The 144,179-nt window shown below is 38.2% G+C and overlaps 1 protein-coding gene across 7 annotated transcripts; it reads right to left on the bottom strand.

Annotated features, from left to right (window-relative positions):
• Positions 1 to 46,685: 46,685 nt before the first annotated feature.
• Positions 46,686 to 141,995, bottom strand: NRIP1 (nuclear receptor interacting protein 1). 7 transcript variants are annotated; one of them, XM_061134288.1, is made up of 4 exons: positions 141,778 to 141,995; positions 121,524 to 121,605; positions 95,566 to 95,688; positions 46,686 to 53,943 (listed from the first exon to the last, which is right to left on the bottom strand). In XM_061134288.1, exon 4 carries the CDS (start codon positions 53,582 to 53,584, stop codon positions 50,114 to 50,116), a length of 3,471 nt encoding a protein of 1,156 aa, XP_060990271.1. In that variant the 5' UTR covers positions 53,585 to 53,943; positions 95,566 to 95,688; positions 121,524 to 121,605; positions 141,778 to 141,995; the 3' UTR covers positions 46,686 to 50,113. The 7 variants fall into 7 exon arrangements, with proteins under 7 accessions (XP_060990271.1, XP_060990275.1, XP_060990274.1 ...); XM_061134292.1 differs by lacking the exon at positions 141,778 to 141,995 and adding an exon at positions 140,825 to 140,932; XM_061134291.1 differs by lacking the exon at positions 141,778 to 141,995 and adding an exon at positions 122,203 to 122,222.
• Positions 141,996 to 144,179: the final 2,184 nt, after the last annotated feature.

Genomic DNA, 144,179 nt, shown 5'->3' with positions numbered 1-144,179 from the left:
CCACTGCAGGCAGATTATTTACCACTGAGTCACCAGGGAAGCTCATTTATATGCAGAAAGCCCAAATCACATCTAAAATTTTCCATCTAGCAATCAGATTTGGACTTGAAAGAAAAAAATGTATAAAGGTTATAAAAGAAAAATTGGAAAAAAAATTGAACTATGGAACAAGTATTGTATCTAGAAATTCAAATCTAATTCCAAATTGAGACTAACGGATCTATCGTATGTTTCTGGTTTCAAACCATAAGTCCCTGGAAGTGAAGAAAAGAGATTTTGTAAAGCATCTTCCCTTTAAATGTTTACATTTTGACAGATATCAAATTGTTCTTCTATTTTTCCCCCATGTAATGAACACAGCATTCCTTCTCTCTTTATCAAACCTCAATGTCCTCAGACCTCAGTCTGCAAGTGGCATAAAAGTGCAACAATATCTGCATAAAAAGTACAGGTTTCTCTCTGCTGTGCTGTGCTTAATCACTCGATTGTGTCCAACTCTATGGACTGTAGCCCACCAGGCTCCTCTGTCCATGGGATTCTCCAGGAAAAGAATACTGGAGTGGGTTGCCATGCCCTCTCCTCCAGGGGATCTTCCCAACCCAGGGATCGAACCCAGGTCTCCTGCGTTGCAGGTGCTTCTTTACTGTCTGAGCTACCAGGGACACACAAGAAAACTGGAGTGGGCAGCCGATCGCTTCTCCATTCTCTCTGCTACTGGATTGTAAAGAAGAATCTTAGGCCCAGAGTTTTCCTACCACCCAAGAGATGCTGTCATTTTCCAGGGTCTTGAGTATTGAAAAGTTAATTGTTTATGCAGGTTCAGATACTCCTGGCTTTTTGCCAGGTCCATGGGGCATCAGGGTGCCTGCCTATCTGAAGCCATTGACCCTTAAGGAGAATATTAGTTTATCCAGCACAACTGCTGCATTCCTGGTAGTACACTGCACTGGGGTGCCATCCTGGTACTAGCTTTCCTTCTGAGAAAATATGTCTAGTTTCTGAATTTACAGAGCTATCCATTGTCTACATTCTCTCCAGGAAAGAGACACTACATTATCCTCCATATTTTCTCCATTCTCATCTAGCAAACTCCTTTTGGGTCTTCAGACACAAAACTTCCTCCTCTCTCCTCCTTTCTCCAAATGCAAATCAATGCAAATATATGCCCGGGAGAATTGCTGAATCCAAAAAGCTGTTCTCAGTTTAGCCTTAGAGAAGACCACAGTCTGCATCCACGTTTGCTCTTTTGGAATACCAGACTGAAACAGTTAATAAAGATGAGATGCAGCCTACATCTTTTGTATTTTCAGTAAGATGAGCACCATGGTTCCTTCTAGCTTGCCAAAAATATTGAATGGAAATGTGCTGAACTAGGGGCAAAACTTTGTGCTGGCTAGGTAAAATGACATGTGCTACCGTTCACAGGAAATAATGGCAAACAGATTTTATGTCTTGTCACATAGATGAAAAAAGAGAGAAAAAATGTAGAATAAACACCAGTTGTGAACTCCACTGAGAGAATTAATAGGTGTTATACATTAAAGAGATGACCTAAAGTGGATTATAACTGCAACAAGATGTAATCTGTTTTAAGCAGTGTAATTTTATGTCATCTGGAATTACACATGGGATATATAGTACAAGGAACTTGGAAGTGGAAAAAAATGAGTTTTCAGCAGAAGTGTTGAGTTGGCCTACTGACTCAAGATTTGCTACCAAGTAATGGGAAGAATCAGGACAGATCAAGGACAAAAGGGCACCCAACTGAAGACTTACAGAGTGAAAGTATTAGTCACTCGGTCATGTCCAACCCTGCAACCTCATGGACTGTAGCCCACCAGGCTCCTCTGTCCATGGAATTCTCCAGGCAAGAATACTGCAGTGGGAATCAAAAAATGGGCCAAAATCTAAACAGACATTTCTCCAAAGAAGACATACAGATGACTAAAAAACACATGAAAAGATGATCAACATCACTCATTATCAGAGAAATGCAAATCAAAATCACAATGAGGTACCTCTCATGAGATACCACAATGAGAACCACATTCTCACACCAGTCAGAATGGCTGCTATCAAAAAGTCTACAAACAATAAATGCTGGAGAGGGTGTGGAGAAAAGGGAACCCTCTTACACTGTTGGTGGGAATGCAAACTGGTACAGCCACTATGGAGAACAGCGTGGAGATTCCTTTAAAAACTGGAAATAGAACTGCCATATGACCCAACAATCCCACTGCTGGGCAAACACACCGAGGAAACCAGATCTGAAAGAGACACGTGTACCCCCAGTTTTCATCACAGCACCGTTTACAATAGCCAGGACATAGAAGCAACCAAGATGTCCATCGGCAGATGAATGGGTAAGAAAGCTGTGGTACATGCACACAATGGAATATTACTCAACTATTAAAAATAACATATTTGAATCAGTTCTAATGAGGTGGATGAAACTGGAGCCTGTTATACAGAGTGAAGTAAGTCAGAAAGAAAAACACCAATACAATATATTAATGCATATATATGGAATTTAGAAAGATGATAATGATAACCCTATATGTGAGACACAGATATAAAGAGCAGACTTGTGGACTCTGGGAGAAGGTGAGGGTGGGATGATTTGAGAGAATAGCATTGAAACATATATATTACCATATGTGAAACAGATCACCAGCCCAAGTTCAATGCATGAAACAGGACACTCAAAGCCGGTGCACCGGGCCAAACCTGAGGGATGGGATGGGGAGAGAGGTGGGAGGGGGGTTTCAGGATGGGGGACACATGTACTCCTATGGCTGATTCATGTCAATGTATGGCAAAAACCACTACAATATTGTAAAGTAACTAGCTTCCAATTAAAATTAAAAAAAAAAAAAAGAATACTGGAGTGGGTAGCCATTCCTTCTCCAGGGGATCTTCCTGACCCAGGAATCAAACCCAGGTCTCCCACATTTCAAGCAGGTTCTTTACCATCTGAGCCACCAGCAATGCCAAGACTTGCAAAGTAGGAGCTAAAACAGAGGGGGAAAAAGGAAGCAGATTTTTGAATGAAGGAAAGTTACAATAGCCTAAAAGGAAAAAATAAGAAAGAAGGAGCATAAACTGGAAAGTGATGACTCCCTAATTAAGAAAAACTAAATTTAGAACATAGTATATATGCTTTATAAATCCTCAATTATCACAGCAAAGAGGAAAATAGTTTTTAAATAAACTTTGTAGAAAATAATTAGATTCTTATTTTCAAAACAGAGACAAATCTGTCTAACAAATATGAAACATTCTGAATCCATTCTGTTTCTCATCATGCTAGGGATGTGAGACTTATTTATGATTTTCAAAATTCTCCTTTGTTCTGCTCAAGTGGATAGAGAGATGATTAACATCTTAGATTCAAACTGGATCATCAGGTTCCTTTGCTCTCATGGAGTGTGAATCAGTGCCATTCTCCTTTTTGGAGTCAATACCTATGGATGTTTCACAATATTTTGTTGACCTAGTTATAAAAGAGAAAATGCTATTTCTACATTATGTGTGCATGTATTTATTTATGTGTGTACATGCAAGCATGCTGGCCAGTGGGGTAACATAGCAGCCTTTGGTCTATAAAACTCCCAAGAAAGAAATGCACTAGTAGGAAAATTATAAGACATAAACTAGCTTGACATAAAAGACCATCAGAATTTACACATCCCAGTGTATGTGTTGCTTTTAAAGTATCCATTTGGGAGGCTGGACACTTATTCTATTAAGACCACCATTGCCCCAAACATTTTTAGAGTTCCTTTTTGACTATGGCTTTCTTTTTCTGTGCCACATGTTTTTGAGTGTTCCAATGATAATGTACCTTCATCATCTGAGTATAAATTTGATTTGGAAATAACCAAAAGTAAGTCAGAAGTAAATCAGAAAAGGCAATTAAATTGGACAATATCATAAAGAGCTCAAGTGAACTGGAAAAGTTCTGTGTGGATGTATGCTTTGGGATATATTTAACCTTTGTGAGTTATTAATCCCATTACAGCTCATACTTTCAATTTTTGTTTTGTTTCAGATTATTTTGTTGCCCTCATTTTCAAAATTAGAAACATCCTGAATTTTGCTCGTGACAAATATGCATACATGTGGGTATGTTTCTTTCATTACAGATTGAAAGCAAAGTATCTGTAGAAGTCAATCATTTACATTTAACAAGAAAAAATATTACTCCAAATGTAGTTTAATCCACCATTAATTACTAAGCAAAATACTGCAACTAATTCAAATATGCACTTTTTAAAAGATGCATCAAAATATGAGATTTCTTTTAGCTAATTCTTTCCATCTATGTAAAGATACACTCTGCAAGATGTTTTGACAGCAATTTTACTAATATTTATGGTATCGTTATTTTATTAAGGATTTTTCTTCTTTTAAAAATGTTATTTTAATAACCACTCCCATGCTATTCAGTTGTAACTATTAATATTTGTGCATTTTTTCCTGTGATCTGTATGAGAAATTTTTGATATGAAATGCAATAAAATAAATTTTAGAACTTGAATTTGATATAAAGTCATTTACCTGTAAATTTTATTAACTCAGCCAAACCTCTTTATGCAAAATGTTTTCCCCTTCCTCTGTGCTCAGTGGCAATGACTGCTGACTTGGTTGCTTTGTAGCTTCCCAAATCACTATTCAATGTGATATTAGATTATAGAACTTGGGCCACAAATCCTGAAACCTAGGGAGGCCCTAAGAGGTACATTCCACTGTTGTTCAACTCTACCATGCTCAAGCTTGAGTCTTATGTCTCTCCCAGCTATTTAACTTGTTTTCTAAAATATAGAATATTTATTTCAAAAGTCAAACCACACCAATGTCAAAAGTGGTGGGAGTACTACAATTAAAATACAGTGAAAATGTACAGTGCAGTGAGGGACCAAAGGCTAACACAGAAATAGACGTCGATGTAATAAAGTGGTAGACTTATGGGCTAAGTTTTCCTTCTTTCATAATTGTATTTAATTTGTTTATTTTCCCAAAAGACATCATTTCTCTGAGAAGCAGTCTCTAGAGCAAGATTGCTTTTCTTCAGCGTTATTGGTGTTTGGGGCCAGATAATTCATTGCTGGGGTGAACGGTGGTGTGTTTAGCAATGCCCTGGTCTTCACACACTAGATGCCGTTAACATCCTTACCCCCAGTCTGTGACAGCTAAAGATGATTCCAGACACGGTTAAGTGCCCTCTGGGGGACAAAATCTTCCCTCACCACCATTTCTCCTTCTCCTGAGTTAAGAACCATTGCTTCTGAGTGACCATTTGGATATTTAGAATAGGTTTCTGACCATAAGTTACAGAAGAGTGTTCACACCGGGCCACTAATCATTCATGTAGTTTAGTGTTTTACTCCAAGTAGTTTAAGTCCTGGGTAATAGATCATAATCCATTTTAATACTAATTCTTACCAACTACGTTCTGACATTTTTATGTTCTTTTAAAACAGTGAACCTATGCTCCTATAGTTGCTTAACATGTTCAAAAGAAAAATTATAGACAAAAAAAAATTTAATATGTCCAAATACAGGATTTACTAACATTAGATAGAGGATAACATCTCAAATATCTGTAGCATGTTATGGCCACAAGAGTTGCTGTAGGGTAAATGGGTCAGAATTACCATTGGTGAAGTCATAGCCCATATAGCTTTGGATTATTATAGGCCAGGCCAAAGCAAGCAAAGCTCATTAGATTTGATAGCACTTCTCAGAGGTGCCTGAAATATCACCAGCCAGTTGGCATTTGCAAGAAACATGGGTCTGAGATAACCAAGAGAGCACTTACTAAGACTTCAAATACTCAGAACAAGCCTGATTCTGTATATTACGCTAGTAGAAGTTTTGAATCTATTTTTGCCCAGCCCTAGGATTTTAGTCGGAGAAGGCACTGGCGACCCACTCCAGTACTCTTGCCCGGAAAAATCCCATGGACGGAGGAGCCTGGTAGGCTGCAGTCCATGGGGTCACTAAGAGTCAGACACGACTGAGCGACTTCACTTTCACTTTTCACTTTCATGCATCGGACAAGGGAATGGCAACCCACTCCAGTGTTCTTGCCTGAAGAATCCCAGGGATGGGGGAGCCTGGTGGGCTGCCGTCTATGGGGTCGCACAGAGTCAGACACGACTGACGTGACTTAGCAGCAGCAGCAGCAGGATTTTAGTAGGCAAGCAACAACCAAATAAATGAACTTCAAATTTCCCTCTGAGAATTATCAAGTTTTATGGAACATAAAAGTAACTCAGGAGCAAAGCAAATCCTGAAGAATAAACAAACTCTGACGGAAAGTGAATAAAGGGGCCCACAGTCACTTTCTGATTTCCTTGGCAACAAGATAAGTAAGCAGAATGCCTCAACGAGTTAAAAAGCTCCCATACATACACACTTGATGCTCACAAATTTAAATTGAATAATAAAGATGATAATCAGACTGAGTGACAAAGTACAGATGAACTCACTCTGGCCCTACAAGTACAAAACCAGTTATTCTACTCGATGTTTTAATAAGTACAACTTTCCACAGATCATCAAGACCACAGTGTATTATTCAAAAGTTCACAGAGCCTGGGGAGGGGGAAACTGGCTTAACATCAGCAGGGTCATCTAAATTTGTGACCCCTGACAAATTCCACATTCCTGAGCTGATAGCAAGTGGAGAATACTGCTTTACCAAAGGTTAGAATTATAGGAATAGAATATGTGAATGTGAATGCAACAGCCACACTTGAGATGTTGTGATCTCCACACCCCACATTGCTTGTTCCACTCTGTGCCATCTGAAGCTCCATCACTTCTCATTCACCAAATCCTAATATTTCTTTTCTAAACAATATTTACTTTCCTGTAGCATTTCTCTTCTTAACTGATTATTCTTGCCTGTGCATACTCAGTCGCTAAGTCATCTCTGACTCTTTTGTGACCCTATGGACTGTAGCCCACCAGGCTCCTCTGTCCACAGGATTTTCCAGGAAAGAATACTGGAGTGGGTTGCCATTTCTTTCTCCATGGGAATCTTCCTCACCCAGGGATCAAACCTGCAACTCCTGCATTGGCAGGCTGGTTCTTTACCCCTGCATCACCTGGGAAGCCCTACTAATTATTCTTGGATGCAGCCTATTTTGTAACCACCTGAGAACACACTTCCTGGTGGCTCAGACGGCAAAGAATCTGCTCACAGTGCAGGAGACCTGGGTTCAATTTCTGGGCTGGGAAGATCTCCTGGAGAAGGAAATGGCAACTCACTCCAGTATTCTTGCCTGGAGAATTCCATAGGCAGCCAGGCTATAATCCATGGAGTCGCAAAGAGTTGGTCATGACTGAGTGACTAACACACACACAAAAACACACTGATCCAAAACTGAACATACAGTTATCATTGCACACATTAAAAGGTGAAAATTAGATTGGGCTGAAGAAAAAACGAAAGAAAGAGAGAGAATAATAGATTGGATAAAACAACAAAATAAATGAGGAAGAGATGTAATTTCTAGGTATGAAGTAGGAGAGAGAAGCTATTTCCTAAGGTTTCGGGGGAGGTAGATTTTCCACACAAAAGATGGCAGTAGATTGAAAAAGTCATATGGATTGCTTTTCACTCCTCAGAGATTCTAAAAAAGTAGGCAGCAAATGCAATGTTAAAGCTACATATGGGTTCTTTTCCTCATAAGTAAATTACATTGTAAGTTTCATTGTGTATATGAAATGGTGTGTAGCTTTGAACTGTGGTGTTGGAGAAGACTCTTGCCAGTCCCTTGGACTGCAAGGAGATCAAACCAATCAATCCTAAAGGAAATTAGTCCTGAGTATTCATTGGAAGGACTGATACTGAAGCTGAAACTCCAATACTTTGGCCACCTGATGCAAAGAACTGACTCCTTGGAAAAGACCCTGGTGCTAGGAAAGATTGAAGGCAGGAGGAGAAGGGGAAGATCTAGGATGAGATGGTTGGATGGCATCACCAACTCGGTGGACACGAGCTTGAGTAATCTCTGGGATTTGGTGATGGACAGGGAAGCCTGCCGTACTGCAATCCATGGGGTCGCAAAGAGTTGGACACAACTGAGCGACCAAACTGAACTGAACTGAGAAGAGATTAGCTCCACAAATAAGAGCAATTTGAAAAAAAAATAATAATATAGCCAACAGAATTATGTTTCTTCAGGTTTATACTTGGAATTAAATTCTAAAACTTGCCCAACGCCCCAGAACCATTCTGCAAATATACTTCTCCTTCTTTCCATCCTTAACAACATCACCCTTCACATGCATAACTTTTCACCCTCTTCCTCTAGGCACTTCAAATATCTCCAGGATAAGACATTATAAACAGATGCCTGTGGCCAAAAACACAGAGTTTTGCCGATACATTCTTCTGAAGTTCCACAAATGAAAACCAAGGAAGGCAGAAAGGCACTTTTCATATTTAGCAGCTATAGCCTGAAATATCAGGTTCTACATAAATTATTTTGTGATTAAATCTTAATCTGGTCATTTTACAGAATCAAAGAGCCAGCTCAGTAACCCATTCACAAACTCACCTTAAAAATGTAATTTCCTTATTTGAGTGTCTTCTTTGAGCACTAATTAATTTTTTCCTGAAAATTCTGCCCCATGTTGCTATTTCTCTGATATTAATCTACCTTATTGAGAATCTCTATCATGTGTAATTACTATGTTTAAATAATCTGTGCAGGAGTTCTTAATTGGTTTTCACAACTATCCTTAAAAAGCATGAATATTCATTTTTAAGACACAGTTTGAAACTTTTGATGATAATTTGATCAGTAATGGCTATTGGATAACTGAAAAGAATAGATGTTCACATATATGTCTTCTTTTGTGTTAGATTAAAAAATTAACATTTCATTCATGGTGCCTTCCTGTATTAAATTTCTCGGGGTCACTGGACCTCAGCTGCTAAAAGGGCAGAGGAAGGAGATAGATGAGAGCAGCTCTGAAATGACAGTGAAAACATATGGTGTCCATCTTGCAAGCATGAGGCTCACGGGTATCACTGCCGCTCTCCATGTGTTCTGAAAAGCTGGAATAAGCCAGCAGGCAGCCTGGTGTCTAGTTAGAAGAGTGCCAGAAACAGGTGGTGCAGACCTAACCTTTTCTTTCCACCACAGATACTCTGAGCAAGCCATGCACACATCATAGTATTGCTTTAAACATATTTATTAAAGGAAAGCCAAGTGTTTAAACAGTTTATAAGGACTCATGATGCTTAAAATGGTTGTTGTTGTTTTTTCTTTTACTTTGTGAAAAATTATTCAACTTACAAATTGAGAGAGTAGTATTGACATATATACACTACCTTGTGTAAAATATATACTTCATGGGAAGCTGCTGGATAGCACAAGGAGCCCACCTGGCCCTCTCGTGATGACCTAAAGGAGTGCAATGAGAGGAAGACTCAAGAGGGAGGGAATATGTATATATACTTATGGCTGATTAGCATCGTAGTACAGCAGAAGCCAACACAACATTGTAAAGCAATTATCTTCCAGTTAAAATTTTTAAAAAATAGTAAAGATAGATTTTTAAAATGTAAGTATAAAAAGCACATTTTAAGCTTTCACATGTGTGTTTTGACTAGTGGTGTATAGTCCAATGGAGCACCACCCAAAGCCAGACATAAAACATTTCAATCAATCCAATCATTTCCCTCCTGCTCCTTTCCAGTCAAACCCCACTGGACTGAATTCTATTGCCATCCATTATTTTGAAGCAACTTAGCATATGAGTTTTGTATTTGGCTTTTTTTTTTTTTTTTTGCTCAATATTATGTTTTTGCGATTCATTCATGTTGTTGGATATATTGCTAACTCGCTCTTTATTGCTGACTATTTCATTGTACGAATAGAATACAATTTGTTCATCCATTTTTCTGAGTAGAGATGCATAGATCGCTTCCAGGTTTTCTCTGATCATTCTTTTACTAGCCTTTGTGTGGATATATGTTTTCATATCACTTGGATAAATATCTAGGAGTGGAACTCCTGTTACATGGAATGTTTAACTTTTAAGAAACTGGGAAAAAATTCTCCAAAATAGTTGTGACATTTTACACCACCGCCAACAATCTGTGAGTATTTCAGTTGCTCCTCAATCTCACCACTATTTGGTAGTGTCAGTTTTTAGCCATTCCAGTGGGTGTAAAATGGTATCTCATTATACTGAAATCGTGTCTCCCTGAGGACTGGTGATGCTGAGTATCATATGCTCATCTCCCCCATTCCCATGTGGGATGGCTCATTTCTACATTTCCTTTTGCCAAGTGTCTGTTCAAGTTTTTTTTTTTTTTCCTATTTTTTAATTGGGCTATTTAACTTTTCATTGCTAACTTGTGAATGTTCTTTATATGTTCTGGATATGAGTTATTCATGAATAAAAATGATAAGAATATTTTCCCAGTCTGTTGCTTGTCCAGTCATTTTCTTCTCATGAGCAGAAGTTTTTAATTTTGATGAAATTTCAACATTGTTTTTTAGTTATTTTAAAAGTTTTATCTAATAAATCTTTACGTAACTCGGGGTGACAAAGATATCCTTACTTATTTTCTTCTAGATTTTTATTATAGTTTTTATATTTAAGTTCATGTAGGAGAGGTAAAACTTTCTTCCTCTTAGAATCCCTGGCTAGTTCTGAAAGTTAAGTTGACAATAAGGCAAATTAACAGGAGAAAAAGCATAGAGGTTCATTTTTACATGTACTTGCTGCTGCTTCTGCTAAGCTGCCTCAGTCACGTCCAACTCTTCGTGACCCTATGGACTGTAGCCCACCAGGCTCCTCTGTACCTGGGAGCCTCATATAAAAAAATGAAGACACAAAAAAGTGGCTAGACCTAAGTGTTTATGCCCAAGGTTGGACAAAGGGAGAGAATTGTAGAAAAACAAATGTACAGAGAGGCTAAAGGAAGATAAGAGTTATTTTAATGAGGTCTGTTTGCACAGATTTCTTTCAGCCTTGACTCCCCATCTCTGGTAATGAGAATATTTCTTTCCTCCTGGTATAGGAAGGATATCTTTCACATGGAAATTTTATCTCCTGCTTTCAGGAAGAGAAGAGAGGTCAGAGTGTTCTTCTCATACCAGCTGTTTTTCCAAGTGTCTTTAGCTCAAAATGATCCTTTTGCCAATATGGCATTTTTGGCAGGAGAAGGAGGATTCTGCCACCTTTCATTCATGCTCCACCCCCAAATAATATTTTGTGTATTGAGTGAGGAAAGGTTGAAGTTTCTGTTTTTTTTCTGATGAGCAACCAGTTGCTGCATCATGTTAGAAAGAATTTTATCTTCCTCATTAATTTGATTTGCCATTTTGGTCAGATATCAGTATATTTGTATTTGTATATGTATGTATTATACATTTATGCATGTGTGTATATAACTTGTGTATGTGTATATATCATATAATGTATGTATCATAACACTTATATATGTGCCTATTTCTGAATTTTTAAAAATCTGTACCATTAATTCCCTGGTGGCTCAGATGGTAAAATCACCTGTTTGCAATGCAGGAGACCCAGGTTCGATCCCTGGGTCAGGAAGATCCCCTGTAAAAGGAAATGGCAACCCACTCCCATACTCTTGCCTGGAAGAGTCCATGGATGGAGGAACCTCATAGGCTACAGTCCAAGGGGTCGCAAAGAGTCAGACACAACTGAAAGACTTCACTTTCTTTCACCATCAATTTGTCTATTATTATGCCAATATCACACTGATCATTACTGTGACACTGTCAAGTCCTTAAATCATGTAGTGTAAATCCATCAACTTTGTTTTTCTTTATCAATACTACTTTGGGCTAGTCTAGGTCCTTTGCATTTTTGGACTAACATGTAATTTCTTTAAAAAAATATCTGCTAATACTTTTATTGAAATTGTATCAAATCTATAAATAACTTTGGGGAAGTAGACATCTTAACAATCTTGAGTTTTCCAGTTCATGAATATGGTATTTATTCAGGTACATTAAAATTTCTTTCAGTGATATTTTATAATTTGCTGATCTTTCATTAGGTTTATTTCTAGATGTTGAAGAGTTTGGGGGATATTTAAAAGGTATTTTTAAATTTATTTTTATATTTGTTAATAATTAGAAAATGTAGTTGCTTTTTGAATATTGGAACTATATCTGAGAATTTGCTAAATTCACCTATTAGTTCTAGTAGTTGTTATTTTGTATATGTGGATTCCACGGAGTTTTATACACACATAATTATGCCACTTATGATTAATGACAGATTCATTCCTTTTTTAAAAAATTGTTTTGAATTGTTATGCTTCATGTGTTTTTCTGGCCTTATTGTAGTAAATAAAATTTCTGGTCAGCATGAAATGGTTACAAATATTTATTTACACGTTTTCTCTTTCAGCTATTCTTTCTTTTCAGTCCAAAAAAATTTTTTAAGTATTTCTTATGGTGCAGATATACTGCAGATAAACTACATCTTTTTTCACTCTGAAACTGCTTTATTTCATCTTTATTTTTTAAGTCTATCTTTACAGGCTATGAGGGCTTCCCCAGTAGCTCAGCAGTAAAGAATCTGCCTGCAATCTAGGAGACGCAGGAGATGTGGGTTTGATCCCAAGTTTCGATAACTGGGATGAGAAGATCCCCTGGAGGAGGAAATGGCAACCAGTATTCTTGCCAGGGAAATCCCATGGACAGAGGAACCTGGCTGGCTAGAGTCCATGGGGTCGCAAAGAGTCAGACATGACTGAGCACGCATGCACCTGCACCTGTAAGATTTTACAGGACATGAAACATAGGCTGATAATTTTTTCTTTTAGCATTTTAAAGAGGTTGTTCTATTTTCCTCTAGCCTTTATTGTTTGTAAAAGAGTTCTTATCATCATTTCCCTGTTTGTGGTTGTCTTCTTTATCAGTTTTTAATATATTCTTTTACTTCTAACTTATGGCACTTGGTCTACAAGGTACTAAAAAGGAAATTTCTTCATATGTACTCCTCTTAAGGCTTCTTATGTTTCTTCAATGTCTTCCATTAATTCTGGAAAATTTCTGTTCATCATCTTTTCAAATATTTCTTCTGCCCCATTCTTTCTCTCCTTTCCTTGCACATCAATTACATATATTTTTATCATTTGATTTTGTCCCATCAATCCCAAGATACTCTACTCCATTATTTTCACTGCTTTTTTTTTTCTGTATGTTTCATTTTGGTTAATTTCTACTGCACTGTTTTTAAGTTCATTAATTCTTTTCTGTGTTCAATCAAGTTGTCAACAAACCTACTGAATGAATTCATTTCTTGGAACATATTTCACGTCTTGCATTTCCATTTGACTTTATAAAAATGTCCAAGTCTCCAATAAAATTCCTCATCTATTCACACATGTAATTCATCCTTTCCACACATTGATCATAACCATTTTTCAGTGTCTTTCTGATAATTTTAATACCTGGAATTTAAATTAAATGTGCATTAATTTTTTTAAACACCATCCTTGTAGAGAAGGGGGACAAAAAGAAGCAAATGTAGACAAATATGGGAAACCTATTGAAAATGTGTTCATTTCCCCAGTACCCCTTGACTCCTCCATCCTGCAACACAAAATTATTTCAACTGGTATTTGCTTCTATTGAGTCTTTTCTCTCTTTAATATGGATTAGGTTTTCTTCTTTCATCACTTGCCTCCTAATTTTTTTGTATTTTGGGCACAATCTGTAAAAGAACAGTAATGAAAAAGAAAGGCAATGCCAAAGAATGCTCAAACTACTATACAATTGCAGTCATCTCACACGCTAGTAAAGTAATGCCCAAAATCCTCCAAGCCAGGCTTCAACAGTACGTGAACCGTGAACTTCCAGATGTTAAAGCTGGATTTAGAAAAGGTAGAGGAACCAGAGAGCAAATTACCAACATCTGTTGGATTATCAAAAAAAACCAAAGGGTTCCAGAAACATCTATTTCTGCTTTATTGACTATGCCAAAGCCTTTGACTGTGTGGATCACAATAAACTGGGGAAAATTATTCAAGAGATGGGAATACCAGACGACCTGATCTGCCTCCTGAGAAACCTGTATGCAGGTCAGGAAGTAACACTTAGAACTGGACGTGGAACAGCAGACTGGTTCCAAATCGGTAAAGGAGTACGTCAAGGCTGTGTATTGTCACCCTGCTTATTTAATTTATATGCAGAGTACATCACGAGAAACGCTGGCCTGGAGGAAGCACAAGCTGGAATCAAGTTTGCTGGGAGAAATATCAATAGCCTCAGATATGCAGATGACACCACCCTAATGGCAGAAAGTGAAGAAGAACTAAAGATCCTCTTGATGAAAGTGAAAGAGGAGAGTGAAAAAGTTGGCTTAAAGCTCAACATTCAGAAAACTAAGATCATGGCATCCAGTCCCATCACTTCATGGGAAATAGATGGGAAAACAGTAGCTGACTTTATATTTTTGGGCTCCAAAATCACTGCAGATGGTGACTGCAGCCATGAACTTAAAATCTTGCTCCTTGGAAGGAAAGTTATGACCAACCTAGACAGCATATTAAAAAGCAGAGACATTACTTTGCCAACAAATGTCCATCTAGGCAAAGCTATTGTTTTTCCAGTAGTCATGTGTGGATGTGAGAGTTAGGCTATAAAGAAAGCTGAGCACCGAAGAATTGATGCTTTTGAACTGTGGTATTGGAGAAGACTCTTAAGAGTCCCTCGGACAGAAAGAGATCCAACCAGTCCATCCTAAAGGAGATCAGTCCTGGGTGTTCACTGGAAGGACTGATGCTGAAGCTGAAACTCCAATCCTTTGGCCACCTGATGTGAAGAACTGACACATTTGAAAAGACCCTGTTGCTGGGAAAGAGTGAAGGCAAGAGGAGAAGGGGACAACAGGATGAGATGGTTGGATGGCATCACCGACTCAATGGACATGAGCTTGAGTAAGCTCCGGGAGTTGGTGAGGGACAGGGAAGCCTGACGTGCTGCAGTCTACGGAGCTGCAAAGAGTCAGACACGACTGAGCAACTGAACTGAACTGAAGTGAATAACTAAAGTAATACATTATTTCCCACAGAAAAACCATGTCTTCTCCTCGTGAGCTGGGTCTATCTATCCATTATCAGGCTGTGTTTGGACACTTTTGCAGGTTTGGTTATGTTCAGTTCACTGCTAACTTCACATTATTTGATAATGGGATCAGAAATTTCCATTCAGTTGTACTTGGGAATCTTAGCACCAGTGATACTCTGGAGATTTCTTTGTAATTTTCATCCAGCCTCCAGTTTTCTCAACCAGGGGCCATCTCTTTTATGATTTATAGCCTTGTGACTAGATTTTTACTCATTGGGGAGTTATCCTTGCATTTCTTCCAGAATTCCTGAATTTTAACCTTGGACCTACCAATGATTGATTGTCGGACTTGGGAAACTTACTAAACTTTTTCATATCATTGCTAAAATAGAATGAAGAGTACCACGCCTATGTTTCTTAAGGAGAGACTTAACCTTAGAGACCCAACATGCATTTAAGAAAAGCACACTGTCCTCTGGTTGAGCTGAATGTGAAAGTCAAAGTTAGATTTGTTGTAGAAATAAAACGCCCTTTTTGGATTGATCTGTCTCCTTCAGTAATACTGTGAAACCAACAGTGTGGTATTGGTTGCTTAATTAGTTTCTCTTTTGTAGGGATATCCCCTTGTAAATAAGAAAGTATTAAGTCAGTATGAGTTATTAAAAGAAATAGTTCGAGCATCAACTCAAAAACTATATGGACTCCAGAAATGATTTTGTTATTTCTAATTTTCTAATGACCACCAGAACCTTAGAAGATATGATATTTTCAGGCAAAAATGTGAAAGACACACAGCGTGGATATTTAAAACCTGCTGCCAAGGAAGAGGTAGGTAGGAAGGGAAGGAAGGAGACAACTATGGAGTTAATATTCAGCATACTTTATCAACTATCTGTAATGGCCTCTCATTTATGACTCTGGGATATTAGCCACATAGAGTCACACAGAGAGTTCCTGTGCTCTCTGTCTGTAACTGGTTTAAAAAAAGAAGTTTGCATTGTTGAAATTAGCACATATACACTGCCAAAAGTACATGAGCCAGTGGCTAACATGTAATGATGCTATTTCTGAAAACTGTGTTGTAATTAAATGTCACAGTCTTGCATATATTTCAGACAACTCAGCATTGAAGTCAAGTCAGGTCACCGATAGAAAGTTATTGGTCAATGATCCCATTAAGCAAGTTAAGGGATGCTCTATATTCAAAATGACTTCATCTTCTCAAAGGATAAAACCACCACATAATCCCAAAGGATATCTCCTTGTCCTCATGAGAACTCCATTAAAAATTAATATCTCAACCAATTACAATAAACTGTAAAGAGATTTCACATTTATTGTGGGGAAATTCTATTATAATGAGAACATTGCTAGGAAAACTATCCCCAAATAGCAGGGTATAAGGTCAAAAAAAGAATTGAAAGAACCTTCTCTTCACCTTATTATCTCATGATAAGACCTAAGAAAATATTTGCAGTGCAAGATAGCTTATGATATACAATTTACCATGCTCATATTTGTAAAGCCCTGTGCTGAAGGCCAAATAAACTCTGGAAGTGTTTCCACTGAACTTGGGGGAAATAAATTCACTTTTGTAAACTCTTCTTGTAAAGATGATTTCCGACATAGGACAGATTGAGCACACATTTATATTCTCCTTCTCATTCCCAACCACACAAAATAATAACAACCCAAAAAAGAAGTATATTTAAAAAGTATAGAAAGTACTTTTGAAAGTATAAAAAAATCAAATTAATGAACCACAGACTTTTGAAATTTCTGAGGTATGGGATCGTATACAATCAGAACTTTAGCAAAACAAAAGTGGCGGAAACTATTGGTTAAAACACATGTAGGAGGTAAGAGGTTACAACATGCCGTGGAGGTAACAGGTTTGAGCATCTCTAAGCCTTGTGTCAGTAACGCCAAGAATTTGGAGAAAACTCTGGAGCATTTAGAAAGAATCTTAATTGGAGATCTGAATTTGGTCTAGTCAAAGTGCAGTGGGCTAGTCTATTTCTTTCTTTCTCAGTCTTTTATGCTATGTGGGCTTGAACAACTGGTTCAAGAAGAGTATAGGGCTGGAGAGGTCTTGTAGTTGTCAGATAGCTACTGATTTCTGGGTATGATGGGCACTCATACCCATTTGGAAGAAAAACATCCATTCCAAAGACCTCCTCCATACATTAGAGGCAGATCATAAAAATACAAAAGGCACAGGAATAGTGACTCTCAAAATAAAGCTAAAGACAGCCAAGAAGCATTACTCATTTTAAGAAAGTCAATAACATAGAAGTCAAGCAATAACAAAAAGAATGACCCCCCCCAAGAAAAAAGTTAATTAACAAAAATGTATAGAAGAAGTATATAGTTAGATTTGAAAGAATATTGCATCTATATGAAAACATATTTCTTAGAGCTCTTAGAATAAAAATGGAACAGATATGAAAAATTCAATCAGGAGGCAATAATTGCAGTAAAACATACTATATAGTGAATTAATGGGTTGAAAAATTGAGCTGAGATATTCTCACATAAAGGAGAATATATGTACCAAAGGAGGAAAAATATAAGTGTAGAGTTAAAGAGTATAAAGATATAAAGAGTATATCTAGAAATTCCAAAGTCCAGATTATAGAAATGATAGAATGAGAGAAAAGAAAATGCAGAGAAATATATCATCAAATAAATATCAACCAAAAGTTTCTCAGGCCTGAAGAAAGCATGATTCTTTAATTAAAAGTGCTAAGCTAGGCTTTAAATGAGCTCAAACCCTCTGAAAAATCAACCTGCCATCAGCATAACTTCTCAGGAGCATAATTCAATACTAGAAGATAGATGCTACTATTTTCTAAATTAAAGAAAGAGAATTATTTCATGGGCTTCCCAGCTGGTGCTAGGATAAAGAACCCTCCTGCCTATGCAGGAGACTTAAGAGATGCAAGTTCGATCCCTGGGTCCAGACGATCCCCTGGAGGAGGGCATGGCAACCCACTCCAGTATTCTTGCCTGGAGAATCTCATGGACAGGAGCCTGGTGGGCTATATAGTTGAACATGACTGTAGTGACTTAGCATGCAATTATTTCAAACCTCTAATTCACTCAACTAAATGGATCAATATTTTTATTATTTTATTAAAGTAAAAGATAATATAAGCAAATACTTAGAAAATCAAAGCCTGACAGTGTTTACCAAGTTAAGCAATACCTGAAAGAATTAGTTGGTAACACACATCAACAAATAAGCAGTGAATCCCCCCAAGAAGGGCATGATGTAGTTCCAAATATACAAAAAGTGGTAGCAGATTTACAGTCATGTCTAAATAATTGTTGATGGGCAGAGGAAAACCAAAAGCATAATAAACTTCAGTTAAACTCAACATGAAAGGTGGTAACATTAATGCAGAAGAAGAAAATTAAACTGAGGTAAGATTTTGCCCTTTAGGTAGAGCGGATACAGATATTTTTAATCCTAAATAGCAATAGAAATACTGATCAGAAAAGACCCTGATGGTGGGAAACACTAAAGGCAAAAGGAGAAAAGGGCAGCAGATGATGTGATGATTAGATAGCATCAGTGACTCAATGGACATGAATCTGAGCAAACTCTGCAAGATAGTGAAGGACAGGGAAGCCTGGCATGCTGTAGTCCGTGGGGTTGCAAAGAGTCGGACATGACTCAGCAACTGAACAACAACAACAGTCAATAGAAACATAAATTTTTTAAACTGTGTTTAAATTTTAAAAGTACATTTTAGAAGAATGGTTTATACAGCTTCTCAATCACAATGTAAAAATAAATGGATCTTAGAAGAAATACCGATTTGAAATCATCATACTATCAGTCTTCCTCTTGTACCTTTGAGGCTGATGCCAAATGCAATCATTTTCTGCCAACGATGCACTACCTTTGCTGAAATGTTTTCTAGCTATTTGTCTATTAGTAAATTATTTTACAATATATGCTATATCATGTCACAGTGCCAAGAATTTTTTGACAATTTAGAACTCTCTGAAGCTAAAGGAGATTATTAGGTGTATGCAGTACAGGAGGCCATGTGTAGTCAGCTTTCTTCAGGCTGACTAGGTTTAATCAGGGGCTCCACTGAAATGCACTTAAAAAACCTCTGAAAAAGAACTCCCAGGCCAGCTACTACTGGAGTATTGGGTTCTAGCAGAGTCATCTGGATTTGTAGATGCCTGATTCATGCATTCTGGTATAAACTCTAATCTGAAAAAAGCATTCCTTGCTTTTTCAGATGAGGAATATACCTGATATATAGAAATTTGCCTTTCCTTAAATCCATTTAGACACATAAAAACAAATTCAGAAAAGGACAATCATGGGTAATTTTATTAGCATCCTATCATATTGATAAAATGTAGCCATATACAAAACTAACTTTTCTCTCTATAGTTGGTCCAATGAAAGCTCCTGTGGAAGGTGGGGCAACGGTGGACTTGTAAGAAAAACTAGATGCCTGGGGTAACCAGATGTATTATTCATTTAAATACATTGTAGATGGAGTCTTTTTGACTATGACACAAAACATTAATTTTTTGTTTTGAGAGATAGTTGCTCTTTTACAGATGTGTGCTTTTATAGCTAATCAGACAATGATTGATATGCTAGTTAATTTAACTTAGTTAGCTGAATATGCACAGATGTCATTCATATGGGCAAAGTGAAAAGCAAAACTATTTGTTCCATTTTCTCTGTAGCCTGTATTATTTTTTATGACATTCATGTGGAATAAAAAAACAACTCCTCAGTGGATTTAATCTAATACATCTGTAAATCAATCGTGACTTGGTAATGCATTGATAAAATCTACCTAACATTCAGTTCTAGCTATTCTTCTCATATAAAGGCTTGGAATTATTTAAATAAAATGGAGGACACAGAGTTGGCAAGAAGGAGGAAATACTCAGCTTTTTAAAACAGCACATAGAAAGTGTCGGTAGCAGATTATTTATATACTGAACACAGACCTTGGAGAAGAGGGTCATTAGAAATAGAATTATTGATATACCCAGCAAGATCCTCCCCAACTGTATGCACAGAGATTTATTCTACCTACAATAGCAAATGATTTCTCAGAAAACAAGAATGTATAGCGTCAGTGCCTAACTGAATGGGGTGACATGGGTTCTGTGAGCCCTGTGAAGACTGGACAATCTAGCATTAATATCTTATACAGCCTCAAACTTTGAGACCTCTTGCTGAGAAAGACAACAGAAACTCTAGATCTAATAGAACCACATAAAATGCTTGAGAGACCTTGGTACTTTGATTTTTAGGATATATGTGCTTGTTTTTGGTTTTGATTTTATGTACGTATATATACTTATATATACATATATAAAGCAGAAAAATTATGTAAGATCAACCAACTTGTGAACTAGGCCAGTAGACATGTGCTTCTTAAGAGCTCTCTGACGGAAAGGTGAAAAGTTTAAATTGAGAAAAAACAAAAAAAGATTACTTTGGGAGTCACTACTTTGGAGGACTTTTCGATTTGAAACCCTGGGTCTGTCATGCATGCACAGACACACACACATTCACACACACACAACACAATATTGCCAGGAAGGTATCTATTTTTAGCCCAAATCCAGACTACACAAATGCCAGTGTTTGTTTTTAAAATATCTATTATTTTGATCTTACTATGTTACAGATACTATTCTAAGTGATTTATGTACATTAATCATCAAAACAGCTATATTATGATCCCTATTTTTACATACTCAAATGAAGGCACAGAGTGGTTAAGTCATTCATTCAAGTTTCACACAACTAAACAGTTGGAAAACCAAGCCTTAAATTCAGAGGGCAACTTCCAGTTTCCACAATTTTTCCACTACATGCAGGAGACACAGGAAACGCTAGTTAGATCCCTGGGTCAGGAAGATCCCCAGGAGAAGAAAATGGCAACCCACTCCAGTATTCTTGCCTGGGAAATTCCATGGACAGAGGAGCCTGGCAGGCTATAGTCTATGGAATCACGTAGAGTTGGACAGGACTGAGCAAGTAAGCATGACCCGTACTATCTATCACTTGCTAAATTACTTTTCAGCAAGATTGGGAAAGGACAAAATATGCATTCTATCATTGTGTCCTCTGAGTAGAGGACAGTAATGTAGACTGGGCTTTTCCCATAATGGGAACCATTTCCAGGCCACAATAGCAGCCTTAATGGAGACTTTTACCTTTCTCCTTAGAGAGGGCATAGAACAGCAGCTCAGCAAGACCAGGACATGTCTGGACAGGATTCACATTATTTATGCTAGATTGCACCACTAAAACAGGTTCTCAAGATAAAGTGGGTCTGTTCCAAGATACATTTGTGTTCTTATATATTCATTTGCTTTAATCTTGAAAACTGTATCTGTCCTGCTGGAAATTTACCTAATTAACTTAAGAAGTCCCCCATGCTGTTCCGTTATCTTCTGCTCCCAATCAACTGCAACTGTATGGTTAAGTGTGGAATACAGATGTTTGAAAAACCTGGATTCTCCCCCTGACTCTGCTACTGCATAACCTAGGTCAAGTCATTTAATTGCCTTGGTTTCATCATCTGTAAATTGTAAGGAAATCTTCCAGATTTAAAACTCTGATATTCTAGCTCACTGCATCCTGTGTGGACATTTCCATAAATTCCATGAATATTTGAATTAAAAAAAAAAATTCATGAGAAGACAGATTATGTTCATCTTAATCATTAATGTGCATGCAGAACTTAGTACTTAGTAGATAGTCTTTAATTCTTGTTGAATATTATTTGGAAATGTAAAAATATTCCATATATGTAATAAGTAAAAACGAAGGTAAAAACTAAGTAATTCATAAAGAAGCTCTACATTTGGGCCAGTAAATGGGGAATGGCCAGAAGTATTTAATTTACAATTTGACACATTTTCTGAGAAAGCTCTGATGAGATTGAGGACATGTTATTCCAGCATATGGTACCTTGGTATATTGAATATTTTAAGCTGAAGGAGGTTAAGAAAACAGCAGAAGCAGAGAAGTTAACTCTGGCCTGCTCCTCCCTTACTCTTCTTCCCTGAAACAGGTCCTAAAATTCCCAGGTGAAAAGTAACCTCCCTCAACCAAGAGGAAGGAAGACATTCGTATAACCAGAAACAGGGAACTGAGGGCAGAGAAATCTATGCAAACCAACCTTGTTGAACTAACTCTTATCTTCCTAGTTACTTCTTTATCATTTACAACTCTTAGCCCAAACTCCTCTGACTTGTCAGTTCTTCACAAACTTGCTATTTCTGGGTCTAAACTGTATAAAAGTTCTTGCTCTGGTTACTTCTTTGGGTCTTCACTGTCTTGTGGACTCTTAGGTAAAAATTCAGTAAAATGTGTATGCTTTCTTCTCTTAATCTGTCCTTCATTTTTAGACTTTTCAGACCTAGCCAGAGACCTAAAGCGGGTTAAGGAAAACTTTTTCCTCCCCTACAGATCTAATAACAAGTGATTTTTTCTTAGAGACTTAACTCTCAAAAACTTGAAAATAACTTTGCTTTCCCTGTAATGTTTATTTAATTTTTTATAGCCTGGGGGTTGCCAATAAATACTTCTCATACACAAAAGAACAGTGCTATTACATCACTATCTTTACTCTTATTATAGCTCAAGTTCATAAAATATAATGGAAAACTAAAATGCTGTTTAGACTATGCATTGTTTTTTCAATAATCCCCCTTGGCTCACAAGCTCCTGCACTTTTTAGCACCTCACCTAGCTTGATTTGCTAAGGTTAAACTTGGGCGCACACACTACACACATATACTTAACATAATCATTATCTTGGGAACCCCAAATGACCAATGACAGAATGCTGTGAAATCTTCTAAGTTGTTCTGTAAAGTCTCTAGGTCAGACCTAAACAACTATTACCAACTTTTTGGTAAATATATTGAACCTGAAAGTATTAATTTGAATTCTCCTTTTCTACATATTTTGTCCCCTAAAATGCTATTATCACTAAAAGTTTAATTTAGGTTTAGGTCAAATTAGTTTTAGAAAAATAGCAAGAAGGAACCATGTGTTAATTTTATATGGTTCTGAGGATTTATGAATTGCTTCTAAATAAATGAACTCTTATGCATGGAAATTCTCCCACTTACTCTCGAGGTAACCTATAGGATTAAAAAGAAATAATAGGATAACTTAAAAAAAATAAACATTTGTTTGAATTGCCTGCTTTGTTTCCTTCCATCTTAGATGAAATACTTTTCAGTAACTGCAAAGTATTTAAATTTAAATTTGCATGTAATTGACTCAGATTGGAAATTAGAATTTTATATTTAGCTACATTTATTTTGCTGTTAAAGAGTATTTATTATCCTAAATTGATAGGGTTTGATATCTTAAGTCCGTTAGAAAATCTTGTCTCTGGCTTTAAAATATATTCAGAAGAAAGCTCCAAATTACACTTCTGTTGCTACCATCGTAATATAGACAGGAATGCAAAAATCATTTTTCCACTGGATTACCGTGTGTGTGTGTGTGTGTGTGTGTGTGTGTGTGTGTGTGTGTGTGTGCGTGCGCGCAGTCATGTCGGACTCTTTCTGACCCTATGAACTATAGCCCACCAGGCTCCTCTGTCCATAGAATTTTCCAGGCAAGAATATTGGAATGGGTTGCAGTTTCCCTCTCCAGGGGGGCTTCCTGGCCCAGGAATTGAACCCAAGTCTCTTGCATCTCCTGCATTGTCAGGCGCCATAAGGGCCTCCTAATCCTTCTCCCTGTTTCCATCCTTACTTTCCTCTACATCTACTTTTAACAAAGCAGGTCAGGGAATCTTGTTAAAATGAAGATCAGGCCATATTATAATTCTTCACAAAATCTTCAAATGCTTACTTTTTTCACCCGGAAGAAAACAAAAACAAAAAACGAAGTCCTTACAGTGACCACAAGGTTCTGCATGACCTACCAGTCACATGCACACACATTGTCACTTCACTCAAGCCACACATGGTCTCCCTGTGGTTCTTGGGGGTTGACTGGGCTTGCTCTTGCTTTAGAATTGTTACCCTGGTCAGACCCACTGTCTGAACTGCTCTTCCCCAAGTTAACCACAAGACTAAATATCTCCATCCTTCAAGTCTCTGTTCAAATGTCACTTTCTCAAACTCCTACTGCTCTGTTTGCAACCACATTCGACCCTAAATCTGTACTTCTATTACTGAACCAAACTTGAGTCCACTTGCCCAAGTGCAATAAAGCCATCTATTGACACTGGGTTTTGGTGAAGTACAGTACAGTGTTTATTGTGAAACACTGCCACACAAGTAGTAGTGCTGAAAAAAGCCTCAAACTCCATGAATGGTTTCAAGAAAGCATTTTGAAAGGTCAGGGAAGGGTTGAGAGTCCCAGGTCATGCACAATCTCTGATTGGTTGATGGTGAGATAACAAGGTGCTGTCACAGGGGTTATCATTATCAGTCCTTAGGCTCCAGCAGGCCTGGGGGCTATGTGCTCATGGCCATCAAGTAGTTATCATCTTTCATCTCTAAAACTATTCAGGAAATGTGCATCAGTTACTATTATCTGGATATTTCAGAGAGGAGCTAAAGCTGGGTTTGGGAAAGGCAAAGGAAACAGAGATCAAATTGCCAACATCCCTTGGATCATAGAGAATGCAAGGGAACTCCAGAAAAACATCTACTTCTGCTTCATCGACTATGTAAAGCCTTTGTCTGTGTGGATCACAAGAAACTGTGAAAAATTCTTTAAGGGATGGGAATACCAAACCGCCTTACCTGTCTCCTGAGAAACCTGTATGCAGTTCAAGAAGCAAGAGTTAGAACCGGACATGGAAAAATGGACTGGTTCAAAACTGGGAAAGGAGTACATCAAGGCTGTATATTATCACCTTGCTTGTTTAATTTATTTGCAGAGTACATCATGTGAAATGCTGGGCTGCATGAATCATGAGCTGGAATCAAGATTGCTGGGAGAAATATGAGCCTCAGATACACATATGATCACACTCTAATGGCCAAAAATGAAGAGGATCTAAAGAGCCTCTTGATGAGGGTGAAAGAGGAGAGTGAAAAAGTTGGCTTAAGATAAGGTGTCCATAGGTTCGTGGATTTATCTCTGGGCTTTCTATTCTGTTCCATTGATCTATATTTCTGTCTTTGTGCCAGTACCATACTGTCTTGATGACTGTGGCTTTGTAGTAGAGTCTGAAGTCAGGCAGGTTGATTCCTCCAGTTCCATTCTTCTTTCTCAAGATTACTTTGGCTATTCGAGGTTTTTTGTATTTCCATACAAATTGTGAAATTCTTTGGTCTAGTTCTGTGAAAAATACCGTTGGTAGCTTGATAGGGATTGCATTGAATCTATACACTGCTTTGGGTAGAATAGCCATTTTGACAATATTAATTCTTCCTATGGACACGTTATCTTTGACAAAGGAGGCAAGGATATACAATGGAAAAAAGACAACCTCTTTAACAAGTGGTGCTGGGAAAACTGGTCAACCACTTGTAAAAGAATGAAACTAGAACACTTTCTAACACCATACACAAAAATAAACTCAAAATGGATTAAAGATCTAAATGTAAGACCAGAAACTATAAAACTCCTAGAGGAGAACATAGGCAAAACACTCTCCGACATAAATCACAGCAAGATCCTCTATGACCCACCTCCCAGAATATTGGAAATAAAAGCAAAACTAAACAAATGGGACCTAATGAAACTTAAAAGCTTTTGCACTACAAAGGAAACTATAAGTAAGGTGAAAAGACAGCCCTCAGATTGGGAGAAAATAATAGCAAATGAAGCAACAGACAAAGGATTAATCTCAAAAATATACAAGCAACTCCTGAAGCTCAATTCCAGAAAAATAAATGACCCAATCAAAAAATGGGCCAAAGAACTAAACAGACATTTCTCCAAAGAAGACATACAGATGGCTAACAAACACATGAAAAGATGCTCAACATCACTCATTATTAGAGAAATGCAAATCAAAACCACAATGAGGTACCATTACACGCCAGTCAGGATGGCTGCTATCCAAAAGTCTACAAGCAATAAATGCTGGAGAGGGTGTGGAGAAAAGGGAACCCTCTTACACTGTTGGTGGGAATGCAAACTAGTATAGCCGCTATGGAAAACAGTGTGGAGATTTCTTAAAAAACTGGAAATAGAAATGCCATATGACCCAGCAATCCCACTTCTGGGCATACACACTGAGGAAACCAGATCTGAAAGAGACACGTGCACCCCAATGTTCATCGCAGCACTGTTTATAATAGCCAGGACATGGAAGCAACCTAGATGCCCATCAGCAGATGAATGGATAAGGAAGCTGTGGTACATATACACCATGGAACATTACTCAGCCGTTAAAAAGAATTCATTTGAACCAGTCCTAATGAGATGGATGAAGCTGGAGCCCATTATACAGAGTGAAGTAAGCCAGAAAGATAAAGAACATTACAGCATACTGACACATGTATATGGAATTTAGAAAGGTGATAACGATAACCCTATATGCAGAACAGAAAAAGAGACACAGAAATACAGAACAGACTTTTGAACTTTGTGGGAGAATGTGAGGGTGGGATATTTCAAAAGAACAGCATGTATACTATCTATGGTGAAACAGATCACCAGCCCAGGTGGGATGCATGAGACAAGTGCTCCGGCCTGGTGCACTGGGAAGACCCAGAGGAATCGGGTGGAGAGGGAGGTGGGAGGGGGGATCGGGATTGGGAATACATGTAAATCCATGGCTGATTCATATCAATGTATGACAAAACCCACTGGAAAAAAAAATAATAATAATAAAAATTAAAAAAAAAAAAAAAGTTGGCTTAAAACTCAGTGTTCAAAAACTAAGATCATGGCATGTGGTCCCATCACTTCATGGCAAATAGATGGTGAAAAAGTGGAAGTAGTGGCAGATTTTATTTTCTTGGGCTCCAAAATCACTGCAGATGGTGACTGCAGCCATGGAATTAAAAGATGCTTACTCCTTGGAAGAAAAATTATGAAAAACCTAGGCAGTGGATTAAAAAACAGAGACATCACTTTGCTGACAAAGTTCTGTATAGTCAAAGCTATGATTTTTCAAGTAGTCATGTATGGATGTGACAGTTGCACCATAAAAAAGGCTGAGAGCTGAAGAATTGATGTTTTTGAACTGTGGTGTTGGAGAAGACACTTGAGAGTCCCTTGAACTAAAAGGAGACCAAACCAGTCAATTCTAAAGGAAATCAACCCTGAATATTCACTGGAAGGACTGATGCTGAAGCTTCAATACTTTGATAGCTGCTACAAAGAGCTGAATCATGGGAAAAGACAGTGATGCTAGGAAAGATCCAGGGCAGGAGGAGAAGTGGGAGACAAAGGATGAAATGGTGGGCTGGCATCAACTGAATGGACATGAGTTTGAGCAAACTCTGGGAGACAGTGAAGGACAGGGAAGCCTGGTGTGCTGCAGTCCATGGGGTCTCAGAGTCAGACATGAGTTAGTGACAGAACCACAAACACAGTGGGGGAGGGGTTTGTCCTGCAAATGCCCCCTAGGGACTTTCAGGTTCACACATATTGCTCTTTCTTTCCTCCATAACAATAGCATTTTCTAATACTGTATATGATTTCCTTAAATACTGTGGATATTACTAATTTTTTCTTTCCCCCTACTATAATGTAAACTTTGTAAAGAGAGGAAATTTTTGTTTTTGTTTGCTAATGTATTTCATATACTATGGGATATTATAGGTACATCATAAATATTTGTTGAATGAGTAAAGGAATTTGAAATTTTAACCATTAATTAAAATTTTCTTAAAAGACAAAACTCTAGAGGTAAGTTGATGCCATTAGTTTTGCCATTTAACAAGGTCAGGGTCCTAATTCTCTGAAATTTCCTTAATCTTTTCCTCATCTTGATTGCCTTGTAGCGTCACTATGACTGCTTCTATTCCAGGCATTTTATCTGTGGTCCAGGCAGAAAGAAGGGCTTCACCCGTGGCTCTGTGGAATCAGCCTGCAGTGCAGGAGCCATAGATGTGGGTTCTATCCCTGGGTCGGGAAGATCCCCCGGAGGAAGTCATGGCAACCCACTCCAGTATTCTTGCCTGGAGAATCCCATGGACAGAGGAGATTGGCAGGCTATAGTCTGTAGAGTTGCAAAGAGTTGGACATGACTGAAGCAATTTAGCATGCATGCACGTAAGGCAGAAAGAAAGCCTAAGGAAAAAGGACAGCTCTCCCTAAGAAATTAAATTAAATTAAATATTTCTTTTCCGTATTATCACCTATAGATTTCCACTGGCTTAAATCTAGCTGACCAGAATTGGGTCATAATGTCAAGTTCAGCCATAAGGAACCTGAAAAAGGGGTACAGGATTTCCACAGTAGATTTAGATCAATCATGAATCATCAGCTTTAGATGAGAACATAGCCAGTGGATCCCTTAAGTTGTGCCCAAGGGGAAAGGATATGAGGAGGCGATGAAGACGCTGCCAGTCATGCTCTCATGAAATTTGCACTTGACTTTCTGAGCCTAGAGTAACACAGAAAAAAAAATAATATAAAAGAAGATGGGAAGTGTTTATTTCATTGAAGTTCAGAGAAAAGAAAAAATTACAAGAGTTGGTGAATTAAAAAAAGATAACATAGAAAAGGGTTCTTGAGTTTGTTCTTGGGTAGGAGAAGACAAATCAGGAAGAGGTAAAACTGAGAGTAGGTAACAGAATATCAACTCTATAATAAATGTAACCTATCAGTGATATAGCAAAGTTAAATTATGGCAAAGTTTTATACTGTCCCTTAAGGAAAGGGAAAGTGAAGTCGCTCAGTTATGTCCGACTCTGTGACCCCGGGGACTGTAGCCTACTAGTCTCCTCCATCCATGGGATTCTCCAGGCAAGAATACTGGAGTGGGTTGCCATTTCCTGCTCCAAGCCCTTAAGGAAACATATATTTAATAGCAGAAGAGACACAGAGTAAATAAGCCATATGTAACATATTATCAGGTTTCCCCAGTGGCTCAGCAGTAAAGAATCTGCCTTCAGTGCAGGAGACTTAGGAGACGAGGGTTGGATCCCTGGGTCAGGAAGATCCCCTGGAGGAGGGCATGGCAACACACTCCAATACTCTTGCTGGGAGAATCCCATGGACAGGAGAGCCTGGCGGGTTACAGTTTGGGGGGTCGTAAACAGTCGGACACGGCTGAAGCAACTGAGCGTGCATGCATGGAACCTAACATCTCCTGGAAGGAGTTGGAGCTTTTAAGGACAGGATTGAACCTCAGTGACCTAATCTAATATTTTTATTACAATCATTTAAGAACTGAGGCCCAGATATGTAAATTGATTTTTCTAAGATACATGGTTACTTTAATGGCCAAGAAAGGACAGGCGTTGAAATCTTTATATTCCATCACTATATTTCCCAAATTTCATTATAGCATGAATATCCTCCCTTGAAAAAAAATCACCAAACAGCAGTTTGTTACCAAATAGCAAGATCCTTATTTTTCTCATCCTGGTCTTCCTGAGTCCAGCTCTAGCTCTGTTGCTAGTTAAGTAACAAAAATGCGTTCAAGATTTGGATAGGCCATAGTAAAGGAGAAAGCAGAGACATGTATCAACAATATCTGGGGGAAAATTGGATAAGAAAAGGTCAGTGTTTATAGAATTGAAAACAGCTTTGACTATTGACAGGACAGCTGTTACATCCAGAGCTTTGTATCCCAGAGAAATACTCAATTATCAAAAAGGCATTCATTCATTCACTAGCTGCACATGGTTAGAATTTTCTAAAAAAGGCATAAAGGTTACCACGCTTAAAAAGATATTGAACGTTACTGTTCTTTCACGGAAATTGATTCTTTTACTATTTATTCAACTGTTCATTCAGTTGAACTCACTGAGGAGAACTGCACTGCAAATATTGAAACGGGTTCCTGTTGGAGACAGTGAATCAGCATAAGTAGGCGGGGAGCTCCGTTGGCACAAGGCTGAAAACAAATACGCTGGATAAAGAGCCCAATTTCACATCCAGGACACCAGTCTCAAGCAGTTTCATCATCAGCAAGTCTTTCCAAGTTCATCATTTGTGCTCGAGATATGTAAATGCCCCATTTTAAACTTCACAATAGCAACAAAATGTACTAAGAAACCAGTGTAGGGAGAGCGGAGGAAAACCTGAAGTCTGAAGGACTAGGAAATGAAGTCACCAGCCCGTTTCCCTCCTTGACCTCAGGCAAGTGATTGACTTTGGAACTGACAATGGCAGGCTTAGAGCTATTCAGAGTGTCAAGTGCCACCTGGGTTCATGTCACTGAACAAGTAACAAAGAACAGGAAAAGAGAGGCTGAAGTAATGGGGGAAAGTACATATCCAATTACATCTTGAAATCTCCATCTTTCCCAAACAAATGTAAACACTTAGATGCACCTGAATCATTCATTTCGAAAGTTCAACAGAGCCTTTCTGGGGCAAGTAGGACAGATTAAAGCAACAATAACTCCTGCTTTGCTCAACTGATTTCCGAGATTGAGCTGACAAAACTGTTCTTGCAGAAATCTGGCCTTGCTTCCTTTCTCCTACAGAATTGAAATGTCCCTCTTGGTTATAATGCTGGTGAACCACAGCAGAAAAGCCTGAAAAATCCTAGTGGTGGCTGGGGGGAGGAATCCAGAGCTGAAAGGTCTGAGTTAGGACTGCATATTGACTGATTTTATTTACAGTATTATGAAAATTTCAGAATGAGTTAATCATCTGCCAGAGCATCATCACCAGTGTCGCTTCCTCATCATCATGTTGTTACCAGCCACTCACTCATCATCTTATTAGAAAACTAAAGGCCTCAGGATTCCTTCAGTTGTGTTCACTTATTTCTTTATTCACTGGCTTGATTTCTTATTCTTTGTTCTCCCAGTTAGCTACCCAACTAACTTTTTTTTGCATAAAATGAGCAGGCATGATGCAGACTGATGGGGATGTGAAAGGCAAGAAATGACCAGGTAATACGTGCCCTTCCAGGTATGGAAATGGAGAAGTTGGGGCAGACTAGATTAACTGAAGCTTTGCCTAGGAGCATTGAGGAGGCTTCTAATATTAGATCACTGGCTTTGAGAAGTGGTGGTGGTGGTGGAGGAGGGGGTTGGAGGGAGGTGTAGATAAGAATTAACCAGGAACAAACGGCATGCCAGGCAGAAGGAATGGTAGGTATAAAGGCAAATAAGCATGGATGGTCTTGGTGTGTTCAGGGAAGAGTGGAAAAGATCAATATGTTTGGAAAGAGAGCTATATAAGGGCAAGGAGGATAGGGAAGAGATAAAGACCACCAGGGAGTTTGAGGAAACGAGACTATAAAGACAGGTCACTGTCCAAACCGCTTTTCTACCTACTGGTTTCTCAAACCAATGTGATATGGCCTCACTCCCACCACTCCTCTGAAAGTACAGTGGTCATAGTTGCTCAGGACCTCCTTATGGCTGAATACATAAGTCACTCTTGGGCCTCACGTTACTCACTGTCTTCAGTAGCGTACCAAAGGCTGGAAAATGAAAGTTGATTGAGTACAGGCAATAAGTAGGTGCATTTTCTGTAAACAATTTAAAAGCAATAATAAGAACTAACAAGTTTGTGTGCTAAGTTACTTTAATCGTGTCCGACTCTTGGCAATCCTATGGACTGTAGCCTGCCAGGTTCCTCTGTCCATGGGGTTCTCCAGGCAAGAATACTGGCATGGGTAGCCATTTCCTTCTTCAGGATATCTTCCTGACCCAGGGACTGAACCTGGGTTTCCCTCATTACAGGCAGATTCTTTACCGTCTGAGCCACCAGGGAAGCCCCAAAATGCCAAGTTTGGTCATTTTTTATTATTGCAATACATCAGCGATTGATCAATAAAACTTCTCCCACTACTTTATAGCACAGGAAATTATATTCAGCATCTTATGATATCCAGTATCTTGTAATATTCTAATGGAAAATAATCTGAAAAAGAATAGATATGTGTATATATATATGTGCATGCTAAGTCACTTCGGATGTGTCCAACTCTTTGTGACCCCTTGGACTCTAGCCCTATCATGCTCCTCTGTCCAAGGGATTCTCCAGGCAAGAATACTGGAGTACGTGTCTGCGTCCTCCTCCAGGGCATCTTCCTGACCCAGGGGCCGAACTCATGTTTCCTGTGACTCCTGCATTGCAGGCAAATTCCTTATGGCTGAACCACTAGGGAAACCCATATGTGTATACATGTATAGCTTTGTATACCTAAAATTAACACAGCATTGTGAATCAACTATACTTCAATTTACATTAAAAAATTTCTTTTAGTTTTTAAAAAAAAGAATAAAGAAACACTCCCCCCAAAGCTCTTTTATTGATCTAAGATCTATGCTCACATTTTAATAATATACATATTATCATATATGTCTGTTATAGTATATTTTATGTATATTTGTAGGCACAATTAAAATAAGCACGTTTTTCTTACTTATCTTTACCAAGTATCATATTCTATTGAATGTGAATTTCAGCATCCACAATTAAACCATTCACCCCAGACACATGTGGACTCAAGAGTGAATCCATAACGATTCATTCAGGCTTGCTTTGTTCATTGTGTCTCCAACCCTATAGTACACGTATTCCCATGTTTTGAATTTGTAGATTCAAAATAAATGATGACAGCACAGAGACTGCAATGACAAAGAAATAGAAATTGAGTTAATTCTGTCATCGTTATGTTCTACAGGTTAAGAGTTGTTATTTGTGTTTAAAATTGAAAATGGCAAAGCAGACTATATACTCTGACATATTATTAACTTTCTTGGTAAGTACAAATTTTAAATCATACGTGAAATAGTTGACTGAGTTTGCATAGTATCTTTAAGAGAAGTTCATTTTTTTTAAAATGGTGCTCTTTTTAAAATTACAGAACAGATCAAGAAAATGAAGATAGTTATTGATTCTTACATGATGATGACTGAAAATAATTTCACCATATAGAAGAAAGACTCCACCCTGGGTATTAAATGCACTCAGTACTGAACAAGGCAACATTCAACACTTATGACCACACTGTATTTCTGTAAATAGTCTTTTCTTTTGGTTTCCATAATACACAATCTCCCAGTTTTTCCTCCCAGTGTCCAGTCTCCTTTGCAGAATTTTCTTCTCCTCATTTCTTAAAATAACATAGTTCTCAGAGTTTTGCTCCAGGAGGTCATCTCTTCATAAACATACAAGCTTCCCTGGGCAATCTTTTTGACTTCAAAGGCTTTAGCTATCAACTGCATGCTAACCAACCTCTGAATCTATAAAATCTCTCTCCTGAAATAGCTAGTTTATCCAACTCTGGACTGAATATCTTCCTTTGAACATACCTTGAGGTGAAGTGAAAGTCACTCAGTCCTGTCCAACCCTTTGCCACCTCATGGACTGTAGCCTGCCAGGCTTCTCTGTCCCTAGAATTCTCCAGGCCAGAATACTGGAGTGGGTAGCCATTTCCCTCTCCAGGGGATCTTCCTGATTCTTCCCAACCCAGGGATTTAATCCAGATCTCTTGCACTGCAGGCAGATTCTTTACCATCTCCAATTAACTTGTCTGAAACAGTTTTGTTAACTTCACCAATCATTTGGTAAAGTATAGAAAACCTTAATTTACCTTTTTCTCCCATGCCTACTCAATTGCAAGGCCAACAAATTTATCTCATAAATATCTCTTGTATCATCCACTTGTCTCTTTCCTCACCATCATTACCATTCCCTATGCTACCATGACCTCTTGCCACAATTGCTCCAAACAGCTGTCTCATGCATTGTAGACAGAGACCTTTCCCTAAAGTGTAAATCAGACCACATCACTAAACAGCTGAACATCATTCAATACATTTTGTGTCTTACAAGATGCATATGAACAGGCCTCTTTTTACCTTCAGAGCCTCATGTCTCAGCCACTGTGATTCAATTTCAGGTATTTTAATGCTTTAAATTCTCTTCTACCTCCAAAGTACTGCTTTTGCTAGTTTCAGCCTCTAAATTCCAAAGAAGATATAATTTCCTCTGTAAAACCTGGCTGCCCCTCAAGTTTGGGTTAGATGCTTTCCTGCTGAACCCTATCATAGCACCAAGTCTGTCTCTCCTACCAGTCTTTAATAATTTGACTTCAAATTCCTTAAGAGCAAATATAAATCTGTCTTACTGAATTTCTAGGATATTACACAATGCTGTCATAGTATGAGAACTAACAACTATTTTGTTAAATGAATGAATATATGTATGAATCACTTTTACCCTCATGAGAATTTCTCTTTCTACTTCATGGATCATGGCTGCTTTGTCTATGGCTTACAGCGTCCATTGCTCCATTTTGAATTATTTCATTCCTAGAAAACTTTTCCTGTGCTTTATTATTTATAAATACATTAATGATTTATTTCAGAATACATTGTAGTATAAAAAATGTGACATGCTAAATGAAATCTGGTAAGATTTTTTCCTTACCCTCAGGAAGAAAATGTGAATGGTAAATATATTTAAAGTCCACCATGTGGGAATGGAATGACTAATCTCTGGTCAATGGTGAACGTTAGAATTGTCCTTTCAATTTTATTTATTTTTTATATTTATAGCTCCACTATATATTACAATTATTTTTAAGCAGATAGATTATGATTTTTAAGTTGAAGTTTCACTATCAAGCTCTCAAAAATTAATGGAATGAATAGACAGAAAAGTACAAGGATATAGTAGACTTGAAAAGCACTCAGAACCAATTCAGCATGATTAAGATTTATACAATTTTCACCCCACAGCAGGGTACAAATTCTATTCAAGCTCCCATAGACTATAAACCAGGAGACACTGGAACATATCCAGGGACATAAAAGAAGGTGCAAAAATTTCATGATCTAAAGATATTGAAATCATTGTGTAGATTCTCTTATCACTCTGGAATTATGTTAGAAATCAGTATCAAAAGATACTTGCCCTTTCCATTTTAAATCTGTGTATGAACAGAGGTGGTCATTTTAAGTGTCTCTTGGTTCTGAGGTTCAGGGGAGAGTATGTAGAGGGGATCATCCCTGACTCCAGATGAAGAGATACACAAAAATCACCAAAGTCGAGGCATTTGAAGAAAAGGATGAAGCATTCATCACTGGGGATGCCCAACTAAAGTCCAATGCTTAGGAAGAGAAAAAGAGGCCGAGTCATATTTTCTAGCCAGCCTGACCTTCTCTTCATGTTTGTGTCAACAGCAGCGGTGCCTTCTGGTCTGGTATTTACATGGAGATGAGAGGCAACTGGATGGATGCTCAGCTCCGTGCTGCCCCAGGCAGGGCTGATAAGCAGCAGGTAAGAGGCACCTGGACGGGACTCCCCACGGGTCATCGGGGGTTCTAATCAGCTTCTCTCAGCCAGCAGATTTTTAACAGTGGGTATGTTCCAAATGTGTCAAGGCCTATTTTTCAAACATCACTGCAGATTCATTCGTTATGTCTTGCCTTTTTTTAGACCTTGACAATAAAGGGACATTTTTAACCAAGGAAGGGAAAGAGGAGCTAGTGTACACTGATGTTTTATGACATGCTAGGATCCACATGAGATTAACCTATTTCTTTGAGATCTTTGGGGCCCTATTATCTGTGACTCCTTGTTATTTTCCGTTCCAGCACCGCAATTATATCTCCAAAGGGAGAGGATTCAAACCACACTTTCATGTTTATGTGCTCTGAATTCTGACATATTTCAAAGTGTGTACCTTAAGGTAGACTTTGAGGAAGTACAGGAACCTGTTTGTGTGTATGTGTGTGTCTAACTTAAGATATAAATAACTCAAGTGTGAGAATCTTTGCTTTCTTACCCTCCACAGGACAGGGAATGCTTAATACTTAAAATTTCCCACACAGGTAAATAAAACAAAAACTCCAAAGATCTCTAATGTATTTTGTGCCTGTTTACTGCACCTACCCTAGGAAGATACTGGAGGAAGAGCATTCGGAGCATTAAAATGAACTCCTTTGTATGATGTTTCATTTATTTGCTATGCAGCAGGCAAATGGAGTATCTATTCAGTGACTTAAAGCAACAGTAATTGACTCTCTCGCTGTGCTGGAGACCAGAAGTCCAAAGTCAGTTTCATTGGGCCAGGACTGCGGTGTTAGCAGAGCTACTGTCCCTTCAGAGGCTACCATCCCTTGCTCCCTCCAGCTCCTGGTGGCTACTAGCATCCCTTGGCTTGTGGCTGCATCACCCCAGTTTTCGCCTTCATGGTCACACTGCCTCCCGTTCTTCTGTCTATGTTAAATAACCCCTTGGCTTCTCACATGTAAGAACTCTTGTGGTTGCATTTCATATCCATCTGGATAATCACAATATCTTCCCATGTCAAAAGCCTCAACTGAATTATACCTTCAAATACTATTTTATCACACTAGGAAATGTTCAGAGGTTCCAGGGATTAAGATATGGACATCCACATGGGGGCCACCTTCAGCCTACCATAGGTGGTGAATGCATCACCTTACTAAAAACAAATTTCTCCTCGGGCACAAGCCATTCAGGGGCAATCAAAGATGAGAACAACAACGTGTCACAGCAAGAATCAGTCTCCAAAAAAATAAAAATATCTTATCCTCACTGTGTGATTCAGAAGTCAATGAGAAGGGAGTTCCTTGGCAGTCCAGTGGTTAGAGCACTGTGCTTCCATTGCAGGGGGCACAGGTTCAATCCCTGGTTGACCCCTCTTTCCATGGGATTCTCCAGACAAGAATACTGGAGTGGGTTGCCACGCCCTTCTCCAAAGCAACAATATAGAAGGGTTTTAATAAATTATAGAATATCAACAGAATGGAATGTCATTTAGCCATATTAAGTTGATGTAAAAATTATTAGACATGGGAAAATGTACCTGTGAACTTTAAGTGAAGTAAATCATGACAATATGTATTTTGCATGTGAATCTGTAATTTGGGCAGGGCTCACTGGGGACATCTTTTCTCTACTCCATTTGGCATCAGTTATAGCAGCTCAAAGGCTGCAATCATCTGAAGGTTGATTTACGTACTTGCTCAGTCACTTGGTGTGTTGGACTCTTTGCAACCTCATGGGCCCATGGACTATAGGCCACCAGGTTCCTCTGTCTATGGTTTTCCAGGCAAGAATACTGGAGTGGGTTGTCATTTCCTACTCCAGCTCACTTACACATCCAGCAATTGATGCCGTCGGTCAGAATACCTCTGGGTTTCCAAGGGCCAACGTCCTAAAAATGAGAGCCGGGCAGAAGCTGTCTCATCTTTTATGACCTAGCCCTAGAAGCCATGCAACATTTTTTCACCACATTCTATTGATCAAGGCAGTTGCAAGCCCCAGACAATTAAACATGGAGGGAAAATAAGACTCAGTGTGTTGATGGAGAGGCAAGGTTTTGGCACCCAAGATATGTGGTAGCCGCTTTTGGAAAATACAATCTGCCAAACAAGGACATAAGCTATATACAGGGCATAGTCCTGACAATGTTAAATACAAATACATGATTACTAGTAGATCAGTAGAAAGTAGTAATAGGTTTTCATGTTAATAGAGATAACTAACAGTATTTATGTCTTGGTGGTAGAATTATAGGTGATTTTTGTTTTCTCCTTCATGTAATTTCCTGAATTCCCCTAAATTTTATGACTAAATATATGACTAAATATAATTATTATGAATGAAACCATCAATATCCTTTTTAGAAATGAGAGTAGGGGAATAACACCTTATACAGTATTTTCATACATAACACATCATGCAATCCAAGCAATAATCTAGTGGGCAAGAGGTACTGAACAAACTTTCAGGCCCAAAATCTGAAGCCAAGACAAATTCATGTTGATTTGTAGTGGATTTGAACTTCAGACTCCAGTCTTTTGATTCCAAAGTCTTCCTTTCCATTGTTCCCTAGTTTGCATGACTTCTCCTTTAAAGTGGGCTGGAAATTGCAATTATACTTACAACCTCTAGGGCAGAATCTCTCCTTTCTTCTTGCCCCTCATTCCCACAGTGACAGAAAGATGATTCCTTCTCCCCTCTTTATGCCATCTCTTTTGCTCTAGAGGTAAGTGTTGGGACTATGTAGCAAATTAGAAACTCTTGAGAAGTTCCTGACAATGTTCATGGAAAGAGAGGATGGGAAATGCACAAGTCTGGGATGGAGACTGGGGAGAATTCTCATGCGCAGGAGACATCAAGCAGGAGTACTGGGGTGACTTTGGAGCCTGTTGCCTGTAGGCTTAAACAGCACAGGTAGGAGCTGGTTGTGTCTTGATCTTTACACAGTGATGCTGACACAAGATAGATGAGAAAAATGGAAGCAGGATGACTTTCCTAGGACATCAGTTTCTGTAAGAAAGAAGAGAAGTTTCTGAGGATGGACTAATAAAGGAGTGAGTACCTACTTCTAAGAGGCTTTCCTGGTAGCTCAGCTGGTAAAAAATCTGCCTGCAGTACAGGAGACCCAGGTTCAATCCCTGGGCTGGGAAGATCCCCCAAGAAGGAAATGGCAAACCACTCCAGTATTCTTGCCTGGAGAAATTCTTGCCTGGAGAATCACATGGACAGAACTACCTAGCGGGCTACAGTCCATGAGATCACAAGAGTCAGACATGACGTAGCGACTAAACCACCACCACCTAGTTTTAAGAGTTGATCATAAATAACTAAAGGAGTTTCATAAAATAGGTGCTGCTGTAAGATGTTATGGGAAAACCTGACCGAACCTTTTTGCCAAGGTTCGGTCAGGTTTTGATACTCTTCATGTGGGTACACGTTACTGTACATTCATCAAAACCTATAGTGTGTATAAAGAAAGAATGAACCCTGCTCTAAAAAAAAGACTAGTTAAAATAATGTATCGATATTGGTTCATTAATTGTAACAAATGTACCACATGAATATAAGACATTAATAAGAAGGGCAGAGTGGGCAGCAGTGTGGAGGTATATGGGGGAGGCTCTGCTCTTCCTGCTCAATTTTCATATAAACCTGAAACTGCTCAAAAATTTAATTTTAAAAGAAGCATAAGAAAAAAGAGAATAATTTTCCTGAATTAAATACCCAAGAGCCATTCAGAATACTACAAACTGAATATAAAAGTGGTGGCAGGTTGTTGCACTGAGGTTGGTCTGTTGGGTTTGATTGTGGAGCATTGAATGCAAGAAGAGTTATGAATCAGAATATTATCCTGGGTAGGATGTGAAAAGAAATTAAACAAAATTCTTGGAGAAAAAAAGAGATTTAGGTAAACTATGTTTAATAGGAAAGAAGAAAATAGTCTTTCAAAATAGCATGTGGTTTAGTCCTCAGGGCCAGAAATGTGTCATACTATGGTTAGAAAAAAATGCTGCAGCACAAAGTTGCTAAGTAGGTTACCCTGAAGGAAGGTGGCTGTGAGTGCATTTATTTGTTGATCAGAAAGATAAGGAGGAGGGATTTACTTTGGGAATGGCAACAGGAGGAGCTCTGCCCTCAGCAACACAACTGGTAAAATTAATTTTAAAAAACACTCTGAAAATTTTCCTAAAGGAACACAGCAAATGAAGAAACATTATGTAAGAAAATCTATTATATCTTGCTAACAACATCTGGGCCATGGCCTACCCCTTCCCCACTCCTGCAGCCTGTGAAAGTGTTGATTGCTCAATGTGACTTTGTGACCTCCCAGCTTAGTGTGATGGAAGGTCCCTTCAAGCTGGGTGTGGTCAAGAAGACGAGGATGCCCTTCTCCGGCTCTGTTAAGGGTATCATTATCTCCTTGGAAGGGCCAGGTCACCAGCACTTCTTATTCTTGGCAAAGTTCTATACAACAGAGGCTACTGTTGACTGAAAAAAAAATACACAAACTAAACATTGGAAGTTCTGTTTTACTCAGCAGACAAGAGGCCTTAAGCCCAGGAGGCACTGAGGGACTGCTCTGAAGGGGTAAGGGAGGAGCCAGGATATATAGGAGTTTCTGCAAAACAAAACAAACAAATAAAAACCCCAGGAAGTCAAACCATCAAAAGATTAGCAAGTTAAATAGAAACAGACACCTATGTTGAGTCTGTTGAGTAAATTTAGCACTTTTCTATATATGGGAAGATGTGAGAATCTGGGCTCCTTGAAATCATTCCACTGATATGCACCTTGACTATCTAGGGCCGGTATCCTGTTTTTCTCCATCCTGAATCCCCTCTGGGTACACAGTCAGCTGCAGTGGCTGCTGGCTTGGTGGCTGTAACATTTTGTTTACTTATACGGCAGATGATATTTTTTGTCCACAATGCCTTCAAGGTGAATGCCACTGAAGGTCAAGGAATTTCTTCCTCTGCTGAGATTCTTCTCTAGGGGCAGACAATCAATTCTAAGTGTGGCAGGGAAGAATATGGAACTTTGATTGCCTAAGCCCCCGCTCATTCATAGGGTAGAGGTTCCCCACTGAAAGTAGTCAACTGAGAAGACCCAAAGCTATCATCCCCACCCAGCACTCAGCTCATAAAAACCAGGATGTTACTCTTGAGAGAAACAGGCCACTCTCTCTGCCTAAGCAATGAAACAGTGGCTCGGGGAAATTTTAACCAGGGGATGCAGCAGACCATAAGAACACAGAGTTCTGAAGCTCCCTCCTCACTTAGAACAAGTATGAGAAACTTAAAGCCTGAAATATTCTTGAAAACAACAAAGATCTTGGTGTTAGGCAGTTGAGAAAAGGTTGGTAGTTCCATGAGAACAATGAGCTAAACCACAGGTCAACTAGTTTACTAAAGAGAATCAGAAAAAAGAGACAACTATGAAGAGTCCTCTGGGGAACAGAACAAATCTCAATGACCTGCCTCAAAAAATACACTTGCTAAAGGACCCAATGAAATTGGGTCAGACAATGGAGATATTTATGCCCAGGGCATTGTAAAAAAAAAAAAAAAAAAAAAAATGAGAGAGAGTAATCAGAAGACAGTAGAGCCTAATAGCTGGATATAACACCAGAAGAGGCAAATAGCTTAACAGATAGGTCAGGGAGAGAGTCCTCCAAAGAAGACCCTGCTAATAACAACGTCGTCCCAGGGTGACTGTGTTGGAAGACGTCAAAGAAGATCTAAATATGTGGAAAGACACTCTGTGCTCACATATTGGAGGATTTAATTGTACTAAAATGACAATACTCCCTAATTGATCTATACAAATTCAATACAATCCCTATCAAAATTCTATCATTTTTGTAGAAATTGATAGCCTTACCCTAAAAGTCACATGTACATTTAGGAAACCAACAATATCCAAAACAATCTTGAAAAAGAAAAACAAATTTAGAAGACTCACATTCCCTGATTTCGAAAATGCCTACAAAGCTCTAGTGATCAAGATTGTGTGGTACTGTAGATTCTTTACTGTCTGAACCACAAGGGAAGTCCAGTTAGCATAGGATAATCATATAAATCAATGGAAGGGAACGGAAAGTCCAGAAATGAACCCTCACATTTACATTCAGTTGACTCCATACCCACATACTGCATGTGTGGCAATAGCCAAACCAAATATTCATTGGTTGTCTACCCTGTTTTTGATGAATGAGTACAATAACAAAGTTCACAGCACAATTATTCATAATAGCTAAAAATGAAAACAACCCAAACATCCATCAACAGATAAACTCTGGCATATACATACAGTGGAAAATTATTCAGCAGTAATAGAGAGGAAAATACTGATACATGCTACACCATGGATAAACCTTGAAAACATTAAGCTTAAGTGAATAAAGCCATTCATGAAAGATCACATTACTATTAGTTATAATTTGGAACAAAAGCAAGTCCTAGAATACAACTTTAGCAAGATCACCTCACCCTCATTGTTTTGCTCATTAAGGCCAGTTGGGTAAATAAGCATGTTTTGATGGTGTTAGGTTGGCTGCTTGGTTTGGTTTTAGGGGAAATGTTCATAAGCCTCTTATCACTCTATATTTCCTGCTGATATCCCAGTTCCATAAGTCTACAACCTTACCCAAGGATGAAGAGACAAACAAAAACAAAAAACACACCTGATTTTAAATATCCAGACTCACAAGAAACTCATCTTTGATGAGAATGTAAAAGTATGATTATATTCTATTAATATAGTTCACATTAGAAGCTTTCTTGATTTGCTTAAGCTAGACAGGAGCTCATAATAGAGAACAGCTTTGGGAGGGTTCCTCTTTCTTAGCAAAACTAGGGACACTGCTTCAAACTTCTTTCCCCTCTCTAAATACATCTAGCTTTCCCCACAATTTCTCTAATTACAAAAACATTCACTTAAAAATGTCCCCTTTATTTGTTTTTTCCCCATGGCCTTTTATCAAACAGAGATCATGAGTCATCAGTCCTACTTGGCTACGGAAAGGGAACTATTTCATCTCCATGAAAGCTAATCTCTTCATCCTAAATATGCTCTATATTTGGTTTTTCCACTGCCATTTGGACATATAGTAAGAGTAATTTCATCTAAGACTTTATTCTTTCACTTGGGTGTTGGGAACACGAAGAGTGATTTTTCTGGACAAATAGAACGCAAGTTAAAAAAAGTCTATTAGATTCATTTTGCTATCAGAATAATAGGGAATTCTCTCTCAGCCCCCCTCCATATATATGAAAGAGAGGACCTGCTGTCACAGCAACACAGCATACCTTCACTAAGCACCTGCTGAATCACTGAATATTTGTATTATTTTCCCGATACTCTTAGAACCTGATGTGGTCTTCTAGGTTCATTGCCACTGTTAGCCCTCTGATGAATGGGAACATGCGTGCCAGTGGACTAGTTCACATGTGGCCCCAGTCGCTTGCATTTCTACACCCATAGGGACCCAGATTTCCTTGAGGATCTGAACTAGCCTAATGCTAAATCAGATCCCACCCTGATGAGGATCTTATCAAGGAGTTAGTTGTACCATACTCAAGAGAGCATGTTCTGCCTAGTTTTGATTCTGGAAGTTCAGGAGAATTTGTCTGCGAGTGTAAGTTGCTCAGTCATGTCCAGCTCTTTGAGATCTCATGGACTGTAGCCCACCAGGCTCCTCTGTCCATGGGATTCTCCAGGCAAGAATACTGGAGTGGGTTGCCACTTCCTGCTCCACTTAAGGAGAGTTTAGTCCTCTGGAACATGAACATATTCATGACTGGCAGGAAAGGCCATGGATTCTTGCCTCAGGTCTTTGTCAGTGTGGTGTTTGGAAGGTTTGGCAGCTTCTGCTAAAGGTAAAAATTCTAAGCAGCTTACTGATGTTTGTAAGAAGATATGTTACAAGAGATAATTAGACCTACATTGGCAAAAATGCCAAAGTTCCCTTCCCATTCTCAAAAACCAGCTCTTCTCGTCAGGAATTTCTCAGCTGATAGAATCCAGATTAGACTGAAGAAAGAATGCTTGGCTTGGCTTATGGAGATCATGGGCCTTAGGGCTAGAGGTGGCCTGGAAGAATGGGCATTGCTTCAGGGAAACACATGAAGCTCTTTGGCCAAAACTTTGGCCACCTGATGCAAAGAGCCAACTCACTGGAAAAGATCATGATGTTGGGAAAGACTGAAGGCAAAAGGAGAAGGGGTGGCCGAGGATGAGGTGGTTGGATGGCATCACTGACTTGACATGAATTTGAGCAAATTCGGGAAGACAGTGGAGGACAGAGGAGCCTGGCGTGCTGCAGTCTATAGGGTTGCAAAGAGTCAGACACACCACGCCTTAGCAAGTGAACAACAAACTACTTTGTAAATTACTCTTTTCCCCAGTCCAGGGCAGGGGAGGCAGCTTTACATTTTTTGTGCGAGGAGAAATCACTTTTCATTGACTCATTGACTGAGCATACATTTACTGAGTGACTGCTGGTATGTTAGGATTTGGACACACTTCACACTTCTTGCCTTTAGAAGCAATATAGGTATGTTGTTAACCACTCTAATGAGTGAAATGAGAGGTCTACACAAAGCATTATGGGACTGTAGTGGTCTGAGGAACACATTGCCTGGTGGAATCATGGAGGGTTCTTTGAAAAGGTAGGTTTTAAAGATAAATACAAGCTTACAAGGCTAAGGATGGGGAGAAGAGGGCAAAGAGAGGAGGTAATAGGCAGAGAATGTCACATGGTTTAAAGTGCTGATGCCAAGTAGGCAGATGTGCTCAGGAAACTGAATTCTTATTGAGAAGGTTTGAACACTATAATGATTGGTGGTGATGGGCAGAAAGGTGCTTAACTGTGGGAGAATGAGTTGAAACTGTGAACATGCAGGCAGGGTCAGACGTCAAGGGACACCCAGCAAGATGCAGCAAGGCTTGAGGGCACATCCAACTGGGTGCCGTGAGTGTTGGAAGGATTTGCAGGTTGTGGGAAGATTGGCTCCAATGACAGCCAGAGACAACCCTTCTAGTCCCTGGAGAAATCTGCAGTTTTCTAATTACAAGAAAAGTCATCTCATTCTTCTAAGGCTTCTTCAGATGACACAGTGGTAAAGAATCTGCATTCAATGCAGGACACATAAGAGATGCGGGTTTGATCCCTGGGTCTGAAGATCCCGTGAAGTAGAAAATGGCAACCCATTCCAGCATTCTTGCCTGGAAAATCCCATGGACAGAGGAGCCTGGCGGGCTACAGCCCATGGGGTCCCTCAGTCCATGGGGTCACAAAGAGTCAGACGTGACTTAGCGACCCAACAACATTTCACTGTTTTATCCTTAAATGACCATTTCATTATCAGTTAGCTAGGGAAAAACACAATCTCAGACAACATACCGACGCTGAAGGTCTACTCTGGGGCCCCACTGGTGTTCAAAAACTACAGGCTATGACACCCATGCAATGTTAGGCCATTTCCTTTTCCAGACGTGACCTCAGAGGTGAATGCATATCAGCAAAAAGAGCAAAATGGACAGCCCAAAAGGATCATAAATTTTTCTTAAAGTTCAAAGCACTTACCTCATGAAGCTTAGTAAAAGCAAAGACTGGAAAACAGAAGGTTCTCTAGGTCTTTGTCAGTAAGAAGAACGTAAAAAGCTGTTTAGAATGGCTGAAAAACCCTCTTCTGACTATAGTATACTATTTTAAAATTTGACTGTTGCTCAAAAGGCTTATGCATTTATTTTCAGACACCAAATATGGGCATCAGCACTTCTCCAGGACCAGTTGATGGGATTTGAATTTTATTTCCAATTATTCTGCTACCAACTAAAGAGTACATTAACTCTGGTTTTTCAGAGCAAGGGTCTTGAACTTACCTATGAAGATGGAATTTTTAGTATGTTGTAAACATTATTATGCCAACCAATTTGAGAAATCTAGTAGTGAATTAATGCTAAATGAGGTCAACAGATTTCCTCCACCAACCATTAAAAGGTGCTAGTGTCAGATACTTCTTAAGCTTGATGGAATAAATGAAAAATGGCATGCTTAACATTTAAAATCTGTTTTCTATAACCAAATGGGTCATTTGGTGATTGCAGTGGTAGGAAAAAAAAAAAACTTTTTCAAAATTATTTCTTTGTAAAGGAGGTTTCTACATTAAGAAGCTTGAAACAGAACTTGGCATAGTGTGGGTGATCATAATCTGATTAGATTATTAAAAGTCATTGGCACTAATTTATAGTCAAGAAGAATTGCTAACTGGGGTGGTTTTTATTACATGATGTGCTTATTATGCCTTTTCACCATTTAAATCAATAAACAAAACAAAACATGGTTATGTATCTCTGGTTCTGATGACAGTGTCTGTACAGACAGCAGGGCATAACGTTTCAACATTTTAACTATGTAGACCAGTTTCATGTATTTCCATTACTTGGATATTATTTTAGACAATGCTTATAAACTTGTTATGGAGGAGCTGCAAAATTTTCAGATTTTAATTTGAAATTTTAATAGGCCTACTTTAGTATCAGAAAATACAGATTCACCTGTGGGAAAATGTCTTTCTCTTAAATTATTATTAATGTATTTGTAAAAGTAACTTCCCTCCCCTAAGGTCATCCATTCACAAGTATAGACGTTTTTTTTCCTTTTTCTAAATAAACTGATCTCTCTTACTTACTATGCACATACATTGCTTATCATTCGCAACTAACTCATTACCTATATACATATATTAATAGCATATAGTTATTTGATATACACATGTGTGCATACATATTCATTTTTGCAAAATGTTTGAAGACTTCTACTTTAAAAAAATTTAATGCCCAATGAAACTTGGATAAAAACCTAATAACATCTTATCTTACAAAAAGTTTGTATCAAATCAACTTTATTTTTGAACACTGTACAAAGCTTTTCCCACTTTAAAAATCCATGATGACCATCCAGTTACACACCAAACAGCAGAACCAAGGGTGGGTAGGCCAGGCTATAAGCTGATGGTCTTTCTGAGCTGTGCTTCCATTGCCCTGTCTCTGGATACACTAACTCCAGGGCCATCTTCTTTTCTTTTTTCCTTTATTTTTCCAAGGATGGCAAAGCATTCTTGAAGACTTGCTATTCTCTTGACCAGAGATTTTTTATGTTTATGAAAAATCTGAAAATCAGAGAGAGCCCAAAAAATAACAATCATTTCAAACCAGAGACAATGAATTTTTTCCTTCATTTATTCAAAGTCACTGCAGGAAGTAAACACTAAAAGATTAAAAAACAAAACAAAAAAATTCACACTGCAGTATGTACAATTTCATGACATCACATGAAGAAATTAAATTTCTAATAAAAATGACAAATTATATTACTGAGCAGATTGCATCAAAATTGGTTGTGTAAACCCCAGAATTCATACCAGGAACGGTAGTGTGCCTGTATTCCAGAACCCTGGAAAACTCCTGGCACATGTTTCCAATGGGATTAAAAAATTCATGAAAGTAGTTGTGTGAACTCTTTAGTTTGAAAAGTGGTTGACTTGATTTAAAAAGTTTTAAGACCCTTGGATTCAAAGCATTCTTCCACAAAGCTTAAACCAGAAATCATGTCCAGAAATGGGATACTGTTATGTTGGGATGAACATCTGATCTGACTTGTTAAGACATTTTACCAAATGCACAGATGCACAGGGTCCCCCATGCACTTTTCATGCAGCAGGTAATCACAACTTAAATAAAAGGCTTATTCTATACATTTGTCCAGACTTGCAACTGTATACATACATGCACAATTTTTAAACCTGTCTGATTATATTTACACTTGTACATGGAATATACAGAAACCAAAGAGATTAAAAGGCTTTTCTGCTGTATTAGAACAATACAAAATATGTATTTTTTTATTAAGGAAATCACTATTTACATCACCTTTAAAAACCAATTTTAACATCTTCATGTAACAAGTCAATATATATATATATACATATTATATATATATATATATATATGTAAAATATATACTCTCACCAGTTTGCTCTTCTGTAAGATGCAGCAGAGAGCAAACAGGTAATGCTACCTTACTGATGTCAACGAGAGCTGTAGTACCCTTTCACAAGCGACTTTGTTAAGAAGAAATTGTCCAGATATCTAAAATAGTCCTTGAAAATGTGTATATGTGCATCCTTGTATCTACATATGCATAAACGAAGTGCATTTAGGGATGTATGCCCTTTCTCACCACTCTTCTTTAAGATAGTACTAAACTCAAATTGGGGACACTCTCTAGTATGTCAGAACAGCCTTCTTCTTGGTCGGGTTTATCTATATACGACATATCTTCATTTCTTTGACTGCTGACAATAACCACCACCAAAAAACAACCAACCAACCAGAGGAAGGAAACAAAAAAAAATACAATGTTGGCCCTTGATCTTCTTTTTCCTGATCTAAATTTCACTCCCTTGTAAAAGCCCATTTTCCCCGAACCAAGGGGGAACAATGGCAGTTTTTCTAGCATACTTCTAAGGCTCCAGAACTTTCAGAAAAAAATGACTTGTTTTAAAAGCTTATACAGTGTAGATAGTAAGACTGTCAGAGAATAAAGATGGGATGCAGTTGAATATCTTCACTGGCCAGTGAAATTTTCATGACATGGCATAATATTCACTCCTATTATTTTTTAATATATTCAGTAACTATTTACAAATCATTCTGAGAAAAAAAATAATCATTTAGGGTTTTAGATCATATTAGGAAATAACGCCCATTTTTAATATAAAAATCTTAGAAACAACTTCAAGCAGAACAATTTCAAATAGATTTTCTTCTAATTAATAGTTGATTATATAACAGTTTTTTGGTAGGTCAGTTGCTACCTGGGTTCACAATTAAAACCAAATCTATCTGGTGAATGAACTGTGGATGGTAAAAAATGAACTGAAAAACATGGATGTGTTTCAAGACAGAAACCCCATGTGGCTCAATAATATATTAAGTTCTTCCAAGAAAACATCAATGTTTCCTTTTAATCACTATTTTAAAATAACAGATCAGATGGAGTGACTGTGTACAACTCTGCCATGTATATATGCCCTTTACGTTTTTGTTTAAGCAATCTGAGTTTAGTGCCTTTCTTGGGTGTGAAATGTGTTTTCATCTTTGCCAGCACTGTTCTTAGGACAATGGTTTTCACAGAAGTTAAGGATGTATTCAGGAGGAGTTGCCAAACCATCCTGGAATCACCTGAGTTTGGTAAGTGGCCCTGTTATTCCATCCCTAAGGCTAATTAAGTAGATGTTACTCATTGGAACACACAAGTAATCACATATTTTTCCTGAGATGTTGAGCCAGATATGAAAGTTGTCCCCTCCACCCGATTTTTTTTTTTGTCATAAAAAGTATTCGGAACCCGATTTCCAAAGATATAACAGTAATAATATGAAGTACAATATTGCAAATTTTGAGTTGACGTGTGACTACATTGGGGAAAATATAGGCATCAAATAGTTTGTTTACAATCCTGTTTTCTGAGAAAAGTCGTAAGCAGTGGTTTCAATTTTCAAAATCCAAATTTCAGTGTGCAGAAGAAACCCCTAGGGAGTGTATTAAGATGCAGAAGGAAGACTCCCAGGTCCACTCCGCAGAGAATTCTTGTTTGGTAGATCGGAGATGCTGCCTGGGAATCTGCATTTTAAAGCAAGTGCTCTGGACGATGCTAATGCAGGTGGTCTGAGTCCAGCTTTAAGAAACCCTGGTCGTCAGACTCACAGGTACCACAGAGATGCTGAGAAGTGGCTTTTACAAGACATGGTGAAAACTGTCCAAAGAAAAGCCATTTTGCTTGTTAAAAACAACTTATTTCAGTTATTTAGGAAACCACCTGAAGATAAACGTTAACTTTCCTAATTCTGTAAAAGGAGGAATATTAATTTAGTAAAGTAGTTAAAATACAAAAATGGAAATCTGCCATTTTTTAAGATCTATCAAACTTCCACCAATTGTAATCAATTTTTACCAAGTAGTACAAGGTTTAAAGAGATACAGAATATTGAAAAGGATTGGGGAAGGGCAGACACATTGAGGAATCACAAAACCCCTTTCAAGAGTCAAAAATAATTTTTTTTTTAGCAAAAGTGAAAAATGTAAGCATATATTTTTCTAATTTGTTTTGGAACTGAATGAGAAATGAAACAGCACTAGGTTTTTTAAATTCAATAATTACCCTTTAAAGAGTTATTATTTAATAATGTGGACTTTAAAAAATGTGTTATGTAGGTTGCTTCTGAAAAGCAAAATCAAGTACCCTAATAAAGGCAGCAATGCATTAATCTGCTGGATGGAGATTTGTATTTTAATTTATGCCTATTACCTGTGATTAAAAATAGAATTATCGCTCATGGGCTACTCACAGTTGTTGTCTGATGCATACAGAAGGTGTCAAACCAATGGCTAGTTCGGCAGCTTCCTCATGACATTTAACATGAAGCAAAAAGTAGTCTGCATATTTAAACATCACCATCAACCAATACTTTTCAAAACGAAAGTTTCAATTATACCATGCTTTTCTCAAATCATGCGCTTATTTATACAGATCTCAAGTTCATATTCGTTAGTTTTAAAAAGATCCAAAGGTGGATGGCAGGTCCATTTTATTCTGATTCCTTTTTTATTGTTAGCATGTTTCCCAGAAGTCCATAAACTTCTCCATTTGCGCTGTGCGGGTGAGAAGCATTATTTCCCATATGGCTATTATAAGTGCTCCTTAAATTAAAGAAAGAAGCTTTAGTTTCTGCAGCAGGAAGTAACTCTTCTTTGATTGTAACCTGTGAGATACTTTCAGCAGATGAAGGCTCCCTCCAAATGTCCCTGTCCTGTGTTTCTCGACTGGTAACAGAGTTGCCTCCTTTCTGGAGCATGTAATAGAGTATTGGGTTGGTTTTGGTCAGTCTCGGAGAGTCTTTTTCATACTCATTCTTGTCCACATCTGTGATAACCCACTTAATGGGTCCCTTCTCACTGGGCATGGAACACCCATTCACAAGCCCAGCTTCTGGTCTAGACCCTGTGCAGCCCAAGTGCTCTGGGAAAGGAGGGCTCAGGGGGGCCTTGCCGACACCTGGGTATGGAAATGTCCTGTTGTCCATGCAACCGCCGGGCTGAGCGGCACCGTACATCAGTCCATTTAGAGAAGCAATGCTGAATTCAGGCTTGCTGTTGGTCGCATTGTTTCTGTGGCCTTTCTTCTTACTGTCAGCCACAGAGTTACTCCTGTGCTGAGACAAATCTCTCACGCAGTTTTCTGAGAGGAGCAGCTGTTTCAGGACGTTGAAGCTTTTGCTCTCTCTGGTCCAATTCCTGGGCTCACTTTCGCTGGCCGAACCGTGACTGGCAGGATGCTTAAACTCAAGATCACTTCTGCTAAGTTTCAGCTCTTGCTGGTTAAGCAAGGACCCATAGAGCACCTCCGGAGCACTGTGACTGTTTGCAGCATCGACTATGCTATTTTTCATCTTTTTAAAGGGGTTTTCTAACGGCTCGGTGTAAAGCTTCCGTTTCTTAGGGACCATGCAAAGGTTCCTCGATTCTACAAGTGTCAGTTCACTGTTTCTGTGACTGCTGTCCAGCTCATCAGCCAGGTGACTGTCTTGATTTTGTCTCAGCAATCGACTCAGCAGACCGTTCTTTGAGAAAGAAAAACCCTGAGGTGAGCCGGGCTCTGGTTTCAAGTCCTCGGATGCTGGTAAGGCAGGGGCGCTTCTCCGCACGGGAGGGGCCACCCCTAAGAAGGGCGCGCCCGGAGCCTCGTGACTCAAGTGCATGCCCGTGGCATGCGGATGTAAGTCATCGCAAGGCTCAGATTTTATTTTCACCATCAGTATTTGTTCACTTAAAGCTCTATCTGTATGTTCCTGAGTGCTCTCATCTCTTAAGGGCATCTTCTCTTTCTTTTCGGCCTTCCCTTTGTTGGGATTTCCCAGCAGTAACTGGAGGACGGTGCGCCTTTCAAGCAGATTTTCTATTTCAGACCCAGAGAGTCCTGGTTCAGGACCGATTGTGTGGCTGCCGAATGCTTTCTTCTCTTCAGCTGCACTGGTTTTATTGGCTAGCAGAGGGCTGTTCAGTCTGTCAATCATACCTGCAGGTTTTTCTGTGTTCACACCCAGCAGCTGTTTACTGGGTCTCTGCTCTTCCCCTGACATGGAGGACTGCATTCCACATTGCGCTAAATTTTGTAACAGTTTACTGGCACTGAAAGTGGCCGAGTTTTGTGCACCTTCATGTTGGATGGCTTTCTCCCCCTGCGATTCTTTGCTTTTTGTAAGGTCCATCAGGTGGTTCGAGGCGGTATTCGCTGGCTTTTCAGGCTGGGGGCCGCAGGTATATGGTGGGGAATTCCATTTGATGACCACAGAGTGTTGGGAAAGGTTGATGGGAGAGTCGGCTTTGGTGGATGCAAGTAACGGTGGAGTGCTCACGGGAGTAGTCCTGTTGGTGCTGGGGCTTTCTATTACAGACGTGCGCGTGTAATTCTGTGTGCTGAACTTTGCCTCATCGCTGTGTGCTTCCTGAGGGCTGCTGTTTCTTTCCACGTTTTCTTCATTCTTATGGCCAAGCAGCAACTGAAGAAGGGTGACCTTCTGGTGCGGATTTAGCTTAGAATTCTTTGAGGTATCTTGATCTTCTTTGACGTCAACTTCGGGGACTTTTGGATCCCACGTGTTGAGCAAGGACTGAGTTAAGTTGTCCAGAGAAACAGGCTGGTCGGGTTCGGGTTTTTCTATCCGGTGTTTGCAAGACAAGTCTATGGGGACACAGTTGGAGTAAGAACTTTCATCACCACTGCTCTCATCGGTAAAGCTGGGATTGTGATCTGAGTAGTCATCAATAGTTGTAGGGGTGCTGCCCTCCTCAAAAATGCTTCCTCTCTCACTGTGACTGTGTCCGTTCATCGGCTTGGGTATGGTCTGGCTTTTAAGAAGATGTAAAAGCAAACTGTTATTAGCAGCCTGTTTTATATTGTTTCTTTCCAGGGAGTTCTTATAGCCTGCATTTTTGGGGGAAGAAGGGACAATACCCATTGGATTCTGAAATGCCGTACTTTTGCTAGCCATTACTTTGTTTGCTGATGTTCTTGCCTGACCATTAAGATGGCCTGACATGCCTTTGGAGAGCTGGAAACTGCCCATGTCCTTCTGGCCATTTTCTTGTAATCTGGCCATGGCAGCAAGTCTTTCGCTTGCTGCCTGGTTTGCATTTTGTGTTTTTAAAGCATGTTCTCGAGAATACTGCTGTAAATGGGCTTCGCTGGAGAGAAGAAGTGCTAGTTGGCTACAAGCAACACTGGGTTTGGGTGAAGTGGCAGGACTAGCCCTTTTCTCCACCATGCTTGCGACAGCCTGTAATCTTGCGGCACAAGACAAGGGTTCGCTCATGACCTTTGTTCCGCTCTGCCCAACGTGATGAGGTGACTCTATGAACCGATCTCTGATGAGGGTTTTCGTGACATCAGGGACACTGGTATCGGGCTTTTGATCTTTAGCTTTGCTTTTCTTCAACAGAGTTTTTAAGTGACTCGATGCAACCCCATAGCACCTTAAATCTTTCTCCACTTTTAAAGAATTATGACTCAGGGCGTATCCTTGCTCCTTGAGGCTCTGCCTAATTTGTTGTGACAGGGCAACAGTCTGCAGCCTGGAGCTGAACGACTGAAGCAGAGAGGCCAGTACCTTGCTGTCCTGCTTGCCTTTAGGCGCACTGTCAGCCATGCCAGCCAGCAGAGCCTCCTTCTTTACGTTTAAATTTACGATGGAATCAGACAGCCTCTTCCGCTTTGCTGCGTTCCAGTCCTCAGAAGACTGCAAGAGTCTGGCTTTTTTGAGGTGCAGCATGCCAGATCCCTGATACGTGTGCGTGCTGAGAACTGGACCATCCCGCTGACAGGTGGGAAACGCACTACCAGAAATGTTAAAGTTCTGATCGTCTTCATTACGCCCAGCAGACGCTTTGTCAACGGCAGTACCTGACCCCTCTGCTGCCTGATGCATTAGTAATCCTTCTAGGTAAGTTAGAACAACAGAATCCTGGTGCACATCAGAGCCAAGCTCTTCTCCATGAGTCATGTTCAATAGAAGTGCTCACGAGGGCTTGGTTTCTATTCACTTTGAGGAATGGTTTTCTGCAGGGGAGCGGGGGGAGAGATGTAACTTCAATAAGTGAGTGTTGGTTTATCACCTTCCATAGTAATTAGATAGAGGTATGCGGTTCCATTCCGACCAGGATTACTGCTGGCTGGCAATGATGAGACAAAAGGCAGGCAGACTGTGGCGGAGTCTGACCTCAGAGCTGGGAACTCCCAAACAAGAAACAGCAGAACTCCTCTAGATACAGAGCTGCCGTGGCAAGCAGACAGAATCCTCAGTGAATACACTGCTTTTCCTTCTTCATCTTCTGTTCCCCAGTAAACACATATATCAGTGTTCTAAAAAATAAAGAGAAAATAGTTATGAAGATGAAGAATTAGAATTATTGCTATGATACCTGTAGGCAAAAAATACAGCACTTGTAAGTGTCTATGTGTGTATATAGACATATATACAATATAGATATGTATGCACTGCAGAGCTTCCTTATTAGTTAATTGTCATTGCTATCAAATTGGAAATCTCTACTGGAAATCCTATGGATTAATCCATATTGTTAAAAAGATCTAATCAGTTAGAGAAAATACTTTAATGTTCTGTAACTGTCTTACAAGCCCACCAAAGTTTTTGAATTCTCATGAACACCTTTCTGCAAAGTTGTATGAATGGTAAGTCTCTTCTACAGCACCACAGCTCTATGAGGGGCTGGAATGAGCTTCCGTACATTACTAGGAGCTTTGGAAGGAACAAGAGAAGTACGAAAAAAGGAAAAGAGATCTTTGTGACATGAACTCATCAAATGAGTTAGATGTGGGGTTGAGCATCAAAAGAATTGATGCTTTTGAACTGTGGTGTTGGAGAAGACTCTTGAGAGTCCCTTGGACTGCAAGGAGATCCAACCAGTCCATCCTAAAGGAGATCAGTCCTGGGTGTTCATTGGAAGGACTGATGTTGAAGCTGAAACTCCAATCCTTTGGCCACCTGATGCGAAGAGCTGACTCATTTGAAAACACCCTGATGCTGGGAAAGACTGAATGGGGGAGGAGAAGGGGATGACAGAGGATGAGATGGCTGGATGGCATCACCAACTCGGTGGACATGGGTTTGGGTGAACTCCAGCAGTTGGTGATGGACAGGGAGGCCTGGCGAGCTGCGGTTCATGGGGTCACAAGGAGTCGGACATGACTGAGCAACTGAACTGAACTGAATTAGGGAACTTGCACCATTTTTAGCTTAGAAAATATGATTGTGTGCTCAGTCCTGTCTTACTCTTTGCAACCCCATGGACTATATAGCCTGCCTGGCTCTTCTGTCCATGTAACGTTCCTGGCCAGAATACGGGAGTGGGTTGTCATTTCCTACTTCAGGAGATCTTCCTGACCCAGGGATCAAATCCACATCTCCTGCATTGGTAAGTGGATTCTTTACCACTGAGCCACCTTGAAAGCCTTGTAACACATAAAAGACTATGTATATAAACTAAGCTATCACTTTACCCCGTAGAAAATTGGATAGGAAACAAATTTAGGATAGAATTGAAGAGGAATAATGGCTTCCAGAAAACTCTAAGTTAAAGTGGTTATTTTTCATTAATTTCTTTGAAAAGAAAATTCTATAAACAGCACCGATTACATGAAGCAAGCAAGATAAAGAGCTTTTCATAGATACCTGTATTTTCAACTTTCTAAGGTTAAAATAATTTGATTTAAAGCTAGTATTAACCCAACATTTTCTTTTTGTGGAAAGGCAGTCATATGATTTCTGAATCTCCAACATATGGCTGGCCTGCTTGATTTTTATATACCTGTTACTTAACGCTGCCACGTGATGTACTCTACCTGAGCACAGTCAATTACAAATAACTCAGCGTCAACACACATTTAAAAATTAGGTTTCTTTGGAGATTTACAAGCAATATATTTAGCAACTAGAATATTTCATAAAATGCTGTGATTCACTGCCTTGTCAGTGAATCTAATGGTTTATTTTTAACTTCCATAGCGATTTTATTAGAGCTTGTATACACATCATTTTCAAAATATTCAATACTCTCTTCATAAACAAAATAAGGAAGAAACTTGACTTGTAGGACAAATACTTAAGTGATTTGTGTGGGAAGGGAACAGAATTAACCAAAACATTTGGTTTCTGGAAGGTAAGAAGTACCAAACAAAGGGGGAGTAAAAGTACTGAGGGGCAGAAGAAAATAGGAAAAAACAAAAACAGATGAAGGACTCACAAATTTTGCAACTCTCAAAAGCTTTAGAAAGAAAAATGTAGTTTAGAAACTAACATATTAATACCTTCTTGAAGCATTAGGTTGGTAGGAATGACAGGCAAAATGAAGAAAGATTTCTTTAAGGAACACTGAAAATACATACATATTTATATATGTGAATGGGGGAAAATATAAAACCTACCCAGTGATAAATTAGAAGCTGGATGAAGAACATCTGTTTCAACTTAGTTGCCATTTGTATAGGGTGATTCCATTAAATTCTTAGAAAAATATTTTCTGGTTTTAACAAAAAAATTAGTGTAACACTGTACCAAGAAATGACTTAATTTTGATTTTGGAACTATAATTCTAAATCAAAATCAACTATTTATAATTTTAACAAATTCATTTAACCTGCAGTATACCAAGAATAGTAGTCATCACCATTTACTATCTGTGTCCAATGAACATTTCATTACTATTTAAGTCAGTTTGTGAATAATTTACGGAATAGTAAAGAGACAATGGAAAACAACTTCACTAGAATTTTTCATGAGAATTTACACATAGCAAACCCAATTCTTAATTCTATATTTTCCTGGTTTTGAAGGACAACATATCTGAAATGGGCAAAGGCATTTTGGAACTGATAGCTTAACTACTGTCATGCATGAACCTGTAAGTACTTTGTAAATATCGATTCTAGATTTCAAAAACATGTCTAAAAGGTTCTAAACTTCTTTTTGTATTTGTATTAATATAATTCAAAATGTGCTAACTTTGGAAACTTTGACAACTCAAAATTTTACTGAGGACAGGAGGATAGAAATCTTCCTTGTTACAGAATTACAAAATATTTTTTGTTTTTAGATTTATTAATACCACTTATATCATTTCCAGGTCATTTATCTTCTTTCAGTTTCTTTTATTACACACCTGCCTTGTGTACTTATCAACTTCTGAACTGTTTCAAAAAATGTGGGTGTGTCAGCATCATAAAAGCAAGCCAGGGCAGGTGAGGTTCCTGTCACAAAATACTGAGTGATGAAGTCCTGCCTATTAAGCAACTAACTTAATACTGCAGGAGAAAAATACTGTGTTTCCTTTTTGCTTTAGAACTATATTGTTATGGCAACTAGGTGAAGTGATGGATATGTTAACTAACCTTACTCTGGTAATCATATATGTAGCACATCACCACATTATACACCTTATAAAGTGTGATACATAAATTACGTATCTATTAAGCTGGGGGCGGGGAAGGGACCATACTGTTCACTCACTGACCCTTAAGTTTGAGAAAACTCATCTAGGATACTGTCATCTGAAGACATAGCTGGAGATGTTGCGTATACACTCAATGTCACCATCATCAATTGTGTCTGGAATGCTACTATCAGTCTCTGCATTCATCCACTAATTCACCTAATTGAAGCATCTTCGTATGCCAACTTTCTTCTCTTTAACATTAGGGACGGAAGATAGAAAATACTGAATTCTCTACTATATTTGCTAAAAATTCAAAACCAAAAGACAACAAAGATAGTCTCCAGACATTTTCTTTTTACGCTCTTGAAAGATAATACAGTATTAATGGGCTATGCTATTAAAAAGTTGAAGATAATACAATAATGATGACATTTCACTACTGCATTATCCTTTTAGGCACTTTCATTAAGTTCCTTTGGCTTATTATTTTAGTCTTTATATCCCACAGTTGGAAACAAATGATGAATTAATTTCCAAAATCATAAAAGGTCAAAATGATGAAAGATATATAGGAAAAATACAGTCACTAAGATTCCATAGTCTATGTTCGATTTATAAAAAGTTCAGATGGACACATGTTAATGGCAAGATACAATGTTTTTCCCATTCAATGAATTTTACATTCATTGAAACTTTAAAAAAGAATAAAAGTCATATAATACAATCCTTCCTACCAAACAACTTCAAACCAAAACTGAGTCCAAAGAACCCTGACAGTATACCAAAGGTTGATGCATTTCAAGATAATTTAATAAAATTCATGTATAACCATTTACAATATTAAAATCACAAATGAAATCTTTCTCTTATTAATTTAAAATTGTTTATAAGCATAAAAAATCTCTTAAAAATTGAGATTTTACTGGTTCACTAGCATGCAGTAAAAACAATTGTTGTTGTGGCAGAACATTATTAGAAAATAATAATAAAATCAAACTAAACCATAAAAGAATTCCATGGAATCTTGGCCCTATGCATAGATAGATTTTGGTTTAGAGTTTTAATAGATAAAAGACAGTTGTAAATAATATGCATAATAACAATTCCCAACTAGGTGTACTACTGATTCTCTGAGATAAAATATTTCCACTGAAGCACGGGTTTACATTTTCCATTTGAAAATTAAGCAAAGGGAAAGTTCACTGAATTTTTAAACCCTTTTAAAAATGGTAAAATCCAAGTAAAAAGATTTTATTTTTATAAATGAAGAATGGTCTTTCTCTAGCTGTTTTTAAGGAAGGGATTCAGTAACTCACTTGCAATCAAATTCCCCATTAAAAACACATTTCAATGATTAACACCTATGAAGTCACTTCATATTTATTTAAATGATATCTAATGAATACCTCATGACTTCCAACTGTTTTCATGAAATCTCCTCTAATTTCTTCTGCATTATCAAGTGACACCTGTTTGAGTATTGAATTTAAAGGTATTTCTGCAATGCCACTTTAATGAGCACTTGGATTCTTGGCTCTGGTTCCTGGAAATGCAGAAGGAATTGAAAGGCTACTCCTATTGGGCAATATTACCTAAATTTCACTGTAGATGATTTTGGCGATGCAATATGCAAAAGGAAAGACAAAGAGTAAGATGTTTCAGCAAGCATTAGAAGAAAAATATGTAAGTACCAAGACAATTGCAAAGTCCTAATTATTGAAACGTTTTACCTAAGCAATACAAAATCCAGGTAAATGATTCAGAGAACCCTTGGTGTTCTCCAAGGTGAGACTTTGAAAGAAAGTTTTAACAGTTAAACAACGAAAAAAAAAAAAAAAAGAAAAGCTTATCAAGTAACACCAAACATTTTATGCAAATAGATGAGATTAGCTTTCTAAACCAAGGGTCAATGAAAAGTTAGACTATATATGGAATATTACTGAGCCCTTAAAAAGAATTCATTTGAATCAGTTCTAATGAGATGGATGAAACTGGAGCCCATTATACAGAGTGAAGTAAGCCAGAAAGATAAAGACCAATACAGTATACTAACACATATATATGGAATTTAGAAAGATGGTAACGATAACCCTATATGCAAAACACAAAAAGAGACACAGATGTACAGAATAGACTTTTGGACTCTGTGGGAGAAGGTGAGGGTGGGATGTTCAGAAAGAACAGCATCGAAACAAGTATATACTATCAAGGGTGAAACAGGTCACCAGCCCAGGTTGGATGCCTGAGACGGGTGCTCAGGGCTGGTGCACTGGGAAGACCCAGAGGGACGGGATGGAGAGGGAGGCGGGAGCGGGGATCGGGATGGGGAACACATGTAAATCCATGGCTGATTCATGTCAATGCATGGCAAAAACCACTACAATATTGTAAAGTAATTAGCCTCTAACTAATAAAAATAAATCGAAAAAAAATGGAATATATAAAATCCAACACTTAGTGTCACAGAACAAGAAAAAAAAAAGTACAATTTCAAATAACAGTCTTGGGATGTCACTGAAAGGTGAAAACTACAGTGTATCTTCCATCATAAATGAAAAGTTTGGGGAAAAAAATTTTACAAGTAAAAGAAATGCTCAATTGTTGTCACTTTATAGCTGGGAATCATAATGAGCACAGTAAGGGTGGAGCCTGGAGTTTTACTTATCAGAATATAATTTCTTGAAAAATAAATAAAAACTAGTGTATATAATTTAAATTGCAAGATAATAATTTTCCTCATGGTAGTATCTATTGAAAGATGACTGTGTGATTGTTCAATTTCATGGGTGCCAAGAAAATCAACTTACCTAAACACATTTTGCTCAACTGAGGGCCTCAACATTTAAAATTAGACCACAAGAGTTTCTTGCCCTTTCCCAGGGGTTCTCGTTTCAGATGTAAATACTCTTCAGAGATCCGTAACAGAAGCGACGGACACTCATGAGTAAAACAGCTGCCCAGACTGCTCTCCACTGCAACCTGAGGGACTTACATATTTTTGCCCAAGGCCAAATCTGCTTATACCTTCCAGGTCCATCAGCTTTAACCTGCTGTCAGCTGCTTCCATAGGAGGGAAATAGTGTCACTCCCATTCCCTAGTAAGAGGCTCACTAGGAGACACTAGTGGTTGACTGACTCAAGTGTCCAACAGAAGGACATACGAATCTGAGGACCTCTTCAACTCTAAAATTCTATTTCTATGACTCAAAGTAATTTATCAAATTACAGTTGATAAAAATGACAAGCATTTTAACCAGAAGGATGATATGCTGTCATAAAAGCTGTGGAAACAGCTCTGACCAATATGTTTTATAGTCTTTTTAGTGAATTTCAGGGGAAAGAAATGATTTTGAAATAGCCATACACCATACCCATTCAATCCCCCAGTTATTTATCTTCACTACTTTCTTTACTGGGGAACAGAATTTCAAACATGTTTATTTAAAAGCTAAACATGAGCTTATATTCAAACTGGAGCTGTGCTTATCTCCTAAAGACTATATACTGAATAAAATTCAATAGTGAAGATTTAAGACCCTTGGTGACAGAGATAAGTGCATGAGAGAGGTAAAATAATTGTCCTGGCAACAGAAACAAGTATTTCCTGTAAATTATATGGCAAAATAAAGAAGAGCTTCTCTGTTCTGAATTAGTCTCAGAAGGCTTATGCTATGAGTTGGATTCAATAAATCCACTATTCATTTTATTTGCCTCCCTAGTTTATAGAAAAATGAAATTTACAATCAAAATTAAGAGTATTCAAGTTAGAGATTTTAAGTTAAAAAAGTTCATAGAATCAAAGAAAGGAGCTAGAGAATTAGACAATTTCTGTTCCAAAATGAAACACCCTCATGGATGCTGTGCTGCATTATCTTGCAAACAGGGAAACCAGAATATTTTTAAAGAAAATTAATTCTAACTCTAGGTTTTAAAAAATCCAGGAGGATAATTATTCTATGATAAAGAGTACCTGTGATATTTATTTAGAATTAATATTAATAATGTCTGTTCACTGTCTTCAGTTAAACAATAGTTTCTCTGAAGAAACATAAAATAATTATTAAGAAATTATTTGTTGGCACATAAGTGTAGAAAAAAAGGGTTTAAATGTAAAACTAACAGGGTTGCTGCTGCTGCTGCTAATCTTTTCCAATTGCTCTTCAAAGTAACTGGTGCTTTCTATCAGATTGGAAAATCCTAATAATTTCTAATCTCTATCCAAATATGAAATATAATGGAAAATGGTGCTTTCTTCTCCTGAAATTGTTTATAGTGTGTACACACACACACACACACACACACACACACACACACATACATCCTTTGAGACTGGAGCATGAATCCTATTAAACTCAACTATACTTTCCCCATTCCTAAAATAGATTTGACATACAGACATAAGCACAAGGTCAAGGTCATAGCTCAGTAAGAAAGATTACCAACAGAACTGATGTAACAGCTGGCCTCTGATCAAAGCTCCTGGGGTTTTGGTACACTAGGAGACACTCTGCCTTTACTCACAGGGTACACCCTGTTTTAAAGATGTTCCCATCTTTGAAGACAAGATCTTCATGCACTTTTTGTTACAAAGTACGTTCTGTTAAAACTGCTGTACTGGATCAAGGAATAAAAAAAAACAACTAGTGTATGTGTGTTTCAGAATCATGAGTTTTTAGGTATATGTATATTCATGCTTAAATATTTATGTATTCATGTTATAACTGATCCCTGCTACATGACAAATTTGAAATTAATTTAACTTACAGGTTCCTGAATCCACCATGCTCCCCCAGACCTCCAAGCCTTTGTACCCGCTAAAATGGAAACTGTCTACTGCTCAACATCTTGGGTCACTTCTTCTCAAATACCGATTTAACTAATAAAAGTTGGTTCAACCAGAAAAACTTTACAATGTATCCATAGTCTTCCATGATAATTTCCAAATTATCCATATAGGAAGAAACTTTGGTTAACAACAGCAGCAACAAAAATGATTCTTAATGGAGTATATTAATTAATAGTGTGATTATCTAATAAAAACATGCCTTTTGTTTCAGCTGTTCAAGCAAAAAACTTAATTTATCTTAAATTACATTTATGAAACCAAGAGTATGTGATGAATGTTCTTACTGAACCATTTTGATCAAGAAATTATTTTTAAGAATGCATAAAATGCATTCTTAATGTTGGGGTAAATTTATAATAGAAATGCTTTCCTTGTTAAATTAAGTATCATCTGCTGTAGCTTTATATAATTTGCAAATTATTATACATGAACATATAAATGTTATCAGTTTTTCATTTTGCAAAATTGTTTCTGAAGAATTAAATAGGTTTGAATGAAAATACCAGAATTGCACCATCCTAGAAGATTTGCTACTGTCTTGATAACAAAGAAAAAAGGACAAAAATATTTATAAAATTAAATACCACTGCAAATGGAACTTTCTTTACCAGGCTGAAGCAGACCATGAGTTTATCAAAATTACCAGTAATGGGCACCGATTTGTACAACAAACTTTGATAACAAAATCTGTTGATATATTTTCTATTTTAAAACAAACAGAATTACTTGTAAAATATACTAAAGTCTATTTAGAGGAATCACTCATCAATTAATAAATATGTCCTGGGTGAAAGTGTTGCCCTGCTGGGTGAACTTTGCTTTTCCAGAAAAGGTATAAACATCACGATATCCCACTTGCCCATAATGGCCCAGAACACAAAGTTTTCTAGATTAAGGGTATTGGTCTGTGGCAGAGAGCCATCACTACAGACACAATCCACGGACAGAGAGACACAGCGATGATATGTGTGGGAACGGAAAAAGTCAATGAACCTAACAGGTTCCTGCCCCAGGGAATTAATAAGCAAAACAACAAGAATATGCACAATGTACCTGGAGAATCTCCATGTCTTTAAATATTAACAGGTAACATTAAAATATGGTTTTTCCTCTAAGTAGATGAAACTACTGGCATGCCGTTAGTACGCTATTTACTTTCAATGGTTTCATTTTGAATGTGAAACTGCCACCCATGCCTTTCCACAATGTCTCTTTTGCTCATCGGTTCACATAAGGACACAACTTAGCTTAGCCACTAAACAACACACAAGCAAATGTCTGAAGTCAGGCACTACTGCAGTCAGACTGCCAGTAACTGCCTGTCTGAGACCCAGCTTTGCTGGTGCCAAAGTCTCAGGCAAGCTCAGTCCCTGAGCCGGGCAGTTGGTATAACCTCAGTCATGGCACGTGACACTCAGCTAGAGATTGGGGTGCAGGTAGTGAGGAGGCTTTACAAGAGGCTACTACGAGTTGGAGAAGAAACAGCAAGAATAGTCTAGGTCTGTGCCTTCCTGGCTTCATTTCTTGGACTAAAAATATTTCAGATCATTACCTTTTAAGGTAATTAAGATCATTAGAAACAGCTGCTACTATGAGCATCACTTAATACTATGTACTATGAGCATCATTTAATAAAATTGAAACATGTTAACATTGAAAAATGAAATACTTTAGCTCTGTGAGAATTTCTATTATATACCTCATTTTTCTTATTTTCTTTCTTTTCATTTTGGTGGAGACAGAATGGTGACATGTGGACTGGCACATATAGATACCATACTGACACTTCTCTGTTTAGTAGTTTGTTCAATGCCAATATCAATTACTTACATTCTTATATCAATATTTCCTCTATTTATATTTTGTTTTATTGTTCTGATATCTATCATGCTTTCAATTGTAAAACTTATGTAAAATGAATGATTTGTTTTACTGTAATTAAATTCTTGTCATTACATGTGTGTGTGTGTGTGCGTTCTCAGTCATGTTCAACTCTTTGTGATGCCATGGACTGTATAGCCTGCCAGGCTCCTCTGTCCATAGAATTTTCCAGGCAAGAATAATGGAGTGGGTTGCCATTTCCTACTCCAGGGGATATTCCAGACCCAGGGATCGAACCTGCATCTCTTGCATCCCTGCACTGGCAGGCTGATTCTTTACCACTGCACCAAGCTGGGAAGACCTGTCATTACACATGAGATGATGACTAAGACACAACAGTGGGAAAAATAAGAAAGAAATGAACCTTTTGCTCCATATCCTTTCCTCTTTTCACTCACACAATTCCGACCATCATCAACATTTGATAAAATATATCATAATTAAAAATGCATCACAGAATGATGTTCCAGTGGCTCATAATCAAGCTAAAGGAATCAGGTATCTTTTCTATTCTCTAAGTCTCAGCTGAGGCCACACCCTCTTCCTCCTTGGGCAACTTTCCCTAAACTACACAGGCTGAAACACATTTCTCATCTCTGGGACTTCACAGAACTCAATAGATCTTTCAATCATTTCATTACAAAACTATTTTATGTAGCTTATGAATGGCCATCAGCTGGAATGTAAACTTCTTCTGAACAAGGATTACACTTTTGTCATCTTACATCCTAGCACCTGGCAGAGACAGCACTCCCAACAGAACACCAAGTCAAACTCCTAAAGCCTCAGACTATAAAACGAAGGGTGGGCTGTCATAACTGTAAGGTACTTTAAGATTGAAGGCAGTATGATAATGCTATTATAATGTTTGGTTTCAAATTCAAGACATCACCCACTCCCCTGAATGTAACAAAAAATTTTACAAAATTAAAGAGTAATAAAGTATTTTATTCTACACAAGAAGTTCTGTGGTTTTGGAAAACATGTGCACATTCTGTTAGAAAAACCTCAAGATCTAGATATTTATAAGTGAATCTTTAACATCTGTTTATAAAAAAAAAGATCATTCAGTTTCCTTTAATCAGGGTCTTCCTGGCTAAGGTTTATAAGACCTACTATACTCACAGACTATAAACAAGAATGAGCAAACATTTCAAAATTCTGGTATCATAAAGCTTTTCATCATTTTCCTCTCCCAAACTACTCATTGCATAGGAAGTTGAATAAAATCTATTTATATTAAACATTTCATTGTTAAATTTTCTTACAATGAAGACTGTATTTAAGAAAGCAGTATCATATTGAAATATTCAATCCTTAAAAACTCAGAAAAACCAAACTCATCCTAAAAAGGACATAGTGATATGGAGAAAGAAAGCGTTTATGAATTAACTTTGCATCATATATTAACCACAACTGAGAAATTATTTCTCTTTGGTCATTTGACAAATAAACCACTGAAGTAGATAATAATTATATACCACACAACGAACCCTTTAAATTGTGTGACAGTGAAAGATGATCAGTTGTGTCCAATTCTTTGCGACCCCATGGACTATACAATTCATGGAATTCTCCAGGCCAGAATACTGGATTGGGTAGCCTTTCCCTTCTCCAGGGGATCTTCCCAACCCAGGGATCAAACCCAGGTCTCCCGCATTGCAGGTGGATTCTTTACCAGCTGAGTCACAAGGGAGGCCCAAGAACACTGGAGTGGGTAGCCTATCCCTTCTCCAGTGGATCTTCCCGACCCAGGAGTCCAACCAGGGTCTCCCGCACTACAGGCAAATTGTTTACCAACTGAGCTATTAGGCTGTGATAAAGACTAAATCAAACTGGTCAAAGCTATCCTTAGGATGATCTTTTTCATCTGAACCTATATTTACTGAAGTGTTTCAAATATGAGCTTGTACTGTGTTTGGCTAAATAAAAACAATATCCTGCCAGAAAGTGATTCAATTAGAATATGTAAAAGTGATCAAATTACTTTTAAAAGACTTTATACCTGAAAATGTGAAAACCAATTAAACAAAACAAACATTATCCAAGCAGGTCTGGAATACTGATGCAAGCAGACTCAACATGTCACTGCCCTGCCTTTTCTACTTCTTCCATATCTGCACGCTGCTATTAGCAGTAATACCAAATCAAGGGAATTCCCTCCCTTAACCTGTGTTGAAGGAGTAAACTTCCCCCACCTGCCTCATGCAGGGTTATCAAATCTAAATGATGTCTTTCAGGTCTGAGGAGGCTAAGAAGTCATGTGGGTTCAGAAAATAGCTAACTTTGATGTAGATGGAGACAAGTCTGAAAACACAATTTTCTAAAATGTATAGCAAGTCTTATGCATTAAAAACAAAATGTATCATACTATGCTCCAAAAGCTACTAAAGCATTTGTTTTAAAGTAATTATATTATCAAATTGAATTTCCTTGCCTATCATAAAATATTGTGGGGATTTTGGGGCAGATACTTTATTCACTGGGACTACTGACTTCTTTTCAAAGCTAAACTGACAAATATTCTAGCCTCCATAACACTGGGAATACAAACTTATGGAACTTGTATAAAAATGGACAGCAGCTAATTGTTATAGAGAAACCTATCTTCCTGCGATGATTCTATCACTAGCTAACATTTTCCTAACAGCAAATGGATTCTACAAATATAATGGGACCAATTAGGAAACAGTTGAAAGGTCACCTGCCTAACCAATCATCCCATGTAATGCTTAAACCCCTTTAAAAACCTGTATGCTAACACTGGTTGTCTAGGTTACTTCTGAAAACCTCCAGTGACCATGGATTGTATTTTAAGGTGGTATTTTTTAGAAACAGATGGCTCTGGGTTCATTTTCTGGCTCTTTCACTTAGCCAACTACATGACTTTGGGCAAGTTAACTACTCTCAAAAGTTTTATTCATAAATAAATAAAAACCAATACCAACTTCATAGAGCCTCTGTGGGGACTAAACCCGACAATGCTCATGTAGTGCTCAGCACAGTGCCAGAGCTCAGGGCGGGTGCTCGGCAAGGATCACCCACTATTCAGAGAACTCATTCCACATTCGCACAACTGCAATAGCATGATATTCGTCCTTGCACTGGACTATAATCTGTCTCCTTTACACTGATCATTAGTCCTTTGGGGGCCACAGAAAACAAGGCTAATCCTTCAATTATCCTTCAAACATTAGAAACGTTATTCCACTGACTAAATCCATCACCTTGTTAAGGTCTAGATAAGACAGTTAAATTCCATTGTTGAAGGAGTCTAGCAAAGGACAAACAAAGGAATACACACACATGCACCTGGGCACCCGTCTGCAAGGATGACATTCTTTATAAATTCCTGACGGGCCAAAGTAGCATATAAATACTCCTGGGAGCTCTCCACCACAGACTGCTGGCTCCTACTGAGGTTGTTCTTGTTTAGTTGCTAAGTCGTGTCTGACTCTTTGCAATCCCATGGTCTGTAGCCCACTGGGATCCTCTGTCCATGGGATTTCCCAGGCAGGAACACTGGATTGGGCTGCTATCTCCTTCTCCAGGGGATCTTCCCAAACCAGAGATCGAACCTGCATCTTCTGTATTACATGTGGATTCTTTACGACTGAGTTACCAGGGAAGCCCCTTACTGAGTTTACTGTATATTAAAAAAAAAAAAAAAAACACACCTGCTCTCTCCCAAGTGCTTTAGGCCTTATTTCCTTCTCCAATGAAATACCAAATTATGCTTTCTTTGATTCTTCTCCTGAGGCTGGTTAATATTATACTGGTATTACATTCATTCCCATTTTAACATACAAGCAATTGAGTGACTGGCCAGTAAGTGGTTCATCCAAAACCAACTGAGGTTCTTCTGAGTTCCAGCCTTCCCTGCGAGTTTAACATTGCCATGGACTATAACAATGAGTTTGAAAACATTTGGCAAAGCAAATGACTTTATAGCACCTGTAGAACTCTGGATTACTTTTCCAACTCTAAAATCTGTGTTTGTTGCTGCTCTTGCTTTTATCAGAAAGACCACATAGCACAGTGGTTGAGAGAACAGTCTTTGGATTCCTGACTCTGACATTTGTCAGTGGGGAGCTCTGGTCAAGACCCTGATGCTGGGAAAGATTGAAGAAGGAGACAACAGAGGATGAGATGGTTGGAGGCATTACTGACTCGATGGACATGAGTTTGAGCAAACTCCGGGAGTTGGTAATGGACAGGGAAGCCTGGCATGCTGCAGTCCATGGGGTCACAAACAGTTGGACATGACTGAGCAAGTGAACAGAACTGAACTCTGATCAAGTGACCAGTGCATTCTGGGGCTTGGTTTCTTTAACTGTAAAATTGAAATCATAATAGTATCTACCTCCTCAAGCTGTTCTATGACATGGAATGGAAATCGCCTGGCATTTTCTAAGCATGAGATTAACATTAAAATTCTACCGACAGAGCCGAGGCTAGGGGACTTTATCAAATTTTCTTCACTTTCCAGTCACCCCACATAAAGCTCCTTGAGAGCTGAGACATCATCTTTGGTATTTGTATCTCCATGCCTGATATTGTCTGTTATATGCTTGAACATATTCTATATACATCCTGAAAAACTAAAAAAATAGTTTAGACACGCATTTTAATAATCTAGCTAATAAATTCTTTAACTTTGTGATTTTGTAAGACATGTTTACTTAAGCCAAAGGGTCATTCATTTCATGTACAAAAGATGCCTATCATTTTTTCCTTCCCTGGACTTTTTCCATGAAGAACCTATTCCCTGATCCCTAGCCCCAGAAAATGGACCACATTGAGAATGTGACTAAACAGGACCAATTCCTTTCATCTCTTGGCATATGTAATTCAGAGACTGAAAACCTTCATTTTTAGGTTGCTTTAATGAGGCCACATTTCACAGCTCATACAGAGGAGTCAGTATGCTGAGAGAAAAGAATGAAGGAGGTGCAGAGACAGAAGCAGAATGAGGAGGGCAAAAAGGAAGAGAGAGAGAACAGGCAGCAAGGAGCTGATGAATGGTTTTCCAGTTTCAAGGAAGTGCAATACTCTCCTATCACTGGATTCCTGAAGAGCCTACTACCTGCCTCTAATAAATCTCCCTCTACTTGAGCTTTGTTAAATAGGCTTCTTTCTGTTCCATGCAAAGGCAGCATCCCTAAGCTACTGCAGTAATACTATATGAGGCAAACCATGCCCTCAAATCCATGGTTTAAAGACTTCTGCAAGTACCAACACTCTTTTCCCTCACTTTTCCTACAGAACCTCCACCTCATGTACTAGGTCTACGTCCAATGCATATCTCTGATTTTCAAATGGGGAGAGCGATACAAGGAGGTAAAGAAGATGTTCAAGGTCACACTGAGAGTTTGCAGGGACAGAGCTAATAACAGAATTTCAGATTTCTTATTCCCTAGGGCCTGAACTAACCAATAAACCAGCTGCCTTCCTTGATGAAACTAAAGTATGCCAATTATCCAAACTGTGTAGGAAACACTGACCAAAACAGGGGTTAATTGGACATTGGTTGCTTCAATTCCACAAGCAGCTCTTTCCCTGAGTTACCCTGGGAGTGAAGAACATATCTTTTGCGGGGATGGGAAGGAGGCCAGCACAGGCCATCTGGCTGAACATGTCCTTTTGTCAAGTTATCCGTGCAGTGGTGTGAAACTTACTGATGTTGAAGAACTTTACAGTTTAATTTATCATTTTGCTACTCTATTGAATTTACAAGTAGATAAATCTTTATTCTCATATTAGCCAAGCAGTTTAACTGACTCTAAAGTTCTTGAATCTACATGAACATATATATTCTATACGGTGTGCAGGCAGAGGAGACTGAAATGTTCTGACGTTAAAGACAATATCTTATATTCGAAAAGAGAACAATTAGACCATTAGAAAAGAAATGAAGACTCATTTTTTTTGCATGAAAAGTAAAACAAAATATTGATCTTTCTTCAATCAAGGAAAAAAGGAATCACAAAAGACACAGATGAGCCAATTTCCTTGTCCATCTTTCTGACTTCTTCCGTATTGTAATTTTGCTAAGACAACACATTTGGACTATTAGATTCAAGATTGCTTCCTAAGACCTCAGAGTCAGAATCCATCAACTGGGTTCAACTCATGACTATAGTGCCACTAGCCAAGGGCATAATCAAGAGCTGTTCCAGTTCTTAAATATGTATTTTTTTCCTCCGTCCCTTCTTTCTTCTTGACTTTCTCTACCCCTCCCAACCTCTCAAATGGTTTACTTTCTTCTTTCCCTCTTTTAACTCCTAAGTGTTTAATTCCACCTGATTTATTCATGCTACTGAGGACATTCAACACTACAAAGGTTCCTGAGACTGACATCAAGACCACATTCATATTCTCTATGTTGGGAAATGTGGATGGGATGGGATGGGGTGGGTTATTAATACTGAATCATGCAAGTATCAATGCCCAACTCTGGGTCAGACTAGAATTGTCCAAACCCTGAATGATGAGCCTTGAGCAAGGTTCAAGGCCTTGAGAATGAATGGATGATAGAGAGACTGCCTTTGCCTAATATACAAACTAGGTACTACGGTTATTAGTTAGAAGAGGGTATGTGTCCATGCTAGGAAGCTAAGGTGGGAACTAGATAAGCAGTAATAAAATCTTAAGGGAGATGCTGGTATTCCAACTCTATGTATGAACAGACTGGAAAATAAATTCTTAAAGTGGAACCCAGGACAAAAGCTGGTAGATGGGTTGTAGTGAAGTTGGCAAGGAAATAAAGACCAGATGGTTCTTGCTCAGAGGGCTAAATAGTAAAATATCACATAAGGGGGATCTTGATTTGGCTACCTCTACCATCTCCAGCAAATTATGCCCCTAAATAGGCAAGACATCTAGCTGCAGGCAGCATCACACTCTTTTGATGCCTGCAATCGAAGTTCATCAGTGAAGCTGGGTGGTGAGAAGCCAGGTTACTCTGGGTCAGGTACGGCCAGGTTATGTCTAAGGTTCCAGGTGCTTCTTTAATGTCATTTACTGGGTTTCAACTGGTCTCCAATTCTTCTTAAATAAACTTTGGTGGCTCCTGGCCCTAGATAACAGCCTTGGCTCCAAAAGTTTCAACAATTGCCCAAAGGAAGGAGTCAGAAATAACCAATATCCCATGGTAGAATAAACGAGAAAAAGAGGCAGAAGGTTCCACAGCTACAGTTCTCCAACTACATCTCATTCAAATCCTTCCTGCATGAGGTAAAACACTTCTTTTCAAGAAGAGCTGGGTGGGGTCAACAGGGAGAAGACACTGAACTAACTCCCCAAACTCCAGGGCTATGAGAGATACAGAGGAAAGACAAAAAGTAACCATGTGTTATGATTTTTTTTGTGCCTCACTTTACTTGTTGAGAAGCATTAGGCTCAACAAGATCCTCTTTAAGATTCTATTGCATTTCCCTGGAGCTAGTTACTTTAGCTCCTTATCTTGAAGCCCTTCTTGAGAATGTTCTTGGTATGGCTAAGCACAATCACTCTGCCTTTCTATTTCTTCTCTTGTCATTTAGAGTTGATGCTCCTTTCAGGGCTAAGTATGTATTCCCATTCTAGATAGAATTAAATGCCTTCTTTCATCCCATCCTCCCCCTTTTGCCCACAGAAAGAAGACTTTTATAAGTTTTGTGCATTTTGATACAGGAACAGAAATGGTTTATGTTTCTGTATTATATTTACATAAGAGAATATTATTTAAATTTCCAAATCAAAAACTTAGTATTTCTCCCCAAAATATCTAACTTGTAAACACAGGTTTGTCACAAAATTACTACTTAAGTTGACTTACCAAGTAAGGCATCTCCTCCACCTACCCCCTTAAAAGTATACACACTGTAAGGAATACTCAAAAGAGTGACATACAGGGGGAAGAAAAATTCTTTCGTCTGTTAAAAACATTCTCAAATTTGGCAATATTTTTGTTAGAAATATATTATTCAGTAGCATAAACACTGAAGTAGAAGTGGTTGGAACCCATGTTCAGAATAAAAGGGCTATGTGGACTTCTGTATAACCAGCAAAACGGAAGAACAAAATTACACATTAAAAATTGCATACTGGAACAAAACCAAGCAAGAACCTGCTTTGAATCGCTACTATATAATCAAGAAAATGGTCATCAGATAGTTGACATGACTCAAATCTTATTTGTAAAATTATGTCTGAGAAGAGATAAAAATGGTTAAAGCTTCTTAAAAATCTGTTTAATAATCAGTTTTTACTTCTTTAAAAAGAATGCCAGTTTAAAAAAAGCACTTATATGATTACAGAAGGTAAACTACACATTTTGCAGTGATAAGTATTTAGACCTTTTTTGTTATCAGGGGTGGGCCTGGTAACAAAAGACTGGAAGTAACCAACTAAAATCAAGAATGGTAACAACAAAATTATCAGGACTGAGAAGCTCGACTTCATAAACTATTTTACAGTCCGGTATTGGCTACTCATAGGACAAGACAGCACTCCAATCTACCTCCTGTCAATCTCAACAATTTATGCTGAAGGAAATCTAAGAGTTTCATTTTCCACAATGCATTTCTGAAAGGCGTTCTTTTATACCTTTCAACAACCTGTAAGATAAAAAATTTCCTCCAGTTTTTATTTCTGAAAGATACCACAAGCTTTAAAAATAAAAACACTAGGGCTCATCCACCAGTTCTGTAACTCTAGGTAAAACTTTCTATGCCTCCGTTTAATGTGGACAATACCAACTTATCTAGTAGGAGAGTTGTGAATATTAAATAATACATATAAAAATCCAACACAGCAAGTCCTCCAGAAATGTTACTTTTCCCCTCTTTATGCTCCTTGTTGCTACAGATAACTTATATAACTGTTGTAATACAATTTTATGTTAATTAGGCAAAAATCTATCCTTTCCAAAATCAAGTAGTATAATAGGAACCAAAATAGTACCACATTGCAAATGCTTTGGATCCTCAGGTATTTTAAATGATCTTTTTATAAGATAACACTGCAAACCCAGAACCTGGCATTTCTAATTCCTAACTAGCTGACTCTGCAATTTAAAGTGGACTCATACACAGATATTTTACTATGACTTGATACTTTAAAAAATGTGATGCCGCTTAGTGACCACATGCCTATTGATCCCACCATCCTACTGTTTACAAGATCACCCATTAAAAGCAAACTGCTAGACTTTTATGCTGCACAGAGAGTTTCCTTGAGTGCTGCCTGATCTTTGTTTTATTTTCATTAACTAGAGGAACTAAAACTAACAGTTTGCCAAAAAGTATCAGTCCTGTCAGTGATAAGAGACAAATCAATTTCAATTCTGCTGAAGAACGATGAGATGGTTGGATGGCCTCACTGACTCAATGGACATGGGTTTGGGTGAACTCCAGGAGTTGGTGATGGACAGGGAGGCCTGGCATGCTGCGGTTCATGGGGTCGCAAAGAGTTGGACACAACTGAGTGACTGAACTGAACTGAACTGAAAGAAATATCATTTTTAAAAATCTTAAACATTTTCACTTGAATTTCAAAAGTCCTTTGATTTTTATAATGAAAAATACTGTTCACAGTGTAATTGATCATAACAGAGACACTGTAAAGATACTTAACTTCAAAGATACCTAAAAATGGGTAACAAACTAAAGCTAAGAGTTCAGGTTTTGAATCTTGGTTCACCAACTAACTCAACTTTTCTAAGACTTTGGAGATAATGTTACCTAATTAATAAGACCATAAAAAAAGATTTCATGAACTAAGACCTGCAAAGCACATAACATTATAAATGGTGTCCCCTAAGTACTCATAAATGGAAGCAGATTCTATAGCAAATAAATTTCCCTCTAAAGCAAAAGACTAAAAGGAATTCAGGAAAGAAAAAAAAAAAAAAAGACATCTGAACTATACTGTGTCTCGCATTTTTTCAGTACCATGAAAGACAATCCAAAACTTGTACAATCAGAGCAGTATAAATAAGAGCAAAAAGCCAAAGATTAAGAATTATTCCAGTTTTATACAAATTAAAAGGGGGTACTACAATTATAGCTTCTTAGTGCAATAAAACATGGCAAATCTAACTCACATTATTGCACAAAATACATACATACACAATCTATATATCAATAAAAGAAGCATATCCATGAAAGGGTATCACAACATGTACCTGAAAGAACAAGGTTTCAGCCTAGAGCCTGTCACTTACTACCCTATAACCTTGGCAATTTTTTAATTACTCTTTAACTGTCTAAGTTTCTTCACTTCAAAAGACAGAGAACAAACTGTACTACAGAGAATAGTTGGGAGGGTTAAAGGCTACCTGGCCTGCAGAATCTGTGCTGCCAGTCAGTTCAGTTCAGTTCAGTTCAGTCGCTCAGTCATGTCTGACTCTTTGCGACCCCATGAATCGCAGCACGCCAGGCCGCCCTGCTTCTATCAAATCATCATAATACCAATAACCTCAGATATGCAGATGCCACTGCCCTATTGGCAGAAAGCAAAGAGAAACTAAACAGCCTCTTGATGAAGGTGAAAGAGGTGAGTGAAAAAGTTGGCTTAAAACTCAACATTCAAAAAACTAAGATCATGGGATCTGGTCCCATCACTTCATGGCAAATAGATGGGGAAAAAGAGAAAACAGTGAGAGATTTTATTTTCTTAAGCTCCAAAATCATGGCAGACGATGACTGCAGCTATGAAATTAAAAGATGCTTACTCCTTGGAAGAAAAGCTATACAAACCTAGACAGCATTTTAAAAAACAGATGCATCACTTTGCCGACAAAGGTCCATATAGTCAAAGCCATGGTTTTTCCAGTAGTCATGTACAGATGTGAGAGGTGGATCATAAAGAAGGCTGAGTGCTGAAGAATCAATGCTTTTGAACTATGGTGCTGAAGAAGACTCTTGAGAGTCCCTTGGACAGCAAGGAGATCAAGCCAGTCAATCCTAAAGAAATCAACCCTGAATATTCATTGGAAGGACTGAGGCTGAAGCTGCAATACTTTGGCCACCTGATGCAAAGAGCTGACTCACTGAAAAAGATCTTGATGCTGGCAGAGACTGAGGACAGGAGGAGGAGTGGGTGACAGAGGATGAGATGGCTGGATGGCATCATCAACTCAATGGACATGAGTCTGAGCAAACTCTGGGAGACACTGAAGGACAGGCAAGATTGGTGTGCTGCAGTCCGTAGGGTCGCAAAGAGTGGGACACAACTGAGTGACTGAACAGCAAACCATCACAAAATATCGCAGGTCTGTCAAAAATGTTAAAAATCTTTAAAACTATAAATGACTTTAAAGTATCACTATTTCCGTGAATTATAGTATTTTGGGAGGCTAGTAGAAATGTAATTTTGTAAGATTTTTAATCTCCCATGAACAGGGAGGAAAGAGAACTCCTACACATGTAAACCCTAAACCAACGCCTGCACCCATAGCTTAAGAAACTCCACCAAATATGACTGAAGAAAACTCATTGATGATTAGATACTCTATTTTATGTAACATTATCCGACAACTGTTGTGATAAATGGTTCAGTGCTGTGTGTGTTGTATACTACTATATTAGCTTCCTAACTGGCCCCTTCTAATACAGTCTTTACACTGTAGCCATGCATTATGGTTTCCTTCTCACTTCAGATAGTTTGAATTCCTCTCTAAAGTCTACCAGGTCCTGCGTAATCTGGCTCCAGAGAATCTAACCAACCTTACGTCATCTAGTCCCTTGTTCATTGTACTCTAGTCAGGTGCTCTCCAACAAAATGTAATGAGAATCACATGTGGTATTTTAAATTATCTAGTAGTCATACTTTAAGTTTAAAAGAAAGTTAAAATTAATTTGAATATATTTTAACTCGATATATTTAAAATATTATGGCATCAATATGAAATCAATATAAAATCCTTAAGATGTTTCACATCTTTTTTGTATACTAAGACCACCTGACCTGCCTCTTGAGAAACCTGTATGCAGGTCAGGAAGCAACAGTTAGAACTGGACATGGAACAACAGACTGGTTCCAAATAGGAAAAGGAGTACGTCAAGGCTGTATATTGTCACCCTGCTTGTTTAACTTATATGCAGAACATCATGAGAAACGCTGGGCTGGAGGAAGCACAAGTTGGAATCAAGATTGCTGGGAGAAATATCAATAACCTCAGATATGCCAATGACACCACCCTTATGGCAGAAAGTGAAGAAGAACTAAAAAGCCTCTTGATAAAAGTGAAAGAGGAGAGTGAAAAAGTTGGCTTAAAGCTCAATATTCAGAAAAATAAGATCATGGCATTTTGTCCCATCACTTCATGGCAAATAGATGGGGAAACAGCGGAAACAGTGTCAGACTTTATTTTTTTTGGGGCTCCAAAATCACTGCAGATGGTGATTGCAGCCATGAAATTAAAAGACGCCTACTCCTTGGAAGGAAAGTTATGACCAACCTAGACAGCATATTAAAGAGCAGAGACATTACTCTGCCAACAAAGGTCCATCTAGTCAAGGCTGTGGTTTCTCCAGTAGTCATGTATGGATGCGAGTTGAACTATAAAGAAAGCTGAGTACAGAAGAATTGATGCTTTTGAACTGTGGTGTTGGAGAAGACTCTTGAGAGTCCCTTGGACTGCAAGGAGATCCACCCAGTCCATCCTAAAGGAGATCAGTCCCGGGTGTTCATTGGAAGGACTGATGCTGAAGCTGAAACTACAGTACTTTGGCCACCTGATGCAAAGAGCTGACTCATTGAAAAAGACCCTGATGCTGGGAAAGACTGAGGGCAGGAGGAGAAGGGGACGACAGAGGATGAGATGGTTGGATGGCATCACTGACTCAATGGACATGGGTTTGGGTGGACTCTGGGAGTTGGTGATGGACAGGGAGGCCTAGCGTGCTGCGGTTCATGAGGTCGCAAAGAGTCGGATACAACTGAGCGACTGAATTGAATTCTTAATTGGTGTGTATTTCACACTTACAGTGCATCTCATTTGGACAAGCCCCGTGTGGCTCATGGCTACTATACTGGAGAGCATCTGGAGAGCACAACTCTAAATACAGAGATCTCCTTCGATACCAGAAGAGACAGTTCTTTCTGGCCCCCTAGCCTCTGCGTGTTGTAGGTGCCTCTGCCAGGAAGGCTCTTCCTATAGCTGCACCTTTGCCTTCTTCCACCTGCCGACGTGTGTGTGCTACGTCACTTCAGTCTTGTCCTACACTCTGTGGCCCTGTGGGCCATAGTCCTCCAGGCTCTTCTGTCCATGGGATTCTCCCGGCAAGAATTCTGGAGTGGGTTGCCATGCCCACCTCCAGGGGATCTTCGCAAGCTGGCGATCCAACTTGTGTCTCTTAGTCTCCTGTTTGGCTGGTGGGTTCCTTATAATTAGAGACACCTGGGAAGCCTTGCCTCCTTCCACAACTCAGCTTAAATGTTACTTCCCAAGGCAAGGTTTTTCCAATGGCCTTCTTTCTGTAAATGGGTCTCTTCATTTTCCTCTAGCAGAGAAATCAGGAGACCAATTGTCTTAGGACTTCTCTCATTCTCTTTTTGCTTGCTTTTCCTTGCTGTTATTTTTAATACTTAATTTACTGCTTGTCTTCTACCACTACACGGTACTTATTGTTTTGTGAGGACAAGAATTAGTTTTACTCTGTTTGCCACAGGCATATCTGCGACAATGAATTTTTGCTGAATAAGTGGATGTCTGTACATATTCGTAGTTTCTTTCTGACTGCTTAATTCTATACATAATACTAAAAAGCAACTGGCAGCTTAGGAAATATACACACACACACACATATATATATAAACACACACAACTACTTGGGGTTTCCCTTAAGTTTAACATGTAAGCCAAATAAAGATGATTACAAGGTATAACTTTAAGAAATCCTTTTTATAAAGATCAAAAGAAATAATCACTTCATTTAAAATTACAAGTATTGTATTGTATAATGGAAAGGTAAAATTTTACTTAAACAGGCCAAATCATAAGAAATCTCTGCTGCTGCTAAGTCACTTCAGTCATGTCTGACTCTGTGAGACCCTATAGACGGCAGCCCACCAGGCTCTGCCGTCCCTGGGATTCTCCAGGCAAGAACACTGGAGTGGGTTGCCATCTCCTTCTCCAATGCATGAAAGTAAAAAAGTGAAAGTGAAGTTGCTCAGTCGTGTCCAACTCTTCGTGACCCCATGGACTGCAGCCCACCAGGCTCCTCCATCCATGGGATTTTCCAGGCAAGAATACAGGAGTGGGTTGCCATTGCCTTCTCCAAAGAAATCTCTAATATTCCTCTATTTTGTGCAGTCCAGAGAAAAGTGTTGTGTTAATTGCTATTTATTTGGCATTTACATTTGTTAAGTCAGATCACCCCAGTGTCCTAAGGATCTGCAAAAGTCTATCATTGCTAAATAATTTCTATAATTAAAGGAAGAAAAGTCTAGAAACTATGAGAGGCATTTGAAGACAATGAAACTTTTAAGCTAAGATTCAAGCAAATTAAGCTTCACCTTATCAGCTCTGGGTTCTCACTTTCCAAATTATTTCCTATCATTCTAAAGTGAGGTACCTGATTCACTTATCAATAGTTTATACCGTTAGATGGAAAGGTGGTTACTGAAAATTACACACAGTTTTTGATACATATTTTAATAACGTCCACACACATAAAAGTCATATAACTGACCAAGACAAAGATATGTAGTTTGTGAATGTGAATCATTAAAGTTACAGACATTTTTTTTTGGTTTGAAATATGTGATGAAATTAACAGGTTAAAAAATAGAAATAAGAGTTTAGACTTAGCTTCACCACACTGAATATACAAGATGAAAAGACTGCATCATTCATTTTGAGATACCCAAACAGCTCTACTACATCATATTATGGTTACCTAGCCAAATCCTATTGTTAACAGTGGTATAAAGTATACATCTGCAGAGGGCATGACTATCTGACACTCAGACACATACACCTACAAACAAACAATTACCAGATATATATATAATGGTTCAGGTACTATAGACTGTCTGCATTTAACCATCATGATAACCTACAGAGTCTGATGTTATAATAATCCCTACTTTGAAGATGGACAGAGTGAAGTTTAGAGAGGTGAAATAGTCTGCCTGCAAACCTTGGTCTGCCCAGTTGCTGAAGCAAAAAGTTGGGTGTGAAGTTTTGTTTCATTTATTCATAGTTTTTAAATCTACTAATGGGAGGGAAGGGTTTAAGAACAGTTTACTGCCATCTCCCCATCCCCATACCTTATATACTTTATATAAACTTAATATTGAACATGAGTCTAGTTCTTAAACCACATCTCCACTGCCCACTAGTTTCCCCACTGCCCCTATACTTGGTCAACTTGATTTTCTGACATCTCTAGTTATTTGTTCATTTCTCTATTGCAAATAAAACCAGTCCAGTGGGATGAAGGCAAGTCCAGTCTTGATAAGAACTGATTTTTGGAGTGACCCTCTCAGTCTTTAATGTGGATGCCCATCTGACATGTACTGTTGGGACTTATTTGCAAACCCAAACTCTTAGCCCCTGGATGACTCCATGATCGATCTTTCCATGAACAATCTGAATTAGAGTGTTTCTTGAATTTGTCAATTCAACATTTAATTATGTTTGAAGGGGGCCATGCCTGGTCAGTATACCTCCTTGGAGGTCTTTACCTAGCAAAGGCCCAGTTCTCTGCCCACTTTCTCTGCTCAGCTTGATTATACAATTAAAGAAAATATTGCTATAAAATATTAAATATTAACTGAAGCAGAGACATCACTTTGCCAACAAAGGTCTGTCTAGTCAAAGCTATGGTTTTTTCAGTAGGCATGTATGGATGTGAGAGTTGGACCATAAAGAAGGCTGAGTGCCAAAGAATTGATGTTTTCAAACTGTGATGCTGAAAACTCTTGAGAGTCCCTTGGACTTCAAGGAGATCAAGCCAGTCAATCCTAAAGGAAATCAACCCTGAATATTCACTGGAAGGACTGATGCTGAAGCTGAAGCTCCAATGTTGGCCACCAGATGCGAAGAACTGACTCATTGGAAAAGATCCTGATTCTGGGAAAGGTTGAAGGCAGGAGAAGGGGATGACAGAGGATGAGATGATTGGATGGCATCACCAACTCGATGGACAAGAGTTTTAGCAAGCTCTGAGAGTTGGTGATAGACAGGGAAACCTGGTATGCTGCAGTTCATGGGATCACAAAGAGTCGGACATGACTGAGCGACTGAACTGAACCAGTAATTCCGTGTGTGTGTATAACTCATTACCAGATTGTAAACTAAAGCAAACTGAAACTGTATCATTATAAATATGTATAATGATATGTATAAATATATATAATGACAACATCCATTTGCTTAAATTTATAGCCCATTTAGTTATGAATTAAAATTACTGTGGCTACAGGTATAACTACTGTTGGCTAGTATCAACATAATTATTATTTTAGGAGAATAATATCAGGTAAAGAGTTAACATCATGTGAAAAAGTGATCACTTTTTATAAAGCTAGCAATTTTTATTTTTGCTTTGACTCAGCTACTAAATAGTTTTATAACAGTGACCATGTATCAACCTGTCTAAAGCTTAGTTTTCTCATCTGTTAAATATACCTTTATATTAACTGATCTGTAAGGTTCTACCACTCAAAAACTCTGGTCTAAGCCTAGCTAATGTTGAAAACTTAATAAAAAATATGCTCATTAACTGAGTTGAGGGAAGCATCACCCACATATTTAAAGTTGTCCTCATGAATGACTTTCATCTCATGCCTTCAAGTCATAGTCATAATGATAAGTCAAATGTTTGTTTTCTCCATAGATTTAAATCTCTCTGACTAAAGTTATAATGCAGTTTTCTTGGATGTTGAAAATAATTTGTTGATGTAAGCATAACAGACCTAGACTCACAGAATGCCTCTAAGAAGACACAGACTTCAGTGCTTGAAAAATTTAACATCACAGCAGACCAGCATAGGAGGGAAAAGGCTGGAGGCAATGTGAGGTGAAGAAAAATCCTAAGTATGATTGTCTATCCATGTTTGTCTGTGTTGAGAGGAAACAATTTAAGACACAGTTCGGTACCTGAACTACTCTGAGTAAAAAACAATTCTGCAAAAACAGTTTCTACTCTGGTTCTGAAACACCAAATTCTAGTTCCCTCAATACCTAGAATGCTTTCGGAACAGAAGCAAATGCTGAAAACTACTACGATGAGAACAGCTGAAAGTGTAAATAGAAAAAGTATAAAAACCAAGTGTGTAGGGTAGCTGGATAGACCAGCTGAGTGTTCTCTATTCGTTTGACTAACAAGTACTTATTGAGTGGATACTAGATCCCAAGTAGAGTGCTAAGCATTGTGTCTATTTTAGTAAACATAGAACACAGCTTTTGTCTGTAAAAAAAAACAATCTCCTACTCCATCAAAAGAACTACAACAACCACCACAAGAAAAAAGAGTTTAAATATAAATTTCTTCTACCTGCTACTTCCTTCATTATCTTTCCATTCTGAGTTGGTTATACATTAAATATACACATTCCATGCTCTTCTTTTTTAAGGGTAAAAGATAACAAATGTTTCAAAATTTTTAAGGTAATTACAAATTGAAAACTAAAATTTTTTTAAGTTAAAAACTAAAATTTGAATAGAAAGAGTTTAGAACATGTTTTATTCTGGAAAATAAAATGTTTGAATCTTAGTTCTATGGTTCTCTACATTTTCTCAATTCACATTTTTTTCAAAAACAAAAAAAAAACCTCCAACAAAACTCAGAGTGTAAGAATGAATGCAGTACCAATCATTTTGATGGCTGATATTTCACTGAAAAAAAATATTTAGTAGTCAATTTTGCCACTGAATTAAAGAAGTTCTTTGAAAATATCTTCTTTCCTTAATAGATAACATGACCTCAAACAATTAATGTTAATCAATGATTTATATCAGAATTCGGTATTGTATTTGTTGTTTAACAAATGCTTATAATCTTGCAAGTTGTCTAGATAATCACTTGGAAATTTAATTAATTTCATGGTTTTCATCTTTACTATGAAAAATAGTTACATTCATTCCTTATTTCTCAAAATTATTGGTAAAATTAAAGAACTTGTTGAATAAAAACAAAAAAAGCAAATGCTTAAAAATGTTTCTCCATTCACACATTTTTCTCTAAAAGTATTTGGGAATAAGTTCAGACCAATGTCTGTGGTCTCTGATTTCATCAATCTTCAGTATCAGAATGTCTGTACAATGTATAAGTAGTACATACAGAACAATTATTCACACATTTAAATGGGGGGAAGTGTAATCAAAAAAATATTAAGCTATATACTGATCTTAAGAACATAAAAGTAAACAATAGAAAACAACTTTAATCCACCAGTGAACTGTTTTTGCTTCCTCTCTCTCCTAAATCAAGGGCTCTGATTATAATCAAAGGAACACGACAGGGACAGAGGAGGCAAAGGGCACCTGCAGTTCACATGTGGCAAGAGACTTGGACAAGAGGAATTTCACCTCTCCCCTCATGGTACAGATTTTCACATAACCTGAAGCGTGTGGCTCCGGCAACAGCTCGTGAATGCCTGGATCCCAATCACAGGGATTTCAATCATTTTGTGAAATATTAAAACATTTGTTCAATTCCTATTTAGAAATCCCAAATTTTACACAAGTCTCTATCTGAAAAACATTTCACAGAATTAATAATAATAAAAAAAAACTAGGAGAAACATTTCAATTTCCTTTCCCACAGCAGAATCAAACAGTATAATGTTTATACAATGAAACTAGTAAAAGAGTAAAGTAAAAATTACATTTCTTAATTTCCTTAATATAGTTTAAGGTGGTAGAGTGGCTACTTTTTCTTTTAATGAAAATCTCTTTCCTATTCTCTTCATCATGTAATGTAGGACCTTTAACAATACAATGTACTGGAAAATAATTAAAAATCATTTCCTAAACTAATTAGGTTCGGAACCACCTCCCTGGTTTCTCCCATTCATCTTGTGCTTATAATCTTATAATATTAGCTCGAATTTCATCTCTGCCTGACACATTTCAAGCAGTGAAACAGATTAGTGCCTCAGAACACTTTATAGGGTTTCGTTATCAATCAGGTTATGTTCCCAGTGATGCTTTCAGCAGAATTATCTTATTCGAATGAACTCTCATGGACTGAAGTAAACAAAGCTATAGCCCCCTCCTCTTCCATACTTCCCACTCATTTATTTCCTTTTGTTTTTAAACTTAGACTTTCAGCACGTGCCACAGAAAGAGAGCATGTTAAATATTCCTGGAGTGTCACAATATGTAATACAATAAAACAGATTACAACCCTACCTTTCTTTCACAGCAGTGGTGCCAAGCACAGGTACACGGAGCAATCAATTTGTTCTGCAGACAGTAAGGCTTTCATAGAATACTAATGTAAAATCTCTTTTCTTTCTCCTTTGCCTTGACTCCCCAATGCCCAGGTCCCGACCAATACAAGGAGGAGGGCGGTATGTCTTCTGCTGAGATAACCACAACTACTAATCAAGTCTACGTGTACAAGGGCACAGGATTAAACCTCCACCAAGCTTGAGTCAGGGTTTGAGAGCAGTGAAACACATGCACAGCACAGTCAAAATTAAACACACACACACTCATACACCACGCACGAGCCACAAAAATACAGATGTGTCTACTTCAGTGAACTAATTCATCACACTTTTACCACTAATAGTTTTTACCTCAGGGGTATGAAATTAGCTCTAGTTGAAGGGAGGGCTTAGATTCAACAGTACCTAACAATAATTAGTTTTTTGTTTTTCCCAGAAAACGAGAATCATGATCAGTAACTTTTGCATTAAACTGTCCTTTGTTTTTAAAACAAGATTTGCACTATCCAATACAGTTTATATGGACTTACTCTCTCAAGTATTAACATACGGTTAACAGCAGGGATCCTTAAGATTTTACACTTTAAAAAGGGTATTATATAGTTCAAATCTACTTATCCAAGAAAAGCTTTTGTATTACCAACAATGAAAAGACATCTAAAAGATCTTCATTTAGCTTTTTGCTCTTACATTAAATATAATCCCAAGGTATTAAAAAATATTTTCGGGCCTCAAAAATTACTTTAAAAAATCTTTAAAATTTTATACTTATGTTATGGTGCTATTTTTGATCTCCTAAGCCTAGAGTTTTGAGGTTCCTTTCAATTAAGCATTTTCACTTGGCTTATTCTCCTTTTATTCAAAATATTAAAAGATGTGCCAATCACTGAGTTAGCATGATAAAGGAAGTTGTTAAATGTTTACCAATATACAATACTTCCTTTTCATTTGTCTGCCTTAATTTTCAAATAAGTCTTGAAAAGTACTGATAGTCAAGGGATTACAAACTAAATAAGAATTAAGAACAAAACATTCTAGATGACTGGAGAAACTTATGAGGAAGCTTTCTAAACCAGCTCTGTTTTCATGTACACACTTGCCTTAACACTGCTAAAATACATGTCTTATTTTGCACTCTTCCTTTTTCTTAAAAACAAAACAAAACAAAACAGCAGAACAATTAAGAAATACCAGGCCTTCAATGAAGCCCTGCAATAATGTTTAACCGATACTGATGCCTTCGTCCTTGACACAGTGACCATGTCATCAGCCACTGACATGTGGTATCATGTCATTTCCCCACCTGGCTGGTGACCTTGTCCTCTAAATGACCTAAAGCTTCCCTCAAGTAGCAGGAGGCCCCTCCCCGCTGTCTCAGCAAGGTCGAATGGGTCAGCGTGTCCTCATCTATAATCCACCACCATTTGTCAGCAGGGAGGCTGGAGGAGGCAGGCTTGCTACAAGGGGAGAATGCCCAATTAGGCAGCTGTCACACAAAGCATAGGCTGCGAAATTATCCCCTGTCAAAAGAAAGAGCAGCTGCGGGTGCCAATTACAGCAACCTTTCAACCCTTTAGGTACTGGAAACTACACAGAAGTAAATGAAGAACAATTAGTGATAACAAATCGATGAATTAGGACAGTAAATTAGAAATGACTAGCAGGTGAGCGTGGGTCATACATGCCAGAAGGGCACACCAGACTCCAGGCAAGGGCAGGGACGCACAGAATCACACTGCCATTTCCTTGCAGACAGATTCCCCTCCAGGCTTTGCTTTTGGCAAACCTAAAATCCTCTCAAACAGCCATAACCTAAAAGTGTATACACCTTTTTTCTTTCCTGGGAGGACCCAAAGATACGGCTTCTTGACAGGAGGAAAATGGTCCAGAATAAGAAGTCTAGACAGTTTTAAACTGTTCTTCTAATACCATTCACCTCTTCATCCCGGGAAGCTTCATTATCTGTGGGCCCAGTATGTTATGTCCACCTTCCAGAAGTATGTGCCCTGGTTCTACTTTAGTTACACTTAGAAGAAGCATCTTCTTTAAGAAAGAAACAACCAAATACCAAGAAAGCTTTATGTTAATATTATAATGTTGAATTGAAGTTTCTCTAGAGACATGATTTTGTGTATAAAGAAATAACTTCAAGTGCTTCTGTACCTGATCTACCCAAAAAAGTATCAACTGTAAAAATTTCTTAGATTATTTGGCTCTAATCCTACAGAGGTGATACGCATTAAGTCTCAAGCTTAGAAAGCCAGTTTATTTGGACTCTTTCCAACTGATGTCCTGTAGTTAGCACTCACAGGCAACAGAGGAGGAACAGTCCCACAGAAGAGAGGGAAGCCAGTATGGCTGGTAAGTGTTTATGCACACGGTTTCATTGTGCCTTAAAAAAGTCCATATGTTGACAAACAACTTTCTTAGAGGCTATTTGAAACTAAAATTGCTTTTCTCCTTCCTGAGGAAAAACACATGTGTCTTTTTATACCAATTCTCTGAAAGCTGAGAAACTGAATGATAGGTGCTATATTCTCTAAAGACTCAAGAATGGCTACCTATTCCAGTATTCTTGCCAGGAGAATCCCATGGACAGAGGGGCCTGGTGGGCTACAATCCATGGGGTTGCGAAGAGTCGGACACGACTGAGCAACTTTTACTTTCAAGGTAAACTGATTTACTAAAATTCCGAGTCACATGTGTAAAAGTGAAGAAGAGAAGGTGAGGTAATAAAGAAGTACTTTTTTCAACCCTCCTCAACCAATTAAAAATAAATCAGTTAACAGCAGAAAAAGTTTCTAATTCCTACTTCCTCAGTCAAGCCACCTGACAAAATTTCCAAGAGGTGAATGGCATGGGGAGAAAACTTCTCCTATAAAGTTTATCCAAGAATTTTATTTATAAATTATGTTTCCTCCTTAAAAAAAAAAAGCATTTGTACATTCTTAAGTTTACATTGCAATCTTCTAAAGGAATTCAAAGTAATGGCAAAGAGACAGGAATGAAGGAGTTAATGCCTTTAGAATTCTGCTTCCATCATACATGGGTGACTATCTCTTTAAATAATTTAAATCCTCTCCATCAACTACAAAGCTGTTTTGAAGCCATTTAGCTTTGTTCTTTACATGTGTTCTAATTAAGAAATGACCTTGTCATCACACACACCAGAAATCCAGGATTATTTCCTACAGCAAAAATTCACAGAGCCCCCCCAAAAACAAGAAAAAGAAGGGGTAAAAATAGACTTCTTCCTCAGTTCCTCACTAAAGGAAGTTGTTGGTTGGTTGAATGCTGAAGCAGTTTCACCGCATAATTTTTTGTTGTTGTTGAATGTCACAGGGCGGGTTAGTGTGACCTTGAGCCGCATCAGCAGCACAGCAAGGGTCGAGATGCCTGCAGGCGCCCTTGTACTGGATTTGCAAGACAAAAACCTTCAAACTGGCTGAAGGACATCTTAAATCTCTTCAAAGGTTTTCCGAACTAATCTGGGCTGCTCTTAGCAGGATCTGTGCCAGTGTGCAAAGCAAAATTAAAAACAAGGTCTTTGACAGGATGTTGTCTCCTCTTAACCCTTCCCAAGCAGAACAGAACAAATCACAAGCATTCGGGAGACAGTTTACCTAGAAGCCTTTCTTCATTAACAAATTATGGAAGCAAGCAATCACAAAGGATGAGGCAGCTTTTAGTCCTTAAAACAAAACCCTCCCATTGCAATCAAAGATTTTGCGTGGGATTTTTTTTTTTTTTCTAGATCATATTGTAGTGTAGAGTATATAAAACTTAAATTCTATTTGTTTATATTTTAGAGTTGCTGCAAGTGAAACATTAAGACTAAGGAAGTATTTTCATTGACATTAATCTCTCAATTTCAATTTATTTTTAAAGAATGAGCTTTTAGCTGGTTAAGTCATAAACTTCATGCATGTTGCATACAGCTTATTAAAATTAAAATAAGTAAAAAAAAATTGCATGATATGTTTATTAAAGTTCTTATTCCTAACATGATAAATACACTGGTAAGAGGGGGAAAATATCAGAATAGTGTTTTACATAAGATAAGGCAGTCTCAGCCTTGTTATAAATCAGCAAGACATCTTTTTTTATTGTAATGTTATAGTATTTCCAAAGTAGGTCAAAAAAGAAGGTATTAATGCCAGCAGAGGGTGTGCGTCTTCTCTGCAGTGCCCTTAAAATTTAATTTAGTAGCTACAGCTCTCAGGAAATAATCTATGTGAAGAAAGAGCTATAATACTTAAAATGCAATAACCTAAAATCAGTGTAACCTGTGACATGTCAGTTTCTCATCATATGTAAGATATGCCATAATTAGTTGTAAAGAGTATTTAGTATAAGGTATAAAATGCATTAAGGTCCAATCAGTTCAGTTCAGTTCAGTTGCTCAGTCGTGTCCGACTCTTTGTGACCCCATGAACCGTAGCACGGCAGGACTTCCTGCCCATCACCAACTCCTGGAGTCCACCCAAACCCATGTCCATCGAGTAGGTGATGCCACCCAACCATCTCATCCTCTGTTGTCCCCTTCTCCTCCTGCGTTATTGCAAATTATACCTGTCTGAAAAAATAGGCTTGAGTTCAAGTTTATGCTGAGTGGCAACCAAACTAACTCACTTGAATGTGGATATGCCTGGGGTCCCCAACACCCAGGCCATGGACCAGTACCAGTCAGTGGCCTGTTAGGAACCAGGCCTAATTGCAGGAGGTCAGCAACAGACGAGTGAACCTTCATCTGTATTTACAGCTGCTCCCCATCGCTCTCCCATTACCCTAAGATGGGACCACCTATTTGCAGGAGAACAAACTCAGGGCTTCCATTAATTCTGCATTACGGTGAGTTGTATAATTATTTCAATATATATCACAATGTAATAATAATAGAAATAAAGTGCATGATAAATGTTATGTGTTTGAATCTTCTGAAACCATCCCCCGCCCCTTCCCCCAGTCTGAGGAAAAACTGTCTTCCATGAAACCTGTCCTTGATGCCAGAAAGGTTGGGGACCACTGAGATACAGTTTCCCAAATGGGGCACGAAAAGGGTAAAGTATACCTAGTAAGTATATAACACGAGAGTGAACAGTACATGTGAAGTTTCCTTTAGTCACTGTGCAAAAGGAGACAGGCTATATGTGCTAAATGCGACGGCTGCAGTTTGTAAGAAGTCCAATAGAACACAGTGGGCGGTGCTATGCCCAAGGTGGTGATCAACGATGGTTAAAAAATGAGGCGGCAAAGAGAAGGGCAGTCACTCTAGGGTCAAAAACAGCACTCCAAGGCAGGGAACCGTTTAGTGGGATACAGGAAGCAGTGGTCCAATGTGACTAGAGATTAGGCTGAAAACACAATTGGGACCAAGGACTCTGAATCAAGGTCATGTCAAAGAGTTGGCATTTATCTGGTGAGCAGTAGGAGGTTTACAGGCAATGGTGTGACTAAACGAATGTTAGAACACAAAAACAAAAACAAAGAGTTGTAGAGCTGCTGATGGCTTGGAGGGGAAAGAAATTGAGACAAATTAGTCCAGAGAAGAAAGTCAAAACAAGGCAGGAGCAGGAGAGTTAAAGAAAAAGACAACTCTGAAAAACAATGAAACCTGGTTTAAATATTTGGATAGCAATATATCTAACATAAACAGTGTTACAAAATAGGGTATTTTTCAGACAAGTTCATTAAGTAAAAAAAAGAAAATAATCTACAAATCATGAGGTTTGTAGAATACGTGGCAATATGATGTATGAATTTACAAGAAAACTAAAGGTATTTAACAAAGAGTCAGAATCAGATTCTCTTGGAGATTTGAAATTTGTATATTTCAAATAGCATTCCTCACTAAGTATCAGGTAAGGATTTTGCTTATAAGGCAGCAACATGTACTTTTTCAGAAGAGTGTGATGGCAGAGTTCCCTTGGCTACAAGGGAGAGATGTGCATGGTCAGTCACTCAGTCATGTCCAACTCTTTGTGACCCTACCGACTGTAGCCTGCCAGGCTCCCCGTCCATGGATTTCCCAGGCAAGAATCCTGGAGGGGGTTGCCGTTTCCTTCTCCAATAAGGGAGAGAGGGCTGGCTTAAACCATAAAGTCATTGCTGGAGCTCAGAGTTTCATCAACACTAATGAAAATAAAATTAACTTAGCAGACGTTTACTGACTGCTTACTATGTTTAGGACACAGAATTAAAAAATAAAAAGTCCCCGACATTCTATCAGCTTTGTGCTTCTAGTTTGTCACTCATAAAGATAAAGCCCCAAATTACAGCTCACACGATGACACCAACGCACAATAAGAAGACTGATGAGTAAACAGGATGGAGCTGTCAGCGAACGAACAGGAGTCTGAACGAGCCGCCATCTTGGTGCTCCCGCGCGGCTGACAGGTTTATACCATGCATGCCCAGGACTCTCCCGGAAGACCCAGTCCCCTTTTAATTTGAAGGGAGTCGTCAAATACTCCAGGAGACTGACTGTCCCGCTAAGACCTCAGAAAGAATTTAACAGAGTATCAGCCAAGGTAAGAGGGTAGAGAGTGACAAAGAACAGGAGTCACTAGGGCCAAGTCACTATCTGCCAGAGAGCAGACATTACTCCCAGGAAAGGAGAGCCAGCATCGGGGATCATGTTGAGGCAAGTGGAGGGGAAGGTCACACAAAGGAGAGAAGAAGGAAAGGTCTCGAAGGGAAGACTTCCCACTCCAGTGAAAATGAGATAAAACTTTACTTTGTGAAATAGGAAAATGACCAAACCTCCAAGCCCTCTGGGGTAAGGAGAATCATCACAGAAGAAGTATTTGGAAGTTCATTAGTCATAAAAAGGGCTAGCACGTAAAAGCCAGGGTACTGACAGGGCATAACTAGGAATGACCTTAATGAGTATCCACAAATAAAATGACTTCTCCTTGAGTAAGCAGCTCCTTCTTACAGCTGCCAAGCCAACACTGGTAATAAGCTCCAGCACATTCTATGTCTAGACATTAATAGAAGAGTGGGTAACATGATAGACCTCGCAGATACTTAAAAAAAAAAAAAACCCAACAATTTATTAATCTATAAACACAAAAGCTAGGTTACAACATGATCAAAATAAAAAATACAGAATATTCTGTTGGCAACTAAAGTGAATTCTTATAAAGCAGCAGTTCCCAGAGTGTGGCCCAGGGACTCCGAGGCAACCCATGCATGATCCATTCAGGAGGCACATGAAGTCAACACTACCTTCTAACACCAAACTGCTATCTGCCTTCTTGTCTCTTTCCCTTCTAAGTCTACAATGGAGCTGTCTAGGGCTACAGGATGTGCAGCACTCTGTTGACGACTCCTGGAAAGCATACTTGTGTAATCCTGTGTTTTAAAATTTTTCTCAGTTTAAAATTTCTAATATGGCAAATACTGGTTGATATGACCCTCTAGACAAAAACTCTCTGGGGTCCCTCAATATTTTAAGAGCATAAAAGGGTCCTGAGGCAAGAAGTTTGAAAACTGCTGCTGCTTTACTAAAGCAAAGAAACTTCCTGAGAAGCACAATCTTGGTTTTAATCTTCAGATGAAATCTCTACTTTCTAATTTTCAAGAATTTACATTATAACTGTGACTGATAAACATTGTTCTCTGTGCAGAAATGCTTCCAAAACACTAGGGGAAAAATAAAAGGATGACCTTTTAAAAAGATTACAGGGGATATGAAATATCTCCCATCTTGGGATAGTCACTGCTATTCTGAATTTACAAGAAGCAATGACTCCACATATATTTGTAAAGAAGCTGCTATGTTGAGAGCTGAAGATAGAAGAGTAACTAAGTGATAGACCAGCCTTTAGTGGACCCACAATATTGGACATACTGAAAAAAATATAATCAGTGACATAATGAAATACTACTATAAGAGGAGGCATGAACAAAGTGTAAAAAGCATGGAAGGGCAAATTCTTGGGAAGAAGATGGGATGAAAAGGCAGGCAATGCTTTTCTTAGTGAAGACACTCCACAGAGGTGGTATGCAAATTGACTCTAACACAAGGAAGGCTTTGCCAATTAGAAAAGAAGCTAAAAGCATCCTAAAAGTGGGAGGAGCATCATCTGAGCAGGGTAGCAGAACAGTACAGTGTGTTCCAGAAACTAGGCAATTCACTTAAAGGACAAAAATTACAAGTAATTCTGTGCTCAGTTGCTCAGTCATGTCCAGCTCTTTGCAACCCCAGGGACTACTGCACGCCAGGCTCCTCTGGCCTTGGAATTTCTGAGGCAAGAATACTGGAGTGGGTTGCCATTTCTTCCTCCAGGGGATCTAAACTTTCATACAATTTGACAAAGTAATTTGCTGCCTTTTGAATTTAATGATCAAAGATTTGGATGTATAATTTGTATGTATGCTTCTTAATTTTCAATCTGCCTTAGACAGAAGCTTTTGAAAAGGACAGTAAAAGTAAGCTACTAACATAATGAAGTGAAAACAACCAAACAAAAACTAGTACTCCACCACAAATATTTTGAGAAGCTTAGCACACAGGCTGCAAGATGGTGGGGACGAAGGGTAGCAATAGCAGGAAATAAAAGCTTCAAGCTAGAAGCTTGCATGGCTTCCCAGATGGCACTAGTGGTAAAGAAACCACCTGCCAATGCAGGAACCATAAGAGACGTGGGTTCAATCCCTGGGTCGGGAAGGCCCCTTGGAGAAGGGCATGGCAACCCATTCTAGTATTCTGGCCTGGAGAATCCCATGGACAGACAAGCCTGGCAGGCTACAGTCTATGGGGTCACACAGAGTTGGACAACGACTGAGTGACTTAGTATGCAGAAGCTTGCACAGATTGAATTATCAACAATTTCTCTAAAAGTAAATGCAAAAAAGAAAATAAATAGGGTTTGAAAATTACTAGCATAGCTCTAATCTAGAATGGAGAAATTCTAATTATCTAAATAAAGTACATAATAAGCTCTACTGTCAGAATCACACCAATTTCAGATATGCAAACTACAGGCCACATGGTTGAAGGGCAAAATGTACCAGAGAATCAAGGAAAATATCAGATTCAACACAGTTAATTAAAAAAAAAAAAAACAGGATCTGTGTAAGAAGAGAAAGTGAATTGACACTTAAATCAATACATTTTAAAATTATTTTAATTAATTCATTTGAAACCTTCCATGGTAGAGGGGAAAAAAACCTTAGTTGACACAGAGGCTCATTATAGTGGGAATTTTCCTCCTAAAATAATGTTAGTGATATCCACTAAAGTATTAAGTAAAAAAAACTTATGGAAAATCAATTTTTATAGACATCAAATTCAGAAAAACATTAATTATATGAATGTTTCCCACTGTAATGGTAAATCAGGATTGACTGAAGAAAGTCTTGATATTTTTTTTATGGTCATTTTGCTACTGGCATAACTGAATTATTTTGATCAAAGAAGTAACACAGCAGAGTGGAGTCTTGGCAAGATCTAGCACCTGTGAGAGACTGGAGCAAAGACTTCAGTATGGAGGCTTAGCAGCACAAGAGCTCCAGCTGAGAAAAGAACTCTGAACCAAAATGCTGGCCATGGGGAAGGAAACTAACGATTGGGTGGAAGCTACATTGGGAACTAACAATGGCTTATTTGAGCAGAACGTCCAAATTTTCTTGCCCAGGTCATCCATGAAGCCAGGGAAGTAAAAGTGAGGTAGCCAGGTTAGTTTATGGCAATGAATTCAATCAATCCCAATGACTCACCCAGATTCTGGACTGATCTTGATTTCACCAATAGCAAGTACAAAGGTTTCTCACTGAAACCTTCGTGTAGAAGTTGAAATACTTTTTAAAAGCATTATTTCTTAAAAATCTTACTTTGAGGAGTTATATAAAGTTATATAAAGCTTTATAAAATTCAGGGAAGATTTCCCATGTTGACAATTAGCCTCACTTCCAACCTGGTAACCCAAACTGTTAGAATCAGCTAAATTACTGGCCCACATTTTTGTTTCTTCATATGGATACTTCATATGACAAAAAAGTTTTTAACACTTTAGACATCTGTTGAAACAGTTATCAACAATTTAATCAAACTAGGAAAAAAATAATGTACAAAAAAGCATGCTTCCCAATGAGAAATCATAAGATATAACAATAAAACTCCACTTAGAAAATGAGTATATTCAAGTGTTTTAAGCTAAACTGAGTTATGGCCAATAATCCACTTCTACTCAAGATATTAACTTTTATATTATCAATATTTATCAAAATTAGCTTACACACTAAGATGAACAGAGAACAGAAAATACATGGAGCCCTTTAAAATACAATAAAGGGTGAAATCTTGGTCTAAGACATTGAGAAGCTTTATATACACTCATGTTTCATATGTTTTACATATTATTAATTAAATACTTTTCCTTCTTTCCTAATCATCCTCTTTGACTTCTTACTCAGGACATTACTATACTTAAAAATATAACATAACTGGTTTCCAAGTGGAGCTGTATTACAAACCATAGTAAAACCTTATGAAACATTAATACATTAGCTCAGAGTCTTCAATCTATTCTGTCATATACTAGATACATTCAAGATTTTCCTATTGGAGACTGATAGCCCACTGGCTAATGGAAGGCCTAGTGAATAGGTATTTTATAATATGATTCAACTTCTCCCAAACTTATTTGGCCATGAGTTCCTCATTCAAAAGGAAAAACTGTTCAACAAGACATACTACAGTAACAATACACTTAACATATTCACTTTTAAAATCTTAAATATTTAAAAACATATATAAATGACAGAGATAGTCACTAATAATTCAAATTTAATTGCTTTGAAAGTTGTTCACCATGTATTCTAAATAATCTATCTCCTATCTGGAACAAAGACCTAAATTTGGTCATTTTTCAAGGCCAATTATTGGCTATGTATGTTTACCATCTGGCGATAACAATTTATTTACCAACTGTCAAAAGTGGTTGGAGCTTACCACAAAACAAAGGTGGTGATAAATTAAGAGCAACAAACAAGACATAATTATATCTTGATGGTCACAAGAATATGAATTGTTAGAATTTTCATTTTAACAAAATTAAAAGTCAAGAATTAGGATTTAACATCAACTATGTTTCAACAAATATAAGAGCAGATTTCAGACTATCAAACAGATATCAACACATAATTATACTTGAGTAAAAGAACTTTTAATATTTATAAATAAAAGTTAGGTTGAGGAAAAAGATAACTGAATATGTGAATAAATGACTAGCAACCAATAACCACTAATAATTTTATAGTGTTTTTGTTTAATAAGTATAATGTTTTAAAGATTTCCTTGCCTAAATTACAAGAAAGAATACACACAGTAATTAAAATAAAAGGGAAGTAGAATAATTGAAAGAAAAATCTCACCACTAGATTTTCTGAACATAATTAGAACAGTGAAGAAAAAGGAGTTAGTATTATCACTGTGCCAACCATATGATGCCTACAGGTAGAGAACAAATCTGGCTCAAAGTTGCCATCCACCTACTGAAACATCAGGGTCCATAAAACTCTTCTAAAACAGAGTTTTCAGTTAGCTGAACTCTTCACAACTAATTATGACCACAATAATCAGTCACTGTGCCTTTTCCCTGTTTACTTATAGTTCTTCTGTCCATGTATAAGCAGCACAAGGCCCAAGAACTTAAGACATGACAAATTCATTTAGGTTCTAGCTATACTAGAAAACAAGTAGGTTAAGTCCAAGTAGAATTAGCCACTCACTTATCTCTTTCTGCAGCACTGCCCATCTACTCATGATAATTTAATCAGATTTTTAAATCTCTTCTCAGAAATGCTGAAATACTACTATCTGCCTTGGAAGAGGTAACCATTTTATATAATTCAAAAAGTAATCACTGACTTATACTATAATAAACCCACAAAACCAAACATACTCCTATTTTTCCTCCAAATGATAATTAACTTTTTATCTGAAATCCGATTGCTATTTATATTAACTGTCCATTCTCCCTGGTTTCTGGTTAAAAAAAAACAAATAATTTTTGTTTTTTCTGGTAAAAAAACAAAAGTATCATTAACGTAAATGCTGTTCTTCTGTTAAGCATCTCAATCTCTCTCTCCAGAAGTAATCTACACCTCTGAATTCTCAAGAATGTTGTCTGTGTCTTTCTTATGGCATTTAACCTCTTCCTATTGTTTAATGATACTTATTTACCTATATTTATTCTTTCCCTGTAAGTTCCTTAGTTATAAGATCATATCCTACTCAATTAAAAACACACATACACACACACTGCATAATGAAGTTATTTGCACAGATAAAGCACAAAATACAAATCTGGTAATTATAAGCTCATTTATAACCAAGAAAAGACTGTCTGAAATATACTGAAGTCACAATGATTAAGCTTAAGATCCCAGGGAAAACATTCTCACCGTCCATCTCCAAGCTGGGAGTCTCTGCTTTCTGAGAAAGGAAATTGAGAAGGCTGCTGAAAAGTAACTCTGATGTCATTTGGAGTCTTCAGATTCCCACTCCTCCTTCTATCTAGTGAGTATCTTAGGAAGAGGAAAAAAAGAGTTTGGCATCTATTCCAAACCAGATTCTGCAGTATCTTTTGTAAAGTTCTGTAAACTTTCTTAGTATCTTTTCTTGTTCAAGTTCAATAGAGTCATTTCACAGAGAAATATGAGTTGTTTATGAAATACTAATTTACCACTAAAGGCAAGCAACAGATTTTTGCTTCTTAGACAACACTTTACTTGATAAAAGTAGATGATTCAAGAAAACACACTGTGAAAAAGGTTCATAGTTGCGAAGAAGTACTTAGTAACCTGTTAATTTCAAATTTCTATCAAATTAATCCAATAAAATTCCATCTAAAAATTCTAAATCCTCCCAAAGATATATTTCCAAAGTTTCTTAAAAAGAAAAAAAAAAAAATTGCTAGTTTCATATTAAGCCTTGTCGGTTTCAATATATTACCTATGTAACCTTCCCAGCAAAAAATTTGGTAATAAATATCAAATATTTTACGTATATAGAAAGACTTCTACACCAATGTCCAAAGCAATTTTATTTTTAATAGCCAAAAACTGGAAACAACTCAAATTCCCATTAATAGTGAATGAATTATGCTATATCCATACAATGGAACATTTACTACTCAGCACTCAACAGCAAAAAATGATATACTGTTGATATAAACAACACTAATGAATTTCAAAATAACTGTGCTGAGTATAAGAACCCAGACAAAAAGGAATACATAGTGTGTGATTCTATAAGCATAAAAATGTAGTAAATGCAAATTAATCCAAAGGGAGAGTAAACAGATCAGTGGTTGCCTGGGAATAGTTGTGAAAAGTTATAAGAAGATGGGATTACAAAACAGCATGATCTCAATTGTGGTGCTGACTTAATGGGGGTACACATATGTGAACTGTGGTGTTGGAGAAGACTCTTGAGAGTCCCTTGGACTGCAAGGAGGTCCAACCAGTTCATCCTAAAGGAGATCAGTCCTGGGTGTTCATTGGAAGGACTGATGCTGAAGCTGAAACTCCAATACTTTGACCACCTCATGAGAAGAGTTGACTCATTGGAAAAGACCCTGATGCTACGAGGGATTGGGGGCAGGAGGAGAAGGGGACAACGAGGATGAGATGGTTGGATGGCATCACTGACTCGATGGACATGAGTTTGAGTAAACCCTGGGAGTTGGTGATGGACAGGGAGGCCTGGCGTGCTGCGATTCATGGGGTTGCAAAGAGTCGGACACAACTGAGCGACTGAACTGAACTGAACTGAAACACGCAGTTTATTTTCTGTCAATTACATTTCAATGAAGCTAAAAACTTGTACTTCTTAAAATGCTGTATGCCCCTTGATGTAGCAATTCCAAGTATAGAATTTTTCCTAATGAGAAAAAAAAAAGAGAGGATATGTACACATACTTAGCCATAAGCATGTCATTACATACTACATAGCCACTAAAATATTATATAAGGGAATTAAGTTTCAGGGAATAATATACAATATTATATATTAAGTGATAAAACAGGAAACAATGTTATGCTGTTACTGAATTTTTGTTTTAAAATTACACAAAAATAAATATAGTAATTATTCTTCCAGGTACAGGTTACTTTTATTTTTTCTTTTTCCTTATCTTTATTTTTCAGTTTCTTCACAATAAACGTGTATTACTTTTATAATAGATAAAACAAGTTAAAGGATGAAATATCAGCAGTCTACCACTGTCTAATCCCTTGTATGTGTATAAAGCAAACACTCGTAGGAGGCAGTGTACAGTACAGATTTCTGGGTTATCATGTCACCCTCACCAGTGACCTACCAAACAAGAGTGAGAAAAGGGCAGGTCTGACAGGATGAACGGGTGTCACGCCAGTTACAAAGCACTTTCATGAACATGACCTCATTGAATATTCCTAACTCAGTGAAACAAGCAGGGGAGGCCTTATCCCATTTTACGGAGGAGAAACAGTGTGCAGGCAGGGCTGGTTAAGTGCCATGCCCCAAATGATAGATCCTGGACTCAAATTAGGCCTTGAGTATAAATTCTCATAGGAATTCTGAGAGAGTCAGGAATAATCACTTCTGATAATTTATAAGGCAGAGCGTTATACTTGAACTTAAAAGTAACCATATTAACAATCAATTTAGTACTCCTACGAGAATATGCCAGAGGCCTTCCAAATTCCCTGAATTCCCAGTCCACCAACGCAGAAGCTACACCCAAGACAACTCTATCCTGCCCCTTGTCAATGTTATAACTGTTCAATTTTTAGTTCATTTCTTTTTTTTTTTTTTCCTTGAAAAAGAAAAAAAAAATGTATTATCTTTCAAGTTGGAAAAGAAAGTAATTACAACTCTATTTTTGAGTATAATAACTATAAGTTAATGACAAAGGTCTAACTTAATTTACTTTAGAATACTACCTTTTGGGCCATATCTTTTTTTGCACATGGGCAGACAAGAAACAGTCTCGAAACAGCCATATTCACTGAAGAATATGACCAATTCTTGACAAGAGTAAAAGTAAACATCTTCAGAGGCTTTGCTACCACTCTCACCAGGACTCCCAGGACTATGAGAGACTCAGCAGAAGGTAAAGATAGCTCTCATTTACTGGGCAGTTACTATGCATCAAGTACTGCACTAAACTCTTTATATACAACCCTATGAGATGATGATTATAATCCTCATTTTATAGATGAGGAAACTGAGTTTAAGTTATCCCAAATTACAAAACTAGTAAGAACTTAAAAGTGGAATTCTAACCTTGTTATATTTTACTTGCAAACAAAACAAGGCCTTGACAGTTCTCTGGAACATAATTCCAGACTTTTTTCTAATACTACTCACTTCCCATAATCTCAGTTCAGATAGTGCAAAATACTTGGTAATGGTACATAAAGTTCATGAGTCTACATTCTTCCATGTAGAGAGGGAACAATATTCAGTATCCACAATTCACGTTTGATACTTTGCCACATACTAGAATTGTTTTATCTATTAAAGCACTATTATAACCTTTCTGAGCTAAACTTATGACCACATGAAGAATAAGTTAAAAGAATACTTAAAAATTAGCAAAAGATAATATAAAATCAACAACTATCATAGAATATGAATAAATGGAAAAATTAGCCTTAAATCCAAATCAATGAAAGAATATGCCAGATGTGTTGTAAATCATGAAGGAAGGAAGCATGCCTATGAATAAAAAACAAACAAATAAAGAAAACATTCAAATGACTTTCTTATAATTATATTGTAAAGTATTATGTCATCATTAAAATATGTTTCCAAAGGATAAGAAGAGATATTAAGAAGAGGTGGCAAGAATACACAGAAGAACTATATAAAAAAGATCTTCATGACCAAGATAACCACGATGGTATGATCACTCACCAAAAGCCAGACATCCTGCAATGCAAAGTCAAGTGGGCCTTAGGAAGCACAACTACAAACAAAGCTAGTGGAGGTGATGGAATTACAGTTGAGCTATTTCAAATTCTAAAGGATGATGCTGTGAAAGTGCTGCACGCAATATGTAAGCACATCTGGAAAACTCAGCAGCGGCCACAGGACTGGGAAAGGTCAGTTTTCATGGCAATGCCAAAGAATGTTCAAATTCCCACACAATTGCACTCATCTCACACGCTAGCAAAGCAATGCTCAAAATTCTCCAAGCTAGGCTTCAATAGTACATGATCTGAGAACTTCCAGATGTTCAAGCTAGATTTAGAAAAGGCAGAGGAACCGGAGATCAAATTGCCAACATTCGTTGGATCATAGACAAAGCAAGAGGGTTCCAGAAAAATATCTACTTCTGCTTTATTGACTACGCTAAAGCCTTTGACTGTGTGGATCACAGCAAACTGTGGAAAAGTCTTAAAGAGATGGGAATACCAGACCACCTTACCAGCCTCCTGAGAAACATGCATACCGGTTAAGAAGCAACAGTTAGAATGGGACATGAAACAATAGAATGGTTCAAAATTGGGAAAGGAGTAGGTCAAGGCTATATAGTATCACCCTGCTTATTTAACTTAAATGCAGAGTACATTATGAGAAATGCCAGCAGGGCTGGATGAAACACATGCTGGAAACAAGACCGGTGGGAGAAATTATCAATAACCTCAGATATGCAGATGACACCTCCCTTATGGCAGAAAGTGAAGAGGAACTAAAGAGCTTCTTGATCAAAGTGAAAGGAGAGCGAAAAAGCCAGCTTAAAACTCAACATTCAAAAAACGAAGATCATGGCATCTGGTCCCATCACTTCATGGCAAATAGACGGGGAAACAATGGAAACAGTGGCAGACTTTCTTTCCTTGGATTCCAAAATCACTGGGGACAGTGACTGCAACCATGAAATTAAAAGATACTTGCTCCTTGGAAGAAAAGCTATGACTAACCTAGACAGCATATTAAAAAGCAGAGACATTACTTTGCCAACAAAGGTCCATCTAGTCAAAGCTATGGTTTTTCCAGTAGTCATGTGTGGATGTGAGAGTTGGACCATAAAGAAGGCCGAGCACCAAAGGACTGATGCTTTTGCACTGTGGTGTTAGAGAAGACATCTCGGAGTCCCTTAGACCGCAAGGAGATGAAACGAATCAATTATAAAGGAAATCAATCCTGAATATTCACTGGAAGGACTGATGCTGAAGCTTAAGCTCTAATATTTTGGCCACCTGATGCGAAGAACTGACTCACTGGAAAAGACCCTGACGCTGGCAAAGACTGAAGGCAGGAGGAGAAAGGGATTACAGATGATGAGGTGGTTGAATGGCATCACCGACTCAATGGATATGAGTTTGAGCAAGCTCCAGGAGATGGTGAAGGATAGGGAAGTCTGATGTAGTGCGGTTCATAGGGTCTCAAAGAGTTGGACACAACTGAGCGACTGAACAACAAAAAGAATATGTCACCATAACTTGATCGGAATGTGACTGTCAAGAAAGCAAGGTACTAAACTATCTAGTTTCTATCTGAACAAATTGCAGGGGCAAGGTGCTGTGGGAGATATTGGAATTACAAAGTAAACAAATCAAGCGCAGTATCAAGTACTGAAGAGCTTCCTGTTCACTTTATTCTTTGTGTGATGAGGGCCTCTAGGTTGTTTAGAGATCAGCTTTTTGTGATCTCAGAGAAGATTTTCCTCTTCACTGTATCTAAAGTAGCTTCTTCTCTCTCTCTCATTGTTTAAACCCTTTGTTTTCTGTTCCCTTTATCTTTTTTGTCTGTGTCTATTGAGAAAATCAAGTTTTGTCCTACATTATTTTAATATGATACATTACATTAGTTGATTGCTTCAATGTCAAACAACCCTTCCTTTCTGGGACAAAAGCCTAAAGGTGATACCATATTTACTGGAGAAAGACTGAATACTTTCCCCCCTCTGACATCTGGGAAGAGGCAAGGATGATGGCTCTAGCCACTACTATTCAACACTGTACCAGTGACTCTATTCAAAGCAATCAGGCAAGAAACATAAAGACATGCAGATTGGAAAAGAAGATAAAAACTCTTAATTTGTAGGCAATATGATCCTGGATGCAGATTATCTTAAGCAAGCAAAAAAAAAAAAACAAATGCTAATAAAATTAAGAACATTTTGAGAGATTGTAGGATACAAGCCATGTATAAAAATTAAATGCATTTTATATACTAGCAACAAACAAGTCAAAAATGAAATTTAAAAAATTTCCACTCACTCACAGTAGTAGCAAAAAAGAATAAGAGAATTAAGAATAAATCTAATTTTAAAAATGCAGGGATTTCCTTGGTGGTCCAGTGGTTGAGACTCTGAACTTCCACTGCAAGGGGGGCTCAGGTTCAGTCTGATTGGGGAATGAAGATCACAAATGCCGTGAGGTGTGATACAAAATTAACATAAATTATTAAAGAAAATGCAAAACCTGTATACTCAAAATATAAAATACTGTTGAGAGAAATTAAACATCTAAATAAACGAAGATGCATTTCTTGTTCATGAATTAGAAGACTCAGTATTGTTAAGATGCAATTCTCCCCAAAGTGACTATCAAAATCTCACACTGCTTTTTTTTTCTGTAGAAATCGATCATAAAATATATATATGATAGTCTAAAGAACCTCAAATACCCAAACAATATTGAAAAAGGAGATTAATGTTGCCAGGACTTTACCTGGTTTCAAAACTTAAATAAAACTATAATAACCTATACAGTGCGATATGGGCACAGAGATAGACAACTGAATAATGAAACAGAATAGACAGCCCAAAATAAACTGTCACATTCATGGTCATTTAATTTTCAACAAATATGCCATGGCAATTCAATGAGAAAAAAGTCTTTTTAATAAATGGTGCAGGAACAGCTGGATATTCACATGTAAAAATAAACTGGTAAGTATAAACATTTACCTCACAACATACAAAATTAGTAACTCAAAATAGATCACAGTCCAAATTGTAAGAAAGGAAACTACAAAACTTCTAGAAAAGAGCATAAGGGGGAAAAAAATCTCACGACCTTAGGTCAGGAAAGATTTATTAAATACAACAATAAAAGTTCAATCCATTTAAAAAAAAAATCAGTTCAGTCATTCAGTTGTGTTCGCCTCTTTGCCAACCAATGGATTGTAGCACGCCAGGCTTCCCTGTCCATCAGCAACTCCTGGAGCCTGCTCAAACTCATGCCCATCGAGTCAGTGATGCCATCCAACCATCTCCTCCTCTGTCGTCCCCTTCTCCTCCTGCCTTCAACCTTTACCAGCAACAGCATCTGGACTACATCAAATTCTTCAAAAGATACAACTTAGATAGAAGACGAGCCTCATGATGGGAGAAAATATTTGCAAAGAGTATACATGATAAAGAAATGGTATCCAGCATATTAAAAGCCCTTAGGCCTCTGGAAGAAGATGATAAATCAATTTTTAAAAATAGGCTAAAGACTTGAGAACTTTTCACCAAAGATACATGAAAGTTTGGTAAACACACAAAAGATGCACATGTCATGACTTATGAGAACTGCAAATTAAACTATGATATTTCACTATATACCCACTAGAACATTACATATATATATATATATATAATTTAAAAGACTGAATAATTCTAAGGTTAGGGAGGATAGAGAGAAACTGAAACCTTTATACATTGCTGATGAGACATAAAATAGCATAGCCTCTTTGGAAAACAGTTTGGCAGCTCCTTAAAAAGTTAAGAGTTACTACTATATAACCCAGAAATTCTTACTCTGAGGCTATAAACAGAAGGGAAACGAAAACTTATGTCCACACAAAAACCTCTATATACACGCTTACAATAACATTATTCACAACAGCCAGAAATCAGAAACAACCTATGTGTCTATCAACCAATGAATATCAAAATGTGATACATTCAATACAATGAAATATTATTCAGCCATAAAAAGGAATGAACTACTGATATATTCTATAACACAGACAAATCTTGCTATTATGTGCTTACTGAAAGAAAAAACCAGTCACAAAAAACCACGTATTACAAGATTCCATCTATGAGAAATGTCCAGAATAAGCAAATTCAGAGACAGCAAGTAGATGAGTAATTGCCTAGGGCTGAGGATGGAGCAGGATAAGGATGGGGGGTGATGGCTAATGGGCATGGGATGCTTTTTAGAGTCATGAATATGTTCAAAAATTCAATGGTGGTGTTGACTGAGCACCTATATGGCTATGAAGAATTCTTGAAATGGGTGAATTTTATGGTAAGCAAATTATTTCAATAAAGCTGATAAAAAAAGAAAAAAGATGACTATCTACTTAGTACTTATTAAAACATCAAAAGTAATTTCAGAGAAAAACTTGAACTTCTAATCTTACTTATCTGCTTTTGAGCATGTCTGACATTTAATCTGAACAGATTTTAGTATTTAACTCATTGTAACTAAATATAAATCACATAAAAAAAATCAACTGTGTTTTTATATACCAGTAACAAACAGAAAATAACATTTAAAAAATATCCAACACGAAAATGTACCTCAAGAATTAACTTGTAAACACTGCAAATTCTATATGGAGACAATAATGGAAGATAACCTGAATAAATGGGATGTTCCTAATAGAAGAAAGACTCACTACTATAACATGCTAATTCTCCTCAAAGTGAACCAATACACTGAATGAAATGCAATAGAACTCCAAAGGTTTCATAAGTTGATTCTAAAATTTACAATGGACAGCAAAAGCCCATAGGAGACAAGCCATCTAACCAGATAAAGCATACAGTATGGGAATTTGCTCTATCTATACAGAGATTTATTATAAAGTTTTAGCCATTAAGTTAGTGTGCTCCTGGAAAAGAGACAAACTGACCATTGGGAGAAGAAATAGACCTTCACATATATGGAAAATGATATTTAATAAAAGTTGCACTGCAGATCATTAAAGTAAGGAGGAATTTATTCAACAGTGCTGAAACAATTGGTTATTCATTTGGGGGAGAAAAAGAAATTTGATCCCTACTGCATAATACATAAAAAATAAATTCCACAGGAAGTCAAGTTTTAAGTAGAGAAAACAAGTCTCTAATATTTTTAAAATAAAATATAAGAGATATCTTTATGAACTCCGGGTAGAGAAGGTTTTCTTAAGATACAGAAATGGTTACCTATAAAGCATATGATTACTAAATTCAACTGTATTATACTTTAAAATGTCCATTCATTGACAAATACAAAAACAAAAACAAACAAACAAACAAAAAAACAATAAACTACAATATCACTAACTACATTGCTAAAAATTTGGAGTATAGAATATGTGTGTATCTTGCAACATTTTAACTAAAAGTGGGCAAAATAGAAAGGAGGCGTTCCTAACAAGGGGTATCAGAGGCCAAGCAGGCTGAGGCAGGTGTCCATGGTAGAAGGAGGGGACACTGGTGTGGAGGCAGGGCCCAAGCTCTGCGACGGTGGTCCAGGTGAGCAGAGCCCTCCGCCGCAGCGGTCCAGCAACAGGAGGCATGCCTGAGCAAGGGCCCTATAAAAAGATGCACCGTGCTGTGCAGTGTAGGAGTCCAAGTGGGCCGAGGAGGGCTTCCACATAAATGGTTTTGAAGTTCAAAACAGAATCGTGAGGTGGTGGAGGGTCAATGAAACTGGCAGATCGACCACATACGGGGAGACTGACCAAATAAGTAAGTACATTTAGGATAATAATAGGCAAATTTTTCACTGTTAGAGGTGCCAAAAAGGGAGAAAATGTGTCTCTACAGAAAATTAATCTCTGTAATGTGGGAATGAAATTGGAGGTAGCAATATGGTCGAGGAATGACATGTCAAAAAGACTCAGAAGGCATCTTGAAGCAGATCCCACTGGCTCACTCAGGGTAAGATAAGCATCAAAATAAGTTAACAACAGTAATGTATTATAGATCACTGAATAAAATACAGTCATGAACTCACAGTGATACAAATTAATTCATTAATTAAATAAAAGTTTGATCAGGAAGGGGATATTTACAGTTTCAAAGCACCTTCACACAAAATAATTATTAATTACAGAGGAAAAATGAGTAATTTCACAGTAGAGAAACCTGAGAAAAAATGATCCTCTGAATCAAGTAATCCAAGTGAACTTCAACAGTAATAGGTCAAAATGAAATCTTGTGCCACCTTATAAGATAAAAAGAGAAGACACAGTATAACATCTATGATATTTCTGCCAAATATTCATAACCTACATTCTACGAAATAACCAGCCTAAACAGTCCTCAAAGTGCCAAGATCCTGCAAGTGCCAAGATCCTGAAAGTCAAAGGCTGAAGAATGGTTTCAGATTGAAAGAGACTAAAGAGACGTGACAAGTAAAAAGCAAGTGTAAGTCCATGGCTGATTCATGTCAGTGTATGGCAAAAACACTACAATATTGTAAAGTAATTAGCCTCCAACTAATAAAAATAAATGGAAAAAAAAAAGCAAGGTGTGATTCTAAACTGGATCCTTTTATTATAAAGAACATTTTACTATAAGGGACATTATTGGGACAACTTGTGAAAATTGAATGAGATCTGAGGATTAGATGATAGTAATGCACCAATATTAATTTCCTGATTTTCATGGTTTTATTGTTGTTTATATGAAAATGTTCTTGTTTGCAAGAGATCTACATTCATTTATTTACAGATGATAGAGCATCAGATCAAATCTTTAGGGGAAAAATTTATCTTTCTTGCACTTGCAACTTTTCTATATGTTATTCTTTTAAAATGTAAAAAATAAATGCACTTAATGCATAGTTTTAAGTACACAGTGGACAAAACACATGAATAAGCATTTTCTGCAAGAAAAACACCAGTGTTGAGTACCAAGTGAAAAGATGTTCAACCTCATTAGCAATCACAGAAAAGCAACTTAAGACCATAGTAAGATGCCACTACATTAGGAAAAGTTAAAAATTCTGAGAATTCTGAGTTTTGGCAATGATTTGGCTCAACAGGAGGTTCTGATGTATGACCGCTGCTGCTAAGTCACTTCAGTCGTGTCCAACTCTGTGCGACCCCATAGACGGCAGCCCACCAGGCTCCCCCGGTCCCTGAGATCCTCCAGGCAAGAACACTGGAGTGGGTTGCCATTTCCTTTTCCAATGCATGAAAGTGAAAAGTGAAAGTGAAGTCGCTCAGTTGTGTCTGACTCGTAGCGACCCCATGGACCGCAGCCCACCAGGCTCCTCTGTCCATGGGATTTTTCCAGGCAAAAGTACCGGAGTGGGTTGCCATCTGATGTATGATTAGTGGAAGGTAAGTTAGCCCAAAGGTTTTGGAAAATAATTTGGCATTACTTCATAAAGCTGAACATTCTCTATGCTTCTACCGTTATATATGTATCCTCAAGTTTGTACATGTACACTACTATACATATAAATGATGGCTGAATCACACATTAACACACACATCTGTATCAATGCATAGACACATCAAAACAAATATATCAAAAACGAGTAAAATAAGCAAACGGAAACCCTCCAATAGTAACCCAGATACCCATCAATAGAATAGTAAATAAATCCATGCAATGGAATATTAGTCAGCAGCGAAATAAATGAACTACAATTACATTCAACAATATAAATAAATGTCAAAGAAACACAGTGAATGGGGAAAAAGAGCCAAGTCCCAGAAGACTCACATAGAATGTTACCAATTTTACAAAACTTAACAACAACAACAAAAAAAACCAAGCATATTATTTACGGAACCTCGTGATAAAAACCAGTAGTATTAAAAAGAAAGTAAATGATGAACACAAAATTGAAGAGCGGCTGGGGGTCAGGGCAGTTAGGGTAAAGACACAGGCAAGGAGAAGCACACGCTGATAAGCGCAACTGTGTTGGTGAAGTCCTGATTCCACGCTGGTTGGTGGGTTCTCAGTCCATCACTTTGATTTTGTGTTCCATGATTTAAATTTATACTGGGTTTACATCATTCATGTTTACATAATAAAAGGTAAGCTGCTATGGTTGGCAAATCAGAGTTTTACTTTGACAAGATTCTTGTCTAGGTAAGCATTTTAATAACTTGTACACATGAACAAATGCTAACTGCCAGACAACAGATTTTGCTAACTCTCCTTTTTAAAAAGCAAAAACACACAAAACAAAACAAAAACAAAGGAGTATATAAAGAAATATAGTCCAAAGAACTTGAAAGTAAATTTGCAGATTAAAAACTTACAGCCTGGTCAATCAAAGAATGAGGCTAATTCATATCTACTATCAATTTGGTCTCAAATAAGATGAACATAAATGCTAGGTTAATTACTGCAAATTTACAGAACTCTCTCTGGTCATTTTGCAAAAATTACTTAACACGGGAAATAGGTAAAGTGAAGCAATTCAGTACACTTCATGTTCTGAACAAACAGATTTCCCCTCTAAATATGCACATTTCCCCTCACTGGTCATATAGGCCAAAGGTCATATATTCACCAAGCTTGGCCAAAAGCGTGATAAGAAAAGCCTAATCCAAGTTAAAGAGCAGCATTTCTTTGCCTAGTAAATAATTTCTTGTATTTATTCCACAGAACTTTTACCTGAAAAAACTATTAGAACTCAGTTTTCTCAACAACCTCATATGAATAGAGCACATTTTATCAGGCAATGTCTACTTCATGCTCCATAATTTTAAGTTTTTAAATAAATTAGAAAAGATAATGTTCTAACTAAGAGTCTCCACCTAAATATTTCTTGAGTACCTATAATACGAAAGGTACCTGACAAGTTGCTTCTCAGCATTTTATGTGATGCATGCAGTTTGAAATTCGCACCTTTGTGTGGCATCCTTGTTAAATGCAAATAGGTGCAATAATATGGTTAAAAGACATCTTGAACTAATTCCTCTTCAAAAGAAAAGCCATTCATCCTGATAAACTCACCTTAAGACGTAATGTATTGATCTCTCTTCTGACCTTCTCACTACTGAATGATATGCCTGCGCGTTAACTAGAGGCTGTATGACACCAAGGAAGTTGGGGTTGGGGCAAGATAACCTGGACAGTTAACAATGCATGTATTTAGAAGGATCATTGACTGCACCATGTTCAGAGGAAACAGACGTACCCTAAAGTTTTATCACTGGTTTTTGTGGTGTATTTCTTTTCTTGATGTGGGCTTTTACCAAGATTTGGGGTTTCAAAATTGAGGCACTGACTCAAATAAATATATTTAACATGCAATTTTTGAAACTAAAATATAGTAGGCACTAGATAAATGCTCAGTGTACAAATGCTTCTTTGAATATTCTATTTTAAAAATCAGTTCCAATGTTTCCCTGTATTTGTTCAATGGAATATAAAATATCCCTCTGCCCCCCCCCCCGCCATAAAACTTTAGTTCCCCATTTTGTACTGTCTTCTTCCTTACTGTTTTGTTTTGTTTTTTTAATGTATACATTTTTAAAAGCCATTTCCTGTTACTAATGGCCAAAGTCATCCTTTTAAAAAATATATATTGATCTGTCTTCAAGAAATATTTATACAATTATTTGACAGGTCAAATTTAATGTGTGAGTAACTGAACCCCCATTCTTCCTAATCTCGGTTAATGTTAACTCCATTCTTTGAATTGTTGAGGCCCCAAACCCTGGCTGCCATCCTTGCCTATCCTCCTCTCATACCTCACATCCAATTCGTCAGCACATTCTGTGGGCTTTGCCTTAGAAATATCTAGAGTCCAGCTACTTCCTACTGCTCCCGTTCAAGTCATGCTCATATCGCCTCGATTATTACAGCAGCTTCCTAAGTTGTTTCCTTGCTTCTGTTTTTAATGCCCACTTTGGTCTACTTCGCACAACTGCCAGTGATTCTTTAAAAACGTTACATTGGGTCACCCCTCTGGTCTCAACTGTCTCCTGGCTTCCCCCTCTGACCTCACTTCCTGTGACCCTCCTTAGTCACCCCATTCCAGCCACAGGACATTTGACAAGAACATTCATCTCTCCAGAGCTGCAGCATCAGCTCCCATACCAACACAGCCTTTACTCAAGGCATCTTCTTTCTGGATGAGAGACTTTCCCTGCACAAAATCTGCAACTTCACACACACCCCATCCCAGACTTTCCATGCTCCCTTCTCTACTATAATTTTTATTTATCATTTGTTCATAAGATACCATGAATTAAATTGCTTTATATTTTTGTCTATTTCATCATAAGCTCCAAGGGGGCAGCGATTTTTTCCCCTTTTTGTTCACTTCTCTATACTCAGGGCCAAGAAATGGAATACAGCAAGCACTTAAAAATAAATATATTGAATGAATCAAGTCATGAGTGTCCTATATTTTACAGTCTCCTACGAAAATTTGGAGCAATTATTAAAATTGTGACATTCCCTAGCTGTGACAGATCTGAGGCAATCTTCTCAAAGACATACCTCCTCGTTTCTTACTTGCTGGCAAACGCTCACTCTCTTATCCTTAGAAGGTGAATATTGATGAGGTCAAGCTGCTTAAGACAAGTAATGTTTATTCTGCCAAAAAAGGGGTGTAGGCACAGGTATATGATGCAATTATGGCCAATGAAGTTTACTAAAAAAGGTTTTTCCACCACTTAAAAAAAAAAAAGACTCGCATAGAAAAATAGCTCTCTTGCAACCATGAAGAGTGACACTGTCAAAACACTCACGATGGTAGAGAAGAAATATGGAAAATACCTTGTGGGTCCTTGATAACATCATTATGACAATTAAACACCAGTACTCCAAACTTCCTGTTGGGTGAGATGATCTACTGATTATTTAAGCTATTTTAATAAAGTATTCTATTACTTATATCTTAATCAATACAGAAATGTTTTTCAAATATTCAGTTTCCTGAAATGTGTTAAGTCAAACTAAAGTGAAAATGGATGTCAGGTGTCTTCCTTCTTTTTTATGCTGCATGCCTAGAGAATACGTCATGTGACAATAAATAAGATCTCTAATGAGAGTCATATTTTCTCATCGGAATAATTGTATAAATAGTGTTTTTGTTCTTAACTAAGAATTGAAAATAAATGTACGACCATGTTGTCAACTGCATATTTAACTTAAATGCAGAGTACATCATGAGAAATGCCAGGCAAGATGAATCACAAGTGAGAATTAAGATTTCCAGGAAAAATATCAATAACCTCAGATATGCAGATGACACCTCCCTTAAGGTAGTAAGTGAAGAGGAACTAAAGAGCCTCTTGATCAAAGTGAAAGGAGAGTGAAAAAGCCAGCTTAAAACTCAACATTCAAAAAACGAAGATCATGGCATCTGGTCCCATTACTTCATGGCAAATAGATGGGGAAACAATGGAAACAGTGACAGACTTTCTTTCCTTGGATTCCAAAATCAATGGGGACAGTGACTGCAACCATGAAATTAAAAGATACTTGCTCCTTGGAGGAAAAGCTATGACCAACCTAGACAGCATATTAAAAAGCAGAGACATTACTTTGCTAACAAAGGTCCATCTAGTCAAAGCTATGGTTTTTCCAGTAGTCATGTATGGATGTGAGAGTTGGACCATAAAGAAGGCTGAGCACCGAAGACTGATGCTTCTGCACTGTGGTGCTAGAGAAGACTTTTCAGAGTCCCTTGGACTGCAAGATGATCAAACCAATCAATTGTAAAAGAATTCAGTCCTGAATATTCATTGGAAGGACTGATGCTAAAGCTGAAGCTCCAATACTTTGGCCACCTGATGTGAACAGCTGACTCACTGGAAAAGACCCTGATGCTGGGAAAGACTGAGGGCAGGAGAAGAGGGTGACAGAGGATGAGATGATTGGATGGCATCACCGACTCAATGGACATGAGTTTGAACAAACTCCAGGAAACAGTGAAGGACAGAGAAACCTGGTATGCTGCAGTCCATGGGGTCGCAAAGAGTCAAACACACAACTGAACAACAACAACTTTTATAGATGGAGGAACTGGGACTCAGAGCAGTGGAGGGAGTTGCCCAAAGTCATACAACAGGTAAGGGTGCACCATGATTCAGATTCAGGTCAGTGTGCTGCGATAATGCGTTCCACAAACCACTACCCATTAAGTCTCCACAGGGTCAAAGCAATTTCCTTGGTCAACTTGTCTGATCATTTCTTGAAAATTTTTTAAATCACCAAATTTTCTGCACCCAGAACTATGCTGAATACACACACATATATACACTAGTTCTTACCACCTCCACTAGCCTCTTTAAACAAAAATATATTTCTAAGGTAGTCTAGCTTTCAGCAATTTCTATTAACAAATTCACCAAACACAACTGATCCTAGATGGGTCCACTTATATATGGATTTTTTTTTTTCAGTAAATATATTGGAAAATGTTGGGAGATTTTATAATTTGAAAAAGCTTCAGACAAACCACATAGACTAGAAATGTCAAAAAAAATAAGAAAAAAGTATGTCAAGAATGCATAAAATGATACCAGTCTATCCTGGTATCAGGATAGGCATAAGGTGAGTGACATTTAAAATAAAATTAACGATGTGTTAGTTTTCTCACTTCTTACAACTTTGCTTTCAGAGAATTATATTACCATATAGTATGCCCACAAACATAAATCTAATAGAGATGCCATAAAAATTTTATAGTGATTCATTCATTAGTGTATAGGTTGGGCTACAGCGAAATAACTGTATTGATTACACGAGGATACCATAAAGCAATCATACTGATCTTAGTTATCAACACCTGAATTGTTATACCTGTAAATAAACATGAATTTTTCTCATTATCTTTTCACATCTGATGTCTAGTGTTAATGCACATAACATCCATAGTGTTTTACATCATACAAGACAATACTGATGTAAGCAGACAATTCAATTTAAGAAATGATGTAAACATACCATATGGATGAATATAGCACAGATTTATGCACTTTCTCTTCCTCATGATTTTTTTTTAATAACATGTTCTTTCCCTAGCTTACTTGATTGTAAGAATACAGTATATAATACATACAATGTACAAAATACATGTTAATTAGCTTTTTTGGCAGTAAGTTCAACTGTGGGCCATTAGTAGTTAAGTTTGGGGGAGAATCAAAAGTCATACTCAAATTTTCAAATGAATGGAGGTAGGCGGTTGGCACCACAACTCCTGTCTTTTTGAAGAGCCACTGTACATCATTTTTGTTATTACCATAGCATAAGCATCCTGAATTTTCCTCACTGGAATAAAGCCTGTTAAAACTTTTTGCAGGAAAATCTGTATGACTTTTTAAGTATCAAAAAAGCTGAGGAAATGATACTTTAAAATAAAATCTTGACCCAGTAAGAATTGGCACTAGGCCTTTTATTTTCTTGCAGTCAGCAAAAGTACAAATCTATAAAAATTCAAATAGTAGTTAAAGGCATGCATTTTGAAGTACCTACATGTGTGGTTGAGTCACTTCACAAATTCACACTTACTAAAAAAAAATGCTTTTTAACCTGAATGTGTGAGCAGGAATCACTTTTAAAACTATATATGCTAGAAAAAGCAAGTCCATGTGGGGTTTTACTAATTGTTCTCTAGAGGGAAAAAGTATTACTGACTGCTATGCACCTTGCTTTATAGGTTAGACGCATTTAGAAGCTGCTGTTTCTAACCCTATATTAATCCAGATCTTTGGAAAAATCAAATTAAGGCCAGTTTAATCACCCAGCAAAAACAAGCAACTGCATATTGCAGAGGGCCGGATTAGAGGAAGTGGAGAGAATTGGGTCAGTAGGTGGCAGATGTTAACCGGTTCAAACTTGAAAGGCATTCAAAAGTATGACCAGAGTTTACGAACATTCTTAAAGTGGGGGAGAAACAACAACAAAAAAAGAAAAATGTATCATGTGTGGAAGAAAAAGTTCTAATTTAGAAGAGTGTTCTACTGAGTAAACAGTGGTCATCTGTAAACTTATATCTCTTGAAAAATATAGAATTAACAACACTGTCACATTATCTTTCTAGAATGTTACACTTGTGACATGAAACTTTATTGCCTCATTTATCACTACTTGTGGAATATTCCTGTGATGTAGACTGTATCCTCATTTTGAAGTGAAGTGGAAGTGGCTCAGTCGTGCCTGACTCTTTGCAACCCCATAGATTATACAGTCCATGGAATTCTCCAGGTCAGAGTGCTGGAATGGGTAGCTGTTTCCTCCAGGTCAGAAAACTGAGACTCAGGTTAAGCAATGTGCTAACAATCTGCGTGGAGAGCTACGGCTCAAATATAAATCTTATGGCTCTAAGACCAGCATTTTCCTCATCACGTATTGAACTGTGGCCATGATGGTGGCTATTCTTTAACTGTCTGCATTAGAGGTAACAGAGAAATATACCCCTTGGGTTAATTATTTTGTTTGTAAAACCAAGAAAGAAAAGAAACTACTTCTGCCTTCTCCAAAGAGAAAATGGGAATCCTGTCCCTTATAAATGTCTTCTTTTAAAATACAAGTTTATAAGTTAGTGACTGGTGATTGTGTGATCAGGCTATCAGAAAAAAAAAAAAGGTCTAAATGTTGAAAGTTGAATGTTTTAAATAGTTCACATATATTCATTTCAGACTTTTTCTGGTGGAAAAAAGCATGATAATCTGCATCTTTCACTAATATAACCAAGAGGAAGAGAAGCTATACGATTAAAGAAGACTTAAGCAAAAATATAACAATAATATTCTGTGCTTATCAGACTAGCATTAACAGGTATGTGACTTTCTAACCAATACTGTAATGACATTTTCACCCTTAACAGAAACTCATGGGAGTACTTAAACTAAAAATGTTATCCATTTCTTACTTCCTGAAATTACCATGAAAATGGCAAGTTAGCAAGGACTCAGCATTAATACAATAACTCCATGCACATATTTTGAATATACTTGTCAATGTAACTTTAGTAATTTTCACTCTTAGGTTATATCCATTTCTATTAGAATAAATACAGACTGCCTTTAAGAATTTTTGTCTATAAGTAGAAAATGCTTAATATTTTCTAAACTTTATACCCTAGGTAATAAAGTAAGGGTCCTCTATACTGACTGCCTAAATAAACCCGGGAGGCCTATAAAGTTAACCTCCCAAGCCTATTTAGTTGCCAAAAGAATGTTATTCAGCTGCACATATTTTGTTATGGGTAAGAAGACTTGGGCTTCCTAGGTGGCTCAGTGGTAAAGAATCCATCTGCCAATGCAAGAGACATAGGTTCGATACCTGGGTCAGGAAGACCCCCTGGAAGAGGAAATGGCAATCCACTCCAGTACTCTTGCCTGGGAAATCCCATGGACAGAGGAACCTGGTGGGCTACAGGCTGTGGGGTAGCAAAAGAGCTGGACATGACTGAGCAGCTAAACAACAACAAGGAAGACACAATCCTCCCCTCTTCCTTCCCAACAGAGTCTCTGTCACTACTAGTGTCACCAACATCTGAGCACATACATACAGAAGACTATAGTGGGCCCACGTTTTCAGGGCCTATTCTCTGTGTGATGACGGTGCACGTGTGCCTGCTAAGTCGCCTCAGTCATGTCTGACTCTTTGTGATCCGAGGGACTGTAGCCCACCAAGCTCCTCTGTCCATGGGATTCTTCAGGCAAAAATACTGGAGTGGGTAGCCATTCCCTTTTCCAGGGGATTTTCCTGACTCAGGAACTGAACCTGCATCTCTTACCTCTCCTGTGTTGGCAGGTGGTTCTTTACCATGACCACCACCTGGAAAACCCTATGATGACAGTTTTCGTGGTTTAGCATGCTGGTCTTGTGAAAATTCATTTCCCCTAAATGTCAACCTATCTCTTTCTTTAAACTGATTTATAGCTATCATCCATGTACACGTAACACTCAGATTTTGCTTTTGAGGGGTGAAAGATCTCTGAAGGACAGAAACTTGTGCTATTCCAAAATACTTCTCTTGGCACTAGAACTATATCACAATTGAAGAAAAAACTTTTCTCAAATTCAGTCCTGTTAAAAACCTGCACTAGCCAGGTAAGCTTTTAAAATACTTCTAGGAAATAGAATTGACACAGATGGGGTCACCTTTAAGAAATTTATGGAAATCTGTGAAAAGATGCCCTTCAAAAAAAACTTATTTAACCCTAATGTAATTCAATATGAGGAATTAAGGACCAATTTTGTAAAGTTAACAAGATTTTTAAATTCATTCATCTTTGTAACTATTCATTCTAAAAAGCTAATTCATTACTTTCACCAAAGGCATCTGTAGTTTCATTCTGGTTTCAGATGAACAGTAAAGAAACTTAGAATACACAACCAGCTAACATTAAATCAACCTTGCCGTCATTCAGGTAAGGAATATTGAACAACATTCTCTATGTTTCACATTAAGACAAAGAAATTTACATGCTCAACAAAATTCAGTTTGGGTACTATCACAAACACTTGTGTCAAACTCTGGAACCGACAGATTTCTGACACACACTATCATTTCATCTTCACACAAATCGCATGCAAAAACTATGGCACAATAAGTTTAAATAACTTACAAAATATAATACAGGATGAATTTTTAAATCCCTTGATTGTTTTTAAAGGTCTAGGGTATATACACCCTAAAGTTGTTTTTTCATTAACACTAACTTACTACCCATGTATATGGAAGGCATCAAGCTAGCTGCTTTTTATATCACAATTTTATAAAAGAAATGGTCCCTTCCCTTTAGAAGTTTATAATCTCACTGAAAAGATCAATAAAATAATGCATGTGAGTAGTACTCATCAACTGAGACAGGGTCGAAGAGGGCACTTGTTCCTTTCTCTAGGGTGATCATATGCATCACAGGATGGACAGCATGTTTGTGAAAAAAGAACTAGAGAGACAGATCACAACACATATACGATGAAGACAGCCACAACTGGGGCAGTGTAAGAAGTGTGCAGTTAACATGCTCAAGGATGAGGCAAATGCAATACGAGGCAGGAGCCAGGTAAAAACAGGACCTGGCTTTAATCTTGTGGGCAAAGGTCTTTGTGTTCAGGGTAATGATTATCTCTTCAGAAAAGTTTTATTGTGCTGTAGTATGGAGAACATATTAGATAATAAACACTAAAAGGTAAAAGACTGGTTAGAAAGCTACGATAGTAACTGTATAACAATCATGAAATACTAAAGCTTGATTTAGAAGATGGCAGTGGAAAAAGTAAGAAATCAAATCTCATAATTCTTTCTGTTCTAATGAAAATGACTATAGAAATACTCGTAAAAATGGTCACCAGTTATAATGTGTTGAATATATAAAGGCATAATATAAAACTCAAAACTTGCAAATAGACTTGCAGGAAAGGCTACTTAAATCATCTCATAAAAGTTACCAATGCTAAAATGGAATAAACACTTAGAACATCTCCTTTGAATGTATTTTAGAGTAACAAATACCATTCCTCGATACTATAAGTCTTTGATCACTTTATTACAAATGACCTAAAACTGACACTTTCAAAAACTACATTAAGAAAATACCTATATAAGATGGAAAGACAACCTTTACTTCACTATACAGAAATTATTTCTTAAAAACTATCAAGATCTGCCTGATTCAGAGTAATTTTAAAATACAATGAATCTCTATATTTTACAGAAACATAAGGTATCTCTTATAAATGTACTTCTCAAGCTGATTACCATTATTTTATAACAAAATGGAAAAAGGCATGTTTGTATACTCCAAAGATGAAAGACCTGATCATAATACTACACTCTATTTTTAGAAAACTTCATATCTACATATTACTCTTAATTGAGATATACATATCAGTTTGATAAACTACTTTCAACTAATTCAAACTATCAAAATGTATTACTACAAATATAATTAAAGATTTTGTTTTCTCTTCCTTCAAATACTTCCTGCCTCAGAAAGTCCATAAGGCAAAATTTGGGGAGTGAAAAATATACATTCAATAACTATTTAGTCAATAAACACTTATAAATACTCATGCGCTCCTTCTAGATGTCCAGCATTCTCTTAAACCACTTTATTGAGAAAAGATTTAGATAGAAAAAGCTGTACATATTTAATGATGAGTTTGGAGGTGAGTATACATTTGTGAAACATCACCACTATGAGGAACCATATATATATATATATATATATATACACACACACACACACACACATACCCCTTATATCAAGAACCCAAAATAACTGCTAACACATGCAATTATGGAAAGTATTGCTTAATAAGCTTTACTGCTCAGGACAACCCTCCACAAATGACCACTGTCATAGACTAGTATTTCTTTATCCACATTCCGAATTCTGGACACTAAAAAAGCTTAAAGCAAACCCAAGTGGTAGCAAAATCTTACCCAGGTTCAAGTAAGACAGCTTACAGATCTCGTTGCATCTCACTCGGCAAATACATTCATGAATAAACATTAACCCTCAAAATCTAGGTATTCTTTGAATATCCTAATGAATAAAAAGTCATAGGTACATTTATACATATACAGCCTTTTCTGAGTTGCCCTGTTGGAGAAGGAAATGGCAACCCACTCCAGTATTCTTGCCTGGAAAATCCCACAGATGAAGGAGCCTGGTAGGCTACAGTCTATGGGGTCGCAAAGAGCTGGATACTACTGAGCCACTTTACTCACTTCACTATTCTACTTGGAAGATAGTGAAGTTACATCGTATGTCAATTTATCACACTAAAATTAAAACAGCCACGCTTTAAAAACACACACACACACACAAAAAATAAAATTCTACTAGCATATAACCTAGAGGAGGAGAGACAATGTGGATCTGACATTTTGATTTTAATTTAAAGATATGCATTTTTCACACAAATGACCCCTAGATGCAGGCTAACTGCTTTAATCCCATGTTCAATTTTAAAAAATATAATTTATTCCTACACTGAAGGAAAAACAGGCTGTTTGAGACCTACTGAAACATACCATATTAGCATCTGCATGAAATCTTCCCATTGAATTTTTAGTATATTTTAACTGATATGAATTTAACTAAAGCAGTGTCTTTTTTAAAACATCCAAGATGTAACTTTATAACCTTACTGTTCGCCAGACACATGTGGCTACTGAGTACTTTAAAAGTGACTAGTCTGAGCTGCAATGAGATACAAAGTGAAAATAAACCCTGAATGTGAAAAATTTAGCATGAGAAAAAGAATGTAAAATATCTCATGATTTTATACTAATTAAGCAATGAAATAATATTTTGTAGATATCAGTATAAAATATTTTACAAACTTCATCAGCTTTTTACTTTTATTTAATGTGCTTTACTAGGACTTCCCTGGTGGCTCAGACGGTAAAGCGTCTGCCTACAATGCGGGAGACCTGGGTTCAATCCCTGGGTGGGGAAGAAACCCTGGAGAAGGAAATGGCATCCCACTCCAGTACTCTTGCCTGGAAAATCCCATGGATGGAGGAGCCTGGTAGGCTATAGTCTATGGGGTCGCAAAAAGTCGGACATGACTGAGTGACTTCACTCACTAGAAAATTTAAAATTTGAGCTAACATTATAGTTCAGTAGAACAGCTTTGCTCTATAAAAAAGACTGAGAAAAAGACTGATGATAAAATTTCTCAAGCACCTATGTTCTAGAGTGAATAATTTCACTTAATCACCAAGCAGATTAATACAAACACAGATAAAGGTCACAAGAAACATTCATCATAAATGCAAAAGTACTACTTTGTTACTCAAACATATCCATGATTTTAGATAGTCAAAGAGGTTACTAAAAATTCAACAATAAAGTAAAAGGCTTCATTATATGATGTGAGCAATTTGTTTCAAAACCCATTTCAGTATTTCCTTAACTATAAGTATGTACAGGAGGGTTCTGGGTCGTATTTGCTTTCAGTGGGGTTAGGACAGATGTAAGTTTCATGAACCAAACACATAATGGAATCAGAAAACTGACTACTTAATTTTAACAGATAGGAAAATTTCATAATTCTTAGAAAAACCACTTTAGAGTTCACATAAAGCTAGAGAAAAATAAGTCAATTTCATAATAAGAGCTATCATTAGTAAAAGATACAATGATTGACAGTTCCTAAATATGCTTAGAAGCACTCTAGGTATCTATTTACTGTAAAGTTAGACACATATATTTTGTCACATAGCAGTTCCATCCCTGTGCACACACTGATCAGAAATGAATGCTTATTTCTACCAAAAGATTTTAAAAAGTTCAAGTAACCTTATTTTAGCCCCAAACTGGTAAGATATTCAATATCCATTTACAGTAGAAGAGATAAAGGATAGTATAATTATACAATGGAATATACACGACTGGGCAGTGGGGAGGGGGGTGATATATACATGGATGACTCAAAGACATAATGTTAATCACAAAAGTCAGACACAAAAGAGTTCACACTGTATGATTCCAATTGTATGAAGTTCAAAAAGAAGCAAAACTAATCCAAGATATAAGATGCCAAAGACCAGTTTCTACGGGATAGAGGCAGTACTGACCGGGACAGATCCCAGCGAACCTTCTGGGGTACAGTACAGTTAGGCAGGGTGGCCGTGGTGGTGTAGTCACTCACTCATGTCCAACTCTTGTGACCCCATGGCCTGTTTGCCAGGCTCCTCAGTCTACGGGATTTCCCAGGCAAGAATACTGGAGTGGGTTGCCAAAAATCTTTGAACTAGCAAGTAAGAGTGCCAAGTTGACTATATGAAGTTAGACTTCAGTAAAATGGTTTTTTTTTTTAAATATAAGAAATTACTTTTTAAAAACCTTGACATAAGTTATTTTCAAAAGAACGACTTAAAAGCAATTTCTATTCAAAATTTACATAAGAATCTCTCTATTCAACCATGCAACTAAACTTCTTTGCAGTTTCTTTTTAATAAAAGCTAATAAGCAATTCAATTCTATTCAACCTATTCTTAATTTTGCAATTACTTGATGAATTTTCATAAATGGATAAATTACAATGGCTTTAAAAAGTATAGGAAATGTCTCTATAACTAATACTTATGAACTATTTGAATGTTTATATTTTAAAGTATGTAATATGTTAACTTTTAATTTAAAAAGATAACCTTAAATTTCACAAAATTCAGGCTTTCAGATCATATCCTCTTTCACTGATAAAGTATACATAAAAATTAAATTTTGTATTTGGGAGTTCACTTAGAAGTTCTTTTACAGTCCTAATGTGTTTATTTAGATTTACTATTTGCTTTTACCCTCTCCATCTGACAGGAACAGGGAGAAAATGTTGTTTTGCTAATACTGAATAACCTTAAACCTACAGAGTTCAATATACTGTGCTATAGAAATATAAAAGACTATATTGATCCAATTCTACAAACTCATAGTGCTTGACAAGTGATCACATAAGAAAATTTGTAAAACTGACTTTTGTGTTATTTCGTGTGAATATAAATCAAGATATCCAGTTAATAGTCATATGGATTCAAAGAGGTTGACACTAGAAGTTGACCTATCTTCAGTTAATAGTCACATGTAATCACTACAACCTTAACAAATATATTCTTATTAAATGTATTAATGCATTCTTCCTTTATCAGCTTCTCTTCTAAGCAAGACAGCTGCCAAGTTTTTTAAAAGACCACCACAACACTTACAGGAGATATGAAGGAGGACATCAAGAAGGAAACCTGGGATATGACTGAAGGGGACCTGTGTTCACCACTGACCTCAGCAAAACTGACTGGTATGTCCACATGGGGTCTTGGGGTTGTAAAGGACAGAAACACAAAGCAGGTAAGTTTACCAAGTGACGATCTTAAAATCCTTCCTTCCCGGGAATATATCACATGTCCTGAGACTCAGGGCCTATGGAGCAGCTAAATTACTATGTTGCACCAACCTAGACACATGTGATAATGCAGAGGGAATTCAGCAGATGGACGTTCAGAGGCGGAGTCAGGTGACCTGGCTATATGTGTCCATGGACCCTGATGAAAGACTGATGGAAATACAGACGACAGCTGGTCCCTATACTAGAAGGTAGAATTTTATGTAGGCACAAAGAGCTTTAAGACTGCCTGCATGTTTAACATGTATTTCACACTGTTTCAGATAAACGGGAATTTTTTACAACTGATTTTCAAATCAAAACATTCTTTAAAATAGTACTGTGCTGAAAAGGTAAAATGTAAATATCTCAGATATTTAAAAAAGGCAAAACTGGTTCCATCTAAACCAGATTTCTTGTACTCACACAAAATTCAGAATTTATCAACATTGAAATATATCCCTCTCCTCTGTTACAAATGTCAAGCAACTCAGTCATCAATCTCTGAAACTTAAGAAAAATAAAATATGGCATAATATTCTTTCTTCCCTATAACTGAAAAGGCTTAACTACATTGTAAAAAGTGGAGCAATGAGGCAAAATACATACCTTCTGGATGTGTTTCTCCTCAATGTTAAAGTAATGGGTCCTGAGAACAGAGTTCTTAAATCGCTCACAATCCAAGCACTCTCTGAAAATTAACAAAAAGAAATGTTACTTCAAGTGCATCTTATCTCAAAGAATTTCAACAGTATCTTTTACAATGAAATCTTAACTACTGACCGAAAAAAAAATCTGAAAAAAATGTCCAAAAAAAAAAAAAAAAGACATATTGCAAGTAAAACATATTCTTAATTATACATGTTTTCCTTGGGCATGGCTGTTGATCGCATCTGATAAAAAAAAAATATGCATTATAAAATTATTTACATCAAAACATACTACTTATCTGTCTATACACTGTATAAAGACTCTTCCATCAATTCTCAACTATATGAGAAGTAAATGTCAATGACCAAGGGGAATTATGATCAAAGATTCTGGAAGAAAAGTATTAGAATTACTTGGTAGTCAACACAAGAGTTGAAACACCTCATTTTTCCCCCCTAGACCATTAGCAACAAAAAATACTAAACTTGGAATCAGAATCATCCTAGATATAGAATGACATCAACATGTGGGACAGTTTATTCTTATAAGAACAAAAGAGTGGATGAAAAAGTTTTAGGCCAGCAAGACCCACAGCCCCCCTTTAACACTGTGGTGGCTGAGGAAACCGTATACTGACCAATAGGCCAATGGACAGTGAGCCCAGCTGATGATAAGACAAGTATGGGGCCAACTCCGAGATTCCTCACAGCAGCATTCCACTCACACCAGCCACTGCACAAGTTCGTCAGGTTCACATTCTCCACAATTCTCAGTTCCTACGCCTGGGCGTCCCTGTTGGCTCAGCAGTACAGAATCTGCCTGCCATGCAGAAGATGAGGGTTTGAGTCCTGGGTCAGGAAGATCCCCTGGAGAGGGGAATGACAACCCACTTGAGTATTCTTGCCCGGAGAATCCCATGGACAGAGGAGCCTGGGGTGCAACAGTCCATGGAGTTGCAAAAAAGTTGGACACAACTAAGCAACTGAACAACAACAGGAACCCCACAGCCTGTGATTGGTTCTCAGGGGTTATAGCTTAGCTTGCAAATAAATAAATAAACCTAAACCTTAAACCCCCCAAACAAAGCATTTCCATCACTATTTCATTAGTGCCCTTCAGTCTCCTGAAAACCATACACAGATTATACATTGTTTTGAGTGATGCTTCTGTGATATCCCAGGGAAGCAGACTCTTTAACCACTCTACCTCTGGGTCACTTTGTATCCTGCTTCCTGTTACTCCCCCTGTGACTGCGAGTCTTTCATTCATCTCTGAATCCCCCAGGACCTAGTATGGTGCAAGGCAGAGAGCTGATGCTGAGTAAAGTCTGCTTTATGAGTCAACGAATCTGAGAGACTTTATCAACTAATACATCATGCTGAAGTAAACACAGGATCAGCAAACAAAAGCAGGTAGTTACATGAGCCAACCACAATGGAGAATACTCAGCTTTTTTAAAAATTTCACACTTCACACGTACACATACTCAATTGCCATTCTCCAACGCTCTCCCTCTCCCCTTTCTCAGCTCGCCTTAGCAACCCTCTCCGGGTATCTAAGTCAATACTCTCCCAATCCCTACTAACAGTCAGCCAGCTGGGCGGCAGGGCTCTTCTCTGCCCTAGTGACCCGGGACTCTGCACCAACCGGCATGGTAACTGAACACTAACACAAGCTCTCTTAGCACACTCCTAAGCTCAGCAGCTCCTAAGCTACCCTCCATCAGCAGCAAGGAATGTCACCTAACGTGTAACCTCAAAAATACCTCGAATCATAACTAAAGGCAGAATATTCCCCAAATTTTATTAGGAGACAAGTACTTATCACCTTAAAATAGAGAGAAAAAACACACACACACACAACAACAATAACAAAAAACCCTGAAGAGACTGCATAATGACTAAAAACAAAAAAGAGCATTATCATTTCCTATTAGGACACTACTTTTTCAGCAGCTAAATAAAACCATTACCAAATCATTTTATGTAATAAAATTTAACCTTACTTTGACCTTCCTCATACAGCAAACAAACCTCTCTATCCAATAAAGTTCCATCTGAACTATGTAAGATGATAAGCAATACCTTAATTGCATTCATTTACATGACTTTGAAACTATTCTGGGCTGAAGTCACTGACTGCAAGGTCACAGAATACAAAAAAGCAAAATGTACGCAATCTACCAAGGAGGGATGATGTACTCAGACAGTGGGGAGGCCTTCTCCCTGCCTCCCCGGGAGAGACCCAATGCTTACCGCAGTCAACAGGTGCAGCCATCTCTAACATCTCCACCTGAAATGTATCGTACATAACTGGACATACTGATTTCATAAATACACATGCAAAACATAATAAGAATATGCATTTGCTAAATCCATCTTATCTTATGGCTCTCTTATTAAAGGCCATCTCCCTGAATAGAGGCAAAGGACAATTCCATGCCTTATCAACACTAAAGATCAAAACACGCAACAGGGCTATTACTACTTCCAATGGTTCAAAAAAATAACAACTAAAAGTCAGATTATAAAGCTATAGCAATTTTTAGGACAAGGACTGCAAACACAGAACGCTAAGTATATTAAGCATTTCTGCTTTGATTTTTCACAACCTAAGCATATATTCAACTAATTTGCTTAGAGGAGCAGACTTTTTACATATCTCAAAGCCAATAATACCACATTAGTGAAAGTAAAGAAATAAAACTGGCTGATAGAAACTGGCTACCATAAATTACAAGGGAAAATGTGTATTCTTCAAAATTTTATAATTTAATATCATAACAGACAAAAACAAGTTAATCCTACAAAATATGTCTTTAGTAAAATCGTAACACAAACTAGATGTTATTGGCACTTGAATTTACTGGAGAAAACAGAAGGAAACTAAAAGGTTAGGATCTAGAGACCTTTAAAATGTACTATCAATACAAATATATAACCTCAAATATTTGTTTTAGGTTTAACGTATCATCACCAGGAGATTCATTTAAGAAGCTTCTGTCCATTAAATTAGATAAATCTCCTACATTTAATGTATTAATACTATTATACCAAAGCACTTTTATACTACTCAAGCCAAACTTTTGTAATTTAAAAACGATTTAGGCAAAAAAAAAAAATCAATAATATAAAATGTATGCCTTTTCACCTTTTCTCCCTACCTAGAAGGGCAGGACTCTTTCCATGTAAATCTATATTAGATCCCAATCATTTCAACTGATGTTACTCCACAAAGAACATAAAGATGAAAACATTTTTAAGTACTATATTCCAAAACAAACTCCAACACCTTGCTGTCACTTTGTCCTTTTAAAATGATAAATAACATATCTCACTTTCTCTCTATAAGTTAAACCAGTTCATTTTGGAATAGCTTAGTAGTAAAAATAAATGCATACATGTATTTTAAAATGTATTAGTTACTATTATGATTCACATGTAACTTTCAGTGACCATATCTTCTTTAGATAATTTAATTCTAAAACAATTCAGGATTTAACATGGGCATGGCAACCCATTCCAGTATTCTTGCCTGGAGAATCCCGTGGACAGAGGAACCTGGTGGGCTACAGTCCATAGGATGGCACAGAGTAGGACACGACTGAAGCGACCTCACACACACACACACACACACTCACACACACACTCACACACTCACACTCATACACACACACACACACACTCACACACACACACACACACTCATACACACACTCACACACACACACTCACACATACTCACACTCACACACTCACACATACTCACACTCACTCACACACTCACACTCACTCTCACACACACTCACACTCATACACACTCACACACACACTCATACACACACTCTCACACATACACACTCTCACACTCACACACACACTCACACTCACACACACACACTCGCACACTCACACTCATACACACACACTCACACACACACTCACTCTCACACACACTCACACTCACTCACACACACACACTCACACACACACTCATACACACACTCTCACACATACACACTCTCACACTCTCACACACACACACTTGCACACACATACACACACAGAGATAATCTGCATAACTATGTAACAAACAATTCATGGTTCACATATTTCAACAAGGATGAAAGCACTGGGGCCAACCCCATCTTCAAATATCATTTCCAGTGCTCTTGGTCACATTTTTAATTACAAATCTCATGCTTATGATAATTTCTGATAAATAGAATAACATTTTGTTATTTCTCAAACACTTCCCTCTACCCATCCAAAAGACTGAATGCTTCATGTTCTTAAAACTCACTAATTATGATCATAATATCTATCTAAAGTTCTATTTCATACATATCTAATTAAGTTTTCCTTTCTTTGGATATTAGATTAAAACCAATTTTTATAACCACATTCTAGCCTTTGTATGTCTTCATATGAGCTATAACCTTGAACTGAAAATGAACTTTTAAAGGCAGAACTCTTATAGTTCTCAAAACTGAAGAAGAAAGCCCCAGCCTAGGCTGTCACACACTTCATGCTAACAGCATGAATCAGCCTCGCAGTGTATCCTACCCAGACAGCAAGTACACGGGTGTGTGCGCTCCTTGTCATTTCTCTCTTCTTTTCCTTAACCTCTCCCTAGGTCAGCGAACAAATACGACACTTTATATAAGTAAAGAAAGATAACCATATATATATGGTATGGAGGTAAATGATGCATCTTGTCCAAAAAAAGAGGTACCTAAATAAAGAAACTTACCAATTCTGAGTATAAAATTGTATCCTGCACTGATAGGTTGCTCAGATAACTCTCAAAAAAGGACACCGTAACTCAAAAACTGTAAGGAAGGGACCAGAAACACTCCCTAAGCTGAAGAGTCTGTAGAGCAGCCCACATCTCCATCTGAAACACTTGCTCCGGAACATGTTAATTGACAATTCTATCTTGGACACTGTTTTCTTCCTCTCTCACCTGTTCGTTCCCCCACCCAGCTTGCATTCAACTCCATAAACAGCAGTTATTCCCCCATTATAAAACAGTTGACGGTTAAAACAATGAGCCAACGAAGAAAGTACAATATTCTATAACTGACGTTTACTGCATTGGCCTTGGACTTCTAATCTTTACCAGACGGGCACACAAATCAGTCCATCAGCTCATAAAGGTGTGCTTTTTTAACCTCTAAAACAGACGGGATTGGCCAGAAGTGTCTGGCATGTCAAACTGCTAATCATGCTGCCCTTTGCACAAAATAACCCACTTAAGCTGAGGCATGGTTGCACTGTAACCGACGTTAGTCCGTGGGAGACCCATTTAACTGTCACACACTCCTGCCACTCCTGCTCTCCCTTAATTAGGCCTAATGCCTTATGCTTTGACCTTTTGGTCTAGCCTATTAACCCTATCTAGTACAAGTTCAATTATGTTAAACTAAAAACTTTGCTGTAAAATATTAAATGCCACGCTCAAAAACCATAAGGGACATCCTCACAGCCCTCAGTTCTATGCACCCTGCTACTCAATGCATGTGCCAGTAAAACCTCATTTTTGAAGTGATACTGATTCTGACAGAGTCAGGAAAAACCAAATCATCATTTTGGTCCAACCCCCTTATTTTCCAAACTGAGGCCAGAAAACAATAAATGACTCACCTATTTCACAGCTTCAGTTGAACCACACTGAAACTTATCTAATCTTTAACACTGATCCTCTATTCTCCATGTCTCCTATTTAAAGTCAAACTACTCTGGAGCATGTTAAGGATACTAATACTTTTAACGCATTACCCTTTTCACCACCCACTAAAATTCACTACACAAATAAGCTTAAAGCAAAATCAACGAGCATGTCGACATCAGTTCTGAGGTAATCTTTCCTTTCCACACCAAAACTTTCTATCCACTCACTATTCTTCTTTTTAAAAGGAACAATGGTCATCTGTGGGAACTGCTAAATTCTGCAATACTCCCAAGGCAATAGGTATGAGAACAAAGTTTTGTTTTGTTTTTTTTTGCTTTACTGATGCTTCATTTAAGTATTGAATCAAGCAAATGACTTAAGCTACAGAAAGCAACTACAACTGGCTACTTATCCCCATTGGAAAAAGCTGATTATCTTTAAAAATATCCTTTTTACACCTGTATGTAAATGGACTGCTATTCACATATACTAGAGTGCCCAAAAATAAAAATGGCATCATCAGAAAGAATATACACAAGGATGTATAAAATGTAATACATGCAGGTAAATGAGCAGTCAAACTGAGACAACTGGCAGCAAGCTAATGATTCAGAGTCTCATTCACCTTTTTTAATGCAAAAGATATTAATGTCAATATTTTATATATATATGCATTTTTATATTCTTTTCCATTATGGTTTATCCCAGGACACCAAATACAGTGCCCTGTGCTATACAATATGACCTTGTTATCCTTAATATTAGTATTAATTTAAATGAGACATCATGTCTTAATTACAAGAGTCAGTTCATAACATAGAAATTAAGTTTGGGTCTCAGACACTGAGGAATTCAACAGTGGGCAAGTTACACTAGTGCATGGTATTCATGCACCCTACAACATACTGACTGATACTGAGGAACAATGAAAAGGCAGTTCTGCACAGATAAAAACACAAAGTAGAATATACCACATTAATAGTAAATGGGCTAATTTCTCTACTCTTTTGCTTTGGATAGTAGTCTATTAGCCTGTATATCTTCTTCATTATGACTTATAAGCTTGTGAATAGAAAAATATGCAAGTCCTGACAGATATCTTCTTTGCTTACAAAAGACATCTACTTCTAATTATGCATAAAGTTTAGTAAACATTTTTTGTCTTCACAAGCAAGAAACTGGATTAAAGTCATTTTAAGAGCATTTGTTAAACCTCCATGCTAGATATGTGTATACCATATAACCTACACATTTTCCTTAGTATTTGAAAATTGCTAGTCTAGCAATTGTGACCTCCATGCTAAAATAATTTTATTTTCTACCTTAGCATTGTTAATCTAGTGGAATATGATAACGTTCTAACAGAAAATTCACCTCTAGTGAAGAGCAAATCCTAACTTTTAAAAACAAAAGGGCTTCATAAACTACTTAAGTTCTATAATTTACTAGGTTTTGAACAATTTCTTCTTGATATCTCTTAACTTTTAAGATTACTGAATGCCAAAATTAATACTAGATATGAGATTATAAGATGCCTATAGTTATCCCAAAAAGTGAAATTCAATGCAATTAAATGTGTTAAGCTTGTAGATTTTGATGACTACTGCAAGTGAGGTCAAGAAAACCGCCATGAGGCTCTAAAAATACTTTCTCTTTTTTTTAAAAAACAGTAAATATTGCCCCCGGAAGATTTTGTTGAACATGCATTCTAATATATTACAAATTGTGTATTTTTGAAGAAACTTAGTATACAAAACAATTTCAAGTGCCAACTAATTATAATGTCACCAGCAGTTTCACAGTTTCCTTCATAAAAAATATGTCTGGAAAGAAGATGATACATTTTAAAGAAGAAATATTATTCCTTTTAGAAGTTCTAATTTAAATAGACTAAAGAAAAAATGGTACGACAGCAGTTATTATGCATAAGTTATTCATAATAATTAGCAGCTGTTATGTATTAATGCATAAAGGCTCCATTCCTAAGCCTCCCAAAGCCAGATTTCACTAATAGTTAAGATTGGTACAGTAAAATGAATGTTTTTTAGCAACCTTCTATGTAACAGGCATCTACAGCATGGATAATGCATTGATGAATAAGCTCCTATTCATGAAACTGACAGTCTACTGAGGACAGACATTCAACAAAGGTGCGACTATTATAATCAGGGGTTCAAGGAACTGTGAGACAAATCTGATCACTTTAGAGGTGTGGAGACCATGATGAGCACCTACACTCTTTTGTCTTCTGTCCCATGAGTAAGAATATTCCATTCCAATTTGCTTCACCAAGGTTAGAAATGTGGTCAGTCTGTGGCCCACATCAAAGGCTACAATTAAGTTTCTTCTCTTCTGCTTTCTTTCTAGAGGGGCGGATCTTGGTGCAGCTGGTTCAGGGCGCTGATCACCCCTGGCCTACAGTGTCATCTCTGATCTGGTACCTTTCCTCAGGAGAATACAGGAGTGGGGCCCATAATCTTGGCACTATTTCCCAATGGAACCAACAGACCCAACCACCTTCACTAGTGGTTTTAGATTATTATTCTTCGGTAGTAAGCAGAGCTGGCCTGCAAGTGTTGTGATCACACTAGTTAACTACAGTTATCTGACTCTGCTCATCTACAAATAAAATTCCCCTTATAGTCATTCAGTTGCTCAGTCATGTCCGACTCTTTGCGACCCCATGCACTGCAGCACACCGGGCTTCCCTGTCCTTCACCACCTCCCAGAGCTTGCTCAAACTCTTGTTCATTGAGTCACTGATGCCATCTCATCCTCTGACATCCCCTTCTCCTTATGCCCTCAATCTTTCCCAGCATCAGGGTCTTTTCCACTGAGTTGGCTCTTCCCATCTGGTGGCCAAAGTATTGGAGCTTCAGCTTCAGCATCAGTCCTTCCAATGAATATTCAGGGTTGATTTCGTTTAGGATTGACTGGTTTGATCTCTTTGCAGTCCAAGGGACTCTCAAGAGTCTTCTCTAGCACCACAGTTCAAAGGCATGAGTTCCTCAGCACTCAGTCTTTTTTATTGTCCAGCTCTCACATCTGTACATCTGTACATGACTATTGGAAAAAACCATAGCTTTGACTATACAGACCTTTGCAGGCAAAGTAATATCTCTTCTTTTAAATATGCTGTATAGGTTTGTCATTGCCCTACTGAACTTTAAATATAATTCAAAAATACATGCCACATGTAGAAACAAGGTTGCCGCATGAACAGATGTGCACCTGTACTGTAAAGCTTCTCTTTTTTAAATTCTCATCCTAGAAAATATATTCCAAGTTCTAGAATATCAAATGAATCATAAGACTGTCCTGAAGGCCATATTTTAACAGCATGAGAAGAAAGCAGGCTACAAAAAACAGGGATGATGCAATTGACCCTGCTCACTCCACTTCTTAAGTAAGATCCAGTCCTGATTATCACAGGTCCTCCCTTGGGGTCAGCTTAGACTTAGTATATTGCTGGATCCATCATCAAAGGTTATTAACTATTCCTTAACACCTGGTACAAAAGTCTGTCTTTCTGAGGTTACCAGAGCAAAAACAAACAAACAAAAAAGAGGGAAGTAAATCAAAACTTGATTTCTCATCCCTGGGTTTATACAGCTGCCAGCTGGAGGCTTTAAATCCTTAGGTGCTCAGTGTCCTCCTGTGTAAGATACAGACAAAAAAATGTTTTGGAAGTTTTAAATTAACAACAACAAAAATGTTGGAAAATGAATAAGCATTTACCCTACTGTATCACACAGATACTCCTAGCAATTAAAAAAAAAAAAAAAAGAAAGAAAAAGATTAAGTGAGAAATAAAGAAAACAAAAGGGAAAACGGGAAAAAAGGAAACAAAAATAGAGAAAGGAGGAAGATCAAGAGAAAAGGAAAAGGTGTGTAAGGCTAAATAGTAGCACTGGTCACTATTTGAGTTACAGTCTACACCAGCTACCTAGCCTATGTGCTTTTCTGTTAAGCAAGATGCCTCTAAATACCGACTTGTTTGAAAATGAGCAAGTAAGACAAGGTATTTCTAGAACAAGCACATTTATACTCAGAAATCTCACAGTTTCTATCAAATTCCTTTCCAAACTGATAGCTAAGGCTCCTATGACAAAACCCACTGAAATGTTGTGAAGTAATTAGCCTCCAACTAATAAAAATAAATAAATAAATAAAAAAGAAAGTACTTCAGCTCCTGAAAGCCCAAGCAAAAGCAAAAGATATAACAGAATATAACACTGATTCAGCTCAGTCGAGGATTACCAGGACAGGTAAGAGTAACATTTTACTAACAAGAGTGAACAATGTATTGCTTTGGGTTTTGCCTCGGTAACACCAAACATTCAGATACTGGGGAAAAAGACAGGCAGTGAATAAAACTGTCCATCTTCAAACTTTGACCTCATGTAGATTTAGTCTATTTCAATTATTTTTTTTAAATGTGTCTGAATTTATATACATTTATGTATATACATATGTATATACATTTATATAACTCAGTAAAGATTTTCTTACTCAGATTGTTCGCTTACACAGTTTCTCACTTATTTGGCCAGATACAATATACTCTCAATAAAAAATCATAGTCAAACATTCTTTTCCAGCTTTTATACTAACGGTGACGTTTATCCAACATTTACTCGGCAATTCAAAATCCAAAATACACTAAAAAGTATGTATATGAACCTTACTACTCAATCTTATGTATTCAATATAGTTTCAATTCGACTGCCTTTTAGTGTATAAGGAACCACTCAGCTTGATTCTTTTGGGTTCAAAATTCCATAAATTTTAAATGAGGCAAGTAAAAAGAGGTGGAGAGATTTATAACTCCATTTCTCACGGTTCCAACAATAAAAGAACATGCCTCATGTGTACTTAAAAATACATGATGTGCCGCAAACCTCCCTAACTCAAAAATTTCTTTCCTGACCATGGTCTACTCCCCAAATGAAGCCACATACTCCCCATCTCTCGATTTCTGCATCCTTGAGATAAATTAACAAACATACTGTCAGTTTCCTCTTTGTATTACAGAGACTAGTTCATTAGCATAGCACAGTACTTATAACTATTGGGGGTGAACACAGGACAACAAAAATAAAAATCATGTTAAGAGCCATAATAGCCAAGAGATTTAACTTTTCAACCAGGAAAAGCTAAGGCTCTGAATCTGCTACAAAGGCTCCTTGAAGTGCACAAATATAATTAGCCTTGGGAATACCTAGATTAAGACCATGCTAAGCTCTTTTAATGAATTATATCAAGAAACATAGTAGCTTTCTCTGCCTCAAAGAACACTGTGGTCCATTTCTCCAGAGCTCAGAGTCTGCACAACTGCTCTGGGTGAATCCACCTCCTCCTGCAAGTGCAGGAGCAGGACGTCAGCTGACAATTCACAGCCAACGGCGGCAGAAACACCTGTTGGAAGCAGGGTGCCTTCCCAGTGGGGCTGCTCTTTGAGAAGCCAGGCTGCCTGAGTCCTGTGGCTATCTGGCTGGGAGCAGGGTTTTTTTTTTGTTTTGTTTTGTTTTTTAATGATTTTCTAAAAATCAGGTAGAAACTGGTTTTCTCTTCGAAAGATGTCATATTCTCACAGATGATGATGAACAGGATGAAGAAGTAGCTCAGTTGTGTCCGACTCTTTGTGACCCCATGGACTGTAGCCTACCATGCTCCTCGATCCATGGGATTTTCCAGGCAAGAGTACTGGAGTGGGTTGCCATTTCCTTCTCCAGAGGATCTTACCAACCCAGGGATCGAACCCGGATCTCCCACATTGTAGGCAGACGCTTTACCATCTGAGCCACCAGGGAAGTCACTCTATTCTCATAGAAAATCAAATTATTATCATTGAAATTAGTTGTGTGACCTCAGGCAAGTCACTCAGGCCTTTCTCAGACTAGGTCTGTTATCTATAAAATAGAGTAGTGTTAAGCACTCAGTCATATCTGACTCTTTGCAACCCCATGGATTGTAGCCGGTCAGGCTCCTCTGTCCATGGAATTCTGCAGGCAAGAATACTGGAGTGGGTAGCCTTTCCCTTCTCCAGGGGATCTTCCTGACCCAGGGATCAAACTTGGGTCCCCTGAATTGCATGCAGATTCTTTACCATCTAAGAGACCCCGTGGATTACAGCCTGTCAGGCTCTTCTGTCCATGAAATTCTCCAGGCCAGAATACTGGTGTGGGTAGCCCAGTCTCTTCTCCAGATCTTCCCAACCCAGGGATTGAACCCAAGTCTCCCACATTGCATATTCTTTACTGTCTGAGACACCAGGGAAGCCCAAAATAGAGAAAATGATGCCTATATGTCACAGGGGAACTCTACAACAGCCAGCCCTACCCCTAGCATGAAAGCAAGAGCCCCCAAGCCTCTTTTTTCCCTGCCCCTTCTCCTCTCAATAAAAAAGGGAAATGCAACAGATAAGTAACTAAATAACTTTTTATATTTCAAGTTTGGACTCAGTCATCTCTACTTTCGAAGCTACAACCTTGAAACCTTTACTGTTTCCCATCAACAACAACATATATTGATATATAGTCAGGGTTTCAGAATTTCAAAATGAAATCTAACCTCCCTGTTCTACAGAATCTACAGATGTTGCCCAGAGAGATAAAGGACTTCCCTTTCATCAGTTATCACACACTGATTCAGTAGCAGAACTTCAGCTAGAAAAGTATGTGTGGAATAATAAAACAGAGATGCTTTTTCAAAATGTGTTTTTCAAAAGTCAAACCTGAGCCTACATGACCCATTGTGCAAATACACCCTTTGGCGAAAAACTGCAACTGTGATTAACTTCATTTTGAGAGTATTTCTTATATCCCGTTTGGTTGTGCTTCCTGTGCTTTCAAGCACTTTTTCTTGCTGTTCTCCCCCTTCTTCTGTTCTCCTTCCTTTCCTTAATTTCTTTTCCAGGGTAAAAATCTACCACTCTATTGGAGATTACTATAAATTCGAGAATCAAAAAAAAATTCTTTAAAATGTGTGCTTTAAAAAAAACAAAGATATAATCTCTTAAACATTTCATCTCTCTCTGATATCTAGATAAATTCCTCAAGACAGCTGTCTCTTGAAACTTCTAAATCTCAAACTTTGATTGTGTCCTGGTACATGTCAGGCTCTCTTATCCACATTGCCGTTTTTTAAGTCATCACAGTTATAATAATATTCTTATTCTAAGATGGTATACAAAAATAATTTCCTCTATTACTATTGTAATGCTAAATTATCTTACTTTATTAACACAGTAACATAGTTAACATGTTCACATATTATGTACAGTACAAGAAAATTTAACAATTACAAGTACACAATTCCTAGGAGAAACTATCTTAGCCACTATGTGATTCAGCTTTTCTCTTATGTAAAGAGAAAACTAGGTACTTTTACTTAGTACCCTCACATAGCTGGTAAAGAAGCTAAAAGTAAAATAATCAAAGCCAACTGCAAAAAACACAAGTCCCAAACTTGTTAGGTTCCTGAGCTACCCTCAATCTATTAGCAAAGTACAGATTTGAAAACAAGGAGTAGCCCTGTCTATCATTTAACGGGTGACTAAAAAATGACTTTCTTAATTGCAGGTCCAAGGGTGAGAGACTCCTTTCCACCAAAGGTCTGAATAAACACCAGCATCAGGTCAGTCAGAGTTGTCCTGGTCCCAGTGGTATCCTAAGCTGATGACTCAAATTCCCAGCAGGCTTCTAGTTGAGTATTTCTTGAAACTCTAGGCTTAGTCAGACGGTGACCTGGAATTTAAGGCAAATAAGGGTCTCTTCCTTCCATCCTTAAAAATATTTTTACTGAAGGACACCAAGCTAAAGAGGCAAGATGGGTCTAGAGCTTTTCAGAGCTTTTACTCTTTGAGGTGTACCAAGTTAAAAAAATTGGAGAGATGCTAGCTTTGAATTTCAAACACAGCTCTTCACTGTCAGAGAAGCAAGTTCATTTCCAAGTTTCTTAACAAAATGCTTTTTTTTTTTAACCCCAGTGCAATTTATCCAAAGAGGAAGGAAAGAAGAATGAAAGGAAGAAAGGGAGGGAGGGAGGGACGGATGAAGGTCGGGAGGGAGAGCAGGAAAGAGGCTAGCTGGCTGGCTGGCTGGCTAGATGGATGCACGAATGTCACAAGCATCTTCCTAGGAAAAGTTTCAACATGTTCTGGAGTTCTTATTGAATTTATTTTGATCAAAAAACATGGAAATAAAATTTCTTTAAGAAGTGATTATCCATATATTATCTTCAATAACAGTTTATCTTAAAATCTGGTTTAGCTTTTAAAAAAAAAATCTTAGTAATACTAAGTAAATACAGTGGGGTTCTTTTTTCCACAACTTCAAAGAGTAATTTTTTCTACATTTCTGAGTTATCAGTCTTCTGAATTCTTCAAATCCATACCTCATTACTCCTAGAAGAGCTCTAGGCTAAATGTTATCCCTAGCTTGGCTCAAGATACTAATTTTAACAAAATTCTAACACGGTGGTAAAATGTACCATATTTACCTTTTCCTCATTCTTATTCTCAATGTTTTATGAATTTAAGAAAAATTACGTGTTTCAGGAATAATAATATCCTAAAACATCACATTTTTTTATAATTCTTTGTAATATTTGCAAGATTATGTAGGGATCGATAGGAATTTTAAGGTTCAAAGTGCAGAGTATGTAATACAACAGTGACAACAATTAGTATATCATCCTGCTTCCCTGGTGGCTCAGATGGTAAAGAATCCACCTGAAATGCAGGAGACCGGGTTTTATTCCCTGGGTAGGAAGACACCCCCCCTCACCACCCCCGGAAGAAAGAAATGGCAACCCACTCCAGTATTCTTACCTGGAGAATCCCATGGACAGAGGAGCCCGGTGGACTACAGTCCATGGGGTTGCAAAGAATCGGACATGACTGAGCAACTAACACACACACACACACTTATCTCAATAACCTATATTTATCATGAAAAATTAAAATTACTCTTCATATCTGTAGCAAAATAAAAGGAAACGTCTCTTCTAAACAAACTCTACTTTTCAGAACTCCAAAAATTCCATTTGAACATTACATTTCAAGGAATAAGAAAACAACAGATGGACATCTACATTACAGTTCACAAAAAAACCCTGATAAGGTTTCAGAGGTCTCTTTGGTCCCAATTTTCCCCCTCCCCTTAAATCACCAGATACTGTGCTTAAAGAAAGCATTCTTTCTGGGGCTATTTACATGAAGTTATCCTTATCAGCAATCTTATGAAAGAATTCTCCAGTTATACCACCCAAACCTCAGCACTCTGTTTTCCATGTTTAATAAGACCCCTGGAAAACACCGTATCTCAAAAGAATAAAGAAAAGATGGTCTATTTTTAATTCATTTCCTTTGAAATAAACTAAGTCCTGTTTCTATGCTGGTATCCAATTTTGACCTTCCACTTTATAGATATATTTAAGAGACATTCAAAAACAGTGTGCACATGCACAAGTGGGGAACTTGCCATTTCTCCCTCTCAAACCACCACTATTTATATAATATTGCTGCCCTCATAAAAGGGACTCCATTACCATCAGCAATTCATGTTCCTGCTTCAGTACCAGATGCAAAACAGGATACAGAAACAAGATCTCTCTCCTCCATTTACTTTTTTTTTCATTCCAACCTCTGGATATAAGCCTCAGTTCCATGCCATTGGCCTGCTTCATCATCTGACACTCTCGATTTTTACCTTCTCAAGTCTTAGTGACCCTCCTGGAGTAATATTCTGTCAATTCTGATTATTGCGTCAATCTAAATATTACGGAATGAAGTTTGCTCATTTTCCCCTCTGTCAGTCCCCTCGCAAAACTGCCACTTAAGGAAATGCATCTTGAACAATTCGCCAAATCAAACTCATGATCCTGAAAGTGCCTCCAACCACTACCCCGCCCTGTTCTGCTCAGAGCGTCTCTCTGACTTTTCCATAGTAATCAAAAGTTGCTTTTCATAAAAATATTTCTCTAGTTGGAAGACGGATACAAAGGGCTTTGTTAGAACAGCAAATGCTTTTTTCCCCAGTCTGCACCCGTGGAGCACTAAACCACTATGAAACCAAACCAAAACAGAACCCACCCTCATGGCGCGTCAGCCACGTGAAGGGGCATCTGGAAAGAGCACAAGTGTAAAGACCCTTCATCCCAACACAGCTAAGAAGCGAAGTTACAAATGAAGGCAAGGTTAATGGGAGAAAACACCCACAGATGTAGAAGCTACTCATTTTAAAGAAGGGGACAAGAAAGCAGAAACAACAAGGAGAAAGGGAGGTGGGGTGAGGACAAACTGGAATGCTTCCACCTATACTTTAAAACCTGACGGCAACCGGAAATCTGAAGTTTGAAAAGCAAAACTCAACCTATCACAATTTAAAGAGAACAATTTTTTCTTGATAAAAATGAGCTGTTTCAAACTTATGTGGGGCAGAGTTATTTTTTTAACCTGATCCACAAAGCTATCATTGCTCTTTCGGAACACTTAAAAATGACCTTTTAAGTTTCTTACAATTGTCAAGTTTTAAAACCTAATCGCTTTAACATCATATATCCTAAGCCACTCTGATTTAAAACTACTGTGCCACCATCTTCCAGTATCGGTTTGCAATGGAATCTGTACAATAATAACCTTCCTCCTTCTCATCTTTTTAGGGAGCTAAGAATGACATATCTCCTTATCTCCCTATTTGCGCCATTAGACTGACATATTTTGCCTCATCTGTCACCTTCCATAAAACTCTGTTTTCGGATATGAGTTAATTCATTTTTAGTTGTCCTTGATGTTCTAAAATAGTGATGTTTGACAGAATTAATACAGTGCTCTAGTTCTCTCTGTTCAACTGGTATTTAATTAAAGATCTTGGAGGCCATCTTTCTCTCGGGTTACACTGTTTAAAGAAGGAATGTTACTTCCTCCCAGGACAATGTGCTAAACCACATGGCAACAGAGCTGTCTTCTTAAGGTCTCCCATCCTCCCATTTAACAGATTGTTTTACTATGTATAAACTACCAGCAGGACAGATTGCCACTTTATTTCACAGTGATGCTACTTTTCACATCTCTGAACTGCAACTTTACTATAGCCTAACTTCTCTCTTACCTTTAAAGTTTCCAGAATTTCTGGAGTTGTGATGCTCCCTTACATTTTTATTTGATCATTGCTTTTGTTTCACTTGGACCTCAAAAAAGTCCTAAGGGTATTAAATTGTAAGATGTCTTGAATCTCTGGTGACAATGCAGAGAGCCTTTAAGCAATCAGAGCTACCTAAGTCACAGACACAAAATTTCTTAAAGTCTTTGGAATTAATATCTTTTGGCAAATAGGCCACTTAACTTGATATGTCATCATTTTCTATTGTAAAGGTAGCATGCATAATTTCAACTGGCACCTGTTATTTATCATGCAAATAATCATTCTCTTGGATGGCCTTTTGAAAGTTAGTATTTAATAATAATTCTTTGGCTGTATCAGAACCACAAGAGGCATGTCCATTTAAGCAAACTTCAGGAGCAATAAACTAACAAACAGACTCTAGGTGGTGGTATAGGTTATTTTTTATCATGATGTTTTGCTCTGAAAAAACTGCAAGAGTCAGAGGAGCCTTCCACCTCTTTTACAGATGTCTTTTTACTGCAAACTTATACAATTTTAGGGTGGCCAATTAGTAAAAGTTTGGAGACCCACAAGGGAAGTGGGTCCAAGCATTAAACCTGGTTTTCAACTACCTCAAAGGCATTGTAGAGAGCGCACTGGAGTAAAATCAACAATGATGAGTCCTCCTTTTTGTTTGTTTGTTTGTTTGTTTTTTGTATGTATTTTACTCCTGCTTCTAGGGCACTTTCAAGGGGTAAGTGTGGAAAGAGGTCTTTCCCCACCAGAGTGTAGGAAACAGACTAACAATCCGGTAGCCTGCAGGATAATGGCTGTTCCACTGCTGGAATCTTCTTTGTCTTTAGGAACTAATTCCAAGCAGAGAAAAGTTAGCCCTGGTGATGAAGCCACTACTCTCTGAAACCAGTTAAACCCAAACCACATTACCAAACCGCTGGGCAAAACCAGAGCAACTTACTTCAAAGCTGAAAACATTTCAACATACTCCAGGCAGCAACCCACACTTTGGTGCCAGGCAGATGAAGCACCATTTGTTTAAAAAGTCCACTTATTTCAGTGTCTCTTCAACAACAAAGGTGGCAAACTAGTGATTAACCACTGAGGAATCACATCGGGAAGATTCCACCCACTTGCTAAAGTCATGATTCACTAATAAGCAGGTTCAAAGCAATTCATAACTTTAAAGAATGAATTACCAAAGCCCTCTGCTTCACAAACCACTCCCTCCCCAAACGTAGAAAACAACCATCATCTGTAACTCGACAACCATTTTTTACTTTCACCCTATGGATGGACGCTCTTCCTCTAAGAACAGTATTTCCCGCACAATCTCACATTTAATCATTTATATTACCGGAGACAAACTCCAGTTCCACCAACTGAATGAAAAGTCCCTGTGGCTAAGAACGTCTTACTTCTTTTCCAACATAAAAACGCCCTATTAAAAATGTTTTTAAAACGCAAAAGTACAATTCAATAACGAGATAGAAGGTAAAAACTCCTGTGATACTTCAGAGATCAACATGTGTCACAGACTCCCAGCTTGCTCGCCTCTAAGACATAATTGATCCCTTTGTTCCCGCAGACGGAACAGCAACTCTTGATTAAAATTTGGAAAACTACTTTGGAAAGGTTGTGAGGGTTTGCAGAATATTTCCCGGGAAACCCTTCATAAGACAACACCCACTAGTAGTACATGGATGTAAGAGAGAAAAACGAAGCCTCCCAGGACCTGTACGGGGTTCACTCTAGAGGTGAAGCCGGTTTTCTGGCTCCGGAGAAAAGTGATGGTTGAGGCCTCGGGTTCCAGGGGCCTCGCCCTCGGGAAGGGAAGGATAAGTACCAACGGGCCGGGCTGGACCCGAGGGTCGGCTGGGGGCCGGGAGCGCGGACCCCTTGCCTACCCACTTTCCCCAGCCCGGGATCTGGCCAGCTCAGAGCAGGGAGGCACCCGGGCGAGAGGCGGGGAGCTGCGCCCGGCGCCGCCCAGGACGCCCGGGGCAGCAGGACCGAGAACCGCGCGGCGAGAAGCGCCCGGGGCTCCGGGCCGAGGGGGACAGCCGAGCGGGGGCGCGACCCCGACCCCCGGCCCGGCTCCGGGGCCACACGGCGGCCGCCCTCCCCGCGCCCCCTCCCCGGCCCAGGACGGCCAGGAACGCGCCGGTGAGCCCCCCGGGCCAACTCCACAACTTGCCGGCCCCGCTGCCCGGGCCCCCCGAGTTCCCGGGGAGGTTCGGAGCCGGCAGGAGAGGCGGGATGTGCCCGGAAGCCGTCCCCCGCCGCCGAGCCCAGCCCGCCGTCCGCGTCCGCTCCCGCCGCCCCGCAGCGCGGGCCCCTCGCCGCCCCGACGCCCCCCGAGGCCCTGCCCGCCAACGCCAACGCCGCCGCGGGCCGCGCTCCCGGCCGCTTCCGGCGGCGGCCGCCGCTCCTCCGAGCCCCCCGGCCGCGGCCGCCACTCACCCGAGGCCGCCGCGGCTCCGAGCGCCGGGGCTCCGGCCGGCTCACTCCGCGAAGGCGCCCCGCCGCCCCGTCCTCCCTCGGCGCCCCGGCGAGCTCTTCCCTCCGATCGGCTGCGCCGCCGGGCGCAGCGGCCGACGCGAGGCCACGGGCGGGCGCGCGGGCGAGCGCGGGGCCGGGTCGTCCCTCCGCCTCGGCCGCCGCCGCCGCCTCCCGAGTTCGGGGCTCTGCTGCAATGTCTGCGAGGCTGACTTTGAGCGCCTCGCTCGCCGCCCGCCCGCAGCCGCGCTCCTCCCTCCGCCGCCGCGGCGGCCGCGGCCCAGTCCCTCCCCTCGCCGCTCCACGCCATTCAGCTCTTCAGCCAAGTTTCTTAACCCTTTTTTCCCCCGTTCTCTCCCATTGTCACCGGGGCGGCAGGCACGCGCTCGGGTCCCGGAGGCTCGCGGGAACCGCGGGGCCCCCTCGGCTGGCTGGCTTTCCTCCTCGCCCAACCTCCGGCCGGCCGGGCGGGGGCTGCGGGAGCCCCGAGGCGGCGGGAGGACCACGGCGGCCGGGAGAGGCGGGTGCTCCAGCAGCCCCCGCCGCCGCCGAAGGCGCCGGGACAGCTCCTCCTGGGGCTCCCGGAGGGGGCAGGGGGGACCAGTCTCGTGACCCAGGCCAAAGGCCCGCGAAGGGGGCTCAGCCTGGGGGTCGCGACGCCCCGGGTCCCTTCCTGGGTGCCGGCGTCTTAGGCTTCCTTCTCCGCCCACTTCACCCCACGCCCCGTGTCTCCTGGGCTCCCTCTCGCCCACCCCCCCAACTTCCACCACCTTGTCATTTGTGTGTCTTGCTTTAGTCTTGGGGGGTGGGGGGCGGAACGGGCGCTAACTGCGGGCCCCTCTGATCCGGCGCCCAGCACGTAGGAGGCACCCAGGGATAATCGGGGGTGAGTCCGAGAAGAAAACTGGGAAGGAGACCTGAGGAGCGCCGGGTTCAGCTCCTCGGACGGAAGCAGGGTTTATCTTCTGCTGCTTTGTCACTGCGAAGTCTCCAGCGGAGTCGGTCCGTGAATCGACATCGTCCTCGGACCGAACCGGACCCTCCAAGACAAGGCAGAAGGCACCCGGCTGCCGCTTCTCGGGCAGCTCTCCGCGGGTTCAGGCTCCGAGTAAGAAATAACAATTACATCACGAGGCCGGGGCGGCAGCCCCGGAGAGCCTCCGGGTTTCCTGCAGCCTGATCTCCCTGAACCCGCCTCTAAATTGGGGGGGATACGGATTGGTGAAGAGAGAAAGTGGAGGGAGGAGAGAGTCATCCGAAACCATCATTTCCCTCTTCTCCCTGTATTTGCTGTTTTAAAATCATCCTCAAGGCTCTCCCCAAACATCAAACTAGAACTATTAACACCCCCGCAACACCTCCCCAGATGTCAGGTTTCTTTTTGACTCTAGCATCTAGCATTTAGTAACTCGCCATGAAAAAAAAAAAAAAAAAAATTGCCAGGGGAAATGAGGACCGTTGCAGAAATTGTTTTTGCTTGCTGCAAAAACGCTAAAGTACAGCTTAGCCTCACTGTAAACTCCGAAATGGCATGCCTGTGTTTAAACAGTTATCACACAAAACAAGTGAGTGGATAAGACACTCCATTCCTATGTGTAGGTTTTCAGATCCTTAAGGATTCGACAGCATTTGAAAATAAAGTTGCTAGTGCACTTAAAAGAAAAAGAACTATCCAAGTCATAGAACAGTATTCTATGCCTGTTATGTAATGGTTGTGTTGTGCGTGTAAGATGTCATTTAACCTTTAAAAATATGAATGAGGATTTGGGAACACCTTCACATTCTTAAAAGGAAAAGCGATTTTTCAGGTTAGTGCTTAATAATACAGCACCTAGCACAGTGCTGGGCACATGGCCGGAAGATTTTGCTTCATGGTGATAGAGCATTTTAGAACAATTATTTTACATCACCCTAGTGATTTCAACTGTGCGATCTGTTGCCATCTTATATATTTAAACCTCATATGAGAGCTTATTATTTGTATCTACCACCATTTAAAATCGGTTCAAGGCAGCTTAGTAAAGTCCACTGTTCCGCAGGACGACGTTTATCCAGGATTGATTCAGAGCCAACTGTTTCAATTAAGTGATAGGCATCATTATTGGAGTGTGTGTGGCCCTTTAAGGAATCAAACTAATTTTCTTTAAAACTGTTTTTAACCGTTGGACAAATATTTTCTGAAAAGTATTTTAGATGTTTCTATTTTCATAAGCCGTTTTTTGGCTTTTTCTTAAAAATTCAGAGTTAATTTTGATAGTAGGTTATGATGAACTTAACGACTACATCAAGTTCCTGTTCTCTGTCAAGCTCCTTCCTAGGAGTTAGGAATGCTTCCAGGACCCCAGGACATATAGAAGCCATCAGTCCTCACCCTGAAGGACTCCAGGATACTATGACTAAGTGATCACCTCTGTCTTTGGTAGTTGCTTTCTCTCCCCCTTCCCTAACAATCTGCTGTCTTTTCTCTCTTTTGCCAGGGTGCCTGTCTCTAACATTATCCTCCTCTTCTGATTGGCAGCTGCTAGTCTGGTGCAGACTGAGATTCCAGATAGCCTCATTTGTCACAATTCAGTCTAAAGTAAAACAAAATAGGTCCCATATAAGGAACTGATGTGCTCACCAAGGAGAAAGGCAGGTGAACTTTAAGTGCATCGACCTTGTGACAGATATTTGGACTACTCAAATGATGCTTTAAAAAGCATTCTTTTTGCTTCTTAACTGGGTTTTAGATCATTGTGGTTGGTAGATAAACGACCTCCTGGTAAATAAGATTATACAATTAATCCAACATGCCAAATACTAGTCCTGCCCTTTTTAACACTCCTGTTTAAAAGTCTACTGCAAAATGTTAGATAACAGAGCTCCTCATTTCATTCTTCATCTATCTTCTCAAACCCACAGAAATCCAATCCTTGAAATCCTGAACTCTTTTTGATAGTACATTAGTGTTAAGTAAATTGCACACCTTTTGTGGAATTCATTTTTAATCATTCTAATTGTGTTGGGACTATTTTGTTGTTGTACTTTGTTTTTTAAAAAAAAATCAATACCTAAATTTCCTGGCTAAGAGAGTCATTGTATGGATACTGGGACATATATGTAATAGAAGAATGCCTATTCTGGAATTTGTATTTTGAAGGCAACTCACTTTAACCAATTGTGATGTGAAAAAGATGCTCTTGAGCTTTTATACTTACACACACAACTATTTTTTAAATTCAGGGTTCCTATGGGATCAGATACATATAGTTCAGGCTCAGTGTTTTTATCTGCCACAAAGAAGTTGTCTGGGAGAGGCATGCTTATGATGTGCTCCCTG

The sequence above is a fragment of the Dama dama genome, chromosome 31 (genome assembly GCF_033118175.1).
Source record: "Dama dama isolate Ldn47 chromosome 31, ASM3311817v1, whole genome shotgun sequence".
Classification (NCBI taxonomy): Eukaryota; Metazoa; Chordata; class Mammalia; order Artiodactyla; family Cervidae; genus Dama; species Dama dama.
The sequence above is the reverse complement of the archived record's forward strand: the minus strand, read 5'-3'. Positions and strand labels throughout refer to the sequence as shown.

Excerpts from the sequence above, each read along its gene's own strand:
- NRIP1 (XM_061134288.1), bottom strand. The coding sequence starts at position 53,584 with ATGACTCATGGAGAAGAGCTTGGCTCTGATGTGCACCAGGATTCTGTT.